The sequence below is a fragment of the Pistacia vera genome, unplaced genomic scaffold, assembly GCF_008641045.1.
Source record: "Pistacia vera cultivar Batoury unplaced genomic scaffold, PisVer_v2 Contig292, whole genome shotgun sequence".
NCBI lineage: Eukaryota > Viridiplantae > Streptophyta > Magnoliopsida > Sapindales > Anacardiaceae > Pistacia > Pistacia vera.
In genome coordinates, this window is record NW_022196104.1 from 1,085,416 (window position 1) to 1,203,180 (window position 117,765).

Genomic DNA, 117,765 nt, shown 5'->3' on the forward strand with positions numbered 1-117,765 from the left:
TCTTCATGACATATCGTATATACTTAACTAATTGCCTTCTAATTAAACTTAATTAATTGCAATCATGCATTCATAATTTCGCTCAAACCCTCTCTCTGATCGTCCACCAATTCTAATTTATACAGTTTTGTTACATGGTTTTTAATTGCTTTATATATTATATATATGTATATAGAGAGCGTTGAATTCATATGCATGCATGCATGGTTAGATTAGATTAGATTAATTGCTGCTTTAATGAGAGAGAAAGAGAGAGATGCATGGGTTTACATATCTATTGGTCCTTTCCTTGGTGGTATAAGTACCATTAAAAAGAAGTTTATAGAGAACATGAATTATTTAACACAAAGTAAACTGGAAGGGAGAGATTATTATAGAAAAGGCATTTAGTTATTAGGTAGCTGGCAGCAATCAGCATATGTACTCAGTAACGTATTAGTCACTTTAAAAAGAAGATTATTAAGAGAATAATACAAAAGTTAACCAGGGTTTTAGATGAGGTATATAAATGTTTAACCTGTATTAGTAAGAAGTACCTTTTGCAAATCTAGCTTAATGGAATAATGCAAATAATTAAATTGAAAGGAGCAAACCAACATTAATATTATACCAGGCTATACACTATAGTATAGGCTTTGTTTTAATTATATTTCTTTTTCCTTACCAAATTTCATGTTGATGCCATATTCCCTTTCACATATATTAATAAGGAGAGTGAATGAGAAAAAAGGGATCTATTCCTTATTACTAACTTGAAATTTTATAATTCAAATATCTCTTTCAATTGAATTTTAATGTTTCGAGATAAAAAATTATACACCACATACACCTTAATAGACGATGAGTGGCTAGGGAATGTTTAGCTTACTTATGCATTATAAGTGGTTCTATTAATTATTTCATCCCATAAAAGATGGAAAGATAAAAGCAAATTATATATACAGCCTTGATGATTCCATGAGGTCCAACCCATTATTTCAAGCAAATATACAAAAAGTATAGAGAAAGCTTTTATCCTATCATATAGTGCATCCAAGTTACATACTTTAACGTGGCTCTTCCTGATCTATCGAATGTGGCCTTATTTATCATGAAAAGTTTCTTTAAACATATCCACTACTATAAAATGTATTAACATACTGTGATCGTATGTATACGATTGTTTTACTACAGAGTTTTTGTCTAAAACATTAAGCATTTATACAGGTTTAATCTGGGAATTAAGTAGAAGTCGTCCACAAAGTAATAGGATTTTTCATTCAAATCGACTACTTTAAAGTTTAAGCTCATATCATATGGTCCATATGGATCATATGTCATCTCCCTAAAGCAAGGAACAGTTTTAGATTGTTTATCATTCATCTGATGCAGTTGGCGGCAGCCGTCATGCATATATATATACATATATGCAAAGCCTATATAGTTATATACATCTAGATTTAATTTAAAATATAGCCTTCCCCTCTGACTTTTGTCTAAAATAATTAATTCATTCATTCATGAGATTCCCAATATAAGAATAAGAGAACTGAAGAAACTTCGATTTGAAGTAGTGATCCACTGACTTCCACTACTATATTCATTCTGGTTTAGGAAAAGCAAAAGCTAATGGAATTTTAAATATTCCACTAGTACTATATTCATTCATACATTTATTCTTAGGCCCATTTAACTGTGCCTGTTCTTCGAATTATCTATGAACATGGCAACAGCCCACTTTGCATCCAGACCAAAATATCTTCCCAGGCCCTTTATGTGTATATGTCCTGTTTTTTCAAAATCTTGTTATTCTTTCATGCAAGAAAATTTTACTAAATTAGATAATGTTCTGAAAATTGTCTGAACTACAGCCAATAATTAAAATGAGGTAAATGATTTACCATATAATTTAGTAGTGTTTTTTTTTTTTTTCCCTCAAAAAATCTCTTGAAATCCTAGAACTACAGATTGGGTAAGAGCTCTAGAGAATATCTCTATTAGTAATCGAGAAAAGACTCGAACTCAAAATCTCTTGAATAATACACTCAAGAGTTCTTATTGAACTACCCGATCAATAAGAGGTAGTTTAATTTAGTAGTTTCCTATTAATAAATTAACTAAAGCACATATTTGTATTTGTTTACAAATCTTATTAAATTCGGTTGTGCAACAAATTATCAAAATATAGACTTATTTATTAAAAAAAAAGGGAATCTGTTTTGTATTTGGGGTAACAAATCCTTAAATTGAAAACCGCCTTAATCAGCCAAACTCCATAGTTTGAAACAGATTACTGAATTGTGAAATTTGTTAACTAATTAAGTTCAATATTAAATTAATTAAACTGCTTCTCTACTACTAATCTATGTGGATAAAGTTTCAGTGCCACCCGACATATGAAAGGATTTGTTAATGAATCATTTTCTTTATTAATTTTAGCTATATTTTTTAATATATAAACAGCCTCAAGACTCTTCTTCTTCAGCAAATCAGAGTCCTGAGTTCAAAAAACAAAATTAAATAAGAGATGAGTCTTCGAGCCCTTGCCTCTTGTATCCTCTTCGTAGCTCTGGTTTCTTTATTCTCTTCAAACTTTTCAAATGCGTTCAATATCACCAAGATCCTTAGCAATACCTCTGATTTTGGTTCCTTTAATAATCTTTTAACGCAAACTGGACTTGCTGAAACAATCAACAGCCGCTCAAGCCTCACAATTCTTGCTTTGGATAATGGAGCTGTGGGATCTCTTCAAGGCAAATCTAAAGATGAAGTTCAAAGAATATTGATGAACCATGTCATTCTTGATTACATTGACCAAAATAAACTTAAAAATCTACCAAACAAGACAACAACTATGACTACATTGTTACAGGCATCTGGTGTAGCTCAACAGGGACAAGGGTTCTTGAATGTTACAGTGTCAGGTAATGATATTTTGTTCGGCTCAGAAGTGAAAGATTCACCGCTTGCGGCTAGGTTTGTGAAATCTGTATATGCCGAGCCATATAATATTTCTGTGTTACAAATTAGTCAAAGTATTGTGGCGCCTGGAATTAGTGCCCCTGCACCGTATACTACTCTTCCGCCTCCTCCACCTTCTAAAAAGTCACCGGCACCGTCTCCGATGACTCGTAAGGCGCCACCTCCAGCACCCACTAAAGGTGAGGAGGATAGTGGGAATACAGCGGCAGCGCCAGGGCCGGCTGATTCTGGTGCTCCATGTGCTTTGGGTTCGGGTGCTGCTTTTGCAGTTTTGATGGGGTTGGTTTTAAATTTTGTTGGACTTTAAAGGGAATTAATGGGGCTGTAAATTACAGAACGTGATGTGTAATATTGGAAAATGGAATTAAGTTGAATTTATTAGATAATTAAGATGTATCAACAAGTTTCTTATGTTAATGTGGGTATTGAAAGGTTTTAAGATAAACCGTATATATTCTTATATAACTACATAATTATATTATACATCCAGAAAATCGTGCTTTTTATTTGTTTATTGAAATCTTTTTTATTATGCTACTGATTTCTATTTTTTTGGAACATTGATGAAAAGAAGAAATTTTATTGATTATATTTCGTCTTATAACTGAATCATATTCTCAAGCTCAATCATTTCTTATTTTAAGTGATTATAGGCAAATAATGCGAGAGTTTGTTCAGTTTTTAAGGCCTAACAACATAATTCCGACCGTCAATGTTTTGAATGCTGCTAATTGAGACAAGATGCAATCCTATTTCTGAGAATGGCTTGAAGGGTTAAATTCTTGCAAAAGTTAATTATGTTGTGGATCTCCATTCGCAGATTGGCAAAACTAGGACACAGTTATTGCTATCAGAAGGTAATATATTTCGTGCAGAAAGGAGTTTCTGTGACTTCCGCTTTCAATTTATTAAAATTGATATATATTGCTTACATAGATTTCTCTCCGGTGAACTTAAATTCCATGAAGGATAAATAAAATGCTAAAAAGGTTGTTGTACCGTTTGACAGAGTCGTGTATATATATATATATTCATTCATATAAGAATTTATACTTTGATTTCTAATTGATCTTGATATTGACTTGGGTGAGATTTATTGGGAAAAAAAATGGTTGGTCATTAATATACGCCGTACGTATATTATATATGTTTAATTAACATATGCATATCTTTTATGAATGTCTTGTATCATATATCGATCCCATGCATCTACTTTTTAACGAAGCTAACGAAATAATATTTGCATTTTATAGGCCGAACAACATGTTCCCAACCGAAGTTTGCCCTAAGGACAATTTGTTGACTGGAAAGTATTAAAAGGATAGTTTACCATCCGTTGTTAAGATCTATATGACAATTACCAACCCATCGTTAATTAAGACTGTTAATAAAATCTATTACTTAACAGGGTACAGTAACAATAACAACGAAAATACACTTTCCTCTTCGAATCCAAATCCCAGATGTTATTCGGTTAGCTGGGTGCAATTCCACCTAAATGGCACCACCTATACCTAGACCCCCACTAGCTCCATACCTGCCACTAGAACCACTACTAAAAAAAAAAAAAAGCTAGCGTTCTCTTAACTCACCTTTCACTGTCGGCCGATTGTGCTAAATCCAATCGGATTGTTTGCCAAAATTGACGGAATCCATCACTCCAAGCCTGTTTGCATAGCCCTCTTGCCTCATCGACTATTTTTTTGGCCAGATTTGGCCTTTCATGCAATTTTAGCAGCCACTTGCGCCCCCAACTCTAGGTCAATTTGGTCGAAATCTGGCATTGTTGGACTTTCCCGATCCACCACCAACTTCCCCGACCTCCATTGATCATGTGGTGATGTGGCTTATGTTTTGCCACAGTGGAGTCAATTTATTTTTATAGAGTCAAAGGCTGGAGCGACATCGTTTAAGTTTGGGCTATAGATTGTTTTCGTGGCACTAGATCCTGCCTTCATCTCTCTCTTCCCTCATTTGTTCCGGAACATGCTAATGGGAGAGGACGAATTTTGTTACTCATCTTACGGCTGGAAATCCTTTTGATCCAAGTGGAGGCTGATCTTGGAGATGACTCTTGGGTATATATTGATTCTATTTGATGCGGATTGGAGCAAGGGGAAAATACAAGAAAGCTAGGTTTTCTTCGTTTGTATTCTTTCTTTATTGATTTGCTTATTCTTATTCAATACTCTGTAAAATTCCCTACTTGACTTTGATAGTAATGACATCTTATCTGTGCCTTGAACAGTGGATGTAGGCTTTAAAGCCGAACCACTATAATCCTTTGTGTCGATCTTATTTTCTTTACTTTACCATTGTTGAATGCTTCCTACTTGTTGATCTCTTGCATCTTAATATGTGATTGCTTCCTTGTTTTTTTATTAGTTAGTTAGTATGAGATCTATCATCTGTGAAAAACTTGATTCAAAACCCTCAAAGTTCCCAAGCCTCTTTTTCAACCGTTCATCGACAATCGCAAATTTAGGATTTTGTTGTTCTAAGCCAAATTCTAGTGACAAATGATGACCAAATTTCAATCAAACTTCACCATTAAAACCACCGATCTTCACTCTACAAAACCCCCTACCCCCGACACTTGGTAACCCGTTGTTTGTCAATCGAGACTCACTTCACACTATCGTGACTGGGTTAGTTTTTTTTCGCTGATTTGGTTTCAATCTGATGATTTTTGAGGATGATTGGGCCTATTGATTGATTGGCAGTAGGCCTTCAATTTCCACCTGAGACGGTGGCAAAATCCGGTGGAAAATGAAGATGGGAGGAGGAGGAGGGTGAGATGAAGAAGAAAAAGATGGGAGAAGTAGTCTAGGGGCTTCTTTTTTTTTTTTTTTTTTTTTTTATGAAAGGGTAAAATGACATAATTACCCCTTGACTGTTTTCTTCTTCTTCTTATTTTTCCTACTTTTTCCCCTTTTTAAATGGAATATGTTAAATCATTTGCTTAATTAAATGATTGTTAATATAAAATTATTTTTGAAGTTTACAAAATTTTGCATTTGCATAATTTGTTTACGACATAATTCGAATTTCAGAAGCTAGCCCCATCTATTAGAAAGTAAGCAAAATTGCCAGTAAATTCAAATCGAAAAGTCTTCTGAAAAGAAATTAAGCAAGAGGCATGGCCCTCCACCAGGACCACTACTGTTGTTTGTTTATGGTCATTTCCAACGTACACAGTTGGACAAGGAAATAAAGCAAGAGATATAAAAATTTCTCCAACGTACACGGTTCGGCAAAGGAATTACATCTTGATTATTTAGGCTTATAGGGTGTTCAATGAACCTCGACGATTAGTTAAGATGTGCACAAACTAGTTCAAATACCCTAGTTATAAAAAAAAATTACAATGAAATTCATTCGAAATCAATTATATTATAATACTCATCGTTGCATAATTAAAAAAATAAGAAATTAATTAATTAATATGAATATTAAAACATTTTTGGTTTTATAAATCAAAATAGTGAGTATGGTGTTGTGAGGGTATCGTTAACTATAGAACGCATTAGTGCTGGTGGCTTACGGTATACAATTATTAAGTCAAAGTCAAGAAAGAAAGAAGGCCACACAACTTGAGATGAGATTCTGGGAAGGGTTATGGTATTTTCGGTTCTATTTCCTCTTTAGTTTTATTTGGAAAGTCTGAGAAGAAAAAGGGAAATTTTGAGAAATTATTTAAGTTTTTTCACGCTCTCGGATTTCTTAAAGAAAAGTAATTGCTCAATTGGATGCTGCAAAACCCTCAAAAGTTGTATGTTTCTCACTTTCTTTGATTTCTTAAATCTACTTTTTTTTTTTTTTTTTTTTTTAGATGTTCTTTTTAGATAGTTTAAAGTTGGTGGCTTAGGGTATGCAATTATTGAGTCAAAGTCAAGAAAGAAAAAGGCCACACAACTTGAGATAAGGTTCTGGGAAGGGCTATGGTATTTTCGGTGCTATTTCCTCCTTAGTTTTCTTTGAAAAGTCTGAGAAGAAAAGGGAAAATTTTGAGAAATTATTTAAGTTTTTTTGCGCTCTCGGATTTCTTAAAGAAAGGTAGTTGCTCAATTGGATGCTGCAAACCCGGGAGAACGAATTATACATACCCAAGGTTTATCAAAACGATAAGTTGGTACCCAAAAGGTTTTGAAACGACAAATGGATACCTTCCGTCATATTCAGTTAGTGATTTTTGTTAGATAATATTGAAAAGACTAAAATGCCCTTGAAAGTTTAATTTTTAGTTTTTTATAAATTTAAAAATTTCTAAAAAACCCCTAGGTTTGCTAATTTGACTAAATACCCCAATATATAAAAATTTTATAAAATAACAAATACACCCCCGCCACCCACAGTGCCAAATTCCAACCACCACCGTCGGAATCTAGCCGAAAAATTGTGTTATGACACAGACCCGTCTGATCTGTGTCGTAACACACCGATCTGGCCTTTTCCGACCAGATCCGCCACAGATCTGGCCGGAAAAGGTCAGATCTATGTCTAGCCTTTTTAGGCCTCGACGGCCAGATCTGGCATTTTCACTATTATCTAACGAAAATCACTAATAGAACATGACGGAAGGTACCTATTTGTCGTTTCAAAACCTTTTGGGTATCAACTTGTCGTTTCAACAAACTTTGGGTATGCATAAGTCCTTCGTCCCTGCAAACCCCTCAAAAGTTGTATGTTTCTCACTTTCTTTGATTTCTTAATTCTACCTTTTTTTTTTTTTGGTTCTTTTTAGATAGTTTAAAGTTGGTGGCTTAGGGTATACAATTATTAAGTCAAAGTCAAGAAAGAAAGAAGGCCACACAACTTGAGATAAGGTTCTGGGAAGGGTTATGGTATTTTCGGTGCTATTTCCTCTTTAGTTTTCTTTGAAAAGTCTCAGAAGAAAAAGGAAAATTTTGAGAAATTATTTAAGTTTTTTCACACTCTCGGATTTCTTAAAGAAAAGTAATTGCTCAATTGGATGCTGCAAAACCCTCAAAAGTTGTATGTTCCTCACTTTCTTTGATTTCTTAAATCTACTTTTTTTTTTTTTTCTTTTTTTAAATAGTTTAAAGTAGCTTATATATGTATATTTGGTCAGTTTGTTTGATTTTTTATATCCATTATTTTTCTCTGTTTTTACTTTAATTATATAGTTTTGCCAAACCGATGTACTTATGTTTCAAACAAGTTGAACATTTTGTTGATTCTTTATACTTATAGTCTCTCTCAGCAGTATCAGTCTCTTCTATTAAATCTACTTTTTTTTGTTTTTTAGATAGTTTAAAGTAGCTTATATGTATATTGGTTAGTTTGTTTGATTTTATATCCATTATTTTCCCTGTTTTACTTTATTATATGTTTTGCCAAACCGACGTATCTATGTTCAAACAAGTTGAACTTTTGTTGATTCTTATATTATAGTCTCTCTCAGCAGTATCAGTCTCTAGTTTCCAGTAGATCGATTGCGATCTGAACTTTAGGGCTAATTAAAAGGTAAGGGCCTCTTTTTATTTGTAATATATATATATTTCTGTAGGTTTTTGAATTTTACTAACCGAAAACCGAACCGGTTTGTAAAAAAACCTAATTTTCGGTTCGATTACCGGTTCGGTTCGGTTTTCGGATTTTTTATCCCACCCCTAGTGTTCAATGAACCTTGATGATTAGTTAAGGTGTGCGCAAACTTGTTCAGACACCCTAGTTACGAAAAAAATTTACAATGAAATTAATTCAAATCAATTATATTATAATAGTCATCATTGCACAATTAAAAAAATAAGAAATTATTTAATTAATATGAATATTAAAACATTTTTGTTTTTATAAATCAAAATAGTGAGTATGGTATTGTGAGGGTACCGTTAACTATAGAACACATTAGTGCTGGTGGCTTAGGGTATACAATTATTAAGTCAAAGTCAAGAAAGAAGGTCACACATGACACAACTTGTGATAAGGTTTTGGGAAGGGTTATGGTATTTTCGGTACTATTTCCTCTTTAGTTTTCTTTGAAAAGTCTGAGAAGAAAAAGGAAAATTCTGAGAAATTATTTAATTTTTTCACGCCCTCGGATTTCTGAAAGAAAAGTAATTGCTCAATTGGAAGCTGCAAAACCCTCAAAAGTTGTATCCTCCTAGGGTTTATATATGTATAGGGGAAAAATGACATAATTACCCCTTGACTGTTTTTTTCTTTTCTTATGTTTCCTACTGTTTCCCCCTTTTAAATGGAATATGTTAAATCATTCATTTAATTAAATGATTGTTAATATAAAATTATTTTTGAAGTTTACAAAATTTTGCATTTACATAATCTGTTTACGACATAATTCGAATTTCATAAGCTAACCCCAACTATTAGAAAGTAAGCAAAATTGCCAATAAATTCAAATTGAAAAGTCTTCTGAAAAGAAATAAAGCAAGAGGCATGGCCCTCCACCAGGACCACTACTGCTGTTTGTTTATGGTCATTTCCAGCGTACACAGCTGGACAACGAAATAAAGCAAGAGACATGATCCTCCATTATAGCTATTTGCGGTCTTAATTTCTCCAAGTACAGGGCTCGACAAAAAAATTATATAGTGATATTTTAAGTTTATAGGGTGTTCAATAAACCTCGATAATTAATTAAGGTGTTCGTAAACTAGTTCAGACACTTCGATTATGAAAAAAAAAATTACAATGACATTAATTCGAAATCAATTATATTATAATACTCATCATTGCATAATTAAAAAAATAAGAAATTAATTAATTAATATGAATATTAAAGAAAATATGAATATTAAAACATATTTGTTTTTATAAATCAAAGTAGCGAGTACGGTATTGTGAGGGTACCGTTAACTATAGAACACATTAGTGCTGGTGGCCTAGGGTATACAAGAGTAAACGACATATTGCCACCCAAGGTTTGACGAAATCCTAAGTGAGTACCATAGGTTCCATTTATTCCAGATTCTCACCCTTAAAGTAACATAAAAACATTTGATGTAACGGTAAAGGGATAAATTGGTCATTTTACATGAGTGGCGCACGTTAGCAGACCACCGCCTGTAACAGTCCTCCGACGCAGGTTAGTAGACCACCGCTGGTAAACGTTTTTCGCTCTATTTCAGGTGATTTTTCCACCCAAAATCACCCTTGTCACCACCATTTGACTCCTCGAATCCTCCCTTACAAAACCCCTAACCTTTCCAGCCACGGCACCTCACCATTTGCCGTCCACCACTTCATTGAAAAATGGCCAAAGAACACGAACTCTCGGCCGACGAAACGGCTACTGGGGACATGGGGATTTTATAGATCTAGATATGGTGGTTTCATTGGTGGTGTCCAATTGGATTTTCACCGCCGGAATCGTCCGGAATCCGGTGAAGAACACCAAAACCCTAAGCCTAATGGCCCTGACGATTGGAGGGGCAAATGAGTCAAGAACCAGAGGGGTTTTGGACGACGGACTACGAGGAAGGTGATGGAGTGACCAAGGTGTTCGACGTCATCAGAAACAGCCCATATCAGGTTGTTTCCGATGAGGGTGTGTAGTGACCGAGGGTGTTTTTGATATCATTTGAAAATAAAATGGTAAGTTTTATAATTCTAATAAATTAGGGGTTAAAACATAATTTATTAATTTAGGGTTAGGGGCATTATGATAATTGCATGCTTTAAACCCTAAAAGTTCATAATAATATTACTTTAAGGGTGGGAATCTGGAATAAATGGAACCTGTGGTACTCACCTGATATTTCGTCAAACCTTGGGTGGGAATATGTCGTTTACTTGGTATACAATTATTAAGTCAAAGTCAAGAAAGGAAGAAGGCCACACAACTTGAGATAAGGTTCTGGGAAGGGTTATGGTATTTTCGGTGCTATTTCCTCTTTAGTTTTCTTTGAAAAGTCTGAGAAGAAAAAGGAAAATTTTGAGAAATTATTCAAGTTTTTTCACGCTCTCGGATTTCTTAAAGAAAAGTAATTGCTCAATTGGATGCTGCAAAACCCTCAAAAGTTGTATGTTTCTCATTTTCTTTGATTTCTTAAATCTACTTTTTTTGTTTTTTTAGATAGTTTAAAGTAGCTTATATATGTATATTTGGTTAGTTTGTTTGATTTTTTATATCCATTAGTTTTCCCTGTTTTTACTTTAATTATATTGTTTTGCCAAACCGACGTATCTATGTTTCAAACAAGTTGAACATTTTGTTGATTCTTGATACTTATAGTCTCTCTCAGCAGTATCAGTCTCTAGTTTCCAGTAGATCGATTGCAGATCTGAACTTTTAGGGCTAATTAAAAGGTAAGGGCCTCTTTTTATTTTGTAATATATATATATTTCTGTATGTTTCTCACTTTCTTTGATTTCTTAAATCTACTTTTTTTTTTTTTTTTTTAAATAGTTTATGGCTTATATATGCTTATTTGGTTAGTTTGTTTAATTTTTTATATCCATTATTTTTCTCTGTTTTTACTTTAATTATATAGTTTTGCCAAACCGATGTATTTATGTTTCAAACAAGTTGAACTTTTTGTTGATTCTTGATACTTATATTCTCTCTCAGCAGTATCAGTCTCTAGTTTCCAGTAGATCGAGTGCAGATCTGAACTTTTAGGCTAATTAAAAGGTAAAGGCCTCTTTTTATTTTGTAATATATATACTTGTCTTTTAATTTTTAGATAATTAAAATGAAATATCATGTTTTCTTATTTATAAGTAAGATGTAATAAAAAAAAAAAAAATTGTGCTGTTTTCTCTATTTTCAAGACTTATTTGTCAAAAGCAGGAAGTATTATTTTGTTAATATGTCATTTTAATTCTATTTTTTACTTAAAAAAATCATTTTTTAGGGATATTAATGAAATGTGTAATTATGTTATACTAAATTATATTAACATTTTATTATAACTATTATTTTTCATGGTTTTATTTTAATTATATAATTTTAAGACACTGATGCATCTATTGTTTCGAACAAGTTGAACATTTTGTTGAAGATTCTTGATATTTATAATCTCTCAAAGCGTTGTCAATCTTCAGTTTACATCCAGTAACTCGAGTGCAGATATGAACTTTTAAAGCTTCTTGAAAAGTAAGTGCCTCTTTTTATTTATGTAATTTTTTTTTATTTAAAACATGATATTACATTTTAATTTATGGATAATTAAATGTAATATCATGTTCTTCAGAGAAAACTTTTATATTGTTTTCTCTATTTTCAAGATTTATTTAACAAAATCAGAAAATATTTTTTATTTTATTTTAAGAAATTGTATATATGTCATTTTAATTTTATTTTTTACCTTTAAAAAAAAAATCATTTTTTAGAGATATTTATGAAATATTTAATTATTTTAATATTTTTTATATCTATTATTTTTCTCTCTTTCTATTTTTATTTTATAATTTTACGAAACTGACGCACCCATGTTTCAAACAAGTTGAACATTTTTTTTTTTTATTCTTGATTTCATAGTCTATCGAAGCAGTGTTGATATTCAATTTCCAGTAGCTCAAGTGCAGATTTGAACTTCTAGGGCTAACTAAAAAGTAAGTGCCTCGTTTTAGTTTTGTAAATTTTTTTAGTACTTTTCACTTGTCTTTTAATTTTTAGATAATTAAAATGTAATATCATGTTTTTTAATTTATAATTAAGAAGTAATAATAATAATAATAAAAAAAAAAAAAACTTTAACTCTTTTCTCTATTTTCTTTAACAAATTCATAAAGAATTTTTTTGTTTTTGTTTTTGTTTTTAGTAATTGTTTATATGTCATTTTAATTTTATTATTTACTTTTAAAACAAATCATTTTTTAGGGATATTAATGAAGTGTTCAATCATTTTATATTAGATTATAACAGAATACTATATATATAACATTTCTCATACAACTTGACGTGACAAAATATGATTGATTGATTTTCAATCAAAATAAACTTTTACCTAATCATTTTTTGTCATATCAGGTTATATGAAAAATGTTGTATGTATAGTATTACTTTAAATTAAAATAATATTTGAAAAAATAAAAAAAAGAAAGAGTAAAGCCATTTATATTTAAGAGAGTTTATGCAAGCTCCATAGCATGCCACATCAACACCACGTGGCATGGAGACACATTGTTTCATCAATACCATGTGGACTCACATACCATATGGCACTGACGTGCATGCTACATCAGTTTGTGGTACGAATAATTTTACTGATGGGGTAAATTATTAAACATAAGACTTCTAATATGTAAGCTATCAATTCTTCTTTTGTAAGTGTTATTCCACTTGCAGAGAGAGAATCAGCATAGCTTCTCATTTTAAGCACAAAATCATTAATACTTAAAAACTCCTTCATAATGTTTTGGAGTAGATTCCTTGTTTTTGGCCTTTTGATTCAATAATGAAATGGTTTTCCATATCTCAAATGCATTTGTACATTATGCAACATTTTGCAGGGGAATTACATTGAAATTAATTCAAAAATCAATTAGATTAAAATAACTTTAATTTATTTTTCAAGTAGGTTTTCTCTTATTCATAGATTGTCTACAAACTTAAACAGATCTGAAAAGTCTTTCATCAGTGGAGTTGGATGGCTGCTTCTTCATCTTCAGCCACTCCTCAATTGAAGAACTATGATGTCTTTCTTAGTTTTAGAGGTGAAGACACCCGCAATAATTTTACAAGCCATCTCCATGTGGCTTTGTGTCGCAAAGGGATTGCAGCTTTCATTGATAAGGATCTGATAAGAGGAGATAAGATTTCATCAGCTCTTTTGAATACAATTAAAGCATCGAAGATTTCTATAATCATTTTCTCACAAAACTATGGGTCTTCAAGATGGTGTCTCCAAGAACTTGAACAGATTCTTAATTGCATGGAATCGGAGGAGAAGCAGATTGTAATACCAATTTTCTATCATGTAGACCCATCTCATGTAAGAAACCAAACAGGGAGTTTTGAGAAGGGATTTGCTGAACTTCAAGACCGTTTTAAGGAAGAACCGGAGATGCTGAAAAGATGGAAGGACGCGTTGAATAAAGCAGCTGATCTATCTGGTTGGACTATAAATGCAGAAACGTAAGTGTTAATCTGATATAGTTAAAATATTATTTTTCGGTGAATTAAATATTTTCTCGCAACCGATTTGAATTAAGCCTAACCAAACATAATTATTTTTTAACAGAGAAATTATGTGAATTTATTTTATTGATCGCAGGAATTTATACATCCGATAAGATCCGTTTTTTAAAATGTTTGTATTGGTTTTTGTCATGTTCTTTCCTTTTAGTCCCCAAGAATTACAATTTTTTTTTTACCAACTAATCAAATTAATGGTTTTTTCTTAAAAGTGATGATTTTATTAACTGAAGAAATTTATTCCCATGTTCAAGAATTGAGGAAGAGCCCTATAATTTTTCTTTTTGGATAATTTTTTAGTGACATAAACAAGAGTTGTTTCTTTGTTTGTCTTATTTTGATTTACTTATCCTAAGTAATTAATGTTTGTTTTTTATTTCTTTCTATTTACTAGGTATGAAGCTGATCTTACTGAAGAAATTTCAGGCGACATTTTGAAAAGACTAAATAAATTGTCTCCAACTGATTATAAAGGTCTGGTTGGAGTAAAAATTTTAAAAGAGGAAATAAAGTCTTTGTTGAACAAGGGATCAAATGGTGTTTCCGTAATAGGAATTTTGGGCATAGGTGGTATTGGCAAGACAACTATTACTCGTGTTGTATTCGACGAAATCTGTCGTAATTTTGAAGGATCCTATTTTGCTGAAAATGTTAGGGAAGAGTGGGAGAAAAATAGTAGCTTAACTCACTTGAAACAAAAACTTGTTTCCACAATATTAGATAATAAAGATCCTAATCTTGATATAGGTCTCAACTTTACAATGGTTCAAAAAAAGAAGGTTCTTATTGTTTTTGATGATGTGACATCTTCACTGCAAATAGAAGCATTGATCGGAAATCTTAATCAATTGAGCCCAGGAAGTAGAATTATCATAACAACGAGGGATAAACAAGTGTTAAGAAGTTGTGGAGTAGCTGGTGCTGATATATACGAGGTTGGGGGATTACATGAGAAGGAAGCTCATCAACTTTTTAATAAATATGCCTTTAAACTAGACTCTCCTACTGAAGATTTTATTGAGCTATCAAACAAAGTAGTAGCATATTCCAAAGGCGTTCCATTGGCTCTTAAAGTGTTGGGTTCCTATTTGTTTTCCAAGGGAGAATTTTTTTGGGAAAGTGCAATAAGTAATCTAGAAAAAGGCCCTCTAACAGATATTCAGAATGTCTTAAAAATTAGCTATGATGGACTAGATGACGTGGAGAAGGTTTTATTTTTAGATATTGCATGTTTCTTCAAAGGGGAATATGAAGATTTAGTGAAAGAAACCCTAAATGGTTGCAGGATAGAAGTTCTTATTGATAAGTGTCTTGTGTCTAAGACAGAGTATAATAAAATAACAATGCATGATTTGCTTCAAGAAATGGGTAAGAAAATTGCTCAATATCACAAAGACATTCGATTATGGCATCACGAGGATATCTTGAAAGTATTTAAAAAATACAAGGTAAGGGTTAGCTATACATATTTATAAATAGATAGATAGCTTTGAGAGTGAGCTTACATTTTTACAGGAATTTTAAATTAGTGTCTAGTTTAAGGATATCTAATGATAGATTCATGGAATCCTTTTTTTATTATTATTATTATTATTATTTTCTTTCTAATGAAATTATGCATCACGAGGATATCTTGAAAGTATTTAAAATACAAGGTAAGGGTTAGCTATACTATTTATAATAGATAGATGCTTTGAGAGTGAGCTTACATTTCCAGGAATTTTAAATTAGTGTCTTTTAAGGATATTAATGAGATATCGGAATCCTTTTTTTATTATTATTTTATTATTATTTTCTTTCTAATGAAGTTTTCCTCCTACCATAGGTTTGCCAAAAAAAAAAAAAAAAATATTATCATATTATATTTTATTTCCTTAAAAGCTGAAGCTTCTATATTTACATTTTTTTCTTTTTGTAAATTGTTTATTGTTATACAATTAGTTATTTCCTTTCATGTAGTCTCACTCTCCTAGTTCAGATTTTATATAAAATAACACGTCTTTGATTCAAAGAAAGCATAAAAACATCAAAAAGAAATATATTATATATATGTTTTTATCTTTCGTATACATAGTACGTCTTACTTTTCAAAAACTAATATTATTATTGTTTTTGTTTTTGTTGTTATTATTATCTTATCGAATTATTGTTATTTTCTATTTATTTTATTCTATGATGCTGAAATATGTAATCTTTATTTGTTTTAGTTAGCTCAATGTTTCTGTTCATTAGAGTATTTTTAATTAGTTTGATTTAATGGAAGTATCTTGTATGCCAACTGATCATCTCTGTTGACTGTAGGGAACTGAAGCAATACGATGCATAAAGTTAGACATATCTAAAATCAGCAATCCACGCTTATATTGTAATGTTTTGTCAAGGATGGATAACTTAACATTCTTCAAAGTATACAACTCAGAATGCCAAGATAATTATGAAAATAGGTTGGATGATTCCATAGAACTTCATGCAATATTTTTGGGAGAAGACAACCCAGAACGCCGAGATAGTTATGAAAATAAGTTGGATGGTTTTGAAGAAGTTGAATCCTTTCCCAATGACATAACATTCTTCGGTTGGAATGATTACCCTTATGAATCATTGCCATTAAGTTTTCCTTCAGAGAGTCTTGTTACACTTGATATGCGTTATAGCAAAGTTAAGCATTGGAACGGTGTTCAGGTATGTATGTATTTTGGTATTTATATGGTGGTCTCTTTGTTGAAGATTATAAAAATACAAGGCACTAACTTGAGTTGGTCATTTTGTTTGTTCTCTTACAGAATCTTATAAATTTGAAATATGTTAATCTCAGTTTCTCCAGACACATGATAGAGATTCCAAATCTCTCAAAGTCCTCAAATCTTAAGAAATTGATTTTAAGAGGTTGTTCAAGTTTGTTGGAGATCATTCCCTCTTCTATTCAAAATCTCAATAAGCTTGTCGAGTTGGATCTAAGCTATTGCTCAAGGTTTATTAGCTTACCAGATGGCATTCAATCAAATTCTATAAATCTCAGTTTCTGTCATGATCTCAAGATAGCTCCAAAGATCTCATGTAAGGTGAAAATTTTAAAATTAATGTCAACTGCAATAAAAGAATTACCCTTCATCGAACATCCATCTGGACTAGTTGAGTTGGATCTTAAAGGATGTTCATTGCTTGAGAATCTTTCAAGCAGCATCTGTAAGTTGAAATTTCTCAAAGTGCTTAATCTTTACTCATGCTCCAAATTGGAAAGATTACCCGATGACTTTGGAGATTTGAAAGCTTTGGAGTATCTCTCATGTGAAATGACAGTCTTAAAAGAAGTACCATCATCCATTTTACACTTGCCAAACCTTGAATGTTTAGACCTAAGTCGATATGTTGATGAACCGGCACCTTTGAATTGGGTATTGAATTGTTCATCAGGTTCGAGCTCTTTGATATCACTTTATTTGGATAATTGTCAAATGACCAAATTACCTGGCAATCTTGGACAATTATCTTTTCTAAAAGAGTTATATCTAAGTGGAAATAATTTTGAGCGCCTACCAGAAAACATCAAACGGCTTTCTAACTTGTGCTTCCTAGACATAAGTCATTGTTCGAGACTTCAAGTTTTGCCAAAGCTTCCAATGGGTGTAAATGTGGTAGCATCTGACTGCTCATCCTTGGAATCAATATCAGATCCATCATTTCTATTATTACCTTATTGGAGATCACGGATAACAACTTTTGTCAATTGCTTCAAATTGGATTTACCTAAAATTATTTATGAGGTACCTCTTTTGATCCTTTATTCTTTTTTATGATGTTAATTGTTTTTTAAAAGGTAATAGAAAAGGAAAAACAAAATCTAAAACTAAAAGTCTAAAACCATGTTATGATGTGATGATTTTCATTTTGATTGGTACAGGGATATTATGGAGAATTTTGTGCTAATATTTGTTTCCCTGGGAATGAATTTCCTAAAATTCTCCATGAGGTATCTCTTTTGATCATTTCTTCTGTTTTATGATGTTAGTTGTTTTTTAAAGTAATAGAAAAGAAAAAAGAAAATCTAAAACTTAAACTATGTTATGAGTGATGATTTTCATTTGCATTGGTACAGGGATCTTGTCGAGAATTTTGTGCTACTATTTGTTTCCCTGGAAATGAAATTCCTAAGTGGTTTACCTTTCAAAATACTGGATCTTCTATATCTCTTGATCAGTCACCAGATTGGCATGATAAAAACTTTATAGGTTTTTTGACATATGTTGTTTTTGATCGTCAAGTAAAGGTTGACATTTTTGAAGATTATTGCGTTACCTACAGCTGCTTGGTCAAAAGCGAAGATGGTAAGGAGCAACTTTATCGTAATGACAGTGCACTTGATTATATTATGGACTATGATCTTAGTGCCGAGGAGCTCGATAGTTTTTGTCCGGGTGATATCTCGTCAGATCATGTATTATTCTGTTCTGTAATGAAAGAGACGTTTGAAGTGTGTGATTCAGAAGATGATCAAATTGATTCAGAAGATGATCAAATTTCGAATAGAAAAGTGCTCATCAAATTTGATGCTTTCCGGATGGAGATAAAAAAATGTGGGATCCATTTATTGTATGTTGAAAATTATGGGGAACCATCGAAAACATCCGGAACAAGTGTTGACAGTGCTAAAAAGAAAGGAAAAGAGAAAGATGAACAGCAATCAACGGTGATTGATACAACTGAACCAGACTCCAAGAAATTGAAAATATGCAACTACGAAAATAGTAAGTTTTCCTCCTACACCTCATTTTAATTATATGATTAGTTTTTATTTTCCTAATTCATTTTTCCGTTAATGGAATACGATTATGGGATTCTTAAAAATATATAATTTAAATAAATATTTTTAAGAATATATTTTCAATTTTAGTATAAAGAAATATATTTTGTTGTTAAATTCATTGGGCGCATGAATACATCAAATTAATGAAAATGTTATTTAAGAATAAAGTGGCCAAGGAAGCTTCTAGAAAACTTTGAGGGGTCGTTTGGATCGGGGGTAAATAAGATAACGAGCGTAATATTCGTTTGTTTTGCAAGATTCCTGTGTTTGGTTTGTAAGTAATAAAATATTACGGTAATCTTTTATTATAAATAATGGTTACTGATGGTAATGTGGAGAGTAATCTTATTACCTTGTTAGAGGGTGTTATTAAAATATTACCGAGATAATGTGATTTTTCTTCCCATTTTGCCCTTAATTAAAAATCATTTCGTATACAATTGTCCTCAAATGTCTACCAAATAATAATATCCAGTCCACCTAATTTGAGAAATTAGCTAAAACACCTCAGCTACAAAAAAGTTTAAAAGTTAACAAAATACCCTAGCCACCCAAGACCACCGTCGACTGCCGACGTCAGTCACCGTAATGGTACATGACTGACGGGATCTGGCCGGTCATGCACTGGTAAAGCCTTTTCTGACTTTGTCGATGCACAGTCGGCCATATACGGCCAATCGTGTGCCATTTTGTAGACTTCTAGTGGTGGTGACTGGCTGTCGATAGTGGCTTAGGGTGAGTGGAGGTGATTTTGCTACAAATTAAAGTTTTATATGATTGGGGTGTTTTAGCAAAATTTTAAATGTATGAGATTAAAAGAATGATTCAAAAAATAATAATAAAAAATGCTATTATATTAATATTTAAAAATGAGAGTAATTTAGTAATCTATATAACATATCTATCAATTTATCCTCCAAATCAAACATATTATTTATCAATTTATTTGAACCAATTAAACATGTTTTCTAAATATTTTCAGTAATCTTCAAACTGATCTTTCTTTCGGTTATTATAATATACTCTTATAATAAAATATTATACGCATGGAAATGACCCAAAAGAGTAAATAATTTAAATCATTAAAAAAATTAAAAAGTTACAAAATCTGGCCCTCCTTTTCAACAAACATCAAAAAAATTCCAACATATGAAATCAAAATTCTAAAACTCAAACCGAAAAAACACTTTTGTTCCCAAAATAATAAAAACAATAAAACACTCAATCACCAATCAATGCAACAACAAAATCTTTAGCATAACAAAATGTTCACCATTGATATGAACAAGAACAAAGCAAACTTGGAAGAATCTCATCCCACAAAAACATATTCAGAAAACAAAACAAAGAATGGGCTACAGAAACTCATCAGCAGCTAAACCTATTCAAAGACAACAAAAATCATGGACATTGGATGCAACAACGTGCAACGGAGTTGGCGGTTACGGGCTGGGGTGTGGAAGGGCGCAACCTTAGCGGCTTGCTTATGGTAGGAGAGTCCAACATGGTGGCTAGGTCGACATGGGGGGTTGCGATGTGTGGACAGAGTGAGGGTTTAGGGCAGGCGCAATGGAGATGGGGGTGGGAGGCGACGATGGCTGGGTTGAGTAGGGGAGAGAGACAGATGCCGCGGGGTAGGAGAGAGTTGAGATGTGCATTTTAACTTTTTTTTAATTCAAGGTTTAGGTTTTTTATTTTAGATTTTATTTCTTATTTTTTAAATTAGATTGAATTTATTCTTTTACCCCTCTAAAAATAACTATAAATCGTTGGACAAACAACAGTCAACAGGGGATTAATTTTGGGGATACCTCAAGGGGTTTAGAGTAATTTTCTCTTCCTCTTAATTTTTTTTTTGGGGGTGAAAAATCTTCCTCTTAAATTTAACAATGGTAATGGCTTGTTTGGGCTTTACAATATTTTTTTATAACTAGTGCTCAATTTCAGTAAATTGTGAAAAAAAAATTCTCAAAATGACAATAGCTCTAAAATAAAAATGGGAGAATCACTCAAAGAGAAAATAACTTACCTTAATCATAAAACTTCTTGAATCATAAATTAATAAATCAAGCAGAGACATTGTTTTGTTTAAGTTTAGTTTATGCAAAATCATATGTTTCGGTTCAATGCACTATTTTTAGCTTTAGTAGAATTGATATAAAATACAATTTGGATCCAAAATCATATATATGGTGTAGAACTTATGCTTAGGTTCAAATGCTCTTATGTGTAAGATTAGTTTGGGATATTTCTATTATTCATTAATTTAGTTCGGTATCTATACGGATTGAAAGGCTTGAGTTGTGTTGGGATATTTCTAATTTTTTCTTTATGCTTTATTTTGTAGTCCACTTAAACTTTCTATTGGACCAGCAGTGAATAGTGCTACAATTAAGCCGAGCTATGCTGACTCTAATGTGGTACAGTCAAATAGAAGTACCTGCTGTGATGATGAACCACAATCTTGTGGTATTTTACTGGATTTGAATCAATCCCCTGAAGATTGTGTTGAATCAATGGTGAATGTTGCGACAATAAACAGAAGTGGTTGTTGCGATGAGGAACAAAAATCTTGTGGTGTTTCCACCACATATGATAGGCAATTTAGTAGCTTTACTTCTCTGGGTTTGAATGAACTCCCTCAAGATATTGTTGAGCCAACGGTGAATGTTGCCACAATTAACCGAATTGACTATCGTGATGAAGAACAACAATATTGTGGCATTTCAAGTAGCTGCGATGGTACATCTAGTAGACTTACTACTTTGGATTTGAATGAATTTCCTCAAGATTTTATTGCATCCATGGAGAATGTAGCCGCAACCCACAAGTGATGAACCTCAACCTATCTCATGCTTTTGTTTTATACATATACTAGTAAGTCTTGACTCTAAATTACTTCTTAGTTCTATATACCTAATTTTGCTCTATATTATTTATGTGGAAGTGATTGACCGTAATCAAGATTTACCTATCATAAGTTAATTAACTAATTATGTTCTTTATTGTTCAATCGGTAAACAAGTTGAAAGAATATTTATTCCGATGAGAAGAATTGGTTATATGTATCGTGTACGAGGATGCTACATTGTTTTCTGGTAATAGTGAAACTATAATTTTAAGTTGTCATTTATTAATTATCTATTTTCAATTTAGAGAACTACTTTGAATATGAAAATATGTATATTGTTATTTTTGGATATTATTTGCAGACATCATCTTAATTCATTCATGTTATTGGATCAATATGTATCAAATGTTATTTTAATCAAAGTATGTATTGGAATTATTTTTTCACTCCTAAAGCAATGTGAAAAATAGACTTAAATTCTTAATCTAACATCTTCTTAATAGATCTTTCCTCCTAAAGTTAAGAAAAGAAACTTTGGCACTCATATGATTTCACTCTAGTATTAGAGTAAAAGAGTTTTTATTTTTATAAGATTAAAATAACTCACAAATAAATATTATTTCCTTTTAAAAACATTGTACTTTTTTTTTTTGGTAAGGTACAATTAGTTAATTTATTTGTTAGTTTAAAGAAATTTTAGTATTTTATTTTTAAGCACACCAAAGATTGAGGAGCTACATTCAGGAGGACCAGAATGTGAAGCGTAGAAGGGAGCGCAGTCCTCATTCCTTTCTAAACTAACATGCCAACCGAGCAGCTGCTGCCTGTTGTTGGTCAAATGGTGATACTGTTGCAGGTAGGACAGGATTGCCTGATAATTGATTGACTTTGCTGTGTATCTTTATGTTTGTGACTTCTATAAGATTTCCAATGAATTTATGTCATGAAACAAGTATGCTACTATCTAGTTCTGTTCCTATGGTCTTTTCTGCAAGAGGGCAATCATATTCTCTTATAATCATTCTTTTTCCTTTTAAAAGTTGGAGAAAATTCTCAGGTTACAAATATTCACTGAATTTTTAGTGGCTGAGGCTGTTACGAATGTGCAACAGGATATGTAGCGAAGGGAGCCTTTGAGGAGTATTCGAAAGTTGCCTGGATGATCCAAAGATTATGTTGTGAGCAAGTAGGAAGATTGGTTTTCTTTAACAGACCTTTTTATGGAGTAGCTGCTATTTAGTAATATTTATATTAAGTTGTGTGTTGTTTCGAACGACTTTTTAGTAAGTCAACAATTTGTATATTAGGTTTATTTAAACTTATGGGAATTAATGAAAAAGGAGGCCAATTCTTTTGATTAAAAAAACCTTTTTTTGTATATCTTCTTCTTGGAGGCTCTACTCCCTCGTATAGAGTAGATTTTTCCTATCATTGGTGCTGTCGTTGAGAGGGGCTCTATTCGTTCCATGCCGGAGTCCCACTAACCACTCCATGCTTCCATCATTTTATGGTTTCAGATTATTACTTGAGAATTATATTAGAAGAGGGTGTTTTGTGTACATAGGTAAATATCGGGTTTTTACGGCTTGCCCTAGTGTCAGAATGATGAATTCAATGTTTATTGAAACCCATTTATTATATTCTTCTATTCATTTTTCTCTGTTTAAAGTTTCTAGTTTTATTTGAATCTTCCCCCATTTTCGGACCCAATAGGGGTATTTTGCTGATATCATTTTTCGATTAAATACACACATACTTTTATTGTTGGTTGATGAAGTTGCTTGTTTTACAATTTAGGAAGCTTTTGTTTGTGAATTTGGAATTTATTGCAATCATGTTTATAGATTCTAGCATTAGTTTTAGTAGTTGACTTGAGATTTACTGTAAAATTGAGCTATTATTGTCCTATGTGGGAGCAATGGTCTGAGGATTTTGTAAGCAATGTTAATGATTTTGTGTTTAAAGATGAAGGTGATGATCTATGAATTGGCTGTGGCCTCTTAGTTGAGAACACTTGCTGGTATCAATTGTCCATTACTTTGAAGAAATTGAACTAAGAGATTTGAGTATGAGGATAAAAGGAAGAGAAAAGTAGTGTGGAAAAACAAAGTGGAATTGTGTTTGGGAGAAAAAGAAACAGAGTATTTAACAAGTGAAAGGATGATTGTCAAGGCATCTTGATGATAAAAATATCAATAAAACTGATGGATTAGTAAATAAGATAACAAGGGTAATATTTGTTTGTTTACAAGATTTGTTGTTTTGGTTGTAGATAAAATATTACGGTAATCTTTTATTACAAATAGCGTTACTATGGTAATGTGGGGATAATCTTATTACCTTGTTAGGGAGTGTTTTTAAACATTACCGGGATAACGTGATTTTTTCTCTTCTATTACCCTAATTAAACCATTTCAATACAATTGTTCTCGAATATCTACCAAATAATAATTATCCAACTCCCCTAATTTGAGAATTAGTTAAACACTCCAACCATAAAAAATTTAGAAGTTAACAAAATACCCCATCCACCCAAGACCATCGCCGGCGTCATCACCGTAATGGTGCACAATCGGCAGGATCTGGCCAATCGTGCACCAGTAAGGTCTTTTTCGACTTTGTCGACGCACACCGACCATATACGATCAGTCATGCACTATTTCGTAGACTTCCGACAATGGTGGCTGGCTGTCGGTAGTGGCTTAGGGTGGATAGGGGTGATTTTACATAATTAAGTTTTAGATAACTTAGGTGTTTAACAAATTTCAAATGTATGAGATTAAAAAATATTCAAAAAATAATATAAAAAAATATATTATACTAATATTTAAAAATAAAGATAATTAATAATTATATAATACCATCTATTTTCCTTAAATCAAACATATTATTCACTATTTTATTCAAATCAATCAAACACATTTTTTAAATATTTCATAAATTTAAAGTAATCATTCTTTCTATTAATATAATATAACCCTATCAAATCCAAATACCAAAAAGTAAATATTTTAAATCATTAAAAAATTAAAAAGTTCAAATCTGGCCCTCCTTTTCAACAAACATAAAAAAATTCCAAGTAACATATGAAATCAAAATTCTAAACACAAACCAAAAAAACACTCAATCACCAATCAATGCAACAACAAAATCTCTAGCACAACAAAATGTTCACCATTGATATGAACAAGAACAAAGCAAACTTGGAAGAATCTCATCCACAAAAAACATTTCAAAACACAAACAAAGAATGGGCTACAGAAACACATGAGCAGCTAACCCATTCAAGACACAAAATCATGGACATGGGGGCAACAACGGAGTGGGGTTACGGGCTGGGCTGTAGAAGGGCGCAACCTTAGCAGCTTGCTTATGGTAGGCGAGTCCAACCGGTGGCTAGGTCACGTGGGGGGTTGTGATGTGTGGCAGAGTGAGGGTTTAGGGCAGGCGCAATGGAGATGGGGGTGGGAGCGACGGTGGCTGGGTTGAGTAGGGGAGAGAGACAGTGCCGCGGGGTAAGAAGAGTTGAGATGGGCATTTTAACTTTTTTTTAATTAAAGGTTTAGGTTTTTTATTTTAGATTTTATTTCTTATTTTTAAATTAATTGAATTTATTCTTTTACCCCTCTTCTTTTAAGTACTATAATCGTTGGACAAACGACAGTCAACAGGGGATTAATTTTGGATACCTCAAGGGGTTTAGAGTATTTTCTCCTCCTCTTAATTTTATTTTTTGGGGTGAAAATCTTCCTCTTAAATTTAAACAATGGTAATGGCTTGTTTGGGCTTTACAATATTTTTATACCAGTGCTCAATTTCAGTAAATTTGAAAAAAAATTCTCAAAATGACAATAGCTCTAAAATAAAAATGAGAGCTCACTCAAAGAGAAATAACTTACCTTAATCATAAAACTTCTTGAATCATAAATTAATAATCAAGCAGAGACATTGTTTTGTTTAAGTTTAGTTTATGCAAAATCATATGTTTCGGTTCAATGCACTATTTTTAGCTTTAGTAGAATTGATAAAAATACAATTTGGATCCAAAATCATATATGGTGTAGAACTTATGCTTCGGTTCAAATGCTCTTATGTGTAAGATTAGTTTGGGATATTTCTATTATTCATTAATTTAGTTCGGTATCTATACGATTGAAGCTTGATTTGTGTTGGGATATTTCTAATTTTTTCTTTATGCTTTATTTTGTAGTCCACTTAAACTTTCTATTGGACCAGCAGTGTAGTGCTACAATTAAGCCGAGCTATGCTGACTCTAATGTGGTACGTCATAGAAGTACCTGCTGTGATGATGAACCACAATCTTGTGTTATTTTACTGGATTTGAATCAATCCCCTGAAGATTGTGTTGAATCAATGGGTAATGTTGCACAATAAACAGAATGTTTGTTGCGATGAGGTATGAAAATAAGTTGGATGGTTTTGAAGAAGTTGAATCCTTTCCCGATGGCATAACATTCTTCAGTTGGAATAATTACCCATATGAATCATTGCCATTAAGTTTTCCTTCAGAGAGTCTTGTTACACTTGAAATGTATCATAGCAAAGTTAAGCATTGGAATGGTGTTCAGGTATGTATATATTTTGGTATTTATATGGTGGTCTCTTTGTTGAAGATTATAAAAATACAAGGCACTAACTTGAGTTGGTCATTTTGTTTGTTTTCTTACAGAATCTTATAAATTTGAAATATGTTGATCTCAGTTTCTCCAGACACATGATAGAGATTCCAAATCTCTCAAAGTCCTCAAATCTTAAGAAATTGATTTTAGAAGGTTGTTCAAGTTTGTTGGAGATTATTCCCTCTTCTATTCAAAATCTCGATAAGCTTGTCGAGTTGGATCTAAGCTTTTGCTCAAGGCTTATTAGCTTACCAGATGGCATTCAAGCAAATTCTATAGATCTCAGTTGCTGCTTTGCTCTCAAGATAGCTCCAAAGATCTCATGTAAGGTGAAAATTTTAAAATTAGAGGATACTGCAATAAAAGAATCACCCTTCATCGAACATCCATCTGGACTAGTTGAGTTGGATCTTCAAGGATGTTCATCGCTTGAGAATCTTTCAAGCAGCATCTGTAAGTTGAAATTTCTCAAAGTGCTTAATCTTCAATGGTGCTCCAAATTGGAAAGATTACCCGATGACTTTGGAGATTTGGAAGCTTTGGAGAATCTCTCATGTGAAAATACAGTCTTAAAAGAAGTAACATCATCCATTTTAAACTTGCCAAACCTTGAATGTTTAGACCTAAGTCGAGATGTTGATGAACCGGCACCTTTGAATTGGGTATTGAATTGTTCATCAGGTTCGAGCTCTTTGATAGAACTTTATTTGGATAATTGTCAAATGACCAAATTACCTGACAATCTTGGACAATTATCCTTTCTAGAAACGTTATCTCTAAGGGGAAATAATTTTGAGCGCATACCAGAAAACATCAAATGGCTTTCTAACTTGTACTTCCTAGACATAAGTAATTGTCCAAGACTTCAAGTTTTGCCAAAGCTTCCAATGGGTGTAAGTGTGGTAGCATCTGACTGCTTATCCTTGGAATCAATATCAGATCCATCATTTCTATTGTTACCTTATTGGAGACCACGGATAACAACTTTTGCCAATTGCTTCAAATTGGATTTACCTAAAATTATTTATGAGGTACCTCTTTTGATCCTTTATCCTTTTTTATGATGTTAGTTGTTTTTTAAAAGGTAATAGAAAAGGAAAAACAAAATCTAAAACTAAAACTATGTTATGATGTGATGATTTTCATTTTGATTGGTACAGGGATATTATGGAGACTTTTGTGCTAATATTTGTTTCCTTGGGAATGAAGTTCCTAAAATTCTTCATGAGGTATCTCTTTCGATCCTTTCTTCTGTTTTATGATGTTAGTTGTTTTTTAAAAGTAACAGAAAAGAAAAAATAAAATCTAAAACTTAAACTATGTTATGAGTGATAATTTTCATTTGCATTGGTATAGGGATCTTGTCGAGAATTTTGTGCGAATATCTATTTCCCTGGAAATGAAATTCCTAAGTGGTTTGACTTTCAAAATACTGGATCTTCTATATCTCTTGATCAGTCACTAGATTGGCATGATAAAAATTTCATAGGTTTTTTGACATGTGTTGTTTTTGATTGTGAAGAAGAGGTTGAATTTTTTCGAGATTATCGCATTACTTGCAAATGCTTGGTCAAAAGCGAAGATGGTAAGGAGCAACTTTATCGTAATAAACTTAAGTTTAAGGACACTGATCTTAAGTATGAGGAGCTTTGTAGATTTTGTCAGAGTGATTTACTGTCAGATCATATATCATTCCATTCTGTAATGAAAGAGGCGTTTGAACTGTGCGATTCAGAAGATGATCAAATTGATTCAAAAGATGATCAAATTTCGAATAGAAAAGTGCTCATCAAATTTGATTCTGATATGATGGATATAAAAAAATGTGGGATCCATTTATTGTACGTTGGAAATTATGGAGAACCATTGAAAACATTCAGAACAAGTGTTGACGGTGCTAAAAAGAAAAGAAAAGAGAAAGAGAAAGATGAACAGCATTCAACGGTGATTGATACAACTGAACCAGGCTCCAAGAAATTGAAAATATGCAACTACGAAAATGAGTAAGTTTTCCTCCTACACCTCATTTTAATTATATGATTTGTTTTTATTTTCCTAATTTATTTTTCCGTTAATGGAATATGATTATGGGATTCTTAAAAGTATATAATTTAAATTTATATTTTTAAGAATATATTTTCAATTTTAATATAAAGAAAGACATTTTGTTGTTAAATTCATTAGGCACATGAATACATCAAAACAATGAAAATGTTATTAAAGAATAAAGTGGCCAAGGAAGCTTCTAGAAAACATTGAGGGGTTGTTTGGATTAAGGGTAAATAAGATAACAAGGGTAATATTTGTTTGTTTTACAAGATTTCTGTGTTTGGTTTGTAAGTAATAAAATATTACGGTAATCTTTTATTACAAATAGCGGTTACTATGGTAATGTGGGGGATAATCTTATTACCTTGTTAGGGAGTGTTATTTAAACATTACCGGGATAACGTGATTTTTCTTCTTATATTACCCTTAATTAAAAACCATTTCAGATACAATTGTTCTCGAATATCTACCAAATAATAATTATCCAACTCCCCTAATTTGAGAAATTAGTTAAAACACTCCAACCATAAAAAAATTTAGAAGTTAACAAAATACCCCATCCACCTAAGACCATCGCCGGCGTCAATCACCGTAATGGTGCACAATCGGCAGGATCTGGCCAATCGTGCACCAGTAAGGTCTTTTTCGACTTTGTCGACGCACAACCGACCATATACGATCAGTCATGCACTATTTCGTAGACTTCCGACAATGGTGGCTGGCTGTCGGTAGTGGCTTAGGGTGGATAGGGGTGATTTTACTATAAATTAAAGTTTTAGATAACTTAGGTGTTTAAACAAAATTTCAAATGTATGAGATTAAAAAAATGATTCAAAAAATAATAATAAAAAATACTATTATACTAATATTTAAAAATAAAGATAATTTAATAATTTATATAAAATACCCATCTATTTTCCTTAAAATCAAACATATTATTCACTAGTTTATTCAAATCAATCAAACACATTTTTTAAATATTTTCAATAATATTTAAAGTAATCATTCTTTCTATTAATATAATATAACCCTATAATCAAATCCAAATACCCAAAAAGTAAATAATTTAAATCATTAAAAAATTAAAAAGTTCAAAATCTGGCCCTCCTTTTCAACAAACATAAAAAAAAATTCAAAGTAACATATGAAATCAAAATTCTAAAACACAAACCAAAAAACACACTCAATCACCAATCAATGCAACAACAAAATCTCTAGCACAACAAAATGTTCACCATTGATATGAACAAGAACAAAGCAAACTTGGAAGAATCTCATCCCACAAAAACATATTCAGAAAACAAAACAAAGAATGGGCTACAGAAACACATGAGCAGCTAACCCATTCAAAGACAACAAAAATCATGGACATTGGGGGCAACAACGGAGTGGGGGTTACGGGCTGGGCTGTAGAAGGGCGCAACCTTAGCAGCTTGCTTATGGTAGGCGAGTCCAACACGGTGGCTAGGTCGACGTGGGGGGTTGTGATGTGTGGACAGAGTGAGGGTTTAGGGCAGGCGCAATGGAGATGGGGGTGGGAGGCGACGGTGGCTGGGTTGAGTAGGGGAGAGAGACAGATGCCGCGGGGTAAGAGAGAGTTGAGATGGGCATTTTAACTTTTTTTTAATTCAAGGTTTAGGTTTTTTATTTTAGATTTTATTTCTTATTTTTTAAATTAAATTGAATTTATTCTTTTACCCCTCTTCTTTTAAAAGTAACTATAAATCGTTGGACAAACAACAGTCAACAGGGGATTAATTTTGGGGATACCTCAAGGGGTTTAGAGTATTTTTCTCCTCCTCTTAATTTTATTTTTTTGGGTGAAAAATCTTCCTCTTAAATTTAACAATGGTAATGGCTTGTTTGGGCTTTACAATATTTTTTTATAACTAGTGCTCAATTTCAGTAAATTTTGAAGAAAAAAATTTCTCAAAATGACAATAGCTCTAAAATAAAAATGAGAGAATCACTCAAAGAGAAAATAACTTACCTTAATCATAAAACTTCTTGAATCATAAATTAATAAATCAAGCAGAGACATTGTTATGTTTAAGTTTAGTTTATGCAAAATCATATGTTTCGGTTCAATGCACTATTTTTAGCTTTAGTAGAATTGATATAAAATACAATTTGGATCCAAAATCATATATATGGTGTAGAACTTATGCTTAGGTTCAAATGCTCTTATGTGTAAGATTAGTTTGGGATATTTCTATTATTCATTAATTTAGTTCGGTATCTATACGGATTGAAAGGCTTGAGTTGTGTTGGGATATTTCTAATTTTTTCTTTATGCTTTATTTTGTAGTCCACTTAAACTTTCTATTGGACCAGCAGTGAATAGTGCTACAATTAAGCCGAGCTATGCTGACTCTAATGTGGTACAGTCAAATAGAAGTACCTGCTGTGATGATGAACCACAATCTTGTGGTATTTTACTGGATTTGAATCAATCCCCTGAAAATTGTGTTGAATCAATGGTGAATGTTGCGACAATAAACAGAAGTGGTTGTTGCGATGAGGAACAAAAATCTTGTGGTGTTTCCACCACATATGATAGGCAATTTAGTAGCTTTACTTCTCTGGGTTTGAATGAACTCCCTCAAGATATTGTTGAGCCAACGGTGAATGTTGCCACAATTAACCGAATTGACTATCGTGATGAAGAACAACAATATTGTGGCATTTCAAGTAGCCGTGATGGTACATCTAGTAGACTTACTACTTTGGATTTGAACGAATTTCCTCAAGATTTTATTGCATCCATAGATAATTTACCACAACCCACAAGTGATGAACCTCAGCCTATCTCGTGCTTCTGTTTTCTGAATTTACTAGTAAGTCCTAACTCTAAATTACTTCTTAGTTCTATATATCTAATTTTGCTCTATATTATTTATGTGGAAGTGATTGACCGTAATCAAGATTTACATATCATAAGTTAATTAACTAATTATGTTTTTTATTGTTCAATAGGTGAACAAGTTGAAAGAATATTTATTCTGATGAGAAGAATTGGTTATATGTATCCCGTACGTGGATGCTGCATTGTTTTCTGGTAATAGTAGTGAAACTATTAATTATCTATTTTTAAATTAGAGAACTACTTTGAATATGAAATTATGTATATTGTTATTTTTGGATATTATTTGCAGACATCATCTTAATTCATTCATGTTATTGGATCAAAATGTATCAAATGTTATTGTAATCAAAGTATGTATTGGAATTATCTTTTCACTAGCTAACGCAATGTGAAAAATAGACTTAAATTCTTAATCTAACATCTTCTTAATAGATCTTTCCTCCTAAAGTTAAGAAAAGAAACTTTGGCACTCATATGATTTCACTCTAGTATTAGAGTAAAAGAGTTTTTATTTTTATAAGATTAAAATAACTCACAAATAAATATTATTTCCTTTTAAAAACATTGTACTTTTTTTTTGGTAAGGAACAATTAGTTAATTTATTTGTTAGTTTAAAGAAATTTTAGTATTTTATTTTTAAGCACAGCAAAGATTGAGGAGCTACATTCAGGAGGACCAGAATGTGAAGCGTCGAAGGGAGCGCAGCCCTCATTCCTTTATAAACTAACATGACAACCGAGCAGCTGCTGCCTCTTGTTGGTCAAATGGTGATACTATTGCAGATTTGCAGGTAGGACAGGATTGCCTGATAATTAATTGACTTTGCTGTGTATCTTTATGTTTGTGACTTCTATAAGATTTCCAGTGAATTTATGTCATGAAACAAGTATGCTACTATCTAGTTCAGTTCCTATGGTCTTTTCTGCAAGAGGGCAATCAAATTCTCTTATAATCATTCTTTTTCCTTTTAATGAATGGGGTTAGTTGGAGAAAATTCTCATATTAATTCTCAGGTTACAAATATTTTTAGATGGCTGACAGACATGTGGCCGAGGCTGTTGCGAATGTACAACAGGATATGTAGCGAAGGGAGCCTTTGAGGAGTATTCGAAAGTTGCCTGGATGATCCAAAGATTATGTTGTTAGCAAGTAGGAAGATTGGTTTTCTTTAACAGACCTTTTTATGGAGTAGCTGCTATTTAGTAATGTTTATATTAAGTTGTGTGTTGTTTCGAACGACTTTTTAGTAAGTCAACAATTTGTATATTAGGTTTATTTAAACTTATGGGAATTAATGAAAAAGGAGGCCAATTCTTTTGATTTAAAAACCCTCTTTTGTATATCTTCTTCTTGGAGGCTCTACTCCCTCATATAGAGTAGATTTTTCCTATCATTGATGCTGTAGTTGAAAGGGGCTCTAGTTGTTCCATGGCGGAGTCCCACTAACAACTACATGCTTCCATCATTTTATGGTTTCAGATTATTACTTGAGAATTATATTAGAAGAGGGTGTTTTGTGTACATAGGTAAATATCGGGTTTTTACTTTTTACAGCTTGCCCTAGTGTCAGAATGATGAATTCAATGTTTAATGAAACCCATTTATTATATTCTTCTATTAATTTTTCTTTGTTTAAAGTTTCTAGTTTTATTTTTATCTTCCCCCATTTTTGGACTCAATAAGGGCATTTTGCTTATATCATTTTTCGATTAAATACACATATACTTTTGGAATCTGATGATTGTGTAATATTTACAACATTCATGTAAGGGAAATGATATATTATACTATCCAATGTGATATATTTTCTCACACAAATTTATCGTGGTATGTTAGAAAGATGTAACTGAAATTTTTACTTATTCTGATTTAGACTTCTGTAGCCGATTGATGACGTTGCTTGTTTTACAATTTAGAAAGCTTTTGTTTGTGAATTTAGAATTTGTTGCAATCATGTTTATAGATTCTAGCATTAGTTTTAGTAGTTGACTTGAGATTTACTGTAAAATTGAGCTATTATTGTCCTATGTGGGAGCAATGGTCTGAGGATTTTGTAGACAACGTTAATGATTTTGTGTTTACAGATGAAGGTGATGATCTATGAATTGGCTGTGGCCTCTTAGTTAAGAACACTTGCTGGTATCAAATGTCCATTACTTTGAAGAAATTGAACTAAGAGATTTGAGTATGAGGATAAAAGGAAGAGAAAAGTATTGTGGAAAAAGAAAGTGGAATTGTGTTTGGGAGAAAAAGAAACAGAGTATTTAACAAGTGGAAGGATGTTTGTCAAGGCATCTTGATGATAAAAATATCAATAGAACTGAAGTTAATTCCACTGATATCTCAAAAGATGATTAATGGAAGTTGAAAAAAATCAAAATTAATTAAAAGATGAGTCTCCGAGCCCTTGCTCCTTGTGTTTTTTATTCACTTCAAGCTTAGCAAATGCGTTCAACATCACCAAGATCGTTAGCAATGCCTCTGATTTGGTTCCTTTAATAACCTTCTATCGCAGAGTGGACTTGCTGAAACGATCAACAGCCGCTCAAGCCTTACAATTCTTGCTTTGGATAATGGAGCTGTGGGATCTCTTTAAGGCAAATCTAAAGATGAAGTTCAAAGAATATTGACGAACCATGTTCTTCTTGATTACATTGACCAAAATAAACATAAAAATCTACCAAACAAGACAACAACTATGACTACATTGTTACAGGCATCTGGTGTAGCTCAACAGGGACAAGGGTTCTTGAATGTTACAGTGTCAGGTAATAATATTTTGTTCGGCTCAGAAGTGAAAGATTCACCGCTTGCGGCTAGGTTTGTGAAATCTGTATATGCCGAGCCATATGATATTTCTGTGCTACAAATTAGTCAAAGTATTGTAGCGCCTGTAATTAGTTCACCTGCACTGTATACTACTCTTCCACCTCCTTCTCCCTAAAAAAAGGCACCGGCACCGTCTCCGATGACTCGTAAGGCGCCACCTCCAGCACCTGCTAAAGGTGAGGAGGATAGTAGGAATACAGCGGCAGCGCCAGGGCCAGGGCCAGCTGATTCTGGTGCTCCATGTGCTTTGGGTTCGGGTGCTGCTGTTGCAGTTTTGATGGGGTTGATTTTGCATTTTGTTGGACTTTAGAGGGAACTAGTGGGGCTGTAAATTACGTAAAATAATGTGTAATATTGGAATATGAAATTATGTTAAATGTAAGAGAATAACACGTATCAACAATTCCTGGTAAGCGATAATATAATTTAATTATTTTGAGTATTGAAGGTTTTGAGATAAATTGTTCCAATAAATTAATAGTAGTCAAAAGTTTTTGTTTTTGCTAATGTGCATTACTGGTTTTATATTATTATTTAAAGTCATCATAGATTAAAAATTGACACGTATCAACAATTCCTGGTAAGCGATAATATAATTTAATGATAATGACGAAAATACACTTTCCTCTTCGAATCCAAATCCCAGATCTTATTCGGTTAGCTGGTGCAATTCCACCTGAATGGCACCACCTATACCTGGACCTCCACCAGCTCCATGCCTGCCACTAGAACCACTACTACAAAAAAGTTGGCTTTCTTTTAACTCACCTTTCACTGCCGACCGATTGTGCTAAATCCAATCAGATTGTTTGCCAAAACCGACGGAATCCATCACTCCAAGCCTGTTTGCATAGCGCTCTTGCCTCATCGACCCCTTTTTTTGGGCCAGATTTGGCCTGTCATCCAATTTTAGCAGCCATGTGCGCCCCCAACTTTGGCTCGATTTGACCGAAATCCGGCATTGTTGGACTTTCCCTACCCCACCACCAACTTCCCCGACCTTCATTGATCAAAACCCTCAATGTTCCCAGGCCTCTTTTTCAACCGTTCATCGACAAGCGCAAATTTAGGATTTTGTTGTTCTAAGCCAAACTCTAGTCAATCAAACTTCACCATTAAAACCACCGACTTCTACAAAACCCCCTAACCCCGACACTTGGTATCCCCTTTTTTGTCGACCGAGACCCACTTCCTACCGCCGCCACTGAGTTAGTTTTTTTCGCCGATTTGGTTTCAATTTGATGATTTTTGAGGATGATCGGGCCTATTGATTGATTGGGCAATAGACCTTCAATTTCCACTTGAGACGGCGGCAAAATGAAGATGGAAGGAGGAGGAGGAGGGTGAGATGAAGAAGAAAAAGATGGGAGAAGTAGTCTAGGTTTTTTTTTTTTTTTTTTTTATAATGTAGGGTAAAATGACATAATTACCCCTTGACTGTTTTTTTCTTCTTCTTATTTTTCCTACTGTTTCCCCTTTTTAAATGGAATATGTTAAATCATTCGTTTAATTAAATGATTGTTAATATAAAATTATTTTTGAAGTTTACAAAATTTTGCATTTATATAATTTGTTTAAGACATAATTCGAATTTCATAAGCTACCCCAACTATTAGAAAGTAAGCAAAATTGCCAGTAAATTCAAATTGAAAAGTCTTCTGAAAGGAAATTAAGCAAGAGGTATGGCCCGCCACCAGGACCACTACTGCCGTTTGTTTACAGTCATTTCCAACGTGCACAGCTGTACCAGGAAATAATGCAAGAGATATGACCCTATTGTGGGAACATCTCCAATAGAGTTTTATTATCAGGGGTATCTTTTATACAAATAAAAGGGTATTTTTTATTAATTTTAAAATATAAAAAATATAATTTTTATTTAAATTCAATAAATTCTTTAACTTTAATGAAAGAGATTTAATAGGTTAGTCTATTAATTAAAATTAAGATAAAAAATAAAATTCAATTCTCTAAATGTGAAAAGTCAAACTCATTTTTAATTTATATTTTAAAGATAAAAAGTTTATTAGACTCTTAATTTCTCCAACGTACATGACTCTGCAAAGGAATTACATTGTGATTTTTGGGGCATAAGGTGTTCAATGGCCTTCAAAGATTAGTTAAGATGTACAAGTGAAATTAATTCGAAATCAATTATATTATAATACTCATCATTGCATAATTAAAAAAATAAGAAATTAATTAATTAATGTAAATATTCATGAAAATATGAATATTAAAACATTTTAGGGTGCGTTAGGTTTATTATTTTGGATAGGATTTTAGGGATAGTATTGGATAATTGAATATGGGAGTATTACGAGGTAAAATTTAAAAATTTATAAAAAAAACCCTTAAGTTTACTAATTTAATAAATACCCCAATATGTAAAATGACAAAAATACCTCCACCACCTACATTGCCAGATTCCGGCCACCACCGCCGGAATCTGGTCGAAAAATCGCGTTACCTGTGTTGTAACGCGTTATTATGGCGTTTTCCGGTCAGATCCACCACGGATTTGGCTGGAAAAGACCAGATCTAAGGCTTGTCGTGGCCGTCGACGGCCGGAAAAGGCCAAAACGACGGCCAAAGATATGGTCGTCGTTGACCGTCAATGACGGCCATATCTTTGGCTGTCGCTGACAGCCAGATCTGGTATTTTCCGGCTAGATCCATAGTGGATCTGGTCGAAAAAGGCCAGATCGTTGAATTACCATTCAGTTTCGGTCGGTAATTCACCGTTGTGGCAGATTTTGGCTACCACCGACGGTGGTTGCCGGAATTTGGCAAGTATGGGTCATAGGGGTATTTTTATTAATTTTTAAACTTTTTTCAGGGGGTATTTAATGAAATTAATAATCTTTTAGGATCTAAAAATAATTAAAAAAAGATAATATTTTTGGAATAATATGTCAAATATTATTTGAAGAATAGGATTGAGAATATGGATAATAATAATAAGCCAACACATGCGCTTTGTTTTTATAAATCAAAATAGTGAGTATGGTATTGTACCTGAGGGTACCGTTAACTATAGCACGCATTAGTGCTGCCGCCTTAGGGTATACAATTATTAAGTCAAAGTCAAGAAAGAAGGCCACACAACTTTAGATCAGGTTCTACAATTATTCAGTCAAAGTCGAGAAAGAAAGAAGCCTACGCAACTTGAGATAGGTTCTGGGAAGGGTTATGGTATTTTCGGTACTATTTCCTCTTTAGTTTTCTTTGAAAAGTCTGAGAAGAAAAAGGAAAATTTTGAGAAATTATTGAAGTTTTTTCGCGCTCTCGGATTGTAAATGTCAACAAACATCCACGACTATTGTTGGTGACAGTCACGGTGACCATCGCTGATAGCAAGTTTAGCAGCACCGTTAGCATCATAATGACACATATTTATGTTTAACATCGATCTTTATGAGTGTCTTCTTGTATCACTCATGATGCTAATGAATATTAAGTGGGGGCCGTGGTCCCCCCTTGCCATTAATTAAATCGCCCTGGTAGGTTTCTCTTACATAGATTGTCTACAAACTTAAACAGATTAAAAAGTCTTTCATCAGTGGAGTTGGATGGCTGCTTCTTCATCTTCAGCCACTCCAATTGAAGAACTATGATGTCTTTCTTAGTTTCAGGGCGAAGACAACCGCTATAAATTTACAAGCCATCTCATGCGGCTTTGTGTCGCAAGGGAATGCAACTTTCATTGATAAGGATGTTAGAGGAGATGAGATTTCATCAGCTCTTTTGAATACAATTAAGATCAAAGATTTCTATAATCATTTTCTCACAAAAGTATGGGTCTTCAAGATGGTGTCTCCAAGAACTTGAACAGATTCTTGATTGCATGGAAGGAGCAGCAGATGTTATACCAATTTTCTATCATGTAGACCCATCTCATGTAAGAAACCAAACAGGGAGTTTTGAGAAGGGATTTGCTGAACTTCAAGACCGTTTTAAGGAAGAACCGGAGATGCTGAAAAGATGGAAGGGCGCGTTGAATAAAGCAGCTGGTATCTGGTTGGACTATAAATGCAGAAACGTAAGTGTTAATCTGATATAATTTGTTACTCATCATATTACTTAGTTAAAATATTATTTTTCGGTGAATTAAATATTTTCACGCAACCGATTTGAATTAAGCCTAACTAAACATAATTATTTTTTAACAGAGAAATTATGTGAATTTATTTTATTGATCGCGGAATTTACATCTAACAAGATCCCTTTTTAAAATGTTTGTATTGGTTTTTGTCATCTTCTTTCCTTTTAGTCCCCAAGAATTACAATGTTTTTTTCTTTTACCAACAAATGAAATTAACAGTTTTTTTTTTTTTAAGTGATGATTTTATTAACTGAAGAATTTATTCCCACGTTCAAGAATGGAGGAAGAACCTATATTTTTCTTTTGGATAATTTTTAGTGACTAAAAAAGAATATTTCTTTGTTTGTCTTATTTGATTTACTTATCCTAAGTAATAATCTTTGTTTTTTATTTCTTTCTATTTACTAGGTATGAAGCTGATTTATTGATAAAATTTCAGGCGACATTTTGAAAAGACTAAATAAATTGTCTCCAACTGATTAAGGTCTGGTTGGAAATAAATTTTTAAAAGAGGAAATAAAGTCTTTGTTGAACAGGATCAAATGGTGTTTCCGTAATAGGAATTTTGGGCATAGGTGGTATTGGCAAGACAACTATTGCCCGTGTTGTATTCAACGAAATCTGTCGTAATTTTGAAGGATCTTATTTTGCTGAAAATGTTAGGGAAGAGTGTGAGAAATATGCAGATTAACTCACTTGAAACAAGAACTTCTTTCCACAATTTTAGTATAAAAATCTAATCTCGATACAGACTCAACGTTACAATATTTGAAAAAAAGAAGGTTCTCATTGTTTTGATGATGTGACATTTTACTGCAAATAGAAAAATTGATCGGAAATCTTAATCAGTTGAGCCCAAAAAGTAGAAATCATAACAACGAGGGATAAACAAGTGTTAGAAGTGGAGTAGCTGATGTTATTATATATGAGTTAGGGGTGAACAAAATAGAGAAGCAACAGGAACAAAATAAATAGTTAAACAAAACAACAGTAAACAAAGAAAGTAATACGCGGATTTTACCGGGTCACCCAATGTAGGCTACGTCCAGGAGTCAATATTATTTCAATATGCCTCACTTCTCTCGTTTACAATGAATGAATTGTTCTCACACCCATAACAAGAGAAAAGTATGTTATATACTAGTTTAAGGGATTAAACCTAGTTTACAAGAATTCCTATTCCTAAGCCAACCCAAAAGGAATTAATAACTTAAAAGGAATCCTACAGCGGTTATACATGGACCCCCGATTGCGTCTCCGTTACCCATTAATGCTGAAGTAGTCGACAACTCCAACAAGGGGATCACGTGGGAAGGAAGCTCATCAACTTTTTAATCAATATGCCTTTAACAAACACTCTCCTACTGAAGATGATATTAAGCTATCAAACAAAGTAGTAGCATACTCCAAGGCGTTCATTGGCTTTAAAGTGTTGGGTTCTCATTTGTCTTCAAGGGAACATTTTTTGGGAAAGTACAATAAGTAAACTAGAAAAAGGTCCTCCACGTATTCATATGTCTTAAAAGTTAGTTATGAGGACTAGATGATGACAGAAGGTTTTATTTTTAGATATTGCATGTTCTTCAAAGGGGAACTAAATATTAGTGATAGAAACCCTAAATGGTGCGAGATAGAAGTTCTTGTTGATAAGTGTCTTTGTCTATGACATGGAAAATGAAATAACAATGCATGATTTGCTTCAAGAAATGGGTAAGAAAAAGCTCAAGATCATGAAGACATTCGATTATGGCATCACGAGGATATCTTGAAAGGATTTAAAAAATACAAGGTAAGGTTAGCTATACATATTTTAAATAGATAGATAGCTTGAGAGTGAGGTTACATTTTTACAGGAATTTAAATTATGTCTTTTAAGGATATCTAATGAGAGATCATGGTATCCTTTTATTATTATTATTATATTTTATTTCTAATGAAGTCTCCTCGTACCGTAGGTTTGCCAAAAAAAGAAAAATATTATCATATATATTTTTATTTTCCTTAAAGCTGGAGCTTCTATATTTACATTTTTTTCTTTTGTAAATGTTTATTGTTATACAATTAGTTATTTCCTTTCATGTAGTCTCACTCTCTAGTCAGATTTTATATTAAAATAACATGTCTTGATTCAAAGAAAGCATAAAAACATCAAAAGAAATATATTATATATATGCTTTTATCTTTCGTATACATAGTACGTCTTACTTTTCAAAAACTAATATTATTAGTGTTTTGTTTTTGTTATTTATTATCTTATTGAATTGTGTGATTTTCTATTTATTTATTCTATGATGTGAAATCTGTAATCTTTAATTGTTTTAGTTAGCCAATGTTTCTGTCTTAGAGTATTTTAATTAGTTTGATTTAATGGAGTATCTTGTATGCCAACTGATCATCTCTGTTGACTGTAGGGAACTGAAGAATACGATGCATAAAGTTAGACATATCTAAAATCAGTGATCCACGCTTATATTGTAAGTTTTGTCAAGGATGGATAACTTAACATTCTTCAAAGTATACAAACTTAGAATGCCAATAATTATGAAAAGAGGTTCGATGATTTCGAGCGACTTCATTCGTCATTGTTGGGAATGGACATCCTAGAACGCCAAGAGAATTATGAAAATAAGTTGGATGGGGTTGAAGAAGTTGAATCTCCGATGGCATAACATTCTTCAGTTGGACCGTACCCATATGAATCCTTGCCATTAAGTTTTCCTTCAGAGAGTCTTGTTACTTGATATGCGACATAGCAAAGTTAAGCATTGGAACGGTGTTCAGGTATGTATATATTTTGGTATTTATATGGTGGTCTCTTTGTTGAAGATTATAAAATACAAGGCACTAACTTAAGTTGGTCATTTTTTTGTTTTCTTTCAGAATCTTTAAAATTTGAAATATGTTGATCTCAGTTTCTCCAAACACATGATAGAGTTCCAAATCTTCAAAGTCCTCAAATCTTAAGAAATTGATTTTAGTGGTGTGTTCAAGTTTGTTGGAGATCATTCCCTCTTCTATTCAAAATTCGATAAGCTTAATAAGTGGATCTAAGATATTGCTCAAGGCTTATTAGCTTACCAGATGGCATTCAATCAAATTCTATTAATCTCGCTGACTGCTATGCGCTCAAGATAGCTCCAAAGATCCATGTAAGGTGAAAATTTTAAAATTAAGGAACACTGCAATAAAAGAATCACCCTTCATCGAACATCCATCGGACTAGTTGGTGGATCTTGACACTGTTCATCGCTTGAGAATCTTTCAAGCCGCATCTGTAAGTTGAAATGTCTCAAGTGGTTAATCTTAACTGGTGCTACAAACTGGAAAGATTACCAGATGACTTTGGAGGATTCTTATGTATTGATACAGTCTTAAAAGAAGTAACATCATCCATTTTAAACTTGCCAAACCTTAAAGTTTACACCAAGACGATATGTTGATGAACCGGCACCTTTGAATTGGGTAATGAATGTTCATCAGGTTCGAGCTCTTTGGTATCACTTGATTTGACTAATTGTAAATGACAAATTACTGACATCTTAGACTATTATCCTTCTAGAAAGGTTATGTCTAAGTGGAAATAATTGAGTGCATACAGAAAACATCAAAGGGTTTTCTAATTGTACTTCCTAGACATAGTAATGTCCTAGACTTCAAGTTTTGAAAGCTTCCAAGGGTGTAAATGTGGCAGCATCTGACTGCTCATCCTTGGAATCAATACAGATCCATCATTTCTATTGTTACTTATGGAGACCACGGATGGCAACTTTTACCAATTGCTTGAAATTGGATTTACCTAAATATTTATGAGGTACCTCTTTTGATCCTTTATCCTTTTATGATGTTAGTTGTTTTTAAAAGTAATGAAAAAACAAAACAAAATCTGAATCTAAAACTATGTAGATGTGAAGATTTTCATTTCATGTTGTACAGGGATTTATGGAATTTGTGCTAATATTTGTTTCCTTGGAAAGAATTTCTAAAACTCTCCGTGAGGTATCTCATTCGATCCTTTTTTGTTTTATGATGTTAGTTGTTTTTTTAAAGTAATAGAAAAGAAAAAAGAAAATCTAAAACTTAAACTATGTTAGAGTGATGATTTTCATTTGCATTGGTACAGGATCTTGTCGAGAATTTTGTGCTAATATCTGTTTTCTGGAAATGAAATTCCTAAGTGGTTTACCTTTCAAAATACTGGATCTTCTAATATCTGATCAGTCACTGGATTGGCATGATAAAAACTTTATAGGTTTTTGACATATGTTGTTTTTGTTGTCAAGAAGAGGTTGACCTTTTAGAAGATTATTGCTTTACCTGCAAATGCTTGGTCAAAAGCGAAGATGGTAAGGAACAACTTTATCGCATGACAGTGGACTTCATGTTATGGACAGTACTTAGTGAGGATGAGCTCTTAGATTATCCGGGTTATATCACTTATATCCCGTCAGACTCAGATCATGTTTATTCCATTCTGTAATGAAAGAGGCGTTTGAGTGTGCGATTTAGAAGATGATCAAATTGATTCAGAAGATGATCAAATTTCGAATAGAAAAGTGCTCATCAAATTTGATGCTGGCGAGAAGGAGATAAAAAAATGTGGGATCCTTTATTGTATGTGACAATTATGGAGAACCATCGAAAACATCCAGAACAAGTGTTGACAGTGCTAGAAAGAAAGGAAAAAGAGAAAGAGAAAGATAAACAGCAATCAACGGTGATGATACAACTGAACCTCGCTCCAAGAAATTGAAAATATGCAACTACGAAAATAAGTAAGTTTCCTCCTACACCTCATTTTAATTATATGATTAGTTTTTATTCTTAATCATTTTTTTGTCAATGGAATATGATTATGGGTTCTTAAAAATATATATTTTTAAGAATATATTTTCAATTTTAGTATAAAGAAATATATTTTTGTTGTTAAATTCATTGGGCACATGAATACATCAAAATAATGAAAATGTTGTTAAGATAAAGTAGCCAAGGACGCTTCTAGAAATTTTGAGGTGCCGTTTGGATATATTTGTTTATTTTGCAAGACTTTTGTGTTTGGTTTATAAGTAATAAAATATTTGGAATTTTATTACAATAATGGTTACTGTTGGTAATGTGAGGAGTAACTTATTATCTTGCAGGGGGTTTTATTAAAACATTACCGAAGTAGTGATTTTTCTTGCTATTTTGCTCTTATTAAAAACCGTTTCGGACATAATTGCCCTCAAATGTCTACCAAGTAAAAATTCTTAGACACCCCTATTTGATAAATTTGCTAAACACCCCAACCACAAAAAGTTTAAAAGTAAACCAAATAACCCCAGCCACCCATGACTACCTTCGACCGTGACTCACCGTGTCAACCACTGGCGTTAGTCAACGTAATGGTGCACGACCAGCTCGATCTAGCCGGTCGTGCATCAGTAAATCCTTTCCGACCATGGATCACATATCCATGGCCGAAAACAGCTAGATCTAGCGTTTTTATGGTCATGCAAAGGTCGGATCTATGGCCTTGAAATGGCCATAGATCTAGCCGTTTTTCGGTCATGGATTTGTGATCCATGGCAATTTCTAGCTTTGCCGACGCTACGGTCGGCCATATACAGCCATTCCGTTGATTTCGGCGATGGTTGACGTTGGTGGCTGGCTATGGGTGGGGTGATTTACTATAAATTAAAGTTTTATATGATAAGGGTGTTTAGCAATTCAAATATAGGAGGTTAAAAAAAATATCAATAAATAAATAAAAGATAATATATTTATATTTAAAAATAAGGGTAATTTATAATTTACATAATATATTTATTTATTTATCCTCCTAGTCAAACTATTATAACTGATTTATTTACTATCGTTTATCCTTCCAACAACATATATTAACTAATTTATTCGAATCAATTAACACATTTTCTAAATATTCCCATAATTTCAGAGAATCTTTATTTTCGTTAATATAAAATAATTCTACAATAAACATTATATCATCAGGGCAAATAATTAAATCATAAAAAATTAAAAAAGTTACAAAATCGGCCTCCTCTCAACAAAATAAAAAAATTCCAAGCAACATATCAAATCAAAATTCTAAAACTCAAACCAAGAAAACACTTGTTCCAAAATAATAAAAACACTCAATCACCAATCAATGCAACAACAAATCTCTAGCATAGCAAAAAGTTCACATTGATATGAACAAGAACAAAGCAAACTTGGAAGAATATATCCCACAAAAACATATTCAGAAACAAAACAAAGAATGGGCTACAGAAACACTTGAGCAGTAAACCGTTCAAAGCAAAAAAATCATGGACATTGGGTGGAACAACGTGCGACGGAGGGGGGTTACGGGCTGGGGTCTGGAAGGGCCCAACCTTAGCGGCTTGTCAGGTAGGAGAGTCAACACGGTGGCTAGGTCGAGTGGGGGTTGCGATGTGTGGACAGGGTGGGTGAGGGTTTAGGGCAGGCGCATTGGAGATGGGGGTGGGGGGCGACGGTGGCTGGGTTGAGTAGCGGAGAGAGTAGATGCCGGGGGAAGAGAGAGTTGATATGGGCATTTTAACTTTTGTTAATTCAAGGTTTAGGTTTTTTTATTGAGTTTTATTTTTATGTTTTAAATTAAAGAATTTACTCTTTTACCACTCTTCTTTGAAAGTAAGACGAAAAACAGGGGATTAATTTTGGGATACCTCAAGGGGTTAGAGTACTTTTCTCTTCCTCTAATTTTTTTTTTTTTTCTTGGGTGAAAAATCTTCCTCTTAAATTAACAATGGTAATGGCTTGCTTGGTGTTTCATAATTTTTTTATAACTAGTGCTCAATTTCAATAAATTTTGAAAAAAATAAAAAATTCTCAAAATTAACAATAGCTCTAAATAAAATGAGAGAATCACTCAAAGAGAAAATAACTTACCTTAATCATAAAACTTCTTGAATCATAAATAATAAATCAAGCAGAGACATTGTTATGTTTAAGTTTAGTTTATACAAAACATATGTTCGGTTCAATGCACTATTTTAGCTTTAGTAGAATTGATATAAAATACAATTTGGATCCAAAATCATATAATGGTGTAGAACTTATGCTTAGGTTCAAATGCTCTTATGTGTAAGATTAGTTTGGGATATTCTATTATTCATTATTTAGTTCGGTATCTATACGGATTGAAAGGCTGAGTTGTGTTGGGATATTTCAATTTTTTCTTTATGCTTTATTTTGTAGCCGCTTAAACTTTCTATTGGACCAGCAGTGAATAGTGCTACAATTAACGAGCTATGCTGACTATATGTGGTACAGTCGAATGGAAGTACTGGTGTATGATGAACCACAATCTTGGGGCATTTCCACACAAGAGATTGAATTTAATAGCTTTATTTTACGGATTTGAATCAATCCCTGAAGATTATGTTGAATCAATGGTGATGTTGCAACAAACAAAAGTGGTTGTTGCGATGAGGAACAACAATCTTGTGGTGTTTCCACCACATATGACAGGCAATTTAGTAGCTTTACTTCTCTGGGTTTGAATGAACTCCCTCAAGATATTGTTGAGCCAACGATGAATGTTGCCACTTAACCGAATTGACTATCATGACGAAGAACAACATATTGTGGTTATTTTACTGGATTTGAATCAACCCCCTGCAGATGATTGTGTTGAATCAATGGTGAATGTTGCGATAATAAAAAAAAGTGGTTGTTGCGAGAGGAACAACAACATTTGTGGTGTTTCCACCGCATATGTAGGCAATTTAGTAGCTTTACTCTCTAATAATTGATGAATGAACTCCCTCAAGATATTGTTGAGCCAACAATGAATGTTGCCACAATTAACCGAATTAACTTCATGACGAAGAACGACAATATTGTGGCATTTCAAGTAGTGTGATGGTACATCTAGTAGCTTACTATTTGGATTTGAACGAATTTCTCAGATTTTATTGCATCCATAGATAATTACAAACAACCACAAGTGATGAACCTCAACTATCTCGTGCTTGTTTATAAATATATAAGTCCTGACTCTAAATTACTTCTTAGTTCTATATATCTAATTTTGCTCTATATTATTTATGTGGAAGTGATTGACCGTAATCAAGATTTACATATCTAAGTATTCACAACTATGTTTTTATTGTTCAATAGGTGAACAAGTTGAAAGGATATTTATTCTGATGAGAAGAATTGGTTATATGTATCGCGTACGTGGATGCTGCTGCATGTTTTCTGGTAATAGTAGTGAAACTATTAATTATCTATTTTTAAATTAGAGAACTACTTTGAATATGAAATTATGTATATTGTTATTTTTGGATTATTTGCAGACATCATCTTAATTCATTCATGTTTTGGATCAAAATGTATCAAATGTTATTGTAATCAAAGTATGTATTGGAATTATTTTCACTGCTAACGCAATGTGAAAAATAGACTTAAATTCTTAATCTAACATCTTTTATAGATCTTCCTCCTAAAGTTAAGAAAAGAAACTTTGGCACTCATATGATTTCACTCTAGTATAGAGTAAAAGAGTTTTATTTTTATAAGATTAAAATAACTCACAAATAAATATTATTTCCTTTTAAAAACATTGTACTTTTTTTTTTTGGTAAGGTACAATTAGTTAATTTATTTGTTAGTTTAAAGAAATTTTAGTATTTATTTTTAAGCACAGCAAAGTTGAGGAGCTACATTAGGAGGACCAGAATGTGAAGCGAGAAGGGAGCGCAGTCCTCATTCCTTTCTAACTAACATGGCAACCGAGCAGCTGCTGCCTCTTGTTGGTCAAATGGTGATACTGTTGCAGGTAGGACAGGATTGCCTGATAATAAATTGACTTTGCTGTGTATCTTTATGTTTGTGACTTATAAGATTTCCAATGAATTTATGTCATGAAACAGTATGCTATATCTAGTTCAGTTCCTATGGTCTTTTCTGCAAGAGGGCAATCAATTCTCTTATAATCATTCTTTTTCCTTTTAATGAATGGGGTTAGTTGGAGAAATTTCATATTAATTCTCAGTTACAAAATTTTTAGATGGCTGAAGACATGTTCATTTTTCACTGAATTTTAGTGGCTGAGGCTGTTACGAATGTGCAACAGAGGATATGTAGCGAAGGGAGCCTTGAGGAGTATTCGAAAGTTGCCTGGATGATCCAAAGATTATGTGTGAGCAAGTAGGAAGATTGGTTTTCTTTAACAGACTTTTTATGGAGTAGCTGCTATTTAGTAATATTTATATTGTGTGTTCTTTTATTTTATGTTTCGAGCGGCTTTTTAGTAAGTCACAATTCGTATATTAGGTTTATTTAAACTTATGGGAATTAATGAAAAAGGAGGCCAATCTTTGATTTAAAAACCCTCTTTTGATATATTCTTGGAGGCTCTACTCCCATATAGAGTAGATTTTTCCTATCATTGATGCTGTAGTTGAAGAGGGCTCTAGTTGTTCCATGGCGGAGTCCCACTAACCACTACATGCTTCCATCATTTTATGGTTTCAGTTATTACTTGAGAATTATATTAGAAGAGGGTGTTTTGTGTACATAGGTAAATATCGGGTTTTTAGGCTTGCCCTAGTTCAGAATGATGAATTCAATGTTTATGAAAACCACTTATATATTCTTCTATTCATTTTTCTCTGTTTCAAGTTTCTAGTTTTATTTGAATCTTCCCCCATTTTCGGACCAATAGGGGTTTTGCTATATCATTTTTTGATTAAATACACATCAACTTTTATTGTTGGTTGATGAAGTTGCTTGTTTTACAATTAGGAAGTTTTGTTTGTGAATTTGGATTTATTGCAATCATGTTTATGATTCTAGCATTAGTTTTAGTAGTTGATTGAGATACTGTAAAATTGAGCTATTATTGTCTATGTGGGAGCAATGGTCTGAGGATTTTGTAAACAACGTTAATGATTTTGTGTTACAGATGAAGGTGATGATCTATGATTGGCTGTGGCCTCTTAGTGAAACACTTGCTGGTATCAAATGTCCATTACTTTGAAGAAATTGAACTAAGAGATTTGAGTATGAGGATAAAGGAAGAGAAAAGTAGTGGGAAAAACAAAGTGGAATTGTGTTTGGGAGAAAAAGAAACAGAGTTTAACAAGTGGAGGATGTTTGTCAAGGCATCTTGATGATAAAAATATCAATAGAACTGAAGTTAATTCCACTGATATCTCAAAGATGATTAATGGAAGTTGAAAAAAATCAAAATTAATTAAAAGATGAGTCCCGAGCCCTGCTTCTTGGTCCTCTTGGTAGCTCTATTCATTCAGCTTAACAAATGCGTTCAAAATCACCAAGACGTTAGCAAATCTGGTTCCTTTAATAACCTTCTATCGCAGAGTGGATGCTGAAACGATCAACAGCCGTCAAGCCTTACAATTCTTGCTTTGGTAATGGAGCTGTGGATCTCTTTAAGGCAAATCTAAAGATGAAGTTTAAAGATATTGACGAACCATGTTGTTCTTGATTACATTGACCAAATAAACTTAAAAATCTACCAAACAAGACAACAACTATGATACATTGTTACAGGCATCTGGTGTAGTCAACAGGGACAAGGGTTCTCGAATGTTACAGTGTCAGGTAATAATATTTTGCTCGGCTCAGAAGTGAAGATCCACTGCTTGCGGCTAGGTTTGTGAAATCTGTATATGCCGAGCCATATATGATATTTCTGTGCTACAAATTAGTCAAAGTATTGTGGCGCCTGGAATTAGTTCACCTGCACTGTATACTATCTTCCACCTCCTTCTCCCTAAAAAAAGGCACCGGCACCGTCTCCGATGACTCGTAAGGCGCCACCTCCAGCACTGCTAAAGGTGAGGAGGATAGTAGGAATACAGCGGCAGCGCCAGGGCCAGGGCCAGCTGATTCTGGTGCTCCATGTGCTTTGGGTTCGGGTGCTGCTGTTGCAGTTTTGATGGGGTTGATTTCATTTTGTTGGACTTAGAGGGAACTAGTGGGTGTAAATTACGTAAAATAATGTGTAATATTGGAATATGAAATTATGTTAAATGAAGAGAAAACACGTATCAACAATTCCGGTAAGCGATAATATAATTTAATTATTGAGTATTGAAGGTTTTGAGATAAATTGTTCCAATAAATATAGTAGTTAAAGTTTTTGTTTTTGCTAATGTGCATTACTGGTTTATATTATTATTTAAAGTCATCATAGATTAAAAATTAACACGTATCAACAATTCCTGGTAAGCGATAATATAAATTTAAGTATGACGAAAATACACTTTCCTCTTCGAATCCAAATCCCAGATCTTTTCGGTTAGCTGGTGCAATTCCACCTGAATGGCACCACCTATACCTGGACCTCCACCAGCTCCATGCCTGCCACTAGAACCACTACTACACAAAAAGTTGGCTTTCTTTTAACTCACCTTTCACTGCCGACGATGGCTAAATCAGTGAAACTTGTTAAATTAAGTTAATTAAACTTCCTCTGTACTAGTCTTGGGGAATAAATTTCACTGCCACCTTACAACATGAAAGGATTTGTTAATGAATTATTTATTAATTAATACTAATTTTAGCTTTCTATGTTGATATATAAACAGCCTCAAGACTTTTCTTTCAGCAAATCAGCAGAGGCCTGAGTTGAAAAAAGTCAAAATTAATTAAAAGATGAGTCTCCGAGCCCTTGCTCCTTGTGTCCTCTTGGTAACTCTATTCACTTCAAGCTTAACAAATGCGTTCAACATCAGCAAGATCCTTAGCAATACCTCTGATTTTGGTTCCTTTAAAAACAGCCGCTCAAGCCTTACAATTCTTTCTTTAGATAATGGAACTGTGGGATCTCTTCAAGGCAAATCTAAAGATGAAGTTCAAAGAATATTGACGAACCATGTTGTTCTTGAATCTTGATTACATAGGCCAAAATAAACTTAAAAATCTACCAAACAAGACAACAACTATGACTACATTGTTACAGGCATCTGGTATAGCTCAACAGGGACAAGGGTTCTAGAATGTTACAGTGTCAGGTAATAATATTTTGTTCGGCTCAGAAGTGAAAGATTCACCGCTTGCGGCTAGGTTTGTGATCTGTATATGCCGAGCCATATAATTTTTCTGTGTTACAAATTAGTCGAAGTATTGTGGCGCCTGGAATTAGTGCACCTGCACTGTATACTACTCTTCCACCTCCTCCTCCCTAAAAGAAGGCACCGGCACTGTCTCCGATGACTCGTAAGGCCCCACCTCCAGCACCTGCTAAAGGTGAGGAGGATAGTAGGAATACAGTGGCAGCGCCAGGGCCAGGGCCGGCTGATTCTGGTGCTCCATGTGCTTTGGGTTCGGGTGCTGCTGTTGCAGTTTTGATGGGGTTGATTTTGCATTTTGCTGGACTTTAGAGGGAACTAATGGGGCTGTAAATTACGTAAAATAATGTGTAATATTGGAATATGAAATTATGTTAAATGTATTAGAATAACACGCATCAACAATTCCTTGTAAGCAATAATATAATTTAATTATTTCGAGTATTGAAGGTTTTGAGATAAATTGTTCCCATAAATTAACAGTGGTCGAAAGTTTTTGTTTTTGCTAATGTGCGTTACTGGTTTTATACTGTATTATTATTTAAAGTCATCATAGATTACAAATTAACAGTACCAAAATGTTTTTGCCGGCAGTATTATTATATTTATCGTCTCTCTCTGGTTTCTTAACTAAAAAATTCATAAATCCTCATTCTCTCGCGATGGAAATTAGAGTGTGTTACCGCTACATGTCGGGACGTACATAAACCCTAAGTTGATTGAGCAAATTTGATCAATGAATTAATGGTTTGCATACATCAAATTGTGATTCAAAATCCTAAAGAAATTTCATATAAATGACAATGTTTTATAATCCGGACCGGAGCCTTGACTCGGTTAAGGAGCTAGTCTCAAGTCAAACCAACTGGTCCAATCTAGGTTTTAAAACCCTGATAAACGAAGCATACGATAAAATAATGGTCGCTCATTCATTTAATGCAATTTGGCTTATAAATTAAAAGTGTATATATATATATATATATATATATATATATATATATATATAGAGAGAGAGAGAGAGAGAGAGAGAGAGAGAGAGAGAGAGAGAGAGCTTAGGATAAACATGAATACATGAAACCATCCAAGAAGAAAATACAAACATTCACCTAATTCTACCTGCCGGCCGACTTTCCATCACTTATTTCTTAAGTTATAATCTATAAAGTATTTATTAATTATCAAAATACCTCCATTATTTCATACAAATACTTATTTAACTAAAACTAATCATTTATATAAAATTTTAAAAAAAAATTGAAAACTTGTCGTTTAGGATTTAGGAATGCCATCCACAAGAGAAAGTGCAAGCATATGATAATAATCTTTAGACTAATTTGATTTGATGTTATGTCTCTTAATTCAAACCAATCTTTAGATTAAATTGGAGTCACAATCAATTGTGGGCATGTATGTGGTCATAGCATTAGATCTCACCTTTTGCAATTAATAATGAAGCTTCCATGAAATGACATGCACCAATAATTCAACATATAACCATGCAGCTATAAATACACCAAACATTCACTCATTAAATCTTTTCTCAATCAAGTTCAAACAAATCTTTTCCATCTAAAATTTCCAAATTTTATTTTAGGTTGTACCCTTCAATCTAATTATTTTTATCTAATTTTACAAATTATCAATTTTATAAATAATTTAGAGTGTACTTAGTAAATTTTATATACTTTTATACTTGTAAGTTTCAAAAACTATAAATATGTTTTTGGTAAAATAGATTTTCAAATTGTTTATGAATATGTGATAACAAAAAAGGGTCTATGTTATTTCTTTCTTTATTTTTATTTTTAATTTTTACAACATTTTAATAAATACTAAAAAATATATTAAAAAGTAAATTGTCAACAAACATCCACCCGACTATTGTTGGTGACAGTCACCGGTGACCATCGCTGATAGCAAGTTTAGCAGCACCGTTAGCATCATAATGACACATATTTATGTTTAACATCGATCTTTTATGAGTGTCTTCTTGTATCACTCATGATGCTAATGAATATTAAGTGGGGGCCGTGGTCCCCACTTGCCATTAATTAAATCCGCCCCTGAGTAGGTTTTCTCTTATACATAGATTGTCTACAAACTTAAACAGATCTAAAAAGTCTTTCATCAGTGGAGTTGGATGGCTGCTTCTTCATCTTCAGCCACTCCTCAATTGAAGAACTATGATGTCTTTCTTAGTTTCAGAGGCGAAGACACCCGCTATAATTTTACAAGCCATCTCCATGCGGCTTTGTGTCGCAATAAGATTGAAACTTTCGTTGATAAGGATCTGATAAGAGGAGATGAGATTTCATCAGCTCTTTTGAATACAATTAAAGCATCGAAGATTTCTATTATCATTTTCTCACAAAAGTATGGGTCTTCAAGATGGTGTCTCCAAGAACTTGAACAGATTCTTGATTGCATGGAAAGGAAGCAGCAGATTGTTATACCAATTTTCTATCATGTAGACCCATCTCATGTAAGAAACCAAACAGGGAGTTTTGAGAAGGGATTTGCTGAACTTCAAGACCGTTTTAAGGAAGAACCGGAGATGCTGAAAAGATGGAAGGGCGCGTTGAATAAAGCAGCTGGTCTATCTGGTTGGACTATAAATGCAGAAACGTAAGTGTTAATCTGATATAATTTTGTACTCATCAATATTACTTTAGTTAAAATATTATTTTTCGGTGAATTAAATATTTTCACGCAACCGATTTGAATTAAGCCTAACTAAACATAATTATTTTTTAACAGAGAAATTATGTGAATTTATTTTATTGATCGCAGGAATTTATACATCTAACAAGATCCCTTTTTTAAAATGTTTGTATTGGTTTTTGTCATCTTCTTTCCTTTTAGTCCCCAAGAATTACAATTGTTTTTTTTCTTTTACCAACAAATGAAATTAACAGTTTTTTTTTTTTAAGTGATGATTTTATTAACTGAAGAAATTTATTCCCACGTTCAAGAATGGAGGAAGAACCCTATAATTTTTCTTTTTGGATAATTTTTTAGTGACATAAACAAGAATTATTTCTTTGTTTGTCTTATTTTGATTTACTTATCCTAAGTAATTAATCTTTGTTTTTTATTTCTTTCTATTTACTAGGTATGAAGCTGATCTTATTGATAAAATTTCAGGCGACATTTTGAAAAGACTAAATAAATTGTCTCCAACTGATTATAAAGGTCTGGTTGGAATAAAATTTTTAAAAGAGGAAATAAAGTCTTTGTTGAACAAGGGATCAAATGGTGTTTCCGTAATAGGAATTTTGGGCATAGGTGGTATTGGCAAGACAACTATTGCCCGTGTTGTATTCAACGAAATCTGTCGTAATTTTGAAGGATCTTATTTTGCTGAAAATGTTAGGGAAGAGTGTGAGAAATATTGCAGATTAACTCACTTGAAACAAGAACTTCTTTCCACAATTTTAGATAATAAAAATCCTAATCTCGATACAGACTCAACGTTACAATATTTGAAAAAAAGAAGGTTCTCATTGTTTTTGATGATGTGACATCTTTACTGCAAATAGAAAAATTGATCGGAAATCTTAATCAGTTGAGCCCAAAAAGTAGAATTATCATAACAACGAGGGATAAACAAGTGTTAAGAAGTTGTGGAGTAGCTGATGCTTATATATATGAGGTTAGGGGTGAACAAAATAGAGAAGCAACAGGAACAAAATAATAATAGTTAAACAAAACAAACAGTAAACAAAGAAAGTAATACGCGCGATTTACCCTGGTTCACCCAATGTAGGCTACGTCCAGCTGAGTCAATATTATTTGCAATATGCCTCACCTCTCTCGTTTACAATGAATGAATTGTTCTCACACCCATAACAAGAGAAAAGTATGTTTATATACTAGGTTTAAGGGATTAAACCTAGTTTTACAAGAATTCCTATTCCTAAGCCCAACCCAAAAGGAATTAATAACTTAAAAGGAATCCTACAGCGGTTATACATGGACCCCCGATTGCGTCTCCGTTACCCATTAATGCTGAAGTAGTCGACAACTCCAACAAGGGGATCACGTGGGAAGGAAGCTCATCAACTTTTTAATCAATATGCCTTTAAACAACACTCTCCTACTGAAGATGATATTAAGCTATCAAACAAAGTAGTAGCATACTCCAAAGGCGTTCCATTGGCTCTTAAAGTGTTGGGTTCTCATTTGTCTTCCAAGGGAACATTTTTTTGGGAAAGTACAATAAGTAAACTAGAAAAAGGTCCTCCACCGGATATTCATAATGTCTTAAAAGTTAGTTATGATGGACTAGATGATGCACAGAAGGTTTTATTTTTAGATATTGCATGTTTCTTCAAAGGGGAACCTAAATATTTAGTGATAGAAACCCTAAATGGTTGCGAGATAGAAGTTCTTGTTGATAAGTGTCTTTTGTCTATGACATGGAAAAATGAAATAACAATGCATGATTTGCTTCAAGAAATGGGTAAGAAAATTGCTCAAGATCATGAAGACATTCGATTATGGCATCACGAGGATATCTTGAAAGTATTTAAAAAATACAAGGTAAGGTTTAGCTATACATATTTATAAATAGATAGATAGCTTTGAGAGTGAGGTTACATTTTTACAGGAATTTTAAATTAATGTCTAGTTTAAGGATATCTAATGAGAGATCATGGTATCCTTTTTATTATTATTATTATTATTTTATTTCTAATGAAGTCTTCCTCGTACCGTAGGTTTGCCAAAAAAAGAAAAATATTATCATATTATATTTTTATTTTCCTTAAAGCTGGAGCTTCTATATTTACATTTTTTTCTTTTTGTAAATTGTTTATTGTTATACAATTAGTTATTTCCTTTCATGTAGTCTCACTCTCCTAGTTCAGATTTTATATAAAATAACACGTCTTTGATTCAAAGAAAGCATAAAAACATCAAAAAGAAATATATTATATATATGTTTTTATCTTTCGTATACATAGTACGTCTTACTTTTCAAAAACTAATATTATTATTGTTTTTGTTTTTGTTGTTATTATTATCTTATTGAATTGTTGTTATTTTCTATTTATTTTATTCTATGATGCTGAAATTTGTAATCTTTATTTGTTTTAGTTAGCTCAATGTTTCTGTTCATTAGAGTATTTTTAATTAGTTTGATTTAATGGAAGTATCTTGTATGCCAACTGATCATCTCTGTTGACTGTAGGGAACTGAAGCAATACGATGCATAAAGTTAGACATATCTAAAATCAGTTATCCACGCTTATATTGTAATGTTTTGTCAAGGATGGATAACTTAACATTCTTCAAAGTATACAACTCAGAATGCCAAGATAATTATGAAAATAGGTTGGATGATTCCATAGAACTTCATGCAATATTTTTGGGAGAAGACAACCCAGAACGCCGAGATAGTTATGAAAATAAGTTGGATGGTTTTGAAGAAGTTGAATCCTTTCCCAATGACATAACATTCTTCGGTTGGAATGATTACCCATATGAATCATTGCCATTAAGTTTTCCTTCAGAGAGTCTTGTTACACTTGATATGCGACATAGCAAAGTTAAGCATTGGAACGGTGTTCAGGTATGTATATATTTTGGTATTTATATGGTGGTCTCTTTGTTGAAGATTATAACAATACAAGGCACTAACTTAAGTTGGTCATTTTTTTGTTTTCTTTCAGAATCTTATAAATTTGAAATATGTTGATCTCAGTTTCTCCAAACACATGATAGAGATTCCAAATCTCTCAAAGTCCTCAAATCTTAAGAAATTGATTTTAGTGGGTTGTTCAAGTTTGTTGGAGATCATTCCCTCTTCTATTCAAAATTTCGATAAGCTTAATAAGTTGGATCTAAGATATTGCTCAAGGCTTATTAGCTTACCAGATGGCATTCAATCAAATTCTATTAATCTCAGTTACTGCTATGCGCTCAAGATAGCTCCAAAGATCTCATGTAAGGTGAAAATTTTAAAATTAAGGAACACTGCAATAAAAGAATCACCCTTCATCGAACATCCATCTGGACTAGTTGAGTTGGATCTTGCACAGTGTTCATCGCTTGAGAATCTTTCAAGCAGCATCTGTAAGTTGAAATGTCTCAAAGTGCTTAATCTTAACTGGTGCTACAAACTGGAAAGATTACCAGATGACTTTGGAGGATCTCTTATGTATTGATACAGTCTTAAAAGAAGTACCATCATCCATTTTAAACTTGCCAAACCTTAAATGTTTACACCCAAGACGATATGTTGATGAACCGGCACCTTTGAATTGGGTACTGAATTGTTCATCAGGTTCGAGCTCTTTGGTATCACTTGATTTGACTAATTGTCAAATGACCAAATTACCTGACAATCTTAGACTATTATCCTTTCTAGAAAGGTTATGTCTAAGTGGAAATAATTTTGAGTGCATACCAGAAAACATCAAAGGGTTTTCTAACTTGTACTTCCTAGACATACGTAATTGTCCTAGACTTCAAGTTTTGCCAAAGCTTCCAATGGGTGTAAATGTGGCAGCATCTGACTGCTCATCCTTGGAATCAATATCAGATCCATCATTTCTATTGTTACCTTATTGGAGACCACGGATGGCAACTTTTACCAATTGCTTGAAATTGGATTTACCTAAAATTATTTATGAGGTACCTCTTTTGATCCTTTATCCTTTTTTATGATGTTAGTTGTTTTTTAAAAGTAATAGAAAAAACAAAACAAAATCTGAATCTAAAACTATGTTATGATGTGAAGATTTTCATTTTCATTGGTACAGGGATATTATGGAAAATTTTGTGCTAATATTTGTTTCCTTGGAAATGAATTTCCTAAAACTCTCCGTGAGGTATCTCATTCGATCCTTTCTTTTGTTTTATGATGTTAGTTGTTTTTTAAAAGTAATAGAAAAGAAAAAAGAAAATCTAAAACTTAAACTATGTTATGAGTGATGATTTTCATTTGCATTGGTACAAGGATCTTGTCGAGAATTTTGTGCTAATATCTGTTTCTCTGGAAATGAAATTCCTAAGTGGTTTACCTTTCAAAATACTGGATCTTCTATATCTCTTGATCAGTCACTGGATTGGCATGATAAAAACTTTATAGGTTTTTTGACATATGTTGTTTTTTGTTGTCAAGAAGAGGTTGACCTTTTAGAAGATTATTGCTTTACCTGCAAATGCTTGGTCAAAAGCGAAGATGGTAAGGAACAACTTTATCGCAATGACAGTGGACTTCATGTTATGGACAGTAATCTTAGTGAGGATGAGCTCCTTAGATTTTATCCGGGTTATATCACTTATATCCCGTCAGACTCAGATCATGTATTATTCCATTCTGTAATGAAAGAGGCGTTTGAAGTGTGCGATTTAGAAGATGATCAAATTGATTCAGAAGATGATCAAATTTCGAATAGAAAAGTGCTCATCAAATTTGATGCTGGCGAGAAGGAGATAAAAAAATGTGGGATCCATTTATTGTATGTTGACAATTATGGAGAACCATCGAAAACATCCAGAACAAGTGTTGACAGTGCTAGAAAGAAAGGAAAAGAGAAAGAGAAAGATAAACAGCAATCAACGGTGATTGATACAACTGAACCTCGCTCCAAGAAATTGAAAATATGCAACTACGAAAATAGTAAGTTTTCCTCCTACACCTCATTTTAATTATATGATTAGTTTTTATTTTCTTAATTCATTTTTTCGTCAATGGAATATGATTATGGGATTCTTAAAAATATATATTTTTAAGAATATATTTTCAATTTTAGTATAAAGAAATATATTTTGTTGTTAAATTCATTGGGCACATGAATACATCAAAATAATGAAAATGTTGTTTAAGAATAAAGTAGCCAAGGACGCTTCTAGAAAATTTTGAGGTGCCGTTTGGATATATTTGTTTATTTTGCAAGACTTTTGTGTTTGGTTTATAAGTAATAAAATATTTCGGTAATCTTTTATTACAAATAATGGTTACTGTTGGTAATGTGAGGAGTAATCTTATTATCTTGCTAGGGGGTTTTATTAAAACATTACCGAAGTAATGTGATTTTTCTTGCTATTTTGCTCTTATTAAAAACCGTTTCGGACATAATTGCCCTCAAATGTCTACCAAGTAAAAATTCTTAGCACCCCTATATTTGATAAATTTGCTAAAACACCCCAACCACAAAAAGTTTAAAAGTAAACAAAATACCCCCAGCCACCCATGACTACCTTCGACCGTGACTCACCGTTGTCAACCACTGGCGTTAGTCAACGTAATGGTGCACGACCAGCTCGATCTAGCCGGTCGTGCATCAGTAAATCCTTTTCCGACCATGGATCACATATCCATGGCCGAAAACAGCTAGATCTAGCGTTTTTATGGTCATGCAAAGGTCGGATCTATGGCCTTGAAATGGCCATAGATCTAGCCGTTTTTCGGTCATGGATTTGTGATCCATGGCAATTTCTAGCTTTGCCGACGCACGGTCGGCCATATACAGCCATTCCGTTGATTTCGGCGATGGTTGACGTTGGTGGCTGGCTATTGGTGGGGGTGATTTTACTATAAATTAAAGTTTTATATGATAAGGGTGTTTTAGCAAAATTTCAAATATAGGAGGTTAAAAAAAATATTCAATAAATAATAATAAAAGATACTATTATATTTATATTTAAAAATAAGGGTAATTTAATAATTTACATAATATATTTATTTATTTATCCTCCTAGTCAAACATATTATTAACTGATTTATTCATACCTATCCGTTTATCCTCCCAATCCAACATATTATTAACTAATTTATTCGAATCAATTAAACACATTTTCTAAATATTCCCAATAATTTTCAAGAGAATCTTTATTTTCGTTAATATAAAATACTTCTACAATAAAACATTATATCATCAGGGCAAATAATTTAAATCATAAAAAAATTAAAAAGTTACAAAATCTGGCCTCCTTCTCAACAAACATAAAAAAAAATTCCAAGCAACATATCAAATCAAAATTCTAAAACTCAAACCAAGAAAACACTTTTGTTTCCAAAATAATAAAAACACTCAATCACCAATCAATGCAACAACAAAATCTCTAGCATAGCAAAAAGTTCACCATTGATATGAACAAGAACAAAGCAAACTTGGAAGAATCTCATCCCACAAAAACATATTCAGAAAACAAAACAAAGAATGGGCTACAGAAACACTTGAGCAGCTAAACCCGTTCAAAGACAACAAAAATCATGGACATTGGGTGGAACAACGTGCGACGGAGTTGGGGGTTACGGGCTGGGGTCTGGAAGGGCCCAACCTTAGCGGCTTGCTCAGGGTAGGAGAGTCCAACACGGTGGCTAGGTCGACGTGGGGGGTTGCGATGTGTGGACAGGGTGGGTGAGGGTTTAGGGCAGGCGCATTGGAGATGGGGGTGGGAGGCGACGGTGGCTGGGTTGAGTAGCGGAGAGAGATAGATGCCGCGGGGTAAGAGAGAGTTGATATGGGCATTTTAACTTTTGTTAATTCAAGGTTTAGGTTTTTTATTTTAGATTTTATTTCTTATGTTTTAAATTAAATTGAATTTACTCTTTTACCACTCTTCTTTTGAAAGTAAAGACGAACAACAGGGGATTAATTTTGGGGATACCTCAAGGGGTTTAGAGTACTTTTCTCTTCCTCTTAATTTTTTTTTTTTTTTTCTTGGGTGAAAAATCTTCCTCTTAAACTTAACAATGGTAATGGCTTGCTTGGGCTTTTCAATATTTTTTTTATAACTAGTGCTCAATTTCAATAAATTTTGAAAAAAATAAAAAATTCTCAAAATTAACAATAGCTCTAAAATAAAAATGAGAGAATCACTCAAAGAGAAAATAACTTACCTTAATCATAAAACTTCTTGAATCATAAATTAATAAATCAAGCAGAGACATTGTTATGTTTAAGTTTAGTTTATACAAAATCATATGTTTCGGTTCAATGCACTATTTTTAGCTTTAGTAGAATTGATATAAAATACAATTTGGATCCAAAATCATATATATGGTGTAGAACTTATGCTTAGGTTCAAATGCTCTTATGTGTAAGATTAGTTTGGGATATTTCTATTATTCATTAATTTAGTTCGGTATCTATACGGATTGAAAGGCTTGAGTTGTGTTGGGATATTTCTAATTTTTTCTTTATGCTTTATTTTGTAGTCCACTTAAACTTTCTATTGGACCAGCAGTGAATAGTGCTACAATTAAGCCGAGCTATGCTGACTCTAATGTGGTCGGTCAAATAGAAGTACCTGCTGATGATGAACCACAACTTGTGGTATTTTACTGGATTTGAATCAATCCCCTGAAGATTGTGTTGAATCAATGGTGAATGTTGCGACAATAAACAGAAGTGGTTGTTGCGATGAGGAAAACAATTTGTGGTGGTTCCACCACATATGATAGGCAATTTAGTAGCTTATTCTTTGGGTTTGAATGAACCCCTCAAGATATTGTTGAGCAATGGTGAATGTTGCCACAATTAACCGAATTGACTATCATGCGAAGAACAACAATATTGTGGCATTTCAAGTAGCTACTATGGTACACTAGTAGACTTACTACTTGGATTTGAATGAATTTCCTCAAGATTTTATTGCATCCTGGAGAATGTAGCCGCAACCCACAAATGATGAACCTAACCTATCTCTGCTTTTGTTTTATACATATACTTGTAAGTCTTGACTCTAAATTACTTCTTAGTTCTATATATCTAATTTGCCTATTATTATGTGGAAGTGATTGACCGTAATCAGATTACATATCATAAGTTAATTAACTAATTAGTTCTTTATTGTTCAATAGGTGAACAAGTTGAAAGATATTTATTCCGATGAGAAGAATTGGTTATATGTATCGCGTACGAGGATGCTACATTGTTTTTGGTAATAGTGAAACTATAATTTAAGTTGTCATTATTAATTATCATTTTTATAGAGAACTGCTTTGATATGAAAATATTATTATGTTTTTTTGGATATCATTTGCAGAATCATCTTAATTCATTCATGTTATGGATCAAAATGTATCAAATGTTATTGCAATCAAAGTATGTATTGGAATTTTTTTCACTTCCTAACCAATGTGAAAAATAGACTTAAATTCTTAATCTGACATCCTTAATAGATCTTTCCTCCTAAAGTTAAGAAAAGAAACTTTGGCACTCATATGATCACTCTAGTATTAGAGTAAAAGAGTTTTATTTATTAAGATTAAAATAACTCACAAATAAATATTATTCCTTTTAAAAACATTGTACTTTTTTTTTTTTTTGGTAAGGTACAATTAGTAATTTATTGTTAGTTTAAAGAAATTTTAGTATTTTATTTTAAGCACAGCAAAGATTGAGGAGCTACTTCAGGAGGACAGAATGTGAAGCGTAGAAGGGAGCGCAGTCCATTCCTTTCTAAACTAACATGCCAACCGAGCAGCTGCTGCCTGTTGTGGTCAAATGTGTGATACTGTTGCAGGTAGGGCAGGATTGCTGATAATTGATTGACTTTGCTGTGTATCTTTATGTTTGTGACTTTATAAGTTCCAATGAATTTATGTCATGAAACAAGTATGCTACTATCTAGTTCAGTTCTATGGTCTTTTCTGCAAGAGGGCAATCAAATTCTCTTATAATCATTCTTTTTCCTTTTAATGAATGGGGTAGTTGGAGAAAATTCTCATATTAATTCTCAGGTTACAAATATTTTTAGATGGCTGACAGACGTGTTCATTATTCACTGAATTTTTGTGCTGAGGCTGTACGAATGTGCAACAGAGGATATGTAGCGAAGGGAGCCTTTGAGGAGTATTCGAAAGTTGCCTGGATGATCCAAAGATTATGTTGTGAGCAAGTAGGAAGATTGGTTTTCTTTAACAGACCTTTTATGGAGTAGCTGCTATTTAGTAATATTTATATTGTGTGTTCTTTTAGTATTATGTTTCGAGCGGCTTTTTAGTAAGTCAACAATTCGTATATTAGGTTTATTTAAACTTATGGGAATAATGAAAAGGAGGCCAATTCTTTTGATTTAAAAACCCTCTGTATATCTTCTTCTTGGAGGCTCTACTCCCTCATATAGAGAGATTTTTCCTTCATTGATGTGTAGTTGAAAGGGGCTCTAGTTGTTCCATGGCGGAGTCCCACTAACAGCTACATGCTTCCATCATTTTATGGTTTCAGATATACTTGAGAATTATATTAGAAGAGGGTGTTTTGTGTACATAGGTAAATATGGGTCTTTACTTTTACAGCTTGCCCTAGTGTCAGAATGATGATTCAATGTTTAATGAAACCCATTTATTATATTCTTCTATTAATTTTTCTGTTTTAAAGTTTCTAGTTTATTTTAATCTTCCCCCATTTTTGGACTCAATAAGGGCATTTTGCTGTTCATTTTTCGATTAAATACACATATATTTTTGGAATCTGATGATTGGATATTTGCAACATTCATGTAGGGAAATGGTATTTTAACTGTCCAAGTATATATTTTCTCACAAATTATTGTGGTATGTTAAAAGATGTAACAAAAATTTTACTTATTCTGATTTAGACTTCGTTTGCTATTGATGAGTTGCTTGTTTTACAATTTATGAAGCTTTTGTTTGTGAATTTGGAATTTATTGCAATCAGTTTATAGATTCTAGCATTAGTTTAGTAGTGTTCTTGAGATTTACTGTAAAATTTGCTATTATTGTCTATGTGGGAGCAATGAAATGGTTGAGGCTTTTGTAAACAATGTTAATGATTTTGTGTTTAAAGATGAAGGTGATGATCTATGAATTGGCTGTGGCCTCTTAGTTGAGAACACTTGCTGGTATCAATTGTCCATTACTTTGAAGAAATTGAACTAAGAGATTTGAGTATGAGGATAAAAGGAAGAGAAAAGTAGTGTGGAAAAACAAAGTGGAATTGTGTTTGGGAGAAAAAGAAACAGAGTATTTAACAAGTGGAAGGATGTTTGTCAAGGCATCTTGATGATAAAAATATCAATAGAACTGAAGTTAATTCCACTGATATCTCAAAAGATGATTAATGGAAGTTGAAAAAAATCAAAATTAATTAAAAGATGAGTCTCCGAGCCCTTGCTCCTTGTGTCCTCTTGGTAGCTCTATTCACTTCAAGCTTAACAAATGCGTTCAACATCACCAAGATCCTTAGCAATACCTCTGATTTTGGTTCCTTTAATAACTTTCTATCGCAGAGTGGACTTGCTGAAACGATCAACAGCCGCTCAAGCCTTACAATTCTTGCTTTGGATAATGGAGCTGTGGGATCTCTTCAAGGCAAATCTAATGATAAAGTCCAAAGAATATTGACGAACCATGTTCTTCTTGATTACATAGACCAAAATAAACTTAAAAATCTACCAAACAAGACAACAACTATGACTACATTGTTACAGGCATCTGTTGTAGCTCAACAGGGACAAGGGTTCTTGAATGTTACAGTGTCAGGTAATACTATTTTGTTCGGCTCAGAAGTGCAAGATTCACCGCTTGCGGCTAGTTTTGTGAAATCTGTATATGCCGAGCCATATAATATTTCTGTGTTACAAATTAGTCGAAGTATTGTGGCGCCTGGAATTAGTGCACCTGCACCGTATACTACTCTTCCACCTCCTCCACCCTCTAAAACGGCACCGGCACCGTCTCCGATGACTCGTAAGGCGCCACCTCCAGCAACTGCTAAAGGTAAGGAGGATACTAGGAATACAGCGGCAGCGCCAGGGAGAGGGCGGGCTGATTCTGGTGCTCCATGTGCTTTGGGTTCGGGTGTGCTGTTGCAGTTTTGATGGGGTTGATTGTATTTTGTTGGACTTTAGAGGGAACTAATGGGGCTGTAAATTACGTAAAATAATGTGTAATATTGGAATATGAAATTATGTTAAATGTATTAGAATAACACGTGTCAACAATTCCTTGTAAGCGATAATATAATTTAATTATTTTGTGTATTGAAGGTTTTGAGATAAATTGTTCCAATAAATTAACAGTGGTCGAAAGTTTTTGTTTTTGCTAATGTGCATTACTGGTTTTATACTGTATTATTATTTAAAGTCATCATAGATTAAAAATTAACAGTACCAAAATGTTTATGCTGCCGGTATTATTTTATTTATCGTCTCTCTTCGGTTTCTTAACTAAAATAATAAGCCACATGTTTGGCTTATTATTTTTATCCCTATTCCCAATCATATTCTCCAAATAATGTTTGGCACGTTATTCCAGAAATATTACCCTATTTTTTAATTACTTTTAGACTCCATAAGGTTATTAATTTCATCAAATACACCCTAAAAAAAAAGTTTAAAAATTATCAAAAACACCCCTGCGACCCATACTTGCCAGATTTCGGCAACCACCATCAGTAGTAGCCGGAATCTGTACAAAGGCCTACCTGACGACCATAAATGGCTGAAAGTTCACCGATCTGGCTTTTTCCTACCAGATCCACCACAGATCTGACCGGAAAGGCCAGATCTGGCCGTGAACGACGGCCAAAGAAATGGCCATCGTTGACCGAAAACGACAGCCATATCTTTGGCCGTCGTTTTGGCCTTTTTCGGCCATCGACGGCCACGGTAGGCCTTAAATCTGGCTTTTTCTGGTCAGATCCGTGGTGGATCTGGCAGGAAAAGGTCATAACGAGTTAACGACACAAATCTGACTGGTCTGTATCATAACGCGATTTTCTGGCCAAATTCCGTGGCTAGAATCTGGCACTGTAGGTGGTGGAGGTATTTTTATCATTTTACATATTGGGGTATTTATTAAATTAGCAAACTTATGAGGTTTTTTTTATAAATTTTTAAATTTTACCTCGTAATACTCTCATATTTAATTATCCAATGCTATCCTCAAAATCATATCCAAAATAATAAACCAAACGCACCCCATAAATCTTCATTTTCTCGCGATGAAAATTAGAGTGTGTTACTGCTACAGGCCTAAGCGTATGTAAATCCTAAGTTGACTAAGCAAATTTGATCAATGAATTAATGGCTTGCATACATCAAACTGTGATTCAAAATACTAAAGAAATTCCGTATAAATAACAATGTTTTATAACCTGGACCAGAGCCTTGACTCTGTTAAGGGGCCAGTCTCAAGTCGAACCAACTGGTCCAATTCAGGTTTTAAAACCATGATAAACGAAGCATATGATTAAATAATGGTCACTCATTCATTAATATATGACACATATTTATGATAAAAATATGGATGGGGTGAGTAAGATCCAGCCATTTCGGACAATATTCTCAAATCTCAAAATTCATATATCCAAACAGAAACACGTATTATTTGGAAGAGAAATTTACTCTCACCAATCAAATTCTAACGTCCAAGTTTTGTTAACCCAATTTTAGTTGCACTTTCTCTCAATATATATACACCACTCTCATATTTATTCTAAACTCATCGATCAAATATTTCGGAGACAAAGGGATTCAATTGTAAAAAAAGAAAAAACTATGAATCCCAAAGCCTCTTGTCCTGTTCTCGTAACTCTTTTTGTCTTCTTCATCTCTGTCAATGTTGAATCTTTCGACGTTACAGAGCTTCTAAATAGATACCCTGATTTGATTGGTTTTAATGACCTTCTTACACAAACAAAAATTGCTGAATCAATTGCTAATCGCCGAACCATTACCATTCTTGCTGTTGATAACAGCTCTCTGGCGGGTATTCAAAGCAGACCCATCGATGAGGTTCAGAAGATTTTGAGTGATCATGTTATTCTTGATTATTATGATATGAAAAAACTGAGAAAACTTCAAAAGAGTGTAATCGTTACTACATTGTATCAAACAACTGGTGTGGCGGAAAAAGGACAAGGGTTTTTGAATGTGACACGTATGCCTGGTGAACAATTTGTGTTTGGTTCAGCTGTAAAAGGTGCAGTTCCTGTTGCCAAATTAGTTAAAGCTGTTTATGCTCAGCCATTTAATGTTTCTGTTTTACAAGTGAGTCAACCCATTGTGGCTCCTGGTATTGGTGAAGTTATTCTTCCACCACCACCACCACCCTACACTCCACCCCCAGCTCAGCCTCCTAAGTCTTCTTCTTCTTCTAATAAGACAGCCGACTCCCCCGGCTCAGATGAAGACGAAATTGACGCACCAAATGAGGCGCCCATTGAGGCACCCGCACCGGCACCCGTTGACGCACCTGATGAAGCACCGGTTAGTTCGCCACCGGCACCCACTAAGGAAGAAACTCCGGTTGCTCCTGCTTCTGGAGCTTCAAGAGTGTACGAGGGTTTGAGTTTTGTTGTTGCAGCTTTCGTGGCTTTGGTGTTCTAAGTTCTAATTTAATTGATTTCTAAAAATGCAAATTGTTCAAAAAGAAAATTAAAATAAAAAAAAAAAATGTTGGGGTATATATGAATAACAGTTAAATTGATCGAATCTAATTTTTTTTTTTTTTTGTATTGTTCAAAAAAGGAAATACTAATATATATAAATATGTATATTTATATTTTATAGCTAAATGTTTTTTGTCTTCTTCTTCTTGGCGATGGTTGGCATAATTGATAAAAGCTTAAGAATCTTCACTTTTTCTTTGCCATCTTCTGCTTATTTATTTCATTTTTTGATATCATATTTGATTAAAATATAGCCAAAGAAATAAATAAATTGATACTTTAAATATCCAAAAAAATTAATAATGCTAGTTACTTTTGCATGTTAAGTCAACTTGAACATTGTTTGAACACAGTTGATTGTTGAAAGTTTTACCAGTTCACGATGCTTTAACATGAGTTGCTGTTTTATTGACCAAAAAAAAAAAATATATTCTAAATGTAGGTCTTGATTGCAAGTTACATATCTAAAGGTGACTTCAAGACTGTCAGAGAAGTTACCAATTTCGTGTTAAAGGTAAGCTTGCTGTATGATTTCTCATTTTGGTTTCTGGTGCTGAAACTATCAGGTTTTAGCCTAGATTTCTAGGTTCATGTGCTGGATGTGCAGGATTTTATATTTATTTTAAAACTTGAAGTGCATTTCCTTGGCTGCAATTTTGGGGGTATCTTTTGGATCGTTGGCCACTTTGTTCACCAAAGATCCTAAAGTTTTAAGAAATGTATTTGCTAGTTTTAAATTTTAATCATGTGTTTGATTTAGATTTTCTGGAAATATGTTTCTTATTTTATTCATGTGTTTGATTTGTAATTTTAGGGTGAAGACTAAGTTGGCAATAGGGGACTATTTTTTAGTTTGGATATGTTTGATTTGTAAATGTCTTTGTGCATTTTATAATTTGAAATCAGAGTCTGTATCATGTATCTGTTTTTGCAATCTTTGATTTGTAATTTTAAATTATTAATATTTGATGTACATTAAAACTTTATGAATTCAAATTATTCAATTATAATAAATATAATTTTAATTCAAATAAAAAAAAAATTGGAAAAAAAATGGACCAAAGAGGAGTGTGACCGAATTGGGCCGAAAAATGCAACCCATAATTCATAATTGGGCCAAAAAATGCAGTCCAATATATAACCGGTTTAAAACCGGTTAACCGAACCGAATTTTCGGTTCGATTTATAACCGATTTTTAATCTAAACTGGACCGGTTTCAGTTCAATAATTTTTTTGAACCGAAATTCGGTTCGGTTTAAGAATCCGGTTAACCGGATTTTTCCACCCCTATATATATATACATGCATGTTCCCACCCAAGGTTTAGTGAACTAGCAAGTTTACACCCTAGTTTCATAAATTCCAGATTTTCATCGTTAAATTAATAAAAATCGTTTAATTAAACGGCTAAAGGGTATTTAGATCTTTTTATCCAAAATTTCTGACAACCCAACTCTTCCTACTCCACCACCATCATCAACACCAACACCATCCCTTTGCCGCAAAACCCACACCATCGCAAAACCCCAACTATGCGACTTTTCATCTTCCACAACTGTGCGACTTTCCGACCAGCCTTCGATGCCAACCTGCCGACACACCCTACCACCCAGTGGTGGATCTAGAATTTTTGCCAAGGGGGGGCCTCGGTGGCTTCACCATTGTTTGTTAAACTACTAGTAAAAACTTAAAAAAAAAACATCAAACCTAAAACAAAGAAAATAATACTATATCAAGAATATGAGAGAAAAAAAATGTAATAACACAATAATCCCTACTTGAATAAATCTATGAGAAATTTTTTTTTTTGAGTAAATGTGTTGAGTAAATCTTGAGTAAAACCTTCTTTTAATTTTAATTTTTGGCTTCCAAATATTATAATATAAATTTTCATGACATTAATTAGACCTAGCCTAAGTTAAAGTCAACCAAAACTTAAGTCAAGTCAATGTTACGTTGACTTTTAATATGAATTAATAATAATAAAAAAAAAATTTCCTTGATATAAATATAGTTAGTAACTCAAATTTTATTAATAATTTTGAGCAGTTAAACGGTGACGTTAGAAATATAAGAAAGTGGTGGGTGAAAGGTGAAAAATAATGTCCTTTAAAATATATTTAAAGTTTTGATTTAGGAAAGCAGGTTCATTCTTAGATACAAAACACAAAATAAACTCATAAGATCCATGTCTTTTTCTCTCAAATTAGAATTAAAAATCTTTAAAAAAAAAAAAAAAAAACATGATTCAATCCTAAAATAAACTAAATATATACCTAAAACTGATAAAAGAGAAAATGAAGTTAATTATGACACCTTGAATAGTGAAAGCTTCAATAATTTTAATTTTCAAAAGTTTTAAAAACGAATAGCATGATAAAAAGAATGAGAGAGTAAAAAATTTGAGGGATAAACTATAAAAAGCAGGTGGAGCCGTGAAGAAAAAGAGTAGAGAGAGATTTAAACTTTTAATATGATGTGGGCTTGAAATATATATATTAATAACAAGTTTTTTGTAGGCCTAGATATATGTATAATAATTCTCATTTTTTCAAAAAAAATTGAGATTGAGTTGGATATATATATTAATAGCAATTTTTGGTGGGTTAATATATTAGTAATTTTATTTTAAAATCCGAGTCCTACCTTCAAAGGGGCTGGATCCACCCCTGCTACCACCCACACCATACCTCTCCTCAACCACCCCAACACTACACGATAGTCACGCGTTCTGGGGACAGAGGTCACTGACTATGACCTTTTGTCAAACACGTTGTGTGCATGTTGGAAAATGTCGAAGGAGGGAGCCTTTTGGAGCGTCGACGATCGGGAAAAATCCAACAAGCCCTAAACACTTCTGAAGTAACCTCAATCGGATTCCAAACAACACAAAACTCCACCAAACAATTTTAAACCCCAATTATCATTTAACTCAACCAACCTTTCAATCAGCAGTGAAACGAGGGTGAACAAGGTCAAGAAATATGGGGGTTTTAAAGAGGGCAGCCTGGTGAGTTGAATGGCTACATAGGGGATGATTGGTGGAGAGGGCGATCGAAAAAGGTTGGGACGTTGCGACAAAAAACACAGAACACAAATGAGAATGGGTGGTTTGGAAAGGGTTGTGTTGGTGGTGGNGGATTCCAAACAACACAAAACTCCACCAAACAATTTTAAACCCTAATTATCATTTAACTCAACCAACCCTTCAATCAGCAGTGAAATGAGGGTGAACAAGGTCAAGAAATATGGGGTTTTTAAAGAGGACGGCCTGGTGAGTTGAGTGGCTTGGTGGAGAGGGCAATCGAAAAAGTTTGGGAAGTTGCGGCAAAAAACGCATAACCCAAATGAGAATGGGTGGTTTGGAAAGGGTTGTGTTGGTGGTGGTTTGGAATGGGATGGCACATGAGCAATTTAGTAATAACAGTGTCAAGAGTGAGAATCTAGAATAAACAAAACCGAAGGGTGGAAACTTGCCATTTCTCCAATCTCTGGGTGGGAACATGTGGTTTGCTCTCTCTCTCTCTCTCTCTCTTTATATATATATATATATATATATGAAACATTAAGGCTTCGTTTGGCTCACTCTTGGGAATACTATTATTAGTATTCCCAATAAAGTTAAACAGTAAAATTGCAAAAACTAACAATATTATTCAATTTTTTTTAAACACTCTAAATTTGTTAATTTAATTAAATACCCCTAAATTTTTTTTAGAAATTATAAAAAAACCCCAGCAACTCACATTTACCAGATTCCGGCCATCACCACCGGAAGATGGCCGAAATCTGGTATAACGGTGCACTACTGGCTCAATATGGCCGGTAGTGCGTCGATCTAACTTTTTTCAGCCAGATCCACGATGGATCTAACCGAAAAAGGTCAGATCTAAGGCCAAAGATCTGGCCATCATAGCCAGTCATCAACGACGGCCAACACATGGTCGTCGTTGACCGCCGACCAGATTTGGCCGTAGATCTGGTCAGAAAAGGCCATATCGACACACGACCGGCAAGATCCAGCCGATCATGCGCCAATACTACGACTCTGGCGGTGATGGCCGGCTGTCCATATTTAATGGGTGTGTTGGGGGTGTTTTTGTTAACTTTTAATGTTTTATTATAAGGGTGTTTAGTAAATAAACAAACATAGGAGATATTTTTATTAATTTCCAAATCCTATATTGTAATACCCACCTAATTCAACTTTTTTTAACTTTTTTCAAAAAACTTTTCTAAAAAGTGTAAAAAAGTAAACCAAACGAAACCTAATAAAAAACAAATAATACTACACTTACAAAAAAAAATTATATAAAATCATTCCTACCTACAGAGTGACATATCATATTATGATTGAAAAAATTAATATAATAAATCAATTTAATAAATACACATTAAATGATAATATTGTTTTAAAACCCAAACAGAAGGGTAACCCGTTTTGCTGCCCGAATCATGAGTCAACCGATCCAACCAATTGGACTGGTGACGACGTAAGCAATAATTTAATTTTTTTTAAATTATTATTAATCCCTTAAATTTTAGTATATTACAAAGAATTCCTCAAAAATTTTAAAATAATCCCTATAATTTTTATTTATTTTAAAAATACCCCCAAAAATTACCAATTGATCCACAAACTTTTGATATATCTCCAAAACACCCCTAAAAATAACAAATTAGTCTATAAATTTGAAATATTACAAATACCCCCCTAAATCCTAAACCAGACCGGAGAAGTTGCCAAGTCCCGATCGAACCGGTCTGACCGGCCAGTCCGATCCAAGTTTTAATACAAAGATGACAATACATAAGTAATATCATATCGAAATATAAATGACTTTATATAAATCTTTATAAGCGTAATATTACTTTTATAAAACAGCATAATTTTTTTTTCGAGAAAAAATATCAAGCATATATCCCCAAGGAAGATGAAGAAACTACTGGGTGTCTGAAATAAAACCAGACTTTTTTCCCCGAAAAACATCTAGCATATATCCTCAAGGAGGAACGAACTACTGATATAAAAACAGAAAAGAAAGGAAAAAGAAAGGACGCGAAGATGGAGCAAAGAATACTAAATTCAACATCAAGATAACCTAAATCCAAATCCCATAGCATAATTGGCTCTACAATTGAGCAGGTCAACAGTATCCAAAAAAGCTTTCATCTGTGTCAACCGTCTGGTTTCACTTGATTCATGTCAAAACAAACAAACACACAAAGCCTACATCAATCAATAAAATCTCAGTGCTAAGGCTTCCACTGCCACCCAAACTAACTTGGTTAGCTTCAACCAAATACAAAAAAGGCAGTGACTGCCAGGATCAAACTCATTTCAACTTCTCTACTATATCAGAAATCACTTTGTTCATGTCAAGTTCCTTCATTGGTATAAATGGTCGCTTCATGTCCTGCAAAAGAGGCAAAGCAGAAATCAGACAACTTATAACAATCCCAAGACATGCATTCATATTAGTTCAGAACAATAAACCAGCTACAAATTAAATACTCTTCATGTAAGTTTACCAGAAGACTAATGAACGTCTCTCCACCTTCCTCGCGTATTTCAAAGCAGCCCCGTCTTGGCTGTAGGAAGAAAGAATAAGAAATACCAAACCAAATCAACTTGATATAATATCAGTATAAAAACAAGAATACATATGAACATATTTCACAAAGTGAAGAATTAGAGAATTCCAAGGCAGAGTAAAGAGGGTGGTTGCTCCATAAATTTTGTGCCTTTTATATAAATCAAAGAACCACTGTGTCTTTGCCTCACCCACTAACAGCTTTGTCTTTCTATTTGCTTCTTTGTAATGGTAAAAAAAATCTAGAACCTATCACTAATTTACCACAATTAAAACCAAAAACTTTAAGGTACATAATCCGAAGCTCTCACAAACGTTACAGCAAAATCTCAAGGTTGAATGGGTTGCAATATGTTGTAGGCAAATGGTAATTACTGGTTTCCTTTCTCAATCAGTTCCTTCCTAGTGGACTGTGTTCACATTTGTGTTATAGAACAGGCTGAAATTCCTTTGGGCTTCTAACTTACAGCTTTGTTTCTCATGACAAAATGCTTCTTACCTCCCAACTTTTTGTAGCCCAACCTGTTTAGCCCTAATAGAAGCATAGAACTATCAAAATTTCCCCATTCAAAATTAAAACACAAACCTAAATGATATAACTATTATGACACTAGAGAGAAACCGGATTAGAAATACTGTCATAAAACTTCCTTACAACAAAAAGATCCAAATAAATAGTAATAAAGTAAAATATGCTGTTACCCAGCGGGGAATGTCACAGCAGAAAGCATATTCACATATGTAAATATAGAAGTCTCTGGTGCCCAGAACACAGTAAGTCAATAAACTAAGCACCAGTTTAGCATAGATGACACTAAAAATTAATATATCAGTTTCTACTCCCAGAAGATGAGAAATTAGTCAAAGGAGAGCAGGACAAAATATTGTCATGCCTTCTCAGTGCCCAAGCAGACAAAAGAAATAATGAAATGGACATAAAAAATCATTGAATTGCAGATCATCACCTCATGACATCTAATGGATTCAGTAAAAGAATGTATACCTTCTCAGGATTCAGTAGCACTGTGATCCCGGCGACATCTTTCTCCAAACCATCTTTCACCAGATTAGCTCTTGTCTTGAATGAAGAGCACTGTTTGCTAAAGTCAATCAAAAAATTAATCAGAAAAGTTATTGTACAATGGAAGAAAAAGTTGTTCTCCTCAGCATAGCAGGAGCATATTGCAAAATCTGAAGACAAACATTCTGGCACTGTTCCCACAAGTAGGTATCTTACATGTAAAGACGTGTATCTCATGGCACTAAAAACCCAAACCAAGCACAAAAATACACTATTAGAAAACACAACTTCTCTAACAAGTAGGCACTGAAAAAGTCCAAGGGCATTCAATAAATATGTGACACAAAACACCATCAATCTTTTAAAAAGTTTCATAAAGAATGTCAAATTTCAATCATTCTCTGCGGGGACCGGGCTGCCCTACCCTGACAGGACAATTTCCTTAACTCTCGGAAAAGTGCCATATTGTTGGCTTCAGGGTGTAAATTAGTTCTGTGACATGGAGCACGACAGATTAAATTCAGTGATGTTATACTCATACAACTTATTAGTTCAATCTTTTTATCGTCTTTCTCAACAATCAAAGATGGAAATGATATAACAGCAAGAAACTAACTGCAACTAAGTAATTTCTCAGCCTGCACCTAAACAAGAAATATAGCACTAAATTCATCAGCTTCCCCCATGTTTTCCTTCATATCGCACCAATTTCTCAACAAACAAAACGAAGCATCAAACACAAAGAAAATATTAAGTTTTGGATTGCTGTGAGTTCAAAACCCTAAAACCTAAAAAAAAATAACAAAAATATCCTCCAGAAAACCTTATAGAACAAGCATATTTTTTTTTTTTTTTTGAGAGACCTTTCTCTTTTGTCAAATGAGAACAAGAAACATGCCCTCAAAATCTCATTTGCGCTTCTTTTCCTCCAAATGAGTAATTACTTAAAGAAGAAAATAACAAAGACTGAATTTCACTTGTCCCATTTTCCCGCAACTACCACAGGAACCAAACATAAATATAAAACAAGTATGGAATCCTGGACCTGGTATTTGGCAAAACCTAAAAAAACAACACAAAACCTAATAAAACTACAACTTTCAAGAATTATATCATTTTCTTGGAAACAAAACAAAAAATTAAGACAAGAAATTGCTACAAAAATGGAAAGTTACCAGTGCTCAATCACAATAGTCCTCTTCTCCGACTCATCGCCACCAGCTTCTTCCCCCTCCGGTTTCTCTTTCTCAGAATCAGTCTCCTCCGCTTTCACTTCTTCCTTCTTCGGCTTCTTAGCTGGTTTCGCCTTCTTAGCCTTTTTTTTCGGCAACTCGGCCTTGGCCAACTCAGTAGCCGACTCGTTCAAGTCCAAGTTGGCTTGGCGAGTGGCTCTCCGAGTCATCCTCATCGATGTCGTTTGAGGCTTCGCCGCCGGTGCCTCTTCTCCTCCCACAGCTTTTCTCTTCCTCGGTGCCATTCAACTCCTCAAAAACAAATCACCTCCTCAAAGCACCAAACGGCAAACGAGAGTGACCCTTGGTTTCTTTTTGTGTCCACTTGTGGTACGTGACAGTTTGGCGACACAGATTATTTTTATTATATTTTATTGTGTTTTCCCGCGCTGCCAATCTATTGGCTGATTTTTGAACGGACGGTGTGGATGGATTTGATTTGCTGTGTTATTGATGATAAGAAGGTGAATCCTGGCCGTTGGCATGAATTTTGCCACGTCACAGATTGCCAGCTAGCGCTGGGATGTGGGACAGTCAAAGAGACCATAAAAGGATTTGCAGGATTTCTTGATGTAATGCTCTTTTTCTGTCCAAGTTATAAATGTCTGAGCTGAATTGGTGCGGAATGGACAGACACAAGATTTTCGGGAAATTTAAATAATAAAAAATATTACTTTAAAAAAATTAATTCTTAATTCTACATTCTAATATGTGACGTGGATTTATAATTACGCATTAATTTCCAAATCCCAGATCATACATTATCACTCTTAACTTTTAAGTTTGCAAAAATGCTCCTCACAATTTTGTTTTTTTACGACTTTTTTCCGCCCAAGGTTTGCCTTAATAACATTTTTAACCCAAAAAGTTTCAAAATACTACTTTTCCACCTAAAGTCTATATTCTGTTCACTACCTAAAATACACTTTCTGATTCGATGATCAATAGAGAGCTAACTTGATCTAAGACTGTTGGGGCCTATGAAGAAGAAGTGTCAGTGATTCTTTTAGTGGTAGTAGGTTGAATTTTAGTGGTTGGGATTGGTTAAAATCTGACTTGGGAATGGCAGTTACGCGTTTCACAAATTGTTCGATTGCTAATAATTGGAGAGATTGGCGAGAGTAAGGTTTGAGAAGTTTCGGTGAGTGATGATTGTGGAAGAGAATGATAATGGTGTGGATCGTAAAGATGTCAGAATCAGACAAATATTAGTTAGAATAAAAACTTTGGATGAAAAAGTGGTATTTTAAAATCTTTTTGATGAAAAAGTATCATTTAAGGCAAACCTTGGGTGGGAAAAAGTTGTTTGCTCCAATTTTGGAAGATAATGTCGGTCACCCTTGAGTAAGATTAACAAACCCGCTAGTAATATTTTTATCCATCAAATGTAACAGTATACAAGGGTAAAAAAGACATTATAAAAATAAGACTCATTGTTTTAATCAAATTATTGACCATTTTGATATAATTACATTTCTCGATAAAAAAACCAGTCAATTAACCAAAATCACTTAATCATTCATTTAAACGTTATTTTATTTATAATTAAATCTCTATAAATTAATCTTCATTAAATTAATAATCTAGTTTAAATAAAAAAATTTATTTCTCCTGACATGGGACCAATATGATAATTTAATAATTCTATAAATTTATAGAATAATACATTTTAAAAATAAAACATATTAGATATCACTTGATATATAAATTAATAATTTTCTTATATATCAAAATTATATATATACATGACTTAATTAGGAGGTTTTTGATATATTCCTTATATCATATTATGATATGAATTCTTGTAACCTCAATTCATATATCATTCTACTTCAACTAATTCTAACTTAACTTAAACTAGGACTCACTTGTAACACCCTAAATCAAATCCGGCCAACACTCCACAAGCACACACAATCCTAATGACAACTTAGAGCAACACTTTTTATCTATACTCAATCAACACAAACTCACTCTACTTGCAAACACAACACAAATGGGATCATAAACAAGGCAAATCAAACCTGGAAATGAGATGAAAGGTAATCAAAGGAAAAATAACTTACAAGAAAGATGACCAAGGATCATTCCAGCCTAAAGGAACTCTACCAGCTTGAAAGATCAATCTACCACCAAGTTTGACCGAACTTGGGTAAAGGAACTCAAGAGAAAACAATTCTCCAAGACAAACACTATTTATGCAATATTTAATGTCTCACTTCATATTAAGAATGAGTGGCATTTAAATAGGCTTTACAAAACATGAAAATTACCCTAACAAATATTATATAAATATTACAACAAAATCTTACACAAAGTATTAGGAGATAATTCTCCACCAAGCAAATACGTGTAATGCTATGGACAACCCTTCCTTAAATTAAGGATTCATGTCCCTAATGACAATTTTCTTGATTTTCCTTTATCAATTGAACCAAATAGCATCTACAACTTAGGCTTTAGACCAATGAAGCTTCTTCCCACTTGATCTTTACGGCTTGGGTTACAAAAAAAGAACTTATGCCACCTATTGGATAAGTTTGTAAGCTTCCTTGAGTGCTTGGGTTGAATGTTGTCTTTCTTGGGATCTTTGAATCTTCAATGAACACTCTTGTATGTTTAAAGAACATGATGGGCTTGGATTCTCATCATATTAATTATGAGTTATTCTCTATACTACACTAATTATACATAATATGTATATACATTAAATTAAATGTTTTGGAAAAAGAAAATAAAAATTGTCTATTTATTAATTTATAGTTTATACAACTAAAAAATATATCGATTAATTAATAAATTTTTATGATTCTAAAGATTTTAATTTATCGAAATTTAATTGCATTTAAATAAGAAAACCTCTATCTAGAGATGACATAATTAGTTTTCCAAAATTAAGGCAAAAATGATTTTACCGAACTTCAAAGGAGACAATCAAATTAACCATGCTAAATGTGTGTAATAGCTCATAAAATAAACCAGTTACTGTTAAACATGATAAAGTACGCCTAACAAAGTGCACTGACAGTAACACCAGAATATTTAACTTCTATAAATAAAGAAAAACAGAAAATGCACTCATTTATGTATATAAACCAAAATATTCTGTAATGAATTTTTTTAAGTACATAAACGAAAGTACGATCCCAAAAATATGAAGGCCAAATTTTGAAGAAAGCACGAGGAAGCAGCAATAAGAAACAAGCTGACAGCCTCCCATTTTCCCCAAGGCCCCAAGTCAAGTACTCGTAACTAAACAGGCCGATCTGCTTTTGTCAACAAACATCTAATCTACCGAGTGAAGTGGAACATATCCAGAAAGTGTATAAATTGGCTGCTTTACGTTCTAAATCTACACATGATAGCTGAAGGAGCAGGTGCCAAATGACAATAATCAGACCAAAAATTAAGTATGAAGAGCCAAAAATGGCTAAACTGTAGTGTAATTGGAGAAGAGGAACAGCAATCTATCAAGAGTTTCAGGATAGAACTTTCTTGCAAATAGGTAACAAGGTCGTTTCATTCCATTCCACAAGCAAGGTTGGACTGTCTTTTTCTTCTGCAGCAGTGGATGAATATAAATAAATAGGATTAAACATTTTTCTATGAAAATAATTTTAGCAGAATGAACTTTGTACCTTTCCAGTACTCGTAACATGTACGGTTTCATCAATGGACTGCAATCCATAACGAATTGTCATCCAATAGGGTAAGCATAAAACACAGCAAGGAAGAAAACAAAGATTGAGATATTTTAACGTACTGCAATGCTCTTAAGGAGCTCAAAAGTAACGTCTTGAGCCCGATATGCTTTTGGATGCCACTTTCCTTCAGACCAATCAACATGAGTCACTGACCAGTTTGAAATTCCGCTCGGATCAATCATCTGAAGAACACAAATAGTAGATGGAGTTGGCGACAAGGAAAATCAAGAGTTCAATGTAGTTTAACTTTCAAATAGATGAACAGTGATTGATGTACTGACATGAAATAGAGTTGGCAGGTAGTGTTCATCTGCATAGCAGTTTCGCCCATCCATATTTGGCTGAAGAAGTAAAAACAAAAAAATTAACAGCAAATAAAGGAAAATCATAAACACAGAAACCAAGAAAGCAGGGTTGCCCTCTTAATAACCACTACATGAAGTCACAACAAAGGTCCTCTTTTAACCAACTGAAATGTTCAGCTCATTTGTTGATAATATCTAAATCATTCCATAAATCCTTTTTAGTACAAAGGTGAACAAAAGGGAACAAAATCCAATCCACAGCAACTATAAGGATCTGAAAGCAAGAAGTACAAGTAGAAGCAGAAAGCAAACTTGATTGATCTACACAACAGCTTAGTATTTTACGAATCATATTCCTACATGTGCAAACACAGGGCCTCTAGCCATGCATAGATGACCCTCAGCACCCCATGAAAATATCATTTATTTCTTTACTGACACCATACACTAATTATGTTGAAGCAAATAAACAATACAGATTTAAGCCACAGTCGAATCACAAGAAACATAAGTATCTAGAAGATTCAAATAGAAATAGGTCAAGTAGTTTATTTTCTCTTTTTTGTTTGTACGTAAGCATACCAGAGGATTTGAAACCTACACACACAGATTCAAGACAAAAATTCTCAATGGATCAACAGCATATGCTACAAATACTGAAACGACAAAGCCAATGCTGATATTACCTTGCAGTAAAACTTGAATTTTCTGTAGAAAAGATTGTCTGCCATAATTACTATAGCATGCTGCCGTTTCATGGAAAACCACTGAAAAACAGACATGAATGAGCCTCAATGATATCTGTGAATGTAATTTCATTGTCTAAGCAGAAAATTGTCTAAGATAATTCTCAAAAGATGCAAAAAAGTAGCATATTTTATGTCTTCAGAAGAGATGAGCATATAAATAATTCTCTACTCTCCAGTATAGAAATTCAGGCCAGCCGTCCTCGCACATAAGTGCAAGGGTAAAAAGGCCAAAAAGAACTTTCAAACTTAAATACCCTGACATGGATTCCATATGGAAGTATGCCTTGATGAGAGAAGGTCAAACAAGTCTAAACCTGTTATTAAAGTAAGATAGCAATAAACGCATGGTATATAATCAATATGGTCATGCAGTTACGAACAGGCAATATATATAGGATATGGATTAGCCACATTAAACCACCATGTGAAATAAAATTGGTGATATATCCTGTATGGATAATGCCTAACATCAGAGGGCTTATATGAAAACCGTACATAAATTTCAATCCTTTGTAGGCTACAACTAAGATCCAAGTTTTTACATCAAACAGATGTTCATATGCTAAAAGAAATACCTGAGCACCCTTCCGGAAATCCTTCTTTTCAAGTTCAGGCAACATATGTTCTGAATACCTGCCACTGCCATGTGGACCAGGGTCCTCAAAACTGGAGATAGACAGAGAGTCAACCAGGAGACAAAAGTAATTTAAATGCCAACTTTATAGTAAATTTACTAAATCTGTGATACTAAATATGAAGCTAGCTAGGAAGAACTTTCTTAAGTTCAACAACATGTTAGAAAAAGGCTTCCTTTCGAAATACATAGCTGCTTACCAATCAATGTAGCTAACATTCGTATACATCAGGTAGTTATACACGTAGTCAAAGTTGTGCAGCGGTACACAACTGAAAGAAACAAATAAAGTTTAAAAGAATTAGACAAAATCACACCATATAACAAGAAGCACAGATTCACATACAAGAAATAACAAGAAAATATGTAAATCAATCACCTATCAGACAGCAAAACAAATTGCTGGTTATCAGCATCCAGAAGTGCATGTGCCAACAGTCTCTTCTCTGCATCAAGCATAGAAATTTTTCCCCAGGCTACCTGAAGGGAATATGCTCATCTTAATAATTATCCGCAGATCATAAAGGTCATCAGCAATGCCGACAATTAAAGACAACCTCCAAGCTTCTCAAGGATTCACATATCAAGTGAACAAATACATTATTATTTACAAATAAATCATCTATTCTTTCCACTTCTACAAAACAAATATACAAATATACCACCTGCACAAGAGTGATTTCAAACAGAACTCTCTCATGTCCTTTAACTTGTAGTCTTGACCACATGTTGATATCATATATATCATAAAAACAGACCATCAAGCTAAGGCTACATAATAGCAATTCTGCATTTAATTGAAATGTATGTTATAAGTCCCTCTGTGTACCTTCTCACTATGAATATCACGGCCAACAAAGTAACGGCTCACGTGCACAGGTTTCTGACTAGATGCATGTACATAAACAGAGAATCTGTCCTCATGCCCCTGTTGAAGAGCATAAATCACATCATTTTGTGTGCAAGGAAAAAAATATGTCAAAATAGCTACTGAAAGAGCTTTTGTTGAATTTGAGAAAGAAAAGAAGTAAACTTTATATTCTGCAAGCAAAAAATGAAAAGTACCCAATAGAGATCTAAACTACAACAAAATATTTTGCAAGTACCAAATCATTGCGTTTTATTGGTTTTAATAATAGATTAGGCAGTTCGTAATTTTTGTTATACTGAAAAAATGAACAAGCAACTGAATTTTAGAGGCAATATAAATTATTACGATAAGCATCACTCGATCGTCAATCTGTTCTTGAATCTTTTATCAGCCATAAAGTTCCATAACCTCACTTGAAAGAGAAACCACCAGATTCATCAAATTTCATTGAGGAGCAGTCTCTTGTGTACCCAAGGAATCAAGAATCTAATGATTATCTTGAACTTATCTCATAGCCACAAATTTTACTATCTCCCATGACCACAATGTGAAATTTTAATGATAAAGCATTAGCCACTTGATGTTCAAAGAAACTTCACATTTCCATTCACAACCTATCTCATCTTTGAAACAAAATCAATCAGTACGCCACATTCACAAGCTTCATAAATGTAACTAAGTATCAGGACTTCTGATCTGAATTGGCCGTTATATAAGAATAAGTTGCTATTCCAAGCATCAAATTGTTAGGAGGTCAAGATGGAAATCTTAACTACTGGTAAGACAGCTCAAACATTCTCTAAAAAGTAAGAAGTCCCAGCAAAAGCTATTATATTCAACCAAAAACACTATATCCAAGAAAAACAAAAGGCTAATTCGGCAACAAGCATATATTTAAAATCTTAATAAAAGAGAGTTTGTCATTTAATGCAAAGAAAAGAAACATAAAAACAAAGCCTTACTTGAAAGAACTTTTCCCACAGCTTCTCAAAAGGCAAAGTCCCAGGAGTCAAGAACAAGAAAGCAATTTTTGGGTTCTTGGACTGAACAGGAGGTTTCCTCAGAAGTTCATTAATTACAACCCAAGCTATATTCTCATGATCAGTGAGTTCCCTAGCAGGAGGAGACACAGGTAAATTGAGCATAGTACAATCCTTAGAAGAAAAGAAATAGCACGCCGCGAAGCTTCTTGACGGGAAAACAACATAGGCACCAATCAGAAAAAGAATAACCAACGAAACAAAGAAAATGATCCAAATTGGCCTCTTCAAATGCGCCCGTTGCTGTCGCGATCCAGACATGGCTAGAAGATCTCTTCTGGCCAGCTGCCATGCACCAGCTGTCTTCATTTATGATTATTAGCACCGCAATCATAACACATCTTTCAAGCTTACTACCAACTACACTATTATGAAATGCGAGAAGAAAGAACACTGTACCTCCACCAAGTTAAGAGCCACTGGTTTCTATCATCAACACGCAAGAATCTGAAACGTTTCAACGCATGAATAAATAAATCGCCGATTATATCAACAGAAACTTGAACTAAATACGAGCGTAATCCAAATTCATTATACAATCAAACTAAACTATCACTCGAATCCTAAAATAACTTTAAAATCAAATGATTACGAAACACGTAGTAGAACGTGATTGGCGATACATTTTCCAACAAATCAATCAACGGTCCTGATTCAGTAGAAGAGGAAATAGTACCTGTGATTAAACGAAGCAGACGATTACGTACGCGAATTCGCCAAGCGGAGATCAATAGTTTCAAGAAAGATGATGTAGCAAATTGAAATTAGAATCCGATTAGCGTAAAAATAGAGGATTAAAGGAGTACTATTATTGAACAAGGCCTTAGTCAATGACTTAATGCTCTCAAAGTGGAGTTGGATTCAATTTATAACACAGTTCAGCTTCTACCAAAGGTAATTTACGACCAGTATTAAAAAAGATTCTATATCTCTACACTATATTAAATTCAACTTAAAAAAATAAAAAATTATTATTGAATTAAAACTTAAAAATATTTATTTAAATTCAAAAAGAAAATAAGACAGAATATCCCAACCCGTAGTACTGTAGACAATTAGTTCGGTGTATTAAACTATTAATTAAACGTTCCGTATAATACTTTTCTACATTAATGTCAATATTTCTTTTCACATAATTACCCTCAATTTTGATAATGAATAATGGTGAGGACTTTAGTGCAATGAAATTAGGTGAGAAGGTAAGTGTGTAAAATTTGTTAACATTCATAGAACTGCTTAGGGGTAAAATAGCCAAAAAATAGAATTGATTATTCTGTTGAATTTTATTAGTAAATTAGTATTATTTAATATTAAAAAAATAATTATAATTAATAAATTTGGCAAACCAAATGCGACTCAGGACTAGGCTTTAAGCCCATACCTGCTTTGGACAAACACCAAGCCCAGTCAAAGGATAATGAAAAACAAAAATCTGCACACGTGGAAGAAAATAAACCGGTAGTCTAACACATGTGGGCCCTATTCTGATTTCAGCCGACGTGGCATCACTTAACCAATGGGGTGCTAATAATTCGCAAAATAATCCTCTGCGTATCTATCAACTTCTGCCTCAGCATCGCATTTGCTCCATCTCCATGGCGTGTTCTTTTTCTCCAGCACTGCCATCTTCTGTTTCTAAACCCAACATCTCAAAAGCTTCTGTTTCAAAACCCTCAAATTTGCCTTTAACTGTTTCAGTTCCATGTGAGAAACGTCAAAGCAAATCATTGAGAATCGTGAGAGCTGTTTCAATCTCAAACCCAGAAGTGAGAACTGGTCCTGATGATCTGGTTCAATCTATTCTCTCCAAGGTTCGATCCCTATCAGAAAAATTCATTTTATTTGCTTTTTTTTACTGTTATGATGAACTTCATTTGATTGGTTCTTGATATTTATCTTCACTGTCGGAAAATCTGAGTTGTAACTTTGAATCAGGTGATACAAACAGATAGAGGAGTTTCACTGACTAAAGAAGGACACAAAGAGGTTGCTGAAGTTGCTCAGGAATTGCAGAAATATTGTGTTAACGAACCAGTCAAATGCCCTCTTATATTTGGAGGTAAATTTTAGTTATTTATTTCTGAATTTAGAACTCAATGCATACTGAGTTAGATATTGTAATTAATTAGACTGCCTTATTTTAGCGAAGAGTTTGATCCAAGCTAGCTTAAACGATAAGACACTTTCCCTAGAAAGAAAATGCATTGCATGCCCAGAAAATTTAAGGCATACAATGAAAACAGATATGATGAACGAAATTAGGTGAAAAAAAAAAAAAGGCATTGTAATTAGAGAAGAATCCTACCAATGAATGGTTCCTATGAGACCATAGATGCGCTCTGTTAGCAGGAATTTTGAAATGTATATTCTTTATTTGAAATTACAGTCGTTGATTACATATGGATGATTTGGGGGTTAATAGATGAAATGTTTTTTCAGAGTGGGATGTGGTGTACTGTTCAAATCCAACATCTCCTGGGGGTGGCTACAGAAGTGCAGTGGGGCGCCTTTTCTTCAAAGCAAAGGAAATGGTTCAAGTTGTTGAAGCTCCTGACACTGTCAAAAACAGTGTCTCTTTCACTGTCTTGGGTTTCCTTGACGGAGAAGTCTCTTTGAAAGGTAGAGCCTGCAAATCATTTTTCTTTGAATGGTGAAACAAATTACTTATTGCCTTTTAGCAACTTCTATTGATGTATCTTCCTCATATGTACATTGACAGGAAAACTTTATGTCTTGGATGACAAATGGATTCAAGTTATTTTCGAACCGCCGGAACTCAAAGTTGGAGGATTGGAGTTCCGGTACGGTGGTGAGAGTGAGGTTAAGCTGCAGATCACATATATAGATGAGAAGATCAGGCTGGGATTAGGATCCAGAGGCTCTTTATTTGTATTCCAAAGACGCAAGTAGACAGTGTAAACAACTGTAGAGATTTTCTTTTGGTTCCGTGGCTTTTGTATTGACCATAATTTCATCCTAAATGCTTCTTTGCAAATTGCAATAACAATCAGCGTAATCTTTGCAAGAGTTTTGTTTTCCTTTCTGATGGCCTAGAACCATCGCTATATCCTACATCTGAATCACAACAAAACATGTTGAAATAATAATCAGTTTGGTTGAAATGGCAGATTCTACGAGTTATTAATTCTTATGGATCAGAAGCAGTATGAATGCCCCTTAATTTAGCCACCTCCATAAAGAAGTCAATTTATAATGGAATGATATATGAAGATAAACATGCAAATCCTGAATTAATGCATAAAATACATTAATATTGGACTTGAATGAGCACAAATGGCAGCGTTACATGAGGGATGGATCTAGCAGAAATTAGCCAGGGCCAACTTTAGGAATGTCATAATGCTCAGTTAAATTGGCGAGATATTGATTGAAGTCTTGAATCCGATCACGGTGTGATTTGTTGGCCAATTTAGATAACCTCTGGCGATCAATTTTCTCCCATTGTTGCAGATAACGCCTCTCAGCTGGTGTGAGATAATCATCCAACATACCAGAAGCCTCTTCTTTCCCACCATCATTATCACTTTGAGTTACATCACCACGAATATAATCTGTTGAAACCATCCTACTTCCACCTAACAACCTCCAAATGGAAGAAAAAAAAAAAAAAGCACAGATCAAAATTTTAGAATCATTGAAAACTGAAATAACAAATTCAAAGTAAAGTTTTGGCTACAAATATATGTATATGACCAACCTATTGACGGGTTGATCTTGTGCTTCTTTTTCTTCTTGAAAATGCCATCACCCTTAACATCAAGCGCCTTCCCCTTCAGCTTCAGCTTTCCTTTAACGACGTTCTCGTATGCCGACATCTTTCTCAGGGAGATTTGGGTTGAAGCTTTCTGATTCTGCTTTTAGTATTCATTATAGACTGTTATAACTTATACTATTGACGTGGTAGGCTCTAGAACCAAATTTCATTATCAACATTAAACGACACCGTTTCGCAATGGAAAATATGTAAATTTCCGTATTACCAAGTAAATAGGAGTAACTGATAATAAACGGATTACGAATGATGACAAACTCACTCTGTTCCTGCGCAATTGTTTGCGCCAAGAACTCCATTCCATCTCCAGGTCATTTCGCTCTACAGAAGTATTAAAAAATCAGTTTTAATCTTTTGCTTTGGTTTGTCTAATTTTTGAAATGTGATGAAATTTCTCAGGTAAAGGATGTAAATACACAGGCCAATCAGTGGTAAACTATCTTCCTCCATTGATTGTGTTTATGATTGAATTGTCTGGATGTTTATTGTTTGGTTTGATATTATTTTGAGCAGAGACCATTGCCCATTCGTATTTTAACGGTTGGGAAAAAGAGATCAGCTGGTGTGCAGTTATTAGTGGAGGAGTATGTTGGGAAGCTCAAACATTATTGTAGTGTTGATGATGTTCAAGTTCGACCCAATCCTAAAAACGCACGGTACTTCAAGTTACGCCTGCTTTTTTTTGTGCTTCTTTAATTCAAAATTTAAATTTTTTGAATTGTAGTGATGTGAGGGCTCAGGTTGAGGATGAGGATGCGGGGGTGGTGAACCTTATCAGCTCTGATGATTGGGTATGGTCTCCAACTTTGTTGTTTTATACTTCTAAAAGCTGTTGTGTTTTGGTAACAAGTTTTTTTTTTGTTCATGTAATTGTAGGTTGTGTTGTTGGATGAGAATGGAGTAAACATTGGGTCTGAACAGATGGCTGAGTTATTGGGGGATGCAGGGAATACAGTGAGGAACTGCTTCTTTTTTAATTGTTTTTGAAAAGTATTTAGTCTTCTATATATGAACGGATCGAATTCTTTATAAAATAGCATAAAAAACATAAAATCACGTCGCTCAGTTCACAAATTATATATGTACTTGCAGTTGTTAATTACTTTTTTATCATTCCAGAAATATTGTAAGAGATGCACCCTGGAATGGTTTGCATATTCGTTTCAGATTTCTTTTATTTACCATCTATCAGGTGGTGATAGTAGAGGACACCAAGTATTAGAATGGCAACAGAATAGTTTTTCAGTCTTTGGTTTGCTTGAGCTATTGAATTGAATTTGTACCCCCTGTTTTCTCTGGTAATGGTGTCTTGAGCTTGATGAACGTATAGAGTGTTCTTTGCTCTCCATCTTGTTTGTTGGCTTAATTTGAATGTGAATTAAAAATTTAAATGTTCTGTTTTTTTGAAGGGAGCTTCAAGGCTATCATTTTGCATTGGTGGACCTTATGGCCATGGACCAAAAATCAGAGAATGCGCTAACATCTCAATCAAGTTATCTTCGATGGTCTTAAATCATCAAATTGCATTACTTGTACTTGTGGAACAACTTTATAGGTGAGGAATATAATCCACAGTTTCATATTACCGAGTTTATACCCCTCGGTTTGGTGTTCTAGCGGTTAATAATAGAAAAGTTCTTGGGCTGCCAAGCACGTGTGCTCTATTCTGAAGCTTGCAAGAGGATCATCATATGAGAATTGCAAAAGTGCTGAAAGCCTCCTCCCAGAGTGCTGTCTGAACTTTGTTGTCTTTTATTAGCGAACCTAGTCGGTCAGATTGGAGTGAGAATAATCACAAGCAATAAATAAAGAGTTAGTTTTTCATGCTCAAATCCGTCTAGGCATTCTGATGCTTAAACTTTTAAGGGTGCATGAACTTCTCAGTGTGTTAGGGGGCCTCAGAAAAGCTTCCTCTCCAGGGTTGGGTCATTTGATATGTTGCTTTACTCATCTATCATTGTTGACTGAGAAGGGGGGACTAATTGTTGGAGTTTGATCATGTTATAATTGATCCTTCACATCCAATTGATGATAAATGTACTAACTTATCCACCACACTGCATGATTAAACTATCCATTTCTTATATCTGTTACCTTCAACAGCTATTTAAAACCTAAAGGCTTCGGCTCCATTTGTCAAATTTCATGGTGGATTTCACAAATGATGTTCACATATATTTGAAGTAGAGATGATTTTAAAGTATGAATTAATTGTCTATCAGCACAGAACTAGGTATGATTTACTTACATTATGCTCCTGATGTTCCGTGGACGTTAGCATTCTTCTCTGTTAAGGATTTTCAAGATTCCATTGATTCTTTATTTATTACTTTCGGTGCTTTTCTCTGAAAGGATGAAAGTTCACTAGTCGGAAAATTGATTTACTTCGTTATAGTGTATTTCTCTGACATTTTTGCCTTTTCTTTGGGTCATACTGTTAGGATCCCACATTGAAAGGGAAAAGGGTGGATATGTGGGTTATAAAGGCTTGGGCATCCTCCCTTGGCAAGCCGGTTTTCCTAGGAGAGTTCTATCCAAGCCCATGAAAGACTTATGGTCCAGCCCAAAATTGTTGAGTTATTGGAGTGAGTTACTATCAATTGGTATCAGAGCATGATCCTGCGCCTATGTGGCAGACTGACCCGTGGCAGGTTGACCTTGGACCCGGGATGCTACCCCGAGAAAGGGCATGGAGGCCCGAGGGAAAGGGGATCCGCATAGTCACCCAAGGGGTAAAGAGGCCGGCGGGGGTAAAAAGGCCGACGTGGACGTTGGTTGCGGAAGCGTGGTGAAATGTTAGGATCCCACATTGAAAGGGAAAAGGGTGGATATGTGAGTTATAAAGGCTTGGGCACTCTCCCTTAACAAGTCGGCTTTCCAAGGAGAGTTTTACCCAAGCCCATGAAAGACTTATGGTCCAGCCCAAAATTGTTGAGTTACTGGAGTGGGTTCCTATCACATACTTTATGTAATGTATAGATCACCATGTTTATAGCAAACATTTAAATTATGATATAGTTCTGTTATAGGTGATTGTAACAGACTTGGAGATTTTGACCCTAAAATGATATCTTATTCTCTTGATTGGATATTACTACCAGCAATTTGCATTTGAAATGTTGATAATTTTTGCTCTTGTACTACGTATTCAACAAATGTATAATGCATGTTTTACACTTTAAATTACAGGTCATGGACTATTCTGAAAGGTCAAAAATACCATCATTAGGTATTTTACTCATGAAATAAGTATCATATTTCCTTCTGTACACTTATTGTAAGAATTTTAACACATTGGTATTCGTTGGATGAGTGTTTCTTGTCTGTCAGGTTATCATGATTGTTAGACGAAGCATTCTCAAGTTGAGTTTAGCAGATTGCTGAAAGACTGAATAGAGTTGGTGCTGAGAGGCGTTCATCATCTGTTCAGTTTGACACCATGGTGCTCCTGCTACATATTGAATGTTACGTGCCGCATAGATAATGGCTTTTGCATGTTATGCGGCTTCACATGTTCTAAAAGTTCTGATAAAATCAATGTATTGAGATTAGGTGTTCAGTCATAGCTCTGGATATTCACAGTGTCTTCACTTTTGCATCTTCATTGGCAAATTCAGAGGAAACTGACAAGATTAGAAGGCAATGTATAGTTGTATCGTACACATTATATGATAACATTATTCGCTTTTTTTTTTTTGTTTTTTTTTTTTTTTTTTTTTTTTTTTTTTGTTTTTTTTTTGGTGGGGTGGGTTGGAACCGTGAAGGGTTGGTTGTTTTGATTTAACAAATTTGAAATTTATGAGTAGAACAGGAGAGCAAAAAGAACAAAGTAACCAGATGAAAATCCATTGAGCCAAACCAAATCTTGTGGCTATATTCGTACAAATCCCCCATGGAACCAGCAATAGGCCAGGAAAGTGCCACGTCATAAACAATGTCTTCATGTCCACGTGTCAACTTCCCAACTGCTAATACTTGTCTCTGTAATATCCAAAGACATGACCATGGCACACCTACGTAATTCCCTCTCTTACCTCTCCCTGAAAGAACTCACGAGCCCTTCAAAACACACGCTAATTCTATTCCCATTTCGCTCCCAAATCACGAGTTCCACTTCAAGAAATTCGAACCCGGATCAGCTTTGTCTACACAAAATGGTTCACCAGGTTCCTGGACTGGACTCCAAAGAAACGAGCAGCATTGTCGAACAAATCTTTGACAAGTACACTTCGAAGAATGTGAAGAGGAACGGTAAAGGGATCGCCATCGTTTGGTTTAGAAACGATTTGAGAGTTTTGGACAATGAAGCTTTGTACAAAGCTTGGATTTCTTCTGAAATGGTTTTGCCTGTTTACTGTGTTGATCCTCGTCTTTTCAACGCTACCTACAACTTTGGTTTCCCAAAAACAGGAGGTATCGGTATCACATTTTATATTCAACGACATGTGAGATGTAATCGGTTGTTTTATTTTGAGAATTCTATGTTTATGTTTATGTTTATGTATTTTCAGCATCGAGAGCGCAATTTCTGATGGAATGCTTGGCTGACTTGAGAAAGAATTTGATGAATCGTGGCCTGAATTTACTCATTCAACATGGGGAACCTGAGGAAATCATCCCTTCCCTTGCTAAATCTTTTGGAGCTCACACAGTTGAGTAAATGTTTCCACATTTATTTGTTAAATGATCAAATGAATGTTTAATTATTATGTTATTCAACCGTTTGAATGTGGGGATGTTCAATTCTGTCAAGTCAGGTGTATGCACAAAAGGAAACCTGTAGTGAGGAGCTAAATGTAGAAAGATTGGTCAGAAAAGGTTTGCAGCAAGTGGTGTTATCAGTTCAATCTAAAGACAGTTCTAGGATCTGCCCTAAACTACAATTAATTTGGGGTACTACATTGTACCACCTAGATGACATCCCATTTTCTCCCAGTACGATCCCAGATGTGTACACTCAATTTCGCAAGGCAAGTTTTTCTTGTTTCCGATGATATCATCTTCTGGATAAAACAGAGTTAGCTGCTTGATTTCTATTTAATGGATGTTTTGATGAAACCAATACTTTCAGGCTGTTGAAGCTAAGTGTACAGTTCGAGGCTGCATTAGAGTTCCAACATCTCTAGGACCAGCCCCCAGCGTTGGTGACTGGGGATGTGTTCCTTCAACTGAACAGCTTGGACTTCAATCACAGAAGGCGAGTTTATATGTAATATAGTTAATGAATTTACATTAAGAATTATGGTTTTATGAAAATCAAGATTGATTTTAGTCCATGGATACAGGTTTCCAGAGGAATGAAGTTCATGGGGGGTGAAAGTGCTGCAGTCGGGAGAGTACATGAGTATTTCTGGAAGAAGGCAAGATTGAACTCTCATCATTTTCCCACTTATGCTCGTTCAATAATGCAATTACTAATCTGTATTTGAACTTTTCAACATGCATATATGAATGCAATTAGTACATTTTTATGAATGTTTGACAATAAAAACTATTAAGTAGTCTATTTAGTATCAGAAACCATCATCAATTGCATGACTTGTTTTCTATCATGAATCTCTTGAATTATTAGAGTAAAGATATATGATAGTAACAATAAATGTGACCTCTGATATTGATTCCTACATACATTTACAGGATCTCCTTAGGGTTTATAAAGAGACTAGAAATGGGATGTTAGGACCTGATTACTCAACAAAGTTCTCTCCATGGCTTGCTTCAGGAAGCCTTTCTCCCCGTTACATATACGAAGAGGTTGAATAATCGAATTGACATCATTATTGCAGTTTATTTTCCAGAGCAAACAATGATACTAATCTTGAGCACTTATTCCATGTAATTTATTCAGGTAAAGAGATATGAAAGGGAAAGGCATGCAAATGATTCCACTTACTGGTATGTGTCTCTCTGACTCACAAAAATGCTTACAAACACAAATTTATACATAAAAGAATGCCCAACTTCTCTTCTTTTTTCCTATTTTGAACTTATTTTGTAAGAATTCTTTGGACATTAGCAGTTTCGTCAAACCAACGGGGCAAATTTGTGTTGGAAGAAATTTAGAATCATAGAATTTACCAATGAGAACCATGCTGTTATTTATTAATACTCTTTTTCCTGAATTTATGCTTTCAGGGTTTTGTTTGAACTGATATGGAGGGACTACTTCAGGTTTATCTCAGTCAAATATGGAAATTCTATTTTTCATTTAGGTAAAGAGTGTAACAAGTTTTAACTCTATTATTATTGATTCGTATTAAGTAACTAAACAGCAAAACTGTTTTCGAAAGCACCTATATAAATTTTTATCATATATGAAATTAGTTTCAAACTACTGTCAAAGTGCATTCTCCCAGCTATTCTTTTACATGTTTTGTGACTTACTTTGTGTAGGCGGCCCCAGAAAATTGGAGTATAAATGGAGCCAAGACCAGAAATTATTTGAATCCTGGAGAGATGGCTGTACAGGGTATGTTGTCTAATCCAACTAGTAATCTTCCATTTCGAAAATGTATATCTTGTTGACATCAAAATTTCTACAAATTTACCACCGTATTATCTTTTCGCATTTCTGTTTCCATTAATACTAGTCTTAAACTCCAAAAATTTACAGGTACCCTCTCATCGATGCCAATATGAAGGAACTATCAGCTACTGGGTTCATGTCAAACAGAGGACGACAGGTAATAAACAAGCCATAACTTGATGTTTACTTCCATATTTTGTTTCCGGAGAAATGTAACTCTTTGTTGCGTTGCAACCATTTTTGTTATTGTTTTTTCTGCAATCTTTAAGTTTCTAGAGTGACAATGTTTGTTCAGATAGTGTGTTCCTTTCTTGTGCGGGATATGGGGATTGACTGGCGTATGGGAGCTGAATGGTTTGAGACATTGCTACTGGATTACGACCCATGTTCCAATTATGGAAATTGGACCTATGGAGCTGGTGAACCATCTTTCTAATATCTGCTTTACTTATAATGAAATATTCTACGACAGGATCTTTGAGCTAACAACTGATTTTCTATTCTTTGAAGGGGTTGGAAATGACCCAAGAGAAGATCGTTATTTCAGCATCCCTAAGCAAGTAAGGAGTTTTCACTTTAACTAATCTTTTTCTCTGTTTAGAAACAACCCCATAAAAGAGCTTGGAATAGAGTTTTATAAAATAAACATGTTCATTCGTGTTAATTTTTTAGGCACAAACATATGACCCGGAAGGTGAGTATGTGGCATACTGGTTGCCAGAGCTACAAGCACTTCCAAAAGAGAAGAGAAATTTCCCTGGAAAATCATATATTGAGCAAGTTGTACCTCTCAAACATGGGAAAATGAACAGCCAAACAAGTCAAAACACACCCTTAACTGGGAGAAGAAACAATTTTAGAGTAAACAGGCGATGATAGGCTATAAGTTTTTTTTTTTTTTTTAAGTCCAATAATTTAACAAGGTATCAATCAAGTGTTTGTATTTTTCTCTCTTTTACATATATATTGAGACTTTTGAAGAAGCGGGCAGGGCACACTCATTCAAACGCTTCAACCACCCAACTGTTGTTTCATTTTGGGAAATGCAAAAACTTTACCTGATTTAAGCAGACTGCAGAATACTAATCTTAGCATTTCAACATAAATCATGAGGAACATTAGGCACAGTCTCTAATTATGGAAAACATTAAGTATTTTTAATACAATCATTACATCCGAAACGAAAGGGTGATCACCAAAGCTAGGTGATGAAAAAATTAATTTTACAACATATAACACAAGGACAGATAAAGTTCAAACCACAACAATTACAGAAATTGCACCAGATGGCGATGTGATTTGTTGGAAACTAGAGCTGTGCAATATAGATGTATGATAATATAGTTCTTGTATAAGTACCCAACTGTATTCTTGTATACAGAGATATGTGTGCTGTGCAGTTAAGCTGGACAAATAAATATAACATATTCATAATAAGAACTTTCTAAATTTTCGGTATATAATCATTAGGAACTTTCCAATTCGAGAAATATTCATAATTGCACCATTATGTATACTTACATGAATTCTGGGTGACAACATTCACAAGTGCTATTTCAAATTTTTTTTCCTCCCAATTGCAATGTCACCTCTCAGCTACACAAGTAAAAAGCACATAACAAGATGAAAAGCAAGTTAATGCATCGTTCAACATGGCTAAAACACTGTACCAAAAATGTAATAACAAAATATAGAAGAGTTTGAGTGTGTCGATACATTCATTTTTGTATGCAAGTAATCATTCTATGATAGAAACATCATTCTGTTTATTACAATCGTTACAGCTCACCAAAATATTCCAAGAAAGATATTGAGTACATACCAGCTCCACATACGCTAGATGACTTAAAATTTCATCTGTATCACGCTCCTGGAGAGAACATAAAGGATAAAAATCAGTATATTTCCAGACAGTTCTTCATGGATAGACAGAGCACTATCAAGTTGGTCACACTGCAAAAGACAAAGGGAAAAATGATCTAATAGGGAGAGAACCAAACAGACATTGCTTGATAGTGTGGCAGATCATTTTACTAGCCACAACGAGATGTTGCTTAAATTATCAATGTATGACACAAATCCAATGAAGGGAGAGAACCAAACAGTCATTGCCTAATGGTGTGGCATATCATTCACTAGCCACATCAAGATGTTGCTTAAATTAACAATACATGGCACAAATCCAATATAAGTAGAGAACCAAACAGACATGGCTTAATTGTGTCCTAAACTAACATGCATACTGAATTTTGCCCAGCAATGTAAGACAAAAGAGAAAAGAAAACCAAAATTCACCTGAGGGACAGCACAGTCAGAGTGGGTTGGGTCCCAAAGTACAGCGCAAGAACAATCCCAGTTATCAGTTTGAACTGAAAAAAGTGGTGCCCTGCAACTCAAAGACTTGACTTTCAAAACCCGATAAAATCTAACAAGTAACAACAATTTATATGAAGCATAAACTCTACCCTATAAGAAATAACTTTAAACCCTTTTCCTAAAATCACCAACTCCAAGATTGAATCCAGAACCTAATACAGACTTAGTAAGAGAGAAAAACCAAAGACAACTATTCTTATCAAGTTTCTACCTGCGCCATTTTCCACATATGGTTCCTTCAGTACATTCTCTTGTATCATAACGAATTTCTTGACATTGAAGCCAGTTACTCATGTAACTGAGCTTGGAAAACTTTCTCCTTACAGCTGAAGGAACAACCTTGGCTGGCTCCAGTTCCAATGGCTCACCAATGCTATCAGCATCACTGCAGCACAAAAATAACGTCACAATGAAAAAGATATGACTAGAAATGTGTTTAAAAAATACGTGTTTAGCAAATTGCTATTAAAACATGTGCCTATATTTTGAGTAGAAAAAAAGAACCAGACAGAAGAACAAAAGTAAGCATTCCATCAAATATCTCATGGTGGGGAAACTCATCTGTCAAAAGCAACCTCAGCTTCCTCCAAAGTACTTAGGAACTCAAACTTGAGATATAAGCCATGGCTGTATACGTTTTGACCAATAAATTCATTTGGCAACACATTTCTCAATTCTAATTAGATGCCTAAATGTCCATCACAATCTTCTGTGATTAGATAATAAATTCAAATACAGAACTTAAGACGTAAGAGTTTGGGAGCATGAACAGAATCAACAAGACACTAAAGCTAAAGCTACCATATTGTACAACTACCTCAGTGATCTACAAGTAGAATCCACCTACCTTAAAAGTAATACTATTTTTTCAAGTACTAATTTCAATTATCCAAATTTTATCATATTCCTTATAATCCATGCTTATAAAACAACAATATGTATTATAACATTGTTAGACTATAAATACTGAAATATGTGCTAAGTGGCACATGAAATTTCCATTCTTGAACTATGCACATGCATTCTAGGTTAACTCAAGAGTAGATCTAACAAATAATACTCATAAATATAACACAAATGTCACTCAAATAGCTAGACCTTTCCCATTTGTCCCTCAAACCACTGGTTGTGTGTATCCACCATCTAGAAATGACAAATAGCAAAAGAAGAACAGGCAGCAAACTCATATTTAGCACCAAAATAAGACATACCTGGAAATTCGATCAGGCCAGTCAGGAACTTCTGCTTGAAAAGCTTGGCCAATTCTAACACGAGACCTATATGGCTCAGGGTATTTCAACATTAATGCTATTGGCCCCATTTCAAATCTAGGTATCCCATTTCTCCAACCACCAATGCCTGGCAATTTCCTCGAAGAATTCTCCCGTGAAGCTGCATCATTAAATTTTGAACAACGATAGCAAAGCCAATCGTCAATTGGCAGTATCTTTATTTTGGGATTGCAGCAAGATGCATGAAATGCCTCATCACAATGATCACAAAGTAACATATTTCGTGTATCATCTGAATTGCCACACAGCTTACAAGACTCAACACTTCTTTCCATAAAAGCTCTCAAATCTTCTGCAGAAGCACTACTTCTTACCGAGCAAACTCCTCCAGCTGCATTTCCACCATAATTTTTTAGAACAGAAAAATATATCTCCCGTATTGAGAGATCTTCATCTACCACCTCCGTCTCTGGCTTCGTTGAAGGCTTGTTATCAAAACTAAGCTGTTTATTACAAGTTACAATTTGATATTTAGAATCAACCCCAGAATTCAAAGAACATTTAACTTCTAAACAAGGATCGCCACGAAGCCTTTGTGGATGATCAAAAGCACCACAGTCCGAAGAGCACGCCTTTGCGACAACAGGAGGAATAACAACACTACTTTGATGCTCAATTCGAGTTTCTAAAGGACCCTTCAACACTTCACCTGTGTCTAGCTGGCCCGGAAATACAATAACAGAATTTTTCTGAAACTTTCTTCGCTTGGACAAAAGATTTGGTCCAGAATTCACACACATATTGCAAACAGTCAATAAGTCCGATCCATCCTTAGAAATTCCACCACATTCTGAACAATTCCGCCACGTGTTAGCATGATTGGAAGCAAAAGAAATGGATGCTTCAACTGAACTTGAAGTAGAACCCCGTAACAACATTTTCACCTGCACCAATATTTACATTTCATTCAATTTAATACCAAAATTTCACGAATAGATCAATACCATTAATCATTTACAGTATTTTAATATCAACAACTATTTATCAAGCAACATGCTGCATAAATCAAATTTATCAAAAAAATAAAATAAAATAAAAGTAACCATTAGATCATCTATCACAGTAAATTAAAGCCACTTAATTCTCTCTCAAAACTTTCATTACAAAGAGTTAATTGTCAATCCTACTTAAATTAGATTAACGATAATTATTTTGCCAAGCAAAAACACTGATTGTAATTTACACGAAACTGCAGAGTATCAGATACTAAAAAAAGTAAAAAATAAAAATAAAAATCCTCCATGTTTTTGAGAAAACTAAATCAGGAAAATAGAAAATAAAATAACAATAATTCGGAGTGGAAAATATTATAAATGAAAATGAAAATCTCAACTGATCGAAGAAAAAAACAGAAATAGAAACTTCTGTTCGAGATTTACCTGGAAATAGAAGGACTATTTTTATTAAAAAAAAAAAAATTTTAAAAGGAAGAAGAAGAATAAGGCCAAATAAATTTAATTTAATTAGTTAAGCTTTGTAAATTACATAAGTTTGTGAAAGTTATTTAATTGTTTATTTGAAAGCAGGAGGCCAGCGCACACTACCATAAAATTATTTATTTAAAATGAGTGGGCACCTTGATTCGATTTCTCTATTGGCGCCACGTCGGATAAGCATATGAATAAGACATACACTTGAGAAGTACAGTTACCATAACCTTTGTAATTTTGGACTGACCACCGCGTTAATTTAAAAAAGAGTAAACTACTGTTCCCACGCAAGGTATTGCGATTCTACGGGTTCTCACCCCTGGCTACAGTAAGATTGAGTTGTTACTCAATCCAGTTTATTATTTCGGTCAATGGTCTAGTAACTGAATACATACATATCGAGAATAGCTGAGGTTGACACTATTTCTGTATCTCGATCTCGATGAGATAATAGATGATGAAATGATTAGATTGTATGACAACCATATCATTGACAGGTAGCTACTTCGCTGAATCCGAATCTATCGGGTGACCATGATACCTTGCTAGGAGCCAATCTTGATCTGTGTGTAGTGAGACAATTAATTGGTGTTAATCGCGATACTATACACCTACGGGTCACACACATAGAAGATAATTTACGAATCAGTTTGTGAGAATGGCGTTTTCGTCTTTTTAGGTGAAAGGGTATATTGGTAATCTCACAGTGCAATTAAATTTGCCGAGGTTATTGCCTTTATTTAATTTAATATTAAAATTAAATAAGTGAGATTATATTTAAATATGTGTATGTATATATTTAAATAAATTATTGTTATTGTTAAATGTTAATATATATATTAATTGAATTGAATTGAAATAATAATAATTAAAATAAAAATATCTAAATGACGCTGTTTGGACATTAGGGTTGTTTGGGTTGGTGCCTAAGCCGTGGAATAAGGTTTCACATGCACTATATAAGTGCATGTGTTCCATGAATTAAAATAACTATTCATTAAGTCTTTAATATGCATTGATTGAAAAAGTTCAAACCCCTTCTCTCTACCCCACGCCACTTTACATTTGATTCTTGTTCTTGGTTCTTAAGGCTAAAGAGGATCTAACAAATCCCTCTTTAGCTCTTAGGATTATCTTCGTATGGACTACCCTTGGTTCGATCCTACTCTTAGATCGATAGTAAAACCCATTCAGAAACAAGTTTGAAGGAGCCTCCAAACATGTGTATGAATTCTTAACTCAAATCTGATTTTCATATTTCTGCAGATTTTGATTTAACGTATAAATTGTAAAATTTGTACCCTGATCTTGGTTCTAAGGGAACGATCCGTGTTATATAATTTTTGTTCTCCACTGCCATGACTTGATTGTTTCCTAACAAAAACTCACTAACGAAGTTGATTTAAGGATAGGAATTTGGAATTTATGAAACCAAGGGTGGGAACTTGCAGATTCGTGAAACCTTGGGTGGGAATATGTTGTTTATTCTTTAAAAAATGGAGGAGGAGCCAAGGCAAGGAGCGGTACAGCATTTGCCCCCAACCGCCAACCTTTTGTTTACTATTATTACCCTATCCTATCTTAAAAACCTAAAAATGCATTTGTTTCAATATTTTCAAAATCCAATTCTATTTTATTCAAGTCTCAAAACCTTAATAATTACATTTTTCGTAAAGATAACCCAACTCAACTCAAATTTACTTTTTTCAAAATACTATTCTAAAAAGTATCAGAATAGTAAACCAAACGGAGCCAATTGGCTAATTTGTACATACTTTGATTAATATTTATAGGTGACTATTGACTAGCATAACATCCTACTATCGTGATAACCCCTTAGATTATAGAAGCAAGGGTTGTAGAATCTAACAATAACATTTACAATATATAATTAATTCATATATTTGTAATGACTAAAATAAGTTAGGGCCCTTTACTATACAATTTTTCACTACTCTATTCCTTATTCTATCCAAAATACACATTTATTTCCTTATTCTCAAAATATTATTCTATAATTCTTTTTAAACCCCCTAGATCTGTTAATTAACTAAACAACCCCCAATTTTTTTTTTTAGAAATTAACAAAAACACCCCAACAACCCACATTTGCTAGATTCCGGCCACCACCGCAGGAAGCTGGTTAGAATCTAGTATAATGGCACACTACCGGCTGGATCTGGCCGATAGTGCACCGATCTAGCATTTTCCAGTCAGATCCATGGTGGATCTGGCCGGAAAATACCATAACTCGATACGGCCACCCTCCGACAGTGGTGGCTGGCTGTCGATATTTAATGGGTGGGTGGGGGTGTTTTGTTAATCTTTAATATTTTATTATAGGGATGTTTAGTAAATAAACAAACTGAGGGGGGTATTTTTGTTAATTTTTAAATCCTACATCGTAATAACCACCTAATTTTACTTTTTTCAAAATATTATTCTAAAAAGTATCAGAATAATGAACCAAGTGCACCCTTATCTATTGCAGCTATAGTTACTTGAGTGGTATTACAGAATATATATATTTATATATTTTTTTTCTATTTCAATAATTACATTATAAAATTGGAATTGAAATCACAATCTTAAGTCTCAACCAACACGATCGTTGATATATCAACACTATATTAATAGTAAACAATATAAGAATATGTGTAATAATATTGTGTCTCCTATAATTAATATGATATTAACACATAAACAGTCACAACAATTATAATCTCAACTTGGTATATACTCTCTCTCTCTCTCTCTCTATATATATATATATATTTTTTTTTTTCTATATTTCTTTTATAAATAAAAGTAAATTAAATAATTAACTTTTTTTAATAAAATTAACATGTGATATAATAAGGGATGGCAATTTTTCATGTGAGATGGGTTTAACTTGTTCTCACCTTATTTTGAGTGTATTCGCATATGTTTATGAATGAGTATTTAAGTTTTTCTTAAATCTTTAAATCAACAAATATACCTAACAATTTGACCACATGTGTCAAAGTGTTGAATATGTTATTTTCCACGTTTGTTACTTACTCCAAGCTACAAAAGAGGAATTGTTATATTCATTATAAGAAAATTATAAACTATCCTTAAAGTTTGCAAAATATATTACTAATACCTATTTATCTTATTAAATGGACCATTTGCTCGAATTGACAAGATCGTGCAATCAATCAATTCAAAGAAGATTCATTATTGGCAAGGGCCGCTCGAGTGGGTTTCGGCAGTGTAAGTGTGTAACCCCAATGCTTAAGTTCGACACTAAAACAAAAGGATTATAATGTACCAACAAACCTCTCTTATAAATTTTTTCTTCCTGACGTGATAGTTCACAATTAATCAGTTTATAATTAATTAGTGAAATTCATGCGTGACTCATATTGGACCCGTTATAAATTGACTAATTATAAACTGTCATATCAGGGTTGTGAGATAAAATTTATGAGAGAGGGTTGTTGGTGTAGTATTATTTAAAACAAAAACAACATAAAAAGAGGTTTTATGCATAATATTATGACCATACCTTAAACTACCCATTTCGAGGATTCATATAGGTTTTTATTTTATTTTTTTTATTATATATGGTTGAGAGTGTCCTCGTGCACCTTAATTAATCCTTGGAACCCTCAAACTACTGGTCGGGTAAGAACTCTAATAACCTGTAATGACTCTCTTTCTCGCTAGTATACTCGTAAAATAACTTTTTACCCTTAATGCAAGTTTAAGGTATTTTCTTCACATTTTCTCAAAATAACTTTAACAAAAATCAACTAAGGGGTATAAAAACATAAATTAAATTACGTATCTCCATGTGGGTGTTACATAACCACCTTTATTAGCAGTCGTAGAGGCGTATACTAATCCCTTAAGACTCTGGAACTACCGATCGGATAAAAGCTTCAGTGACCAACCTAATTAGCAGTCGTGGGACTTGAACTTCGGAGATTATGTTAGATCCTCCTTTTGTTCTTTTACAATTAAAGGGACTCAAACTTGGAAGACCATATTATATATTCCTTTGCTATTTTATCATCAAACTACCTAACCACGGTTGATTCATATAGTTAATGTGAATAGACATTTCAAGGCTGCATGTCATATTTTGGAGGCGAAATGGTGCCTAAGGTGGTGGTTGGTGCTTATTTTGAAGATTGATTGGTCAAAAGTGATGAACAAGTTAATCTCCCATAAGTTTCTTTAAGAAAAAGACAAGCTCATCATAGGATATTATAATGGGTGTGTTTGTTTAAATTATTTTGAGTAGTATTTTTAAAAAAAGTTGAGCTGGGTTGTTATTAGGAGAATAAGATTTGAATTTGAAAATGTGTTTAGTAAGATTATTTTTTAATCCTATATATTTGTTAATTTAGTTAAACACCCTTACAATAAAAGTTTTAAAATTAACAAAAACACCCATACTTACCCATTAAATGTCGACAGCCAGCCACCACCGTCGAAGGGTGGCTAGAAGTCGTTGGAATGGCACATGACCAGCTGGTTGGGGGCGTTTAGTTAAATTAACAAACCTAAGGGGTTAAAAAAATCTAAATATTTTGAGTTAAATAGAATATGATTGAATTTTAAGAATAGTGAAACAAACATGTATTTTGAATACAATAATGCTACGGACACTAAAGACCTGCACCAAAATTTTTCATCGAATGACGTATCAATTGAGTCGACACAGTCACGTAGCATATTAACAAATATTATGGATGGACGTTCATGATTATTGACGGTCGTTCATTTTAAATGGACGTCTGTCCATATGAGTCTATTTACTATGAATGAGCGTCCACTTAGAATGGACGCCTGTCCATTGTTTAAAATAAAAAAATTTTAAAACAAAAATTATGGACATTTATACATGTATTATGGATAAGCGTCGATATTTAATGGATGAATACCTTTATTAGATAGATGTCCGTCAATTGTTTACATTAAAATTTGTACTTATACATCTTTTTTATTTCGAAAAGAAAAATAATTAATACGATGATAGGCACCTTACCTACCATACAACATATATACAAGAAAAGCAAACATATCACATATAAAATCTTTAAAGCAACTTGATTAATAAATATATGGTCCCAGATGGCATAGCTTTTAGAGCAGGTAATCAAGCTAAAATATTTGTGTCTCAATCAAGGTCCAAAAATTAAATGTCTTATCCTTCATTCAATGTCTTCCCAATATACTTTTATTGTCGTTGCAATTTTGTCGAGACTTTTCGTTGCATTGCTTTCATGCATTCCATGATTTTTGGGTGTAATTTTTTTAATTTAAACAATAGACAAACTTTCATGTAATATGAATACCTGTCTGTTGAATATGGATAAAAGTCTATTGTTATTTCTCATAAATGGAAGTCTGTTTAAAATAAACAGTTGTCTAATAATCACAGACGTTCGTCCATATTTGATGAATGACTATTTATTTACAGAATATTTGTTAATATGCTACATGACTGCATTTACTCAATTGATACATCATTCAGTATAAAATTTCAGTACAAATCTTTGGTGTCCGTAATATTATTATTTTAAATATGATAAGATAGGAATATGAAACAAACACAACCCTCCTCATGCACCAAACAATAGCATTATGTTTACAAAAGGCTATAAAAAGACTCATATATAAAGTGATGTGATAGCTGAGTTGATTCAGTCACATCATTTAAATTAAACTTATTATTATAATAACACAAAAATAATGTTAAATATATAAACTCTTTATGTTACACAAAATTAAATTAATAAATACTAATTAATATAAATAAAAAAATTATGTCAAATTTGTATAGGTAATTTGTATATATAACATTGCTATTTTAAAAATAATTTATACTCTTTTAGTAATTTAACACAAAATCTATTTCTGGGATGAAATTTTTGATTGATTATAATATTCTATGGTAAATATTAAATAACAAACTAGTAAAGAATCAAAATCTAAATTTGAAACACAATAAACAGTTGTATAAAGAAAGAGCTTAAATGGGTGAAAATTAGCGAGCGCTCGATTCAAGTGCCAGTAGTAGTGGGGTCTCGACTCTCGCCAACCCTAAAGGGCCTAAACCCACACCCAGAACAGTGGGCCTAATTGGGCTGCCACAGGGCCTTTTAATTCACGGAGTGAGAGATAACGTAGAGCGGGGATTTTTTTGCTCATTTCTGAAACTTGTTTCATCGCGGTTGCAATGACTTAGAGAATTAGAGTTGAGGAAAGATCGAGATTCGATCCACAGACAAACAGCTAATGGCAGCTGTAAGTTTATCGTCTGAAATCATTATAATCACCTTCTCTATCAAGTTTTTCTCATCACTGATTGACTATTTCTTTGTTGTTTCAGTTTTCAGTTGCCTGCGGAGAGTCCTCATCACCGTTACACATTCTTATCTTTCGATTGTGGAATCAAACCATCGACTCCATCAAGCTCAATGTTGCTAACTTACTCTTTACCTCAAGGTACTTCTTTCTGTTAATTTTTTTTTTTTTTTTTTTTCATATAACTATTTTGAGTATATTCTGCTAATTTGTGAATGTGCTCTGTGAAGGATTCGGGCCGATGATGATATAAAGCCCTGTAGTTTCAAAAATATTTTGGGTGTTGTTAGTGATCAGTGTCAGTTGAGAACTGAAGACTGGTTTTCGAATAAGAAGAATTCTGAAAATGAAGGAGATCCACGGGCAGTATTCAATGTATTGGATTCAATTTTGAAGGAGAACTTGGATCGTCTGAAAATGATGAGGTCAGCTTTTTATTTTGTGCCAAGTTGTAATGCTTATAATGGATGGCATTGTTTGATTACTTCTGAAAAAAACCAAGTTATTCATGCTATTATCTTCAATTCGGGATTTGTGTTATGCATCATAAGCTTTTGAAGTTACAATTGGTTTTGTTTCTGTGTTTGAAAATGGAGTTTTTTATCTTTTGTTCTACCGTGAGGGAGTGAGTGTTATATAATCTTTTGGTAAATTATGTTGAGTATTTCAGGAGTGTTATTATTAGCTGTTTATTATTTGTTTTAGAAATTACAGAATGTAGAATTTATATCATTTTATTCACTTTGAAATTTTGTAGGGAGAGCATATCTTTGGCAAGGGTTGGTCTCATGGGTTGTACCTCGGAAACTGACTACAGAGGACATGTAGCTGTAATTAGGGATTTGTGTTTGGGAGGGAAGTTGGGTGTGGCTTTATGGCTGCGGAGTAAAATGATACAGAAAGGTATTGTCCCTGACGTGCTTACACATAATTATCTTGTTAATGGACTGTGCAAAACTGGTGACATGCAGAAAGCGGACTGTGTTATTAGGGAGATGGTAGAAATAGGTCCCACTCCCAACTGTGTGACTTACAATGCTTTTATTAAGGGCTACTGCGATATTGATGATGTGGATAAAGCTCTTCATCTTCTCTCCACTATGGTAAGTACTGGCATCAGGCCAAATAGAGTTACTTGTAACATACTTGTACATGCACTGTGCAAGAAAGGTCTTGTAGGTGTTGGCACGAAGCTTCTTGGAGAGATATTAGCAGATGACGAGGGCAAGGAAACCTCTGATGTAATTACATCAACTATACTTATGGATAGCTGTTTTAAGAGTGGAGATACGATTAATGCTCTTGATGTTTGGGAAGATATATTTCACATGAATACCCAAATGGATCTTGTAGCGTATAATGTCCTTATAAATGGGTTTTGTTTGAGTAGAGACATGAACTTTGCATACAAGTATTTTTGTCAAATGCTTAAGAGGGGTACACTTCCAGACATTTTTACTTACAATACTCTTCTAGGTGGTCTTTGTAAACAAGGGAAATTAGATGAGGCTTGTTACGTTTATGATGTCATGTTAAGAGCTGGAGTTGCTCCAGATCAGATCTCGTACAAAATGATTGTTCAAGGCTTTTGTGCTCATGGAGATGTTGTTAAAGCTAGTGAATTTCTTCTTCATATGTTAGAGAAGTCAATTGTGCCCGAGCCTCATATATGGAACCTAATAATTGATGGTTATGGAAGATGTGGATATCTTGATCGTGCATTTTCTGTTAGAGATCTGATGTTGTCTTTTGGTGTCGCACCAAATGTTTTTACCTTTAATGCATTAATTTATGCAAAAATAAAAGGAGGAAACATTTTTGATGCCTTTTCTCTTAAAAAGGAGATGCTTTTAAATAACATTTTTCCTGATGTGGTCACTTATAATTTGTTAATAGGTGCTTCATGCAATATGGGGCAAATTCATTTTGCACTTCAATTTTATCATGAAATGCTGATGTTAGGATATGAGCCTGATCTGATAACATATACTGAATTAATTAGAGGTCAATGCATGAAGGGTAATGTGAAGGAGGCGGAAGAGCTTTTTGCCAAGTTACAGAAATCTGGTTTACATATAGATCATGTACCGTTTCAGATACTTATTATGACATACTGCAAAATGAGGAAACCAGACATGGTGTATTACCTCTATCAGAAGTGGTTGGCAAGGGATGAAAGAGTTTCTCCACTTTAATGAACTACAATTATATGGAGTTAGTGGTTGTTAAAAACAAGGCCTCTGGCATGAGTCAGTTTATATTTCTCAACATGAATGAACTTATTTCAATTGTGATAGTTTTCTGCTCGTGGGAGGCATGAATGCTCTTCTTAGAGGTATGTGTATTTGCTAACCTTATGTTAAATGTCTGTGGTGCGCTGAAATTTTCTTTATTTATTAATTGGTCCTTAGAGCTAATTTTATCATTCATAGAAAAATTAGATATAGATGTCCTCATGCAATATAGGTATTTTGGAGGTTTTTTTTGGTATAATTATCATTGTGTGATTTATAGCTTGTACTTTGAAAAGGCTGTAACAATCCTATCTCTTAAGGCAAATCCATTTTTTGTTCTTTAGTTGGCTTGAATAGGTGGAGAAGATTACTTACAACTACCAATTATCATTCTGAGATTAGTTTCTTTCATGAATGTTTGAGGAGTAAAGGTTAGATATTTTCATATAATCTATTCTTTAACATGCCTTTGTTCACTTCTGCTATATTTCTGTATTAGATAAGAGTTCTTCTTTCGATAGTTCTGTTGAGAGAGTTGGCCTGTTTTGTTTTGAATCTTTTTATTTGACTTCAATTATAAGTTTATTGAGTTACTTGTGAACCAGAACAGAGTGTATTATGGAAGGAAAAATATATGCTAGGTAATAGCATCAGGAATTGTTTAAATATTTGAGATGCTAGAGGAAGCTCAGAAAATTATCCTGAGTTCAATGTTTTTCAATTTCTTTTAAGCTGTCTTAAAAGGCCTTCTGCAGTGTCACCAACTAGTTTCAGAGTCTAGCAAATTCCAGGCACCACTAAATTCTCATCTATTATATTTGCAATATATATCTCTGTTGTTGATGTTACGTATATATATTTGGTGTTATGTCTACCCAGATATTATTGGCTTATGGTGGGACTGAGTTTTATGTATTCCTGTCCTTTCATGCTTCAAGATAATGTTTTTTCATGGTTGGCATCTTTCTGGCATTTGCAAAATGGTTCCCGTTTCCACTTGTGTCGCTTTTTTCTTTCATACTTCCATTGTACTCTTCTTCCATATATTATCTACCATAAAAAAATTCAACACATGAGATTGCAATTGGTTCTTTTTGACCACAGGTGCAGGAAGATGATCTGGACCATACCAGAACATATCCCAGTCAATTAGATGAATGGTGGGGCAACCGGCCTTGAGTTTGCTCATTCATTTGGAAAATTGTTTGATCTTAATTTCCAAGTATTGACATTGATAATGAACAATTGTAAACTTGTTCTTCATGTGTGTCACTACGTGGTTCAGGATGATGGGATACAACCTGTGTTTCAACCACTGATTTGATATGTTCAAGGTATCCATCTTTTAGTTTACAATGAGTTGCTTTGGGTGAGTATCTTAGATATTGAGATTATTTATGTTCTGATTCATGATTTGAATTGGTTGGTTTAACAGAGTTGTTACCATTGGGCTGAAACCATGAAAAAGGTCCAATGGGTTTGCCAGCGTTGCCTTCGACAAGTTAGGGCCGTGGTTTTTTCTTGTGATCCTTGTGTGGTGGAAATCTTGAGCGGGTGGAAGATAAGCAAGAGAAGTAGGGTCCAAATACGCACCTTGGGCAAAAAACTGCTGAGCACAGAAAGAAGAATTTCACAGTATGCCCTTGAGTTTAAAGCTCTGAAAGGTAGAAAATATAAGAAACATAATTTTTTCTTTTTTCTTTTTTTTGGCAGTATAAAATAAGCTGTAGTAATTGCAAAATTATGCATGATCTTAATTCATGTGAATTTACTTTGTTTTGTATTATCTCATTCAAAGGTGGCAGCTTTCAAAATACTGGAGCTTTGTTAGAGAATAAATGATAAGACTGGGATTCACCAAGTGGATGGAGATCATTCATTGACCATTCCAACGTCTTTCTAGATTCAACAATGATCTGAAGCCAAACAGACAGTTGTAGAAGCAGAAGAAATATAAGATTCGCTTTAAACATTCGAACCACTATAAAACCTTTATTATTTCATTTACTTTATGTCTTTGCGTGCTACTGTAAGAATAGTACTTCATTTGACTCTTATGATTTTTAAAACCTTTTTAACACTTTACACATACGAGTTCATTGGTATCGATTTGGCATAGAAGGGATCAAAACCCACGCTGTGAATGATGAAGACTGGGAACTGATACAACTTCTCCTGCTGCTCCCCCTTGGTTCTATTGAATTCAATACGTCAACTTGGTCTACCAAATTCATCCAGGCTTGGGATAATATNCAATTTTCATCCCATATTGAAGGTTTAACATGTTAAAATTGCCTTTAAATGAGTTAGATGAGTTTGGTTCAACCTGTAAAATTGGACTTCACCATAACATATTATGCACAGCTGAAAAGTTAGTATAATCAAATATTATGGAGTTTTAATTGCTCACTTATTGCTTAAATTATTTGCGGAAATAGTTTCAATTAATATTTAAAAACTATTTCTAAAATTAAAAATATAATTTTTTTTGAAATTTATTAATATTTAAAAATAAACATTATTAAGAAAGGCAGGCTTGGGTTGGGCCTGCGGTTATAAAAAACCCGTCGGGCCAGGCTTGGGCTTTGCCTATCATACTTGTAACGGGCTTGGGCCTATGTCATGAGGTCGGGCTTGGGCCTGGGCTTGGGCCCAGGGATACCCGGTCTCGGCCCGGCCCATTGCCATCACTACCCTAAATTAACAGAAAATCATTTAGTAAGTCAGTCATAGGGTACTTCCGTCTTTTTATCCAAAAAAAAAAAAAAAAAAAAAAAGTAAACCTTATTCTTTTTCACTCCCCTAAATTAGTAAAACTTCAAAACCCTCCACATCTCAAATTTTCTCACAACCCAACCCTTCATCTTCGCCTCTAACTCCACCACCAACACCACTGGCAAACGAAATGCAGCACCAAGTCGAGCAAATGACTATGCTGATGGGCGATAGTGCGTCAACGAAGCGAGAGCGCACAGATAATGTGTTGACCAGGGACCAAGGAAGTGCAACGGAGGTGGGCGCGCAGCAGGGTGATGGCGTTGGGTTGGCTAGTTGCTGGTTTGTGAAATAGGTCAAGCAATTGGTGGGTACGATTTGGAGGCAAGGAATTTGGTGGTCATCGATAGGAAAAGTGGTCGAAAAAATCTGCAAACAACCAAAAAACACACAAACACTCCAAAAAACCAATCTCCTGTCAAAATCAATTCCAAATCAACCTCCAATCAAACCCAATTTCATCAATCAAGCAAAACCCTAAGACAGTGGTGGACGACAAACGACGAGCAACCGAGGTTGAGGGTGTTGGGCCTTTTGGAGGGAGGTGCAGGTGGTGTTGTTGGCGGGGATGTGGGTGATTTTCGATGCCGGGATCGACCCAGCGACATGACAGCTAGAGAAGAGGAAAGGTCGAAGAAGAGCCAAAAAAAAAAAAAAAAAAGTTTGAAGAAGAGGATGTTATTGAAATAAATTTGAAGGTAAAATGGTTATTTTTTATTCTATTAATTTGGGGCGTAACAAGTAATTTATTAATTTATATGTCAAGGGCAATCTGGTGATAGCATTTTTTACACTGTATTAGACCCCAAAACTGTTAGAGTAGGTGCCCTAGAGCCAATCAATTATTGTAGAATTTACTCTTTGTAATAATGTTCATTGATCAATAAAAAGACATTTTATTCTATATCGCGTAAATATGTATTGATATATGTCATTGGAATGGTAGAACCGTGACGAGGGTATCAAGTGTTTCAAATCTTGATAGTGAGAACCCTATGAGCACATATGGTGGCCATTCTAGAAACATCCGTAGCCCCAATATTATTCTGAAGTAAGGGCACAGACAATACGGTAAGGCTATCATAGTGTTGAACGACCATGTCGAAAGGCAATGACTGATCTCACTTGTCAAGGTTGTTTGGTGACAACTTGGTGCAACACATGGGTGCTTGCAGTAGGCAAATTCACTGGACTGACCCACCAGAGGATTCCATATGGATGGTAACCCCAGTGTCTATGGAACAAATCCTCTAACGAATGGTGGTGCATGTGATCCTTAGACTTGAGATCACTGGAGCGCCTTGTGCACCGATTGGTGTAGTTTGACACTAGCCTAACGCAGTTCTTTTCAGAGCTGTCAATACGGTGGTGATTGGCTGCATCAAGGAGTGTATCAAGACTATGGTGGATTGACAGAGGATTCATCACTCCAGGGTGGGGGAGAAGTTATCTCACAACATAATTCAGTAAATGACAATGATATTAAAATTGTGGCTACAGTGGGATTGGGTTTATGCCAATCCAGTTTATTATTCCCGTCATTAGTCTAAACTGAATACATATATTGAGAGTAGCTGAGGTTGACACTATTCTGTGTCTCGGTCTCGATGAGATAACAGATATGAAAGATTAGATTGTATGACAACCAATCGTTGACAGGTAGCTGCTTCGCTGAATCCAAATCTATCGGGTGCCATGATGTCTGCTAGAGGTCAATCTTGATCTGTGTATAGTGAGATAGTTAATTGGTGTTAATCGCGATCTACACACCTACGTGTCAAACACATAGAAGATATTTAGAATCAGTTTTATGAGAATGAAGTTTTCGTCTTTTTAGGCGAAGGTATTTTGGTAATCTCACAGTGCAATAATTTGCTGAGGTTATTGTTTTTATTTAATTTAATATTAAAATTAAATAAGTGAGATATATTTAAATATGATCGCATATATTTAATAAATTATTGTTGTTGTTAAATATTATATATATAATATATATATTTATATATATAATATAATAATTATATATAATTATATTATTATATTAATATTTACACACCATATTTAGTTAATATATGCGTACATATATTTAAATATAATCTCACTTATTTAATTTTAATATTAAATTAAATAAAGACAATAACCTCAGCAAATTTAATTGCACTGTGAGTTAATTGAAATAATAATAATTAAAATAAAAATATCTAAATGGGGTTGTTTGGACATAAGGGTTGTTTGAGTTGGTGCCTAAGCCTATTCCTAAGTGGAATAGGGTTTCACATGCACTATATAAGTGCATTGTTCCATGAGTTAAAATAACTATTCATTAAGTTTTTAACATTCATTGATTGAAAACGTTCCAGCCCCTTTTCTCTCTACCCCACGCCACTTTACATTTGATTGAATCAAATTTTTCATTTGATTCTTGTTCTTGGTTCTTAAGGCTAAAGAGGATCTAGGAAATCCCTTTTTAGCTCTTAGGGTTATCTTCGTGTGGATTACCGCTGGTTCGATCTTACTCTTGGATCGATAGCAAAACCCATTCAGAGACAAGTTTGAAGGAGCCTCCAAACGTACGTATGAATTCTTAACTCAAATCTGATTTTCATATTTCTGCAGATTTTGATATAACGTATAAATTGTAAAATTTGTGCCCTGATCTTGGTTCTAAGGGAACGATCCGTGTTATATAATTTTTGTTTTCCGCTGCCATGATTTGATCGTTTCTAAACAAAAACTCACTAACAAAGTTGATTTAAGGATGAGAATTTGGAATTTATGAAACCAAGGGTGAGAACTTGCAGATTCGTGAAACCTTAGGTGGGAATATGTCGTTTATTCTTTAAAAAATGAAGGAGGAGCCAAGGCAAGGAGCGGTACAACATTTGCCCCCAACCTCCAACCTTTTGTTCACTATTATTACCCTATCCTATCTTAAAAACCCAAAAATACATTTGTTTCAATATTTTCAAAATCCAATTCTACTTTATTTAACTCTCAAAACCTTAATAATTACATTTCTCGTAAAGATAACCCAACTCAACTCAAATTTACTTTTTTTTTAAAATACTATTATAAAAAGTATCAAAATAGTGAACCAAACAGAGTCAATTGACTAATTTGTACATACTTTCATTAATATTTATAGGTAACTATTGACTAGCATAACATCCTACTATCGTGATAACCCCTTAAATTATAGGATCAAGGGGTGTAGAATCTAACAATAACATTTTCAATATATAATTAATTTATATATTTGTAATTACTAAAATAAGTTAGGGCCCCTTTACTACACAATTTTTCACTACTCTATTCTCTATTCTATCCAAAATACACATTTATTTCCTTATTCTCAAAATATTATTCTATATTATTCAATTCTTTTTAAACCCCATAGATTTGTTAATTAACTAAACACCCCCAATTTTTTTTAGAAATTGACAAAAATACCCCAGTAACCCACATTTGCCAGATTCTGGCCACCACCGCAGGAAGTTGGTCGGAATCTGGTATAATGGCGCACTACCGACTGGATTTGGCCAATAGTGCGCCGATCTAGCCTTTTCCAGCCAGATCCACCATGGATCTGGCTGGAAAAGGCCATATCAACGCACGACTAGCCAGATCCAGCCGGTCGTGCGCCGATACGGCAACTCCAGCCATCCTCTTGCAGTGGTGATTGGCTGTCGATATTTAATGGCTGGGTGGTGGAGGTGTTTTTGTTAATTTTTAATATTTTATTATGGGGGTGTTTAGTAAATAAACAAACTTAGGAGGATATTTTTATTAATTTTTAAATCTTACACCGTAATAACCACCCAATTTTACTTTTTTCAAAATATTATTGTACAAAGTATCAGAATAATGAATCAAGTGCATGCTTATCTATTTCAGCTATAGTTACCTGAGTGGTATTACAAAATATATATATATATATATATTTTTTTTTTTTTTTCTATTTCAATAATTACATTATAAAATTGGAATTGAAATCACAATCTTAAGTCTCAACCAATACGATCGTTGATATATCAACACTATATTAATAGTAAACAATATAAGAATATGTGTAATAATGTTGTGTCTCCTATAATTAATATGATATTAACACATAAACAGTCACAACAATTATAATCTCAACTTGGTATATACTCTCTCTCTCTCTCTCTCTATATATATATATATATTTTTTTTTTTCTATATTTCTTTTATAAATAAAAGTAAATTAAATAATTAACTTTTTTTAATAAAATTAACATGTGATATAATAAGGGATGGCAATTTTTCATGTGAGATGGGTTTAACTTGTTCTCACCTTATTTTGAGTGTATTCGCATATGTTTATGAATGAGTATTTAAGTTTTTCTTAAATCTTTAAATCAACAAATATACCTAACAATTTGACTACATGTGTCAAAGTGTTGAATATGTTATTTTCCACGTTTGTTACTTACTCCAAGCTACAAAAGAGGAATTGTTATATTCATTATAAGAAAATTATAAACTATCCTTAAAGTTTGCAAAATATATTACTAATACCTATTTATCTTATTAAATGGACCATTTGCTCGAATTGACAAGATCGCGCAATCAATCAATTCAAAGAAGATTCATTACTGGCAAGGGCCGCTCGAGTGGGTTTCGGCAGTGTAAGTGTGTAACCCCAATGCTTAAGTTCGGCACTAATACAAAAGAATAATACTACACTAATGACTCTTTTTCATAAATTTTCTTTCACAATCCTGATATGATAGTTCGTAATTGATCAACTTACAATTTATTAGTAGGATCCATTGAGACCCGTTGTGAACTGATCAATTATAAACTGTCATATCAGGATTGCGAGATAAAATTTGTGAGAGAGGTTGTTGGTGTAGTATTAATCAAAACAAAAACAACATAAAAAGAGGTTTTATGCATAATATTATGACCATACCTTAAACTACCCATTTCAAGGATTCATATAGGTTTTTATTATATATAATTAGGAGTGTCCTCGTGCATCTCAATTAATCCTCGGAACCCTCAAACTAATGGTCGGATAAGAACTCTAATAATCACCTTTATTAGCAGTCGTAAATACATATACTAATCCCTTAAGACTCTGGAACTACTGATCTGATAAGAGCTTCAGTGACCACCCTAATTAGCAGTCGTGGGACTTGAACTCCGGAGACTATGTTAGATCCTTCTTTTGTTCTTTTATAATCAAGGAGACTCAAACTTGGAAGACTATATTAGATATTCCTTTGCTATTTTATCATCAAACTACCTACTGAGGGTTGATTCATATAGTTAATGTCAATAGACATTTCAAGGCTGCATGTCATATTTTGGAGGCGAAATGGTGCCTAAGGTGGTGGTTGGTGCTTATTTTGAAGATTGATTGGTCAAAAGTGATGAACAAGTTAATCTCCCATAAGTTTCTTTGAGAAAAAGACAAGCTCATCATAGGATATTATAATGGGTGTGTTTGTTTAAATTATTTTGAGTAATATTTTTGAAAAAAGTTGAGTTGGGTTATTATTAGGAGAATAAAATTTGAATTTGAAAATGTGTTTAGTAAGATTTCTTTTAATCCCTTATATTTGTTAATTTAGTTAAACACCACTTACAATAAAAGTTTTAAAATTAATAAAAATACCCCCACCAACCCATTAAATATCGGCAGCCAGCCATCACCGTCGGAGAGTGGCTAGAAATCGTTGGAATGGCACATGACCGGTTGGTTGGGGGCGTTTAGTAAAATTAACAAACCTAGGGGGTTAAAAAAATCTAAATATTTTGAGTTAAATAGAATATGATTGAATTTTAAGAATAGCGAAACAAACATGTATTTTGAATACAATAATGTTATGGACACTGAAGACTTGCACCAGAATTTTACACTGAATGACGTGTCAACTGAGTCGACACAGCCACGTAGCATATTAACAAATATTATGGACGGACGTTCGTGATTATTGGACGACCGTTTATTTTAAATGGACTCCCATCCATGAGAAAATAACAATGAACTCTCATCCATATGAGTCTATTTACTATAGATGGACGTTTACCTAGAATGGACGTTTGTCCATTGTTTAAAATAAAAAAATTTTAAAACAAAAATCATGGATGTCTATCTATATATTATGGATGGGCATCCATATTTAATAGACGGATGTCCTTATTAGATGGATGTTTGTCTATTTTTTACATTAAAAATTTACTTATACATCTTTTTTATTTCGAAAAGCAAAATAATTAGTACCATATATACAAGAAAAGCAAACATATCACATATAAAATCTTTAAAGCAACTTGATTAATAAATATATGGTCCCAGATGAGATGGCATAGCTTTTAGAGCAGGTAATCAAGCTAAAATATTTGTGTCTCAATCAAGGTCCAAAAATTAAATGTCTTATCCTTCATTCAATGTCTTCCCAATATACTTTTATTGTCGTTGGAATTTTGTTGAGACTTTTCATTGCATTGCTTTCATGCATTCCATGATTTTTGGGTGAATTTTTTTTAATTTAAACAATGGACAAACTTTCATCTAATAGGGATACTCGTCTATTGAATATGGATAAGAGTCTATTATTATTTTCTCATAGATATGAGTCTGTTTAAAATGAATTACTGTTCAATAATCACGGACGTCCGTCCATATGTGATGGATGACTATTTATTCACAGAATATTTGTTAATATGCTACATGGTTACATCTACTTAGTTGACACGTCATTCAGTATAAAATTTCAGTACAGATCTTTGGTGTCCGTAACATTATTATTTTAAATATGATAAGATAGAAATACGAAACAAACACAACCATCCCCATACACCAAACAATAGCGTTATGTTTGCAAAACATTATAAAAAGACTCACATATAAAGTGATGTGATAACTGAGTTGATCCAAGCATATCATTTAAATTAAGCTTATTAAACTTATTATTATAATAACACAAAAATAATGTTAAATATATAAACTCTTTATGTTACACAAAATTAAATTAATAAATACTAATTAATATAAATAAAAAATTTATGTCAAATTTGTATAGGTAATTTGTATATTTAACATTGCTATTTTAAAAATAATTTATACTCTTTTAGTAATTTAACACAAAATCTATTTCTGGGATGAAATTTTTGATTGATTATAATATTCTATGGTAAATATTAAATAACAAACTAGTAAAGAATCAAAATCTAAATTTGAAACACAATAAACACCGCAGGAAGTTGGTCGGAATCTGGTATAATGGCGCACTACCGACTGGATTTGGCCAATAGTGCGCCGATCTAGCCTTTTCCAGCCAGATCCACCATGGATCTGGCTGGAAAAGGCCATATCAACGCACGACTAGCCAGATCCAGCCGGTCGTGCGCCGATACGGCAACTCCAGCCATCCTCTTGCAGTGGTGATTGGCTGTCGATATTTAATGGCTGGGTGGTGGAGGTGTTTTTGTTAATTTTTAATATTTTATTATGGGGGTGTTTAGTAAATAAACAAACTTAGGAGGATATTTTTATTAATTTTTAAATCTTACACCGTAATAACCACCCAATTTTACTTTTTTCAAAATATTATTGTACAAAGTATCAGAATAATGAATCAAGTGCATGCTTATCTATTTCAGCTATAGTTACCTGAGTGGTATTACAAAATATATATATATATATATATTTTTTTTTTTTTTTTCTATTTCAATAATTACATTATAAAATTGGAATTGAAATCACAATCTTAAGTCTCAACCAATACGATCGTTGATATATCAACACTATATTAATAGTAAACAATATAAGAATATGTGTAATAATGTTGTGTCTCCTATAATTAATATGATATTAACACGTAAACAGTCACAACAATTATAATCTCAACTTGGTATATACTCTCTCTCTCTCTCTCTCTATATATATATATATATTTTTTTTTTTCTATATTTCTTTTATAAATAAAAGTAAATTAAATAATTAACTTTTTTTAATAAAATTAACATGTGATATAATAAGGGATGGCAATTTTTCATGTGAGATGGGTTTAACTTGTTCTCACCTTATTTTGAGTGTATTCGCATATGTTTATGAATGAGTATTTAAGTTTTTCTTAAATCTTTAAATCAACAAATATACCTAACAATTTGACTACATGTGTCAAAGTGTTGAATATGTTATTTTCCACGTTTGTTACTTACTCCAAGCTACAAAAGAGGAATTGTTATATTCATTATAAGAAAATTATAAACTATCCTTAAAGTTTGCAAAATATATTACTAATACCTATTTATCTTATTAAATGGACCATTTGCTCGAATTGACAAGATCGCGCAATCAATCAATTCAAAGAAGATTCATTACTGGCAAGGGCCGCTCGAGTGGGTTTCGGCAGTGTAAGTGTGTAACCCCAATGCTTAAGTTCGGCACTAATACAAAAGAATAATACTACACTAATGACTCTTTTTCATAAATTTTCTTTCACAATCCTGATATGATAGTTCGTAATTGATCAACTTACAATTTATTAGTAGGATCCATTGAGACCCGTTGTGAACTGATCAATTATAAACTGTCATATCAGGATTGCGAGATAAAATTTGTGAGAGAGGTTGTTGGTGTAGTATTAATCAAAACAAAAACAACATAAAAAGAGGTTTTATGCATAATATTATGACCATACCTTAAACTACCCATTTCAAGGATTCATATAGGTTTTTATTATATATAATTAGGAGTGTCCTCGTGCATCTCAATTAATCCTCGGAACCCTCAAACTAATGGTCGGATAAGAACTCTAATAATCACCTTTATTAGCAGTCGTAAATACATATACTAATCCCTTAAGACTCTGGAACTACTGATCTGATAAGAGCTTCAGTGACCACCCTAATTAGCAGTCGTGGGACTTGAACTCCGGAGACTATGTTAGATCCTTCTTTTGTTCTTTTATAATCAAGGAGACTCAAACTTGGAAGACTATATTAGATATTCCTTTGCTATTTTATCATCAAACTACCTACTGAGGGTTGATTCATATAGTTAATGTCAATAGACATTTCAAGGCTGCATGTCATATTTTGGAGGCGAAATGGTGCCTAAGGTGGTGGTTGGTGCTTATTTTGAAGATTGATTGGTCAAAAGTGATGAACAAGTTAATCTCCCATAAGTTTCTTTGAGAAA

At 33.5% G+C, this 117,765-nt stretch overlaps 16 protein-coding genes across 55 annotated transcripts; 12 read left to right on the forward strand and 4 right to left on the reverse strand.

Annotated features, from left to right (window-relative positions):
- Nucleotides 1-2,506: 2,506 nt before the first annotated feature.
- LOC116134939 (fasciclin-like arabinogalactan protein 3) lies at nt 2,507-3,268 on the forward strand. The gene has a single exon (XM_031420616.1). It carries the CDS (start codon nt 2,507-2,509, stop codon nt 3,266-3,268), a length of 762 nt encoding a protein of 253 aa, XP_031276476.1.
- Nucleotides 3,269-10,806: 7,538 nt separating this feature from the next.
- On the forward strand, nt 10,807-61,678 carry LOC116134855 (disease resistance-like protein DSC1). Of its 22 annotated transcripts, none has more exons than XM_031420510.1 (15): nt 10,807-10,967; nt 11,180-11,253; nt 11,516-11,578; nt 11,931-12,043; nt 12,428-12,501; nt 13,470-14,026; nt 14,481-15,534; nt 16,388-16,768; nt 16,870-17,850; nt 17,988-18,056; nt 18,183-18,831; nt 21,238-21,767; nt 31,407-31,488; nt 31,944-32,087; nt 32,328-32,918. In XM_031420510.1, exons 6-12 carry the CDS (start codon nt 13,539-13,541, stop codon nt 21,267-21,269), a joined length of 3,654 nt encoding a protein of 1,217 aa, XP_031276370.1. In that variant the 5' UTR covers nt 10,807-10,967; nt 11,180-11,253; nt 11,516-11,578; nt 11,931-12,043; nt 12,428-12,501; nt 13,470-13,538; the 3' UTR covers nt 21,270-21,767; nt 31,407-31,488; nt 31,944-32,087; nt 32,328-32,918. The 22 variants fall into 22 exon arrangements, with proteins under 22 accessions (XP_031276370.1, XP_031276375.1, XP_031276371.1 ...); XM_031420515.1 differs by having other exon boundaries at nt 11,992-12,043; XM_031420511.1 differs by having other exon boundaries at nt 11,519-11,578.
- LOC116134940 (disease resistance-like protein DSC1) lies at nt 26,154-27,716 on the forward strand. Its single transcript, XM_031420617.1, has 3 exons — nt 26,154-26,330; nt 26,432-27,412; nt 27,542-27,716. The coding sequence occupies exons 1-3, from the start codon at nt 26,154-26,156 to the stop codon at nt 27,641-27,643; spliced, it is 1,260 nt and encodes a 419-aa protein (XP_031276477.1). The 3' UTR covers nt 27,644-27,716.
- Nucleotides 33,996-34,436, forward strand: LOC116134941 (fasciclin-like arabinogalactan protein 3). The gene is made up of 2 exons (XM_031420618.1): nt 33,996-34,190; nt 34,248-34,436. The coding sequence occupies exons 1-2, from the start codon at nt 33,996-33,998 to the stop codon at nt 34,434-34,436; spliced, it is 384 nt and encodes a 127-aa protein (XP_031276478.1).
- Nucleotides 52,374-56,463, forward strand: LOC116134942 (disease resistance-like protein DSC1). The gene is made up of 5 exons (XM_031420619.1): nt 52,374-52,921; nt 53,409-53,677; nt 54,402-54,838; nt 55,488-55,868; nt 55,969-56,463. Exons 1-5 carry the CDS (start codon nt 52,437-52,439, stop codon nt 56,461-56,463), a joined length of 2,067 nt encoding a protein of 688 aa, XP_031276479.1. The 5' UTR covers nt 52,374-52,436.
- On the forward strand, nt 57,557-60,541 carry LOC116134858. The gene is made up of 2 exons (XM_031420532.1): nt 57,557-57,923; nt 60,468-60,541. Exons 1-2 carry the CDS (start codon nt 57,626-57,628, stop codon nt 60,497-60,499), a joined length of 330 nt encoding a protein of 109 aa, XP_031276392.1. The 5' UTR covers nt 57,557-57,625; the 3' UTR covers nt 60,500-60,541.
- Nucleotides 61,679-63,037: 1,359 nt separating the features above from the next.
- LOC116134828 (fasciclin-like arabinogalactan protein 3) lies at nt 63,038-64,228 on the forward strand. The gene has a single exon (XM_031420474.1). It carries the CDS (start codon nt 63,371-63,373, stop codon nt 64,094-64,096), a length of 726 nt encoding a protein of 241 aa, XP_031276334.1. The 5' UTR covers nt 63,038-63,370; the 3' UTR covers nt 64,097-64,228.
- A 1,548-nt stretch (nt 64,229-65,776) lies between these two features.
- Nucleotides 65,777-66,607, forward strand: LOC116134943 (fasciclin-like arabinogalactan protein 3). Its single transcript, XM_031420620.1, has one exon. The coding sequence runs from the start codon at nt 65,777-65,779 to the stop codon at nt 66,605-66,607; it is 831 nt and encodes a 276-aa protein (XP_031276480.1).
- Nucleotides 66,608-71,761: 5,154 nt separating this feature from the next.
- LOC116134896 (selenoprotein H-like) lies at nt 71,762-74,846 on the reverse strand. Its single transcript, XM_031420582.1, has 4 exons — nt 74,460-74,846; nt 73,267-73,363; nt 72,202-72,261; nt 71,762-72,086 (listed from the first exon to the last, which is right to left on the reverse strand). Exons 1-4 carry the CDS (start codon nt 74,759-74,761, stop codon nt 72,006-72,008), a joined length of 540 nt encoding a protein of 179 aa, XP_031276442.1. The 5' UTR covers nt 74,762-74,846; the 3' UTR covers nt 71,762-72,005.
- Nucleotides 74,847-77,544: 2,698 nt separating this feature from the next.
- LOC116134968 (glycosyltransferase BC10-like) lies at nt 77,545-82,633 on the reverse strand. 4 transcript variants are annotated; one of them, XM_031420646.1, is made up of 12 exons: nt 82,496-82,633; nt 82,219-82,266; nt 81,742-82,118; nt 80,738-80,836; nt 80,288-80,388; nt 80,109-80,180; nt 79,850-79,940; nt 79,212-79,292; nt 78,502-78,561; nt 78,280-78,402; nt 78,155-78,193; nt 77,573-78,075 (listed from the first exon to the last, which is right to left on the reverse strand). In XM_031420646.1, exons 3-12 carry the CDS (start codon nt 82,078-82,080, stop codon nt 77,947-77,949), a joined length of 1,134 nt encoding a protein of 377 aa, XP_031276506.1. In that variant the 5' UTR covers nt 82,081-82,118; nt 82,219-82,266; nt 82,496-82,633; the 3' UTR covers nt 77,573-77,946. The 4 variants fall into 4 exon arrangements, with proteins under 4 accessions (XP_031276505.1, XP_031276506.1, XP_031276507.1 ...); XM_031420647.1 differs by having other exon boundaries at nt 81,742-82,122; XM_031420644.1 differs by lacking the exons at nt 82,219-82,266; nt 82,496-82,633 and having other exon boundaries at nt 81,742-82,212.
- A 740-nt stretch (nt 82,634-83,373) lies between these two features.
- LOC116134884 (probable plastid-lipid-associated protein 8, chloroplastic) lies at nt 83,374-84,844 on the forward strand. Its single transcript, XM_031420564.1, has 4 exons — nt 83,374-83,630; nt 83,755-83,878; nt 84,259-84,438; nt 84,539-84,844. The coding sequence occupies exons 1-4, from the start codon at nt 83,415-83,417 to the stop codon at nt 84,727-84,729; spliced, it is 711 nt and encodes a 236-aa protein (XP_031276424.1). The 5' UTR covers nt 83,374-83,414; the 3' UTR covers nt 84,730-84,844.
- A 103-nt stretch (nt 84,845-84,947) lies between these two features.
- LOC116134885 (protein FAM32A-like) lies at nt 84,948-85,675 on the reverse strand. The gene is made up of 2 exons (XM_031420565.1): nt 85,538-85,675; nt 84,948-85,415 (listed from the first exon to the last, which is right to left on the reverse strand). Exons 1-2 carry the CDS (start codon nt 85,653-85,655, stop codon nt 85,150-85,152), a joined length of 384 nt encoding a protein of 127 aa, XP_031276425.1. The 5' UTR covers nt 85,656-85,675; the 3' UTR covers nt 84,948-85,149.
- A 95-nt stretch (nt 85,676-85,770) lies between these two features.
- LOC116134886 (putative RNA methyltransferase At5g10620) lies at nt 85,771-89,309 on the forward strand. 3 transcript variants are annotated; one of them, XM_031420567.1, is made up of 8 exons: nt 85,771-85,922; nt 86,012-86,043; nt 86,126-86,268; nt 86,337-86,403; nt 86,489-86,566; nt 87,022-87,167; nt 88,802-88,841; nt 88,926-89,309. In XM_031420567.1, exons 1-7 carry the CDS (start codon nt 85,859-85,861, stop codon nt 88,839-88,841), a joined length of 570 nt encoding a protein of 189 aa, XP_031276427.1. In that variant the 5' UTR covers nt 85,771-85,858; the 3' UTR covers nt 88,926-89,309. The 3 variants fall into 3 exon arrangements, with proteins under 3 accessions (XP_031276427.1, XP_031276426.1, XP_031276428.1); XM_031420566.1 differs by having other exon boundaries at nt 88,943-89,309; XM_031420568.1 differs by lacking the exons at nt 88,802-88,841; nt 88,926-89,309 and adding an exon at nt 88,054-88,113.
- A 57-nt stretch (nt 89,310-89,366) lies between these two features.
- On the forward strand, nt 89,367-93,146 carry LOC116134879 (cryptochrome DASH, chloroplastic/mitochondrial). Of its 4 annotated transcripts, none has more exons than XM_031420556.1 (13): nt 89,367-90,025; nt 90,124-90,263; nt 90,370-90,582; nt 90,675-90,809; nt 90,898-90,972; nt 91,250-91,366; nt 91,461-91,507; nt 91,748-91,824; nt 92,006-92,081; nt 92,226-92,295; nt 92,434-92,557; nt 92,649-92,698; nt 92,811-93,146. In XM_031420556.1, exons 1-13 carry the CDS (start codon nt 89,611-89,613, stop codon nt 93,012-93,014), a joined length of 1,743 nt encoding a protein of 580 aa, XP_031276416.1. In that variant the 5' UTR covers nt 89,367-89,610; the 3' UTR covers nt 93,015-93,146. The 4 variants fall into 4 exon arrangements, 3 of the variants coding, with proteins under 3 accessions (XP_031276416.1, XP_031276417.1, XP_031276418.1); XM_031420557.1 differs by having other exon boundaries at nt 90,684-90,809; XR_004128821.1 differs by lacking the exon at nt 92,811-93,146 and having other exon boundaries at nt 92,415-92,557; nt 92,649-92,699.
- A 101-nt stretch (nt 93,147-93,247) lies between these two features.
- On the reverse strand, nt 93,248-97,240 carry LOC116134880. 3 transcript variants are annotated; one of them, XR_004128822.1, is made up of 7 exons: nt 97,186-97,240; nt 95,726-96,690; nt 94,726-94,899; nt 94,434-94,524; nt 93,961-94,091; nt 93,660-93,734; nt 93,248-93,543 (listed from the first exon to the last, which is right to left on the reverse strand). XR_004128822.1 is itself a non-coding variant. In XM_031420560.1 (7 exons), exons 2-6 carry the CDS (start codon nt 96,682-96,684, stop codon nt 93,690-93,692), a joined length of 1,317 nt encoding a protein of 438 aa, XP_031276420.1. In that variant the 5' UTR covers nt 96,685-96,690; nt 97,186-97,240; the 3' UTR covers nt 93,248-93,543; nt 93,660-93,689. The 3 variants fall into 3 exon arrangements, 1 of the variants encoding a protein (XP_031276420.1); XM_031420560.1 differs by having other exon boundaries at nt 93,961-94,008; XR_004128823.1 differs by lacking the exon at nt 97,186-97,240 and having other exon boundaries at nt 95,726-97,045.
- Nucleotides 97,241-103,420: 6,180 nt separating this feature from the next.
- On the forward strand, nt 103,421-107,488 carry LOC116134995 (pentatricopeptide repeat-containing protein At5g24830-like). 9 transcript variants are annotated; one of them, XM_031420687.1, is made up of 7 exons: nt 103,421-103,518; nt 103,604-103,719; nt 103,809-104,003; nt 104,336-106,766; nt 106,917-106,972; nt 107,098-107,146; nt 107,248-107,488. In XM_031420687.1, the coding sequence occupies exons 1-4, from the start codon at nt 103,510-103,512 to the stop codon at nt 105,771-105,773; spliced, it is 1,758 nt and encodes a 585-aa protein (XP_031276547.1). In that variant the 5' UTR covers nt 103,421-103,509; the 3' UTR covers nt 105,774-106,766; nt 106,917-106,972; nt 107,098-107,146; nt 107,248-107,488. The 9 variants fall into 9 exon arrangements, with proteins under 9 accessions (XP_031276547.1, XP_031276548.1, XP_031276545.1 ...); XM_031420688.1 differs by having other exon boundaries at nt 104,336-106,243; XM_031420685.1 differs by having other exon boundaries at nt 104,336-105,913; nt 106,157-106,243; nt 106,917-107,146.
- The last annotated feature ends 10,277 nt before the right edge of the window (nt 107,489-117,765 follow it).

Bases quoted from the DNA above. Each gene is read 5' to 3' on its own strand.
- LOC116134886 (XM_031420567.1), top strand. From the start codon at position 85,859: ATGATGACAAACTCACTCTGTTCCTGCGCAATTGTTTGCGCCAAGAAC. The intron at 85,923-86,011 runs GTCATTTCGCTC...GAAATTTCTCAG, and splicing joins GAACTCCATTCCATCTCCAG to GTAAAGGATGTAAATACACA. The intron at 87,168-88,801 runs GTGAGGAATATA...TTTAAATTACAG, and splicing joins CTTGTGGAACAACTTTATAG to GTCATGGACTATTCTGAAAG.
- LOC116134880 (XM_031420560.1), bottom strand. From the start codon at position 96,684: ATGTTGTTACGGGGTTCTACTTCAAGTTCAGTTGAAGCATCCATTTCT. The intron at 94,900-95,725 runs GTATGTCTTATT...TTTGTGCTGCAG, and splicing joins TGGCCTGATCGAATTTCCAG to TGATGCTGATAGCATTGGTG. The intron at 93,735-93,960 runs GTATGTACTCAA...TTACTTGTGTAG, and splicing joins ATCTAGCGTATGTGGAGCTG to CTGAGAGGTGACATTGCAAT.
- LOC116134896 (XM_031420582.1), bottom strand. From the start codon at position 74,761: ATGGCACCGAGGAAGAGAAAAGCTGTGGGAGGAGAAGAGGCACCGGCG. The intron at 73,364-74,459 runs GTAACTTTCCAT...GATTGACTTTAG, and splicing joins ACTATTGTGATTGAGCACTG to CAAACAGTGCTCTTCATTCA. The intron at 72,087-72,201 runs GTAAACTTACAT...CCTCTTTTGCAG, and splicing joins AGACGTTCATTAGTCTTCTG to GACATGAAGCGACCATTTAT.
- LOC116134941 (XM_031420618.1), top strand. From the start codon at position 33,996: ATGACTACATTGTTACAGGCATCTGGTGTAGCTCAACAGGGACAAGGG. The intron at 34,191-34,247 runs GTAATTAGTTCA...CCCTAAAAAAAG, and splicing joins GTCAAAGTATTGTAGCGCCT to GCACCGGCACCGTCTCCGAT.
- LOC116134968 (XM_031420644.1), bottom strand. From the start codon at position 82,128: ATGAAGACAGCTGGTGCATGGCAGCTGGCCAGAAGAGATCTTCTAGCC. The intron at 80,389-80,737 runs GTACACAGAGGG...TATTCCCTTCAG, and splicing joins GTGATATTCATAGTGAGAAG to GTAGCCTGGGGAAAAATTTC. The intron at 79,293-79,849 runs GTATTTCTTTTA...TCTGTTTTTCAG, and splicing joins ATTTCCGGAAGGGTGCTCAG to TGGTTTTCCATGAAACGGCA.
- LOC116134942 (XM_031420619.1), top strand. From the start codon at position 52,437: ATGGCTGCTTCTTCATCTTCAGCCACTCCTCAATTGAAGAACTATGAT. The intron at 52,922-53,408 runs GTAAGTGTTAAT...TCTATTTACTAG, and splicing joins TGGACTATAAATGCAGAAAC to GTATGAAGCTGATCTTATTG. The intron at 55,869-55,968 runs GTATGTATATAT...GTTTTCTTTCAG, and splicing joins AGCATTGGAACGGTGTTCAG to AATCTTATAAATTTGAAATA.
- LOC116134939 (XM_031420616.1), top strand. From the start codon at position 2,507: ATGAGTCTTCGAGCCCTTGCCTCTTGTATCCTCTTCGTAGCTCTGGTT.
- LOC116134855 (XM_031420510.1), top strand. From the start codon at position 13,539: ATGGCTGCTTCTTCATCTTCAGCCACTCCTCAATTGAAGAACTATGAT. The intron at 15,535-16,387 runs GTAAGGGTTAGC...TGTTGACTGTAG, and splicing joins AAGTATTTAAAAAATACAAG to GGAACTGAAGCAATACGATG. The intron at 18,057-18,182 runs GTATCTCTTTTG...GCATTGGTACAG, and splicing joins TTCCTAAAATTCTCCATGAG to GGATCTTGTCGAGAATTTTG.
- LOC116134858 (XM_031420532.1), top strand. From the start codon at position 57,626: ATGAAAGAGGCGTTTGAAGTGTGCGATTTAGAAGATGATCAAATTGAT. The intron at 57,924-60,467 runs GTAAGTTTTCCT...TTTATTTTGTAG, and splicing joins AATATGCAACTACGAAAATA to TCCACTTAAACTTTCTATTG.
- LOC116134828 (XM_031420474.1), top strand. From the start codon at position 63,371: ATGAGTCTCCGAGCCCTTGCTCCTTGTGTCCTCTTGGTAGCTCTATTC.
- LOC116134879 (XM_031420556.1), top strand. From the start codon at position 89,611: ATGACCATGGCACACCTACGTAATTCCCTCTCTTACCTCTCCCTGAAA. The intron at 90,264-90,369 runs GTTGAGTAAATG...CTGTCAAGTCAG, and splicing joins AATCTTTTGGAGCTCACACA to GTGTATGCACAAAAGGAAAC. The intron at 91,825-92,005 runs GTAAAGAGTGTA...TACTTTGTGTAG, and splicing joins AAATTCTATTTTTCATTTAG to GCGGCCCCAGAAAATTGGAG.
- LOC116134943 (XM_031420620.1), top strand. From the start codon at position 65,777: ATGAATCCCAAAGCCTCTTGTCCTGTTCTCGTAACTCTTTTTGTCTTC.
- LOC116134940 (XM_031420617.1), top strand. From the start codon at position 26,154: ATGAGGTATGAAAATAAGTTGGATGGTTTTGAAGAAGTTGAATCCTTT. The intron at 26,331-26,431 runs GTATGTATATAT...GTTTTCTTACAG, and splicing joins AGCATTGGAATGGTGTTCAG to AATCTTATAAATTTGAAATA. The intron at 27,413-27,541 runs GTACCTCTTTTG...TGATTGGTACAG, and splicing joins TACCTAAAATTATTTATGAG to GGATATTATGGAGACTTTTG.
- LOC116134885 (XM_031420565.1), bottom strand. From the start codon at position 85,655: ATGTCGGCATACGAGAACGTCGTTAAAGGAAAGCTGAAGCTGAAGGGG. The intron at 85,416-85,537 runs GTTGGTCATATA...GGAGGTTGTTAG, and splicing joins CAAGATCAACCCGTCAATAG to GTGGAAGTAGGATGGTTTCA.
- LOC116134884 (XM_031420564.1), top strand. From the start codon at position 83,415: ATGGCGTGTTCTTTTTCTCCAGCACTGCCATCTTCTGTTTCTAAACCC. The intron at 83,631-83,754 runs GTTCGATCCCTA...ACTTTGAATCAG, and splicing joins TTCAATCTATTCTCTCCAAG to GTGATACAAACAGATAGAGG. The intron at 84,439-84,538 runs GTAGAGCCTGCA...GTACATTGACAG, and splicing joins CGGAGAAGTCTCTTTGAAAG to GAAAACTTTATGTCTTGGAT.
- LOC116134995 (XM_031420680.1), top strand. The intron at 103,720-103,808 runs GTACTTCTTTCT...TGCTCTGTGAAG, and splicing joins AACTTACTCTTTACCTCAAG to GATTCGGGCCGATGATGATA. The intron at 104,004-104,335 runs GTCAGCTTTTTA...GAAATTTTGTAG, and splicing joins GATCGTCTGAAAATGATGAG to GGAGAGCATATCTTTGGCAA.